Below are 143200 nucleotides of genomic sequence, written 5' to 3'. Positions count from 1 at the left end.
AAAATTATCATGATAATATTTTTTCAATGTGCTGAACGCATATTCCACGCATCGGTGTTCCTCTGGGGTCAATTTGACCCCAAGCTGTTTTAGCTGTGTAAAACTTGTCTGTCTGTGTGTGTGACCTAACATCCCCACACCTGCAGGTGCAGAGTTGATACTTTTGAGTTGATACATAATGGGGGGAAACTTTCCCGCTCTGTGGAGGGGGGGGGGGGACTTTCCCGCTCTGTGGAGGGCGGGGTATTCCTGCAAGGACATTGGTAGTTCATGCAAAATAAGGGAGGAGCAAACATATAAAAGCTTGCATTGCAGCCCTCTATCCACATCATTCTTCTTTGTGCTCTGTGTACACTGCAATCTGCACGCTCTCTCATTTGAAAATGTCTTCTGGGAAAAGGTTTACTGTCAATGACGTTTAGGAACAGCTCTTTGACAGTGAAAGTGACATAGAGGAGAATGTTTCTGAGACAGAGGATTGTGTTGAGGAGGACCCTGATTTTGAGGCATTCTCATCTGATGAGAATGAGAGTGTTGACCCTCCTGTTGCTTCTCAACCACCAGCAGACACGATCCTTTCCAAAAATGGAAAGATAATATGGTCCCTTTCCCCACTTAGACAGCAAGGTAGACTTAGCGCTACTAATATTATCAAAATGGTTCCAGGCCCCACCAGATATGCAATCAGCCATGTTGAAGACATCAAGTCATCATTAGAGCTCTTCATAACACCATCGATTGAGAATATTGTACTTGGGATGACAAATTTAGAGGGGAAGCGTGTGTATGGGGACAGTTGGAAAGACTTGGATGTCGTCGACTTGGAAGCCTACATTGGCTTGCTCATTTTGGGGGGAGTTTATAAATCAAAAGGTGAAGCAACAGCAAGCCTTTGGAATGCTGAGACTGGAAGGGCAATATTTCCAGCCACCATGTCTCTGAAGACATTCCAAGTTTTGTCCCGTGTCATACGCTTTGATGACAAACAAACAAGGCACGGCCGACGCGAACGTGACAAACTTGCGGCAATAAGGGATGTGTGGGACAAGTGGGTGCAGCGTTTACCCCTGCTTTACAATCCAGGCCCCCACGTGACTGTCGATGAGTGCTTGGTTGCGTTTCGTGGGCGCTGTCCATTCCGACAATATATGCCAAGCAAACCTGCCAAATATGGCATCAAAATATGGGCAGCATGTGATGCACAGTCCAGCACCGGAAAAAAATCAGGGCACAAGGGTTGTGCTTGATATGGCTGAAGGACTGCATGGGCATAATATTACATGTGATAATTTTTTCACATCTTATGCCCTGGGTGAGGAACTGCTGAAAAGGAAGGTAACGATGTTGGGGACAGTGAGAAAAAATAAACCAGAGCTTCCCTCTGAACTTCTTGCTGTCAAGAACAGGAAGGTAACATCTTCAGTGTTTGCCTTCACTGATAAAGCAACTGTGGTCTCCTATTGCCCCAAGAAAGGGAAAAATGTCCTGCTGCTTAGCACCATGCACAAAGATGATGCCCTGAGCAGCAGAGAAGACAAAAAACCACAAATGGTGCTGGACTACAATGAGACAAAGGGAGGGGTGGACAACCTGGACAAGGTCACAGCCACATACAGCTGTCGACGCATGACTGCCCGTTGGCCCCTTGTCATCTTATGCTTATCAACATCAGTCAATATGGTTCATTCTGTGAGAGTCATGAATGTGCACCCCAAATTAGAAAAGATTTGGATGAAAGATTTTCAAGATACACTAACTCTAAAACTGAAAGTTCGACCTGATGGTGGCGCTACAGGGAAGGTCATATCATCACCAAAACCAATAGGATTCATACTCTTGTGGTCATTAATGTTGTCAGTAAATTTGAGAAGATTTGTAAGAAAAGTTTTCAAGATAAATTAATTCTGATTTAAAAGTTTTGCCTGATGGTGGCGCTAGAGGGCAGGTAAACTCACTGATAGGTTTCATTATCAAGGGGTTATTTATGTATTCAACAAATAAACAAAGTGCCTGACACAAAAACTTGGTCAACAATTTTCTGTAAATAATTTTCTGGAGGCAAATATACCTGGGGTCAAATTGACCCCAAGGGTAAAATGTGTTAGTAATATTTGAGGATAATACGAGGGTTAATAACCTGCTACACAGTTGCCCCATGGGCCTGTTTTTATTTTTCCAGGAGAGCACATACTGCCATAAAGCAAATGTGAAATATTTATAAATATGGGTAAAATTGTCAGTTAAGATTTTACTGGTGGATTCAGCATCCACAATTGTGCTGATAAAAACTAAATCCATGTAAAAGAAGGTTCTTTCGTAAAATGCATTTGTTGTTGACATGTAAACAAGTCAGTTCCCAGATATTCAAAAAAATGCATTACCCTGAAGATGAACAAGGCCATCCCTCTCTATTCTCTGTGCAGGACCAGTAGTTAAAACAGTAAACACATGCATATCCACTTGTGAGTATTTGCTTTGATATAAAAAAAGATGCCTGGGACATTTCACTGTTGACAGTAAATTAGGCAGATGACCTTCCTGTCTCCATTTTGATTAACACCCCAGCTTCTCTGATAGTACAGACTGAACTGCTCATAAGCTCACTCAAGCAGCTCTATGCTCTTCCCAAACCTTTGTCACATTATTATTCCGTTTCAACATGTACCACCTCAATGCTGTTTTCAGCCTCACTCCCTTGGGCGGTTGGGGGGCGGGCATCCCCTCACCTTTTTATGCGTTGTCCATTAATTATGAATGAGTCTGTGGTCTCTGAAGGGAGGAAAGGAGCAGTGATGGTACAGTGCCAAGGGTATGGAGGTATGCTGGGGATGGCGCACCTCCTTAAAGAGGAAGTAGAAGAGGCAGGCCTCAATGCCTCAGAGTAGTCACACACAGAAATGCGATAAACCCATAACATTTTCTCTAAGCAAGAGCTGCTACACTTTATACTGGCCAATACTGCATTTTAAGCCCAGTGTATATTAAAGACATGACACATTCTAAGTGGATGTACACCATCTAGGCTGGGGATTCAAACTTGAACTCATATTCACACACAGGATCACATTTCCACATTTCTGTGTATCCTCTGCTGGGACTGGCTCCATGACACACTTCACAGTACAGTATGTGTGCATGGCTGACAGAAAATGATTAATGCATGGGCCTATTTAAGGATTTTTGTAATTACAGAGAGAACAGAGTGAGAAAAACCAAATCCACAAAGGGAATAACCCTTGCAGTAAAATAGCTGTGATAAATTAAGACGTAAGCCTGCAACACATGTACCGAAGATAAATTTTATAGTATTTTAATGATGTTTGAGCAAAAATTTGAGAAAGGGCAGCACTTTAAGCACAGCTGTAGAAAATGGTCGACCAAAGTGATTACATGAAAATAAAAGGACACCAGAGGGGGAGTTAAAATACATTTAATGTACTTGTTTTCATTTCACCACAAAGCTTCCTCCGAACATCTCTCTTATTGAAATTGTGAAATGACTTTCAGAACTGTGAAGTTTTAACAGCATGCTTAATTTATGGAGTCAAAACTAATTTTTTTTAATAAAACTTCCATTGAGCTAGAATATTAAACCCATTTGGCCTTTTAGTAAATTAAGTAAATTAAGCTCCTACTGGAAGGTGTGAGTCATCCACAAATAGAGCTCAGACGGGAACTCACTGACTTAAATTGGAACTGTTTTTATATCAGGTTAGATTTATATCGTGTAAGATAAATTACAACCTCTCTAAAGAAAACTAAATTCATGATACTCGCTCTACCAGCTTAGCTTTTGAGACATCATGTGTCCTTTGACCTCAAAGGACACATCCTTTAATACCTTAGAGGTATTAAAGGCACATCATGTCAGTGTTATTCTGCTGTTATTCACTCTAAATGTATTTATTTTTATAGCATGATGACTGATTTGTATTTATCTGTGCATTTGTGACCAAACCCGCTCTGCATTAATGGCTCAGAATAATGAAAGCATTGACAGTTGCACAGTGCCATTTTCAAAATTTTTTTTTTTCTTTGCCGATTTGTATAATTTGTTTGGCACATTATGCCTGCTCTATTTCATTGAACACATTATTATCCAGCATGTCCTTACTTTTAATTGGTTGCCTCAAGGTGAGCTGAGCACGTGTATAGCCTTTATCTTCTCTTGTTTACACCCTCCTATGACATGTAAAATCTGCCTATAAATTAAGCACTATAAGCTTTTAATCTTATTACTGCACATTGTAATTATATGTGGATGGCTCCATAATAAAGAAAAATGGTATGTGAAGGTAGTAAGGGGCCACTATTAGTAGTTATAGCAGACTTTAATACACTGTAGGCTCATGGCCTAAATGTCAGAAGTTACTCAAAGAGTATTTCAAAAGAGACGCACGATATAAGAAAAATCTACCTGAGGTTAACCTCATGTGAATAAAAGTTACATCTTAGATTATTAAGAACTGGTATGTGCTGTGATCTACTGTTAGGTATCTGGTAATTAAGTGTTTCATGGTGTTTCATTGTCAGTTGCAGTCACTGAGGTTGTTTCTAAATGGGTTATGGAGTTAGGGTGAACTTTTAAATGGTGTTTGTACTGATGGTGAAGTAAGGCGAAAATGTGATTGATTATTCTGTCTCATGAGGAAAGAGGAGCCTATTATTAAACCCATCTGAATAATTACTATGTTATGGCATTGTTGACCATTGTAGGTTGATAATATTAAGTATATTGTTGCATATCGGTAGATAAATGCATGCAGATATTTTGTTGTCCTTTACTGTCTTAATCAGAACCACAATCAAAAGCACAACACAACACAACTATAGTGATAGTCAGCTGCAATTTGTCTCTGTCAAAAATAAATAAAAAACAAAAACAACAAGGTAAATTCATGATGCTCCACAGTTCCCATGTATTTGTTCTTCAGCAGAGTTTTAATTGCGATCAGTAAACGCCTTTTAGGTCATAGGTCATGTCTTCGGTGTTGGGCAAAGAACCATTTACACAAATCGCCTTTAATTAATTAATTAATTAATTAAATAAAATTATAAGTCTTTGCAGTCTGAAATAATTTGGGGTAGCTTTGATAACTGCATAGGTACACACATACACACCTAAAATGAATTGCCAACTGCTGTGATTTTTTTTTTTTACTTGTAATGAATATTATGTGATGTATAATGGGGTTTGCACTGATGATTGTTGTTCTCCACCTCTTGAGATTCCTAAAAGGGAGCTACACAATTAGCCTCGTAGCTTTCTTGCTCTCCCTGCACATCTGTTCTTGATGTATGAGACTCTCCTTTTCTCTGACTTTATCCATTTTTACAAGAATTTGATCCAGAGATGCTGGAAGCATAAACAGCTCCGAGGGATCATGAGGCTGCTTCATGTTTATGCTTTTGCTTTACCTGATAATTTTGCATTTCAGTATATCAGGCCACTGGGGGTGCTTCAGATAGCCAGTACGACTTTGTGCAGAAGATTTTTTTTTTTTTGTTTATCGTTTACACCTTACTGCACTGACTCCTTTCCTGGCTTGTGTGGTTGTATGTTTGTGTCTACGTGCATGGGTGATCTGATGCTGTGTGGAACAACACCCCGCAGGATCAAGAATCATCCCTTTTAATCATTAGATTTCCTCTCTGCTCATGCTGCTATACTAAAAGTCAAACCAAAAATGATTTGTAAGGACTTCTTCCAGCACGTGCATGGTTTTGAAAACGCTAACATGTTGGCGATCTTTGCAGTAGCAGCAGGAGGTCGCTGACTTGCTCTCATGCCCAGGGGCAACTTTAAAACCACATTTAATTATTAATCACAGTCCAAGAATACTAGAGCATGAACCTACATAATGTCCTTTTATTCAGTGCTGCGGCACAGAGCAGCATTTATGCTAATTGTGTCAAATAGGTGAATCAGAAGAAAAGGCAAGCAACAAAAAGTTCTCATCTGAACAGGTTTCAAGTTTGACAGAGTAAATTCGTACAAAATAAAAGGGAGTCTTGCTTTATGTGAACCCAACACTATTACACTATATTGTTGTATTTAGCTGGGTGAAAAATGCATATATCTCCCAGGTGACAGTTCAATTATCCCTCAGTGGTCAGTTCTGCGAATTAATAGGATCCTGTCAGCAGATGGATCATGTGTAAAGATGTCTGCTGCCTGGTGTGACACTGAATATGTTTCTACAGCACAATATTCTGAGTAGGAGCAGTTCACTGTGCAGCTCCAGAATATAAAAACATCCATTTTTCATGTACAATAGTAGTTTTAGACCTGGTCAAACTGGTCCAAACACTCTGTGGCTTTTTACCCAGCTAACTATTGGCAATTACCAAGTTTTTAACACTGCTATTTTTACTTCCTGTCTCCCCATTTTTTCCTGCTTCTTATGTCTTGTTTGTAAATTATTATCTTCAGCTTTGCGTCATTTTTTTTAAGAGTCCAAATTCTAAAATAAATAAATAAATAAATAAAATAAATTACATGCGTATCCTAACATTTTGCATTCTGTTTAGTTGGTGTGCATTTTGTGGGACTTAATAATTGCATGACCAGATAGGCAGTATGTTTGTATTTTTATTATTATTATTTCCTGTCATATCAAAATTTTGACACAAATGGTGAAAACATGTTCTTAATACATTCTTTCATTTTACTTATGCCTCCTCCACGCAACAGTTACAGAAGCCATTTGTGCACAACCCTGGCCAGATTAAAAATGACCTTAAAGGTAAAGGTTAAAGGTATAATTTCATGGAGATGTAATCTCAAAACCACAATTTCTTTCAAGCTTGACAAATCACAATGTGTCTATCTGCATTTTCTCTTCTGTGTATTTCCATTACTCAGATAAATAAAATCAAATCAAACTTTATTTATATAGCACTTTTCAGTGCTAAACCACAGTATATGCAGTTACACACTAGTAAAAATGACAGGGCACTGAGGAACCAGGTGATGAAACATTATCTTAGAGAGCCATCTACACCAAGAGGCGTCACTATCCATATCCACAGATAGTGGTAATAGAGCCGTGGTGCAGGGGCCCCCACCAAATAGGCCAGAAATGCCCACAGGACAACATCCCTTCAGGTGGAGCAGACACAACTCCTGGCGTGGAGGGCTCCCACGAGGATAACTAATTAACCTCACCCTATACTTGAGGTAAAAAGAAATAAAGATGAAAATAATTATTAGAGAATAAGATTAGAAGAAGATTAAATATATAAACATAGTACAGTATAAAAACCAAAAGAACATACAAAAAATTTAAGATTAGAGAAAAGATTAAAAAGCTAATTTAAAAAAGAGGATCTTGAGTCTGCTTTTAGAAATGTTGAATTTCTTTGCGGCCCGGAGGCCCTCCAGCAGGCTCTTCCAGACAAATAGGCCATAGAAATGAAATGATGCTTCATTAAGGTTTGTGATCTTACCTTTGGAACAATTAAAACGCCAGTACTTGATGACCTCAGGGTCCACCAGGGTTCATAGTGTAGGAGTAGTTCAGATAAATAAGAAGGCCAAAGACCATTAAGACATTTGAAGACTAATAAATGAACCTTAAAATCGATTCTGAAACGCACAGGGAGCGATTCTAAAAGAGATGTAATGTGCGCCCACCCTCTACTCTTTGTGAGCACTGACACAGCTGAATTCTGGAGCAGCTGACGGTGTGAAATATTCCTTTTGGTAAGACCAGAGAGCAGAGCATTACAGTAATCTAAACAACTAGAAATAAAAGCATGCCCCAGCACCTCTGTGCTGGCAAGAAACAGAAACAGGTGGACTCTGGCGATGTCTTTAAGATGGTAAAATCCTACTTTATACTTTACTGTTATATTTCTGATATATGGAATAAAGTCAAGCTCGGAGTCAAAAAGAAGGTCCAGGTTTTTAATGCATTGTGATGGTTTGAAGTTGAACTTGAAATTTTTGCAGATGTTTCTGTCTCTTATCTTCAGGACCAATAATTAAAACATCATTTTTGTCCTGGTTGAGCTTAAAAGTGGTGCAGTGCACTATTTTGCTTATTTGAGAGATGCAGTCCTTAGCGCTTCCCCTTATAAGGTCTGTTCGCACAATATGCTTTCAGGTGATATCAACTTTTGACATTTTTCCAGTTGCAGAGCATTTTTAAATCAGGCCCTTTATCCCACCCTTATTTTTCGTGTATGGATCAATATTATGTGTGTATGTGGCATTTTGTGTCCTTTTTTGTGGCGTTTCATGCATGCCCATGTGACACGTGTAACAACAAACTAAATATGTACAAAGCAAAAATAATTAACAGTTAATTCGCCTCAGCTAAGCAAAACTCAACTCATCGCATCAAAACTTAAATTAACATAAAGACCATACAGCTACATGCTGACGTCCATCCCCTGCGTGCTTAAATATGAAGAACTGGCAAGCAAGAAAAACAACAAACTAAAAAGGCTGCATCTTCTTCCTTCTTCATATTCTGTGTTGTGATTTATTCTGAGATGTTTAATGAGGTTTGTAGTGTTGCCACAACACACTTGACCTGTGCATCACGGGTGACGTCATTGTTTGTGTGGCTGAAATAGCTTTACACATGACTATGTTTGCATTTTGCCATGATTGATAACCGGACTCAGAGACTCAGGCATTGAGAGTGAGCGGGCAGTCCCCTTCACTGCGAAGAAGTTTTATGGCCACATTACACATGTGGTGGAAAAACAAGTAGCTCCTACCAACTGGATATAATTTAGACGAGATCCTGATAGTATAATTACTTTTGCTGTGTTTTTGTTAGCGATAAACTACACATTTACAACCAAATCAATGAAAGATTGAAAATATTAATATTTTAATGGGAGAATCTATTCTAGAACATAAACATCTGGAATTGGAAGATGGCCGTGATGGAACTGGAAGACATGTGGCCAGGGATTTTCTGACCTGACTAGCTTAAGGTCTGGTTCCCGCCACCTCCAGTACCTCTGTATAACCTCCAGCCTACCTGCCAGGTGAATTGCCACCAACATCTTTCAAATTCTGGTAACATCATGGTCTGTAATGGAATACCTCCCATTTTGTATCCTATTCACTAGCTAATGGTACACCAACATACAGGCTTGTTCCTCGCACATTATCCTCCATCAAAGCCAATACTCCACCAATATAGCACAGATTGCATTTATACTGCATTTACTAAGCATGTTCTGCCAAAGTCTCTGTCTCTCCCAGTTCCTCTCCTCTCTCTCCCTGTCCTCATCCTGCAGGTAGTGACTCATCTCCATCCCATGTTCCTGCAACACCTGCTGGTCCCATATAGCATGAATTCTGTATTACAGCTCAACTCCATGAACTTCATGCAACAACATGTTCCTGCCTACACCCCCCCCCTCCAATGCCTGCCTGCCTGTCTCTCTCTCTCTCTCTCTCTCTTTCTCTCTCTCTCTCTCTCTCTCTCTCTCAACCCAACCGGTCGAGGCAGATGGCCGCCCCCCCTGAGCCTGGTTCTGCTCAAGGTTTCTGCCTCTTAAAGGAAGTTTTTCCTTGCCACTGTTGCCAAGTGCTTGCTCATCGGGGGATCTGTTGGGTCTCTTTAAATAAATTTATAAAGAGTTTGGTCTAGACCTGCTCTATATGTAAAGTGCCTTGATGTAACTTTGTTATGATTTGGCGCTATACAAATAAATCTGATTTGATTTGATTTGATTTGATTGCCCGCTGAAAATATTAAATTTGCACAGCAAACATTCAATCAACATCAAACTTCAAAGTCAAGTTTTCACCAGTTTGCACCCTCATTTAATATTGAAAGAATGTAGAATTGGTGTCCAGAATTCCAGCTTTCAGATTTTCTTTGGGTTTTTGAGCTCCAACCCTCTTGTCATGAGCCAACTAGTCTATTGTTCCCGCATCAACTAGCTTTCTGCAAATAAAAACTTTGCATGGTGTCCTGTTCTGGGAATGCAGGTCTTCAGCACTGGTGTCGGCTGCCTACATAGGAAGCGACAGTCGTGAAAATATCACACCTATATTTTGCCCAGGTACGCCAAGGTGTGGTTGCCCAATAGCAGCAGATGGACACTGAGCTGTCCATCCTTAGCAGCATCTCTCATTCTCCTCATTTAGGGGGTTCCAGATTAACGTCTCTCCTTTGTTCATGTCACCCAAACAAGCCGACATCTTGTCTGTTTTTAAAAACATCATGTCTTCTTTGATCTCAGCTGCCAGCCAAGCTAACTGCTGAAGCGTCTCAGTGTATTTGTTGTATTGTATTTCTTTTTCTCTCTTTTTTTCTTGCCAGCACATTATGTTGTATTTACTTGGTGTTTTAGGATCTGTTTGTCGTTGTTTTATTTGTTTTCCTGTATTACACGTATTCCTGAATTTTGAACCTCTTTTAGATCTTGGACATTCGCCATTCCCTGTCTGGTCTTTCTTTGTTTTGATTTTCCACAACTCATCATTTAGTGACCATTTATTGTGTGAATTCATTTTACTTTAAATAATCATCTGAACTAACGTAGTTCTGCCTAACTGTCTGAATTCGGGCCCTTTCTTTTTCGGTTTTGTATTTTTGTGTACTACCTTTACACCAGTTTTGACAGCCATATGTTTATCCACCCTGTCGGAATTCATTAAGTTGCTGAATGAGTGTGAAGCAATGTGTTAAATTGTAAAACAGCTGTCTTTGTGCGCATTGTACACTGTGTTGGCCACAGAAGAAATGCTGCAAACATGAATTCTGGAGAATTCATGAAAAATAAAGCTCATCTTCTGCTTGGAAGTGTGCTGCGTGACAAAATACTTTGACTAGTGCTAAAAAGCATCTTCATTTTCCTTTTTTTTTTGTCAACACATATGAAATGATTTTGTCTGCATTGTGTGTGGAGGATATCTGAACTTTTCTGACACATCAAATAATTTTACATTTCCAAATCCACAGTTTTGTCAATCTTCCCTTCAGCCTCTGTGGTTGTTATTGTTGTTTGGAGCTCTTGTAGCTATTTCTGTTTTCACGTGTTAGGTTGCATCAGCTTTGACATCCCACAGGCACGGCATGTAAATAAATTAGCTATAAGCACCTGCACTGAGTGTACAAGAATTTGTGAAGAGATAAAATTCAACTGTATTTCTATTCTTGGCAACTTGACCTTAAATGTTAGTAAGCCTCTTACTTTGAAAACAAACTCCACACTTTAAAAATAGGATATCTTTACAAGGTGTGACTCACTTCAGGTTCAAATGACTTACATAAAAATGAATGAGTATGGTATAATGGTGGTTGTTTTCTGTGTGTCTGTTGAAGTAAGACAATTCAATTTTGTCAAAACATGTTTCTTTTTTAGAAACACTCTACTCCATAACAGAGAGACTCTTCCCAGGGCGCTTCTGTTTTACATATTGGAGAAAAGAGCCACAAGGCCTAATTTACTCGTACTAAAAACAGCTCTTCCATTTAATCTTAACAATTAAGTGTTGACGACCTCTCCCCCACAGCTAACTGGGGTGATATGGTGTGTGGTGTATGTTAAGACAGGATCACACAAAATATTTCATGGAATTTGCAGTACAAACAAAGCTTTAAATGACTAATTTAGTGATGCTCTATCAGTACAGAGCAGGAAGAGCGCATTGTTAGAATTGATGAGGAAGGCGAGGCTGGAGCCAATCCCCACTGACATTGAGCAAGGGAAGGCTGCAGTCTGTTATAGATCACCAGTCTCTTGCAGGGCCAACTAGAGAGACAAATGCTAGCAATATAGGTAATTTACAGTTCGCAGTTTATCTAATTTTCATGTCTTTGGACTGTCCTGCAGGAACCCAAATGCGCAAGGTCATACCACCAACTCCACACAAGGTCCCAGGCCTGCTAACCAGCCCCTTTTTTAGCATCACTCGAAGTGAATTTGTAATTCCAATTCCAATTCCAAGAAATTAGAGCAACTTAATTAAATGAGAAAAATTACATTTGAACCTCAACAAAGCATGATGCTCTGGGTTGTCACTATTAATACTGTTGCTATTTTAAGGTTTAAATTAGAGTTCAGCTGAAGTGGCTACAAATGGCAACAATAACAAATGTGTACAATGGTGATTATACTTCTCTAGCTCTATACTCTATTAGAATGGCACTTGCAACCCTGTGGTTCTGGAAGACATCCCCTTTCCTCCTGGCAGTCTGGTCATAATTTATACAGTCTTTTTGGGGCTTTGTCATTTGAAAGTTATCATATATCATTTTGGAGCATTAAGTTAAACTGCTGATGCTTTCTTTGAATGATAGTCTCCTACATGCCAAGGCAGTTTATCTTTATCCATTTAGTTCTTTAGTCCATTTGGGCCAATGTCTTCACTGCAACAAAATCTAGGAAGACATTGTTTTTACTGGGGTTGGTTCTTTAACCACTTAAATATTGCCCACAAAGCAACTCCATTTGATGGATGCTGTGTTCTAGTCTTGTCTGATGCAGCAACTGCCCTGCTATCCTCTCAATAAGTTGAAGGTGATTTAGGGCCGCATTCATGATTTCCTTTTATTTATATTTAACAAAAAGGAAGCATTAAAAGAAGAGCAGCACCTGTCTAACAAAGGAACACATACAGTTTATTCAATCTTTTCGTCAAATTAAGTCATTCATAATATAGTATAGTTTCTAATTTAAGGACAGACAAATACACATAAATTGCACAATAATTTAAAATGTGACACAAACGTGAAATAAAGCAGCATACTTTCAATATTGATATTTTTGAAAGAATGTGTTCTTTGTTTTCATATTTGTGTGTGTAGTTATTATCAGAGAGATGCACCATTTCCGGCTGTGGCCCCACACTGTTCTGTTTATTTCCAGATAGTTCAAAAGCAGTCCAGATAAGATTTTGCATTATTGATGCCTTCTGCCGGGTTGTCATCAATAGCTGTCACTGGCTACCAGAGAGCCCTCTCACTGCAATATATGAAGAGATGTGGACAGACTTTGATTTCAATTGACACAATGAGCTGCAGCTCCCAAATGGCGAGCTTCCAAAGAGCTTCTGTCTCATCTGCTGCTGGGACGGAGAAAATAAAACAGCTGGAGCAGAAACAGATTTCCACAAAGAGATTTAGGTTTCGGAGTGATGCCTGCAAATGTTTTCTATAGGAAATGGCATGATGTGGCTTGTGGGGGAAATCATATTTTGCATTTATGATTTTTGTTTCCAGCTAAAACCTCCGTACCTCTGTTACCTCGGTACCAGTATCCATTGTTACTGTGCCCTGTGAATTTGTTGTCCTTAAAACACTCCACACAAATATTCCCAACTGTGCTTATTATGCTTTAGTTATCATATTTATTGTTTAATCTATAGTATGCCCTCATTTATTTACTGAGCATGAGCCAAGATAACCTAAATTTAACTCCACCACTCCTAGCAGTTCCCATGTAAACTACAGCAAAGCCCCTGTTTACTCTTCCAGCATTAAACAAAATTTGGGTCAGTTGCAAATCCGCCCTAAACTCAGGATAATCTGGTGGCTTGTTGGGGGCTGTCACAGCCAGTCCTTTGGTAAATGCTGAAACAGCCAGACATCTCAGTGAACAGAGGAAGTGGTTAAATCAGTGATACCTCATACAACACATATCATAAAATGCCAGATTAGACGCATTAACATGAACAAACAAGTCTAGGCTGTTGAAGAATAAGATGTTGTAGGGACTAAACTGAGTGTGAAACCAGTTATGTTTGAGATTACCTCTTAGGCAATGTAGTTTATTTTTACAATATCACGACATTCTCTTCAACTCTCTGGCAGGACATAGAAGCAGTGGGCAACCTCTCATCTGAGCAGCAGGACTGAGCAGATCAGAAGCTCCTTTGTCCCCACTGCCATCAGCCTGTGCAACACCTGAGCCAGAGAAAGTCTCTCATGAACTGGGCTAATCTCATTATTATTGTCTTTTATGATTGTGGTTATTATTTATTATTAACGATACAGCATCAATACCAATGTGTTGCACTACACTTGAATTCTACATTTCGATTTTCCATGAAGTATCTATCTATCTGTTTAAGTTCTTCCATATTCTGGAGGCCTTTTTCAGTTATGTGCTGATTCTTTATGTTTGTTTTGTGCTTGCTCTCCCTGATGTCCTGAGACACAAGGACAGTTCAGGTTAGAGAATTTTAGAAGGGTGCCAGTACTTTACACAAGAGATAATTGAGACTGTAGTTGCTTGGTGACAGAGCAAGATAAATCTGGATACCATCAGAACTGCTGTGAGTTTCATGATGTTAAAGTGAAGTTGGGAGAGTTTTAGTACAGTGTGGTTTCACTCCAGTAGTTTTAAGGCTGTTGATTAACACCTTGAACTACATGATCTGCTATTTTTTTTACAACCAATGATTAGTTTGAATTTAACATCACGCTTTGCAGAAAGCTTCAGCTGTTATATGTTTTTTTTTTTCTACTGCATAGCTACCATTAGCATCAAGAAATAAAATTACCAACTAATCCAGAAGAAACCTGGTGAATACAGCATTGATCAAACTTTACTGCTTTACTCATTGACATCTGCCTCCAGAGGCGGTCAACGCTTGTGTCTTCAAGTCTTTTGTTCGGCTGAAGGTAGTGTGCCAACAAGCTATTCCTGAAATGTATTGTTACTTTTCAATAGAAACTCACTGCTACCTCTAGTCTGCCTTGAAGACACAGCCTCAGGGTATGGGTTTCACTTAAATATATTTTAAAAGCCTTACCCTGAAAAATGCCTTGAGATCATTTATTTTATCATTTGGTGCAATTCATATCAATTTTAATAGAATTGGATATTATAGTATAAATAATGCAACATGGGATGAGAATAAGTCATCTAGACACTTACTTAGAGCAACTTAACTCAGACTGCATTCATTGTTGCACATCTTTCCTTATTTACGGATATTCTGGTTGTTATCGTGGTGCACAGTGAGGTTGACATCACGAATATTTCGTCATTTTATCAGATTTTGCTTTGACATGATAATAAATTTTAAAAAATTACAAAAAAACACATAACAGTGATTTAATAAAAAAAGAAAGGTGGACTCTATCTGTCTTTATCCATCCCATCTAATTGTTGCATCTGTACATAATGTTAATATTATGGCTTTGCTTTGTTTTATGTGTTATGATTAACATTTTATAAGTAATAAGTAAGTACAAGTATGAAATATTTAGAAAAGCTGAATTACTTCTCATTATGAAGACTTTTGTCCAAATCATGGTTTAGAGCTGATTTTATTTTTAGAAAGCTTTGTTAGCACAGACCAAAAGGACATTATTATTGCATTGACACCATGTGTAGCATTTGAAACGCTATAAATACACACTGTTATCCCTGTGTGTGCGTGTGTGTGTTTATATCCCAGGGGGAAATTTAACCTGTATACAATTTTGACAATGGAGACACAGTGTATGACTTAGTTGTAAGTAATGGAGGAATGTATCATATTATTGTATGTGTGTGTGTGTGTGTGTGTGTGTGTGAAGGTGCTTGTACTGTACACTATATTGGCCTACATTGCTGGAGAATGCTATCTCTTGCTCCTGTTCCCTCTCCCATACATCCCTCTCTCTTCCTGTCTACTGAATCACTGCTACTCCATTTTCCTGCTCATCACCTGATGCTGCAATAATTATTATTCTTTCATTCATTCATTTATCTTCTGCCACTTATCCATTTACAGGTCAGGGCAATGTGCTGCAGCCAATCCCAGCTCACGCTTGGCGAGGGCAGGATACACCCTGGACAGGTCGCCAGTCCATCACAGAGCCGACAAACAGAGACAGACAGAGACGAACAACCACTCACACTCACACTCAGACAATTTAGAGTCACCCATTAACCCAAACATGATGTCTTTGGATGGTGAGAGGAAACCCAGGTAGGCATGGGGAGCACATAAAAACTCCACACAGAAAGGCCCCAGGTCGGGAACTGGACCCAAGACCTTCTTATTGTGGGGCAACATCGCTAAGCACTATTCCACTATGCCATATCAGATGCCAATATTCTTTATTGCCTGACAGCAACACAACCAGTGGAGAAATTTGGGCAGAAGTCACAGCAGTATAACAGCAAGAAGTTTGTGGGTTCGATTCCTGGGCTTGGGGCCTTCCTGTTGGGAGTTTTCATGTTCTGCACGTGCTTCAATGGGTTTCTTCCAGGTTCTCCAGTGTCTCCCACCATCCAATGACAGGCTTCTCTCCCTCGCCCAGTGTGAGCTGGGATTGGCTCCAGCACCCCCTGCAACCGGAAACAGAATAGCGGTAGAAGATGAATGAAGGAATGAATGTCAGGACCATCTAGCACAGGGTTGGGCGTAATGCTATATGACTTGATTTAGGTCACATGTTTGGCTCTAGATGAGGATTATAAAGTACAGCTGTTAACACTTTCTTTTGCACTCTTTAAATATTCAGGAAGAACCTTTATTTTTGTCTGACCAATGCTTGGACCTTGAGATCAATGATACTATATTGCCAAAAAACAAAAGAAGAAAGAATACAGTAGACTGGGGGGATGATTAAAAAAAAATCCTTCCGGATATTAATAAAGTATTTCTTATTTTGAATCTGCATATCTTTAAGTAATGCAGACAAAGCAACCCAGAGAGACCACTTACTGTTCATGTATACCATCCAAGCAGAGTATCAACAAAAGATATTTGCATGTCCTTAGTGTCTGCTGCTGTCCGCGTGCGTGTCCATGAGCAAATACATAATTATGTTTGGTCCCTTGCAGCTGGAGGGCACATATAAAATGTGCTGTAATCCCTGCCCTGTTCACCTGATTTGGCTGTTAATACCTTAAAATTAAAGCTGAACGGCTGGATTTAAAGCACATATTGATTGTTTCATTTCAAATCCATTGTGGTGGTGTATGGAGCTAAAATACTGAAAACTGTGTGAAAGTCCAAGTATTTATGGGCCTGATCGTAGTGGAGTAGATGTGGCCTGAGTTGAGGATGTGGTGAGATGCTTCTGGTCTAGTGCAGTGTCATGGCACTGACAGGCATTCACAGAATGCCCTCTTCGCTACACCCATTTCAATTTGTGAGTCTGTGTCAGTAAGTATAGCAAGGGCAAATCATTACCTAGAATGTTGTGTAAAATTCATATAAAGCTTTTAAACATAGACAGATACAGCAAAATAATCATATTCCACTGAATCCCAGAAAGGTAACCGTGATCGATTTATATGTGAACTGAGCAGTGTGAAGTGCTCGCCTGTGAATTATTCAGATGTTTTGCATGTGTGGAGGTGTGTTGAGCTAAACGCAAATTTAAAAAATCTGGAGCAATTCAAGGGAAAATTATACACAACCAAGATGCTTCATTTTGTCAGCTTGACACCCATCAATCACACTTGCATGAATACACGTGTGCAGTAAAATCATAAAAATTGCTGTTGTTGTTTCTATTACTGATGAATTATCAGAAAGATCTTGACCCAACTGCCATCTGTGGGCGTCACCTTAGTGAGAGAACTTGAACGGGGATGAACTGCACAATTCTTGGTAAGAGAACATGTAAAAACAGGATGATTAAAGAGTTTTGGGCATCGTGTCAAGATCATTTATTATACGTGTCTGGCTTGAAGTTGTTGGATATAATTTATGATATCCCATGGAAGGCCATTTCACTTTGCTAGTAAATATTAAGAAAAATAAAAACTAAGTGTTTTGTTTTTTTTTTGGGGGGGTTTTTTTCTGTTTCAAGGGGACCCTAACCCAGCCTACTGTAACAGCAGCGATTCTATGTGGTTCGCAGTCAGTTTTCCATAGCCAGTATCACTCAGTGGTGTGGTTAGACGGACCCAATGAGGGCTGGATAAAACATGCATCATCATCATCATTTGCAAGTTGAAGTGGTTTCAACTAAAGTGGATAAGATGGGAAAATCATTTCTTAATGAAACGTCAACTGTGGTGGTGCTGAATTGTACCGTTTTGTACCGACAGGTTTTTCTATTATTTTGACCAATCCCCCATGTCAAAGAGGGTATGCTAGATAACAGAAATGTCATCCCACCAAATGCAACACGGCTCAGCAGCATCACAAACTACAACAGAATCAACTACACAAACGGAAGCTGAATCGACACCTTAAAAAGTATTTAAATAGCTCAACTAAGAATTGCACCCCTCGTGGAAGAGAATTTAGTGCATAGCTGCTGCATGAAGGCAGTCTTCATTTCAGCTAGGTGTAGCTAATGAACTTTCAGCTGTGTCTGTGTCCGTTCAGGACACTTCCTGTTATCTCTCAACCACCAGACATCACTGAATAAAATTTATCTATGGGTCAAAAGGATTCACTTCCAAAACTGTTTTGTTTTGGCTTTGTTTTTTGTTATTGTTTTTTATGGCAATATATGACTGTCTGTCTGCTTTTGTTTAGGTTCGCTCACATCTCCCTTCAGTTTTTAACTCTACAAACCCAACAGGCAGAGAACAGTGAAAAGAGGAACAGATGGAGTGAAAGCCTGAAACCATCTACAGGGAACACCGGTTACACTGATACAAGTGATGCTCAGATGACATCAGTGAAGGCAAAGTGAAAACACACAGCTTGACCTGATTTTACACAAACAAATGTCTCACTTTGTTCAACCATGATGCAGGATTCTTCTCTGCTGGCACCAGCCATCAGGGCTCAATGATTTATACAGCTGTGGCAATGTAACAATTGAATTAGTTAAAGGGGCTCGAATAAGACCCTACACAATCAGATGGATCGATAATATTTGTTGACACAGCTCGTAACCTAACACTCAAGTCAATGAATGGAAGTCAATGATAACCTTACGCTATGAGTGTAAGATGAAAGCGTGTCCTGGTTGGGTTTTGTCCAAATCCAAAATCACTAGGATTTCATTGCCAACAATTTGTTTGAGCCAAGAAACAAAGCACAACATCCATCCATCTTCTACCACATTTCCATTTCCAGGTCATGGGGTGCTGGAGCCAATCCCAGCCAACGTCCCAGGCGAGGTACAACCTTTACAGGTCACCAGTCCATCATAGAGCCAACACACAGAGACAAACAGAGACCAACAACCACTCACACTCACACGTAGACCTATTGATAATTTAGAGTCACCAGTTAACTTAGGCATGCCTGGAGGAAACCCACACAGACATCAGGAGAACATGCAAACTGCACACAGAAAGGCCCCAGGAATCAAACTCGCAACTTTCTGATTGTTGGAGGACATCGCTAACCACTACACCATTGTGCTACCCGATTGTATAACATGGCCTAGAGCAATATAACAATGTAAGAATGAAAAGGGAGCATCTTCTGACATGCAACTGCAGGCATGCTGGACCGTTGTTGTCATGGTTACAAGAATAGTTGACATGTGGCTCAGCTAAGGGAGCAGTCATGTGCCTTGTTTCAGAGTTCTCATCATTCAGAAGCTGCAGACCAAATGTCTCACAGTCAGGAAATAAGTCTCCAATGGGTGGCTCCTTCTTCCTAACCTATCCCAGGATTCACTGCATGCCAGTGATGAAAATGATGCGGCAGTGAGAACCACTGACAGAGAGCCCAAGGATCACACTTTCAAATGCAAGTACTAGGTTTCAGCGAAAGGTGCAAATGTTAAAACCAAAAGATTTCAAACCTAAGTTTTTGAGGATTAAAAAAAAAAAAAAAAACAATTTACATGTTTCCAAAGCCAAAATCTCCAAAAGACCAGACATGCTACAACAACTAAAAAGGACCACATTTTTGTGGATAGTGTCGTCCAGAGGAGCCAGCCATTGAAAATGGACAAGGTAGGGTTTAGACACAAAAACTAATTTAGGTTAGGTTTAGGAAAAGAACATAGTAATATCTCATTGTGTTTAAAGGAACTTTGACCTTTGAGACTGGTCATGGGTAAATGAAAAAATGATTACTATTGGTTCCAGAAATAAAAGAAACAGTTTTGAACAACTGATGTTTTTTCTTTTTCTTCTTCTTCTTCTTCTTGTTCTACGTCATGTTACTTCACCACCGCCGCGATAGCAACATCAACCAAGGTGAGGTCACCTTGGTGACTGACATACCTATGGTCATAATAAGTTGCTTGAACAGAGACTGTATGGGCTCATGTTTTTTTCCCAGGTCTTCACAGGACTATTTCCCCAATTGGTGAGGTGCCTCATAATGAAGGATTAATAAACAAAGCAGCCAGTGCAAATATCATGTTGACTCTGTCTCCCTCCTCTGGATGTGAGAGTAATTACTTACATACTGTTGAAAACATAAATGAAATATTTGCATTGCATGTTGGATCACAATCAGGTTTGGGCCAGACTGTCACTCTAACCTTTTCAGCACAAATGCTGCTGTGCATCTATTGAAGTCTAAAGAATTCCTTGCAAATGGTCATTGGCGTCCCCACGACGCGACCCTGAATAAGCAGATGAAGATGGATGGATGGTCATTGAAGTTCTATGTGATGGAGTTTATTCTTTCATTAGACATCTCCTTTGGTCTTACCTGTTTGAACTTGGGACGTATTTCATGGCCTATATGCATTTCTGTCGACATTATTATTTCTCAGGATCCTCAACCCATTGAAAGAAAACTTTATTCCTTCCAGGTTGCATGTTACAACAAATGCCTTTTAGCTAAGCTGCATAACAAAATTCAATAAATGTGCCAGCCTAACTTTCATCATGAGTATAGTTCATGTACCTGATCAATTTGTCTTTATCTTTAGGTTATGTATCACACTCTTGAGATTGCAGTTAAAGCTCTGTTCAAAAAAGTTAATCTTGATCCAGATGTTCTGGCTGATTATGGACTGATGTGCAACCTCCCTTTCTCCTTGAAAAAGCTGTTGTAGCAACGATTTGTGTATGACACCCAGCTGTACTTCAAATGTACATCAGACCATTACATGTCACCAGCTTTGCTTCATCCATCAAGTCTGTTTCTCCCTCTTGTCCTCTCTCGCCCTGTCCACATACTGTAGGTGCTGAATCATCCCTGCTCCATGTTCCTGTTCAACACCTACTGCAATAGTTACATTAGTTATCATTAACTACCATTACTAATCACAATTTGTCACTTGCTGTTAAGTAAACTTACTGATATGTATTTATGAACTTCACTTATTTATGTTTTTGCTGGCATTTTATTGTGTTTTCTCTCCTTCTGCTCTTGTTCTCTCTCCATCCCTCCAGCTCTCTTTCTTTCTCTGGGACTAACCAGTAAATGTAGATGCCTGCCAACTCTGAGTCTGGGTTTGTCTGGAGGAAAAAACGTCCTTTTAGAGGAAGAAAACTCACTGTGACCATGTGCTGGTTCATGGAGAGATTAGATGGGTCTCTTTAAATAATTCAATAAAGCGTTGGTCTATGTCTCCTCTGTAGTGCCTTCAAGTAATTTTGTTATGATTTGGCACCATATGAATAACTTTGATTTGATTTGATTTGGACAGCACTGCAGCATTGCAGCATAGTGGTTAGTATTGTTTCCTCACAATAAGAAGGTTGTGGTTCGGTTCCTGAGCCTGGAGCGTTTCTGTGGGAGTTTGCATGTTCTGCGTGGGTCTGCATGAGTTTCCTCCCACCATCCAAAGACATCATGTTTGGGTTAATTGGTGACTCTAAATTGTCCGTAGGTCTGAGTGTGAGTGTGAGTGGTTGTTGGTCTCTGTCTGTCTCTGTGTGTTGGCCCTGTGATAGACTGGTGACCTGTCCAGGGTGACCCCACCCTCACCCAGTGTGAGCTGGGATTGGCTCCGGCACCCCCTGCGTCCCAAAAACAGATAAGCAGTTGAAAATGAACAAATGACCGAATGAATAATTTGATTTTGATCTATAAACCTAAAAGATAACGGAGCTATTTGTCTGGTGCTTAAATGGGCCGTTGCATATGGTTATGTTGTATATTTCTTATATATATCTGCTCGGACAAATTTGCTTGTTGGCGTAAAACACATCACTAACAGTGTACAGCATGTGAAATTTGCCACAGACAAATCTCAAGAGTACTGTGCAATATGTAGATTTACTTGCCACTGATGAGCTTAAACTGTATTGTACTGAAGTCATTTGGCAAAGAGTTTGAATGTAGCAGACGTTCATTTATATGTAAAAGTCCTGCACTCCAGGTTTAGTAGGTCTCTGGAGTTGATTTTGATAGTGTAGTGAAATGAACTGAAACCAATGAGCCAAATCTATTTCTTTTCTTCCTTGTCCCTCTCTGAAACACACAGTGATAAGCCCGTAGTGAACCACAGGAGTACTGTAAACTGAGACTGAAATGGAGCATTTTATTATGAGAATTAGGAACACTGAGATACTGTGGATTTACAGCAGAGAAAGTAGGTACATACAATCAGTGCATAACAAACACTATCTGCTATCACAATCGATTCCTTGTCATTCTTGTTTCTATACATTTCGAGAAGTGATATTCTAATTCCTCTGATTCAGAGTAGATGTGGTCTGACAGGCTGGTCGCTACTATTTTATAGTTCTAATCATTCAGGAGAAGATGATGTTTTCCTTCTTGTAATAATTTATTCATGTTCTCCCTGTGCCTGTGTGGGCTTCCTCCCACCGTCCAAAGACATGCATGTTTGGGTTAATTGGTGACTCCAACCCTGAATGTGAGTGTTCATCTCTCTGTCTATGCGTTAGCCCTTTTGGTGAGCTGAGCATGATACTTGAACAGTTGCTGCTCAAAAAGTACTTTTGTCAACGTTCTAAATTTTTAACAGTCTGTAGCTGTAAGCAGGGGGAAGTAGTACAGCTTTGAGAAGGCTGAAAACTTGAGAGTCAAACTACACCCAAATACACACATGTAATAGACATCCATTCATTCTTTGGTCACTTTCTTGATGTTGCCAAAAATTTGTATTCCTTAGAGAAAAATACATTGCACATTGAATCAGCCAGAGCTGCACTTTTGACGCTTTGATATATAAATCACTGGGTTTTTCTCAAAAAGCCCGAAATTTCGAAACAGAAGAGGAATAATAAGAAAAGAACCGCACAGGATAACAAAGGTGACTCTATAGCTACTGCTATAGAGGTCCATTGACTGTGTGCACGGTCCTGAGACACTAATAAATGATAAATGTAGAAAAGCATTATAAGCCTCAGGATAGTACACAGCAGATCATTTATACAGTGTGGACCTTAGACCTACATTGTTTTACACTTTAGACAAATAGGCTCATTTTTCTGACACATGGGAACTCTAAACACTGCAGTGCCGGAGTAATGCTGCTCACAAGTGGTGAGTTCAGCCATTGCAGAATTATATACTGAAGTTTAATTCATTAACAGGGTTTATCCATCTATAGCGACAGAAAATGTGCAGGCATGAGATACCAGGCTGATTCACATTTGAAAGTCATGTGATTGAATGCAAAAAGGATTCATCATACAACCTGGGTTCACATGAGCTAGAGTATTTTCTGTGAAGAGACTTTTTAACTTAAATCTGACAAAGTTGGATGTTTTTCACAGCAGGGATCAAGACTGAATCTGTTTTAGTTGTGCACCTAAATGCACACATCTAAACTTGGAGGATGTGATGGCCAACCCTAGCAAGGAAAGTGTTGGACATCAGCTGATACATTTCACATTTGCTTGCTTTCTCCTTCCAATATTGTTGGCATCCATTTATGTTAGTACCATCTTTTGTTTCTGCACATCACACATTTACATGATGCTTTCATCGCTAAAACTGCTGTCCTTAGTTATAATAAACAGTTTTTACAGTAATTATTACAACCTTTACATGAACTCTCTTCTTGTCTGCATTGTAGCCCATTGCAAATAATTTATTTCTCTAACACTGACTTGAGTTAGTTATTTAGTTGCATTGTTTATTTTGTTGACTAGGATGTTTTCAAACTTTATTTCCTCTAGTGGATTATTGCAAAATGTTTTTAGTGTTGATGGTAATGTTTAAAACCAGATTGTGACTGCCATCGTTATATTTTAGTTGTCACCTTGGGGAAACTCTAGCATTAAAAAAGGGGATTCAAGGACACATCCCCAAGCTTCAAAGTAGTACAATACTCTTTATAGCTGAATTTTGTTTTGGTTGGGCAAGTTGGGCTGTGGCAGAGAGCAAAATAAAAGTTTGATATTTAATGTTCTTCAAGTGGAAGCAATTAAAGGGATTTAGAGAGGTCTAGACCTACAGCAGAAGGCAAAATGAACTCAGAGGACAGACAGAGTCATGAAAAGGTGAAATAAATCTAAAAACATCAGACTAGTTAATGTACATTGGAGTTCTGCCTGAGGTATCAAGCCATTTTTCTGGTTGAAAGTATGTAGTGAATTTAGTGGACAACATCAAAGAAGATGGCTCAAAAAGTATTAAAAAACAGAAATCAGTACAGGCTGCTAGCTGGGTATCATCAGTGAAGAGAGGAAAGGCAGTCTCTCACACTGTTAGAAGTTTTCCTGTAAAAAATAAATCTGTAAACAAACTCTGGCCATTGAGTTACTGTGAAATTATATTTTTTTTACTGTTGCTAAAATGTACAGTTTTGTACTGTTAGTGAAAAATACAGCATGGACTGTTTTTAAAATGACTTTCATAATATTTTACTGTTAACATATGTTTATATGTACATAAATACATAAATACATTGTCACACTTCACAAAAGCTATAATCACAACAAAATGTGCTTTGTGAATCAAGAACAGAGCCACTGATTTTCCATCATGTATTTACAATTTCAGAGAAAAAAATCCAATGCGTCTTATTGCACTTTAGTTTTTATTTTAATAAAGTGCGCATGCAGAACAATTGCATGTTAACACTAATGGAAACAAAACCAAAAAAGACAGAGCCTTTTCAAATATTTTGTCTTTTTGCTGAACATGGTGCAATACAAGTACAAGTCACTTAAGCTCAGAAATACTTACATGATCAATTATACCACCTTTTTTGACGAATAATATATTTGGTGACCAGGTGACCAGAATATAACAGTTCAGTGGAGTACAAAGAGATACAGACAGTGGAGTTACATTATGCATACATAAATTGCAAAAAAATTCTCAGATGTGTGTGCCCCTCATATCCACCTTTTGTAATGCGTGTGTAATTACAGCAAAGAAGATTTGCAGTTTTCTGATCCAACCATTATCTTATTCTGTACTGCTACATTACCAACCAATAATCAGCGTAAAACGGAAGTCTGAATGTTACCCAACTGCTGAGATTACGTCCATGGACTATTTAGCTACACTTTTAAGGCATCACCAAGTACATGTGTCCACAGTTTCTTTTAGACTAAATTAAAATGAGCATGTGCTGTCTGATTATTTGGCAAACGTCTATGAAATTTTTGCTAGCTGAATCCTTCACTCATGATGTGTGCATATTCAGTAGGCTAATGCATACAAACTGGAAACATCACTAATATACTTTGCACCAATTTATGGATTAAATAAAACTGTTCATCATGAAATCATTAGCAAGATAGGGATGGATGAAGAAAATAATAGATCCAGCTTCACATGTGCGGTTCAGGGGAAATTGCCCTTTCCAGAATTAAAGAAAATACTGCACAATAATGTAGTGTACATACTAGTGTGCTACTCAAATAGCTGCATTTCGGAATATACATTATAGTTCTGTAAAGAAAGAAAAGTGGCAAATTGACAGATTTTTGTTTCGTAAAATGCTGAAAAATGCTGTATTTAAAAATAACAGGTTAATACTGTTGAAATCCTGCTGTAAATGAACAGCAGTCATTTACACTGCAGTGCTGTGGAATCCACTAAGACCAGATGGAAGTCTTCAAAAGTGCTCTTGTAATTTAAAAGGAAAAAGAAAAACACCAGCTAATGGAAATATACTATGTCTATATCCCCAGGGAAAAATTACAAAGAATCAATCAACACTGACAGCTCTCTCTGCTTTAACATGAATGTGAACATGAACTACTCACAACCTACAATTGGTAATCAACCAAGAGTGACTAGTCAAATTTTTTTCATTTGATTTATTATTATAATTTTTTTTTTCACAAGCATGACTACAACCTTTACCAGTGAATAACAGAGTAAGTAGACTCGTTTTATCCCGGAGTTAATAATGATCCTTCTGTTTTTGTGTTTTTAATTTTCTGGTCTTCCATAATGTGTTTTACCCATATTGCTGTTGGAGCATGCAGTGTAGTGCAAAGAACTGACTGGAGATGACTTAATCAATTAACCTGTTAGACAGAGTCAGCTGATGTTGTTTTAATGGATCATATAGTACATATACATGCAACAGTCTCTCATTAAGAGAGCAGCAAAACTCAACAGCAGCTGCTACAGTCTTCTGGAGACTGGGTACAAACCACCAAAGCACAGTGCCTCTGCATGAGTTGTAGAGGCAAGTTGTGGTGTCTTTTGCAAACACTGATACCAGTAGGCCAGAAACACCAAAAGTCTATCAGGAAATGACGTTTGGGGAGGCAAATATAAGCTCACTGGACAACAAGGTGGGCAACTTAAGAGAATATACCTAATACGAATTATGCATATTTTATACCTGCTAACGTATTGCTGAAATATATCAAAGTATTGTAGTGGTGTCAGTGTATTGTAATGGACTGAGAGTTTATCTCAGTTAAAAATGTTTGGAGGTCACGTTCATGAAACATTCATGATTATGCAATGCTTGCCTACCTCACTACCCCACTATTGTAGGATCCTTTATCCCCCAAACAGAGGTACAATAAAAGCTGGTCAGGGTGGGCCAAGGTCCAAAATGAGGATTTATAGGGAGTGGATAAATCTGGAGATAAACCCAAGGACCATGACCGCTAACATTAGTAAGCGTATTGATGACGTGACAGTTACTGAAACCATCACCTCAACAGCACATGATGTGGGCATGACTGAAGACATTGGATCTTGCTTTCAGATCCAGAAAGAGACCTTCCTTGATAGATCATAGAAGAAACTTTCTTATGGAACTAAAAGCATCAAGCATTGAAAGGGCAGAAGTCAAGTTAACTTCAACGTAAAACTATCTTGGGCTGGAGCTGGATAATAAACTGGACTGGTCCTTAATGTGAGGGGCAGAGCAGGATGTGCTATTTGAGGTGGCGGGCATCCTTCAATGTCTGCACAAAACTCCTGCAGATGTTCTACTTGTCTTTGGTCGCTGGTGTTCTCTTCTATGTCATGGTCTGCTGGAACAGCAGTACCAAGAAGAGAGACAACCAACAGCTCAAGAAAGTGATCAGAGGAGCCAGCTTGGTGGGATGGATTGAGCTAAACTGTGGAGGCAGTGATGGAGCAGAAAACTTGGTCCAAACTTCAGGCAATGCCGATCACCAGATCAGCATAGGAGCACATTCAGTAGCAGTCTGCAGTAACAGTAGCAGTCTATTGTCATTGTCACAAGTACAATGAAAAGTAAGGGCTTCAGTACAGGGTATAAAAACTATACAACAATATAAACAATATACAGACTTACAGTGGCTCAAACAGGGAGTGGCCAGGGTGCTAGGTCAGTTTCTCCTCTATATGGACCCAGAGGAAGCGGAAGCCTTTCCACAGAGGTCCCACCAATGAAAATGGGCTGAAAGTCCAGTTTGTTTCTCCTGGAGTCAATTATTAGCTGTGTTCTGGAGCAGGTTGTTGTCTCTATATCATACAGTTAGCTGCTGCACCTCGTCATGGTATGCGAACTCCTCCCCCCAGTGATGCAGCCTACCACTGTGGTGTCGTCTGCATACTTAATGAAGGTGTTGCTGGCATCGATGGGGGTGCAGTCTGAGGTGTAGAGGGTGAAGAGCAGAGAGCTCAGCATGCAGCGTTGAGGGGAACTGGTGCTGAGTGTGAGAGCTGTGGAAGTTGCGGGGGCCAATCCTGACACTCTCCGACAGGTCTGGTCCGACAGGAAGTCCTTAATCCAGGGGCATGTGGAGTGAGGTAGACCGAGGTTCAGCAGTTTCCTCACGAGACCATGGGAAAGGATGGCATTGAATGCTGAACTGTAATCCATGTAGAGAAGGTGGGCGTTGTTTCCCTGTGTCTCCAGGTGGGTCAGCGCTGTATGAAGTGCTGTATTCACGGCGTCCTCTGTCGACCTGTTTGTCTTGTATGCAAATTGGTGTGGATCTGAGCTGGGGCTCCTGGCTTTTCGGTCTCAAAATGGGAGAAGAAGAGGTTTAGTTCTTCTGCCAGCGCCGCACCACCCTCAGCAGCTCAACCTCAGCAACAAGTGTTTGAATGGGCCCCGGGTCACTTTGTACTGGGAAAATTGAGCTCAGAGGTCAAAAAGGTTAGGAACGTCAGCATACTTTAAAATTAACCAATTTTTAAAAGTGCTCTTAGACATATTGTTGTAGAAGATGAATAGCAAAGGTGAGAACACAAACTCTTGAGGTGAGCCAGTAGAGGAGCACACTTTGTCAGATAAAAACCCATTAACTTTGACCCTCCTGTGTCATTCATTCATTCATCTTCAACCACTTATCAGTTTCCTGGTCGTTAGGGGTGGTGGAGCCAATCCCAGCTCGCACTGGTCGAGGGTGGGGTACACCCTGGACAGGTCGCCAGTCCATCGCAGGGCCAACACACAGAGACAACAGAGACCGACAACCACTCACACTCACACTCAGACCTACGGACAATTTAGAGTCACCAGTTATCCCAGGCATGATGTCTTTGAATGGTGGGAGGAAACCAGAGTACCCAGAGGAAACCCACACAGACGCAGGCAGAACATGCAAACTCCGCACAGAAAGGACCCAGGCCGGGGGAAAACTTGTTAAATGATCAAATTTGGGTTGTTCAAACCAAACAGGTTTAGTGGTATGTGAATGGATACTTCAAATTCCAGATGTTTATGTTCTAGAATAGATACACTTTATCACTGCCCCCTGCCCCCTGTCTCCTGTTTGTTAAAAAGTCCAAAATCCAACCTGCAGGTTTTCTTCTAAAATTTAAATGTTCTAAAATCTTCCAGCCCACAGTGTGATGTAAAAGAAAAAGTGATTAATCAGACCAGGCCACCTACTTCCATATGTCACCTTCCGTGGTCCAGCTGTGGTGCTCACGTGCCCATTGTTGGTGCTTTGTGCAGTCAACAGGAGTCAGCATGGGCACCCTGGCTGGTCTGTGGCTACGCAACCCCATACTGTCTTCCCTGACACGTTCCCAATAAAACCAGCATTAACTTCTTCAGCTATCTGGGCAGCAGCAGCTCGTGTTGGACCCAAACCCTGACCCCACGGCCCTGTTGGAAAACGCTGTTTGCGGTGGTGTGACACAGAGTGTGTAGTTTCGCGCTTCTTCCGGCAGAGGGCAGCAGCTTGTCCGAGCTGCTGCTGCTCCGCTCCGATTACACAGAGGAAGCAGATACCGGGGCTGCAGCTAGGCATCATCATGCCTACTGCTGTGATTATGGAAGAAAATTTTGACAAGTTATTAGAGCAATGCGAAGCTCAAGAGCTTGAGGTAAGCGCTTTAAGGCGAAGTTCATGTCTCGGGCTCTGTCTTTAAAGGCTTGTTAGCCTCTGACATCCAGTTAGAGAAGTGGCAGACAGTCTCACTGAGTGCCTCTTAGCATACAGGGGTTAGCCAGTTAGCTGGATAGCGAGCTATCTTCGCTAGGTTGGTAAACACAGCCACAGATATTGCTGCAGCGGTTAATACAGGATGACCAGGTTTAAAAAAAATATTACTGCAGTGACTGCCTGTCGCCTGTTGATCTCAGCACTAACCGTTCACCTTCACGGATACGTTTAAATGATAAGCGGTGTTCAAACGTTAGCGGAAGCTAAGCAGCATAATAACACTGAATGACTGGCTGAGGCCGACTTCACTTAGTCGAAGCTCGGAAGCGAATCATCTTTAAAATGCCCAACTTGTTGTTGTTCAGGGAATTCGGGACGGTCAAATGTCCTGCTCATTTTAACAACACACCGTTTAATCACCCTCTTGCATGTCTTTCCTCTAGGCTCCAGGGGGCATTGCAACACCACAAGTCTATGCTCAGCTACTGGCGCTGTATCTGCTCCACAATGACATGTAAGTCGTTTTTTGTTGTTGTTGTTTTGTTTTTTGTTTTGTTTTTTTCTGTTTGCATATGGTATACTATGTGGTCTATGCAAAATATATAAACATAATAATAATCGCTTTCCTTTTAATAGCACGCTCTATACAACATATGTACCACACTGCATTTTACCATTTTACAGTAATTAAATTGCGTGTAACAAGTGTGGGAAGTGAAATGACGTAACCTTAGCATGAAATACACGAATGATACATGAGATGGCGTAATAATAATAATAATAAAAAGAAAATTAACATAAGTTAAAACAATGTACCTTGGATACATGAAATCAGTAAGGTATTAAGGTGTACAGCAGCCTTTGAACGTTTGTGCTGAGAAATCTAAATTCTGAGAAAATGGCACGATTTCTGAGACAGCTGAAGGCTGAGGTGGAGAGAGAGGTTTTTAAGCCCAATTTTGAAAATGTTATGTGGGCTGCTTCCTAATATCAGGCTTAATTGATAAAACCAACATATTACACAATACAATAGAATTACACAGCTGTTCTTTTATAAAACGTGAGTAGATGATCTTGGAGGTGTATAGCCTTATCAGGGAGTTGCCAATGCAGCTTGGTTCTCATTCATGAAGGGCTTTGTGTATGAGGACAGAATCTGTTTTGAATGTATAATGAGCAACTAAAAATGAATTAATGTCTTGGCTCTGGTTAACAGCTGAGCTACAGTGTTTTGAATGAGCTGATGTCCCTCAATTTTTTTCCTGGCAAGCAATAACTGCATTGAATTGAAGGCATGAATCCATATTTCATTATCTTTTGGTTTCATAAATGGCTATGCTGTCTTCCAAAATGAAATAATTACAGTAAATAGATAGACCTCATGATTAAAAATGACTAATAGTGCATCAGGTTTGCCTATGTATATGTGTCAACGTCATTGATATGTGTTTCACAAATGACATTTGGTTGTTTAATTCTGCAACCCTGCCTTCTATTGCTGCATACCCCTGCAGCTTCACTCTGTGTACTGACTGACTTGTGTTGATGTGCATCAAACAGGAATAATGCCAGGTATCTATGGAAGAGGATTCCGCAAGCGATAAAATCGGTAAGAGTGTTAAAACGTATGGAGACATTTGCAAGAAGTTGCTGTTTCATTATGAGACATGCAATTACCAATTCAATCACTTTTTGTTTGTCTAAATAACACAGAGCTCTGAAAGCAGGCAAGCAAGCATGATTATCTGACATCATTTTGAACACAACATTTTTAACCCTAAAGACACACAACTTTTTACCTCTACATCAGCGGTCCCCAATCCCCTGGCTTTTGAACCAGGCCACACAGAAAGAATAAATAACTTACATTATTTATGTTTTATTTATTAGCTGAATCTGAACTATTATTTTCTATAACTATTACTACTCACTTATAACTATTAATATTATTTTGAAAAATGACCGGATTCTCTCTGTTACATCCGTCTATGACTCACTCTTGACGCATGTCAAGATACTTGTCTCGGTCATGTGATATATTACCGCTAAAATTAAACGCACAATCTAGCGAAATGATTAAAAAAGGACAGTTTCTTTGTGAAGAGGAAAAGGCCCAGTGAGGAGACAGAATAGCCTGCGACTTCCATGAAAAAGAAAGTTGCATTTAGGTTCGAGGTTAGGGTGCAGAGAGGATGTTACTCACTTGATGTTGTGAGGGCGCTGCTAATAAAGTTCCATACGAGTACACAGTGGATTCACATTTATTATGATATTTAGAAAATAACACAGTTTTAATGTGGATCGTATCATTTTATTTTGTTGTATTTATCCACCACACCTTAAAGGGCGGTCCGTGGAAATATTGTCTAACATTAAACTGGTCCGTGGCGCAAAAAAAGTTTGGGGACCGCTGTGCTATATAACCAGCTCTGCCCATCACAGAATCCTGGCCTAAAAAGTAGGTTCATAATAATATTTTTTTGGTAATATAAGCATTTGCTAAGTTGAGTTATATTGGATTGCCTTATTGCTGACAAGTCATAGTAGGACACCTTAGGAGCTCTGTTTCACACACACAGTGTTTCTACTGGAGCAACAGGACGTTATGTTTTGTCTCAACACTGTTAAGTGTTTGAAACCTCAATAACGTTATTGTCACCTAGTTCACAACTTTTCAGTAATGCTCAGCTAAGGTCTTAAGGTTCTCAGATTGTATAAGAATTTGGCTTCATCCTGCCTCACCTTAGATCTAGTGTTTTAAGTGGCAGTTGATGTACCACGGGTGTGGTACCCATTGACACCCAAATGAAAGCCCATCAAGTGTTAGATGGTTAGTGGATTTTGAAATACTTTTCCCCTTGTTGTGTACAGGCAAATCCTGAGTTAACAGCTATTTGGGCTGTTGGCCAGCGCATTTGGCAGAGAGACTTTCCAGGAATCTACACAGCAATTGCAGCTTACCAGTGGACGGAGAATATCATACCAGTCATGGAGGCCCTTCGAGGTAATAACAAGAATCATATCTGGCTTGACTGTCATCATTTTTATCTCTCTTAAAGCTTTATAGAATTATAAGACAAGTACGTATGTGCTTTAGACATCTGACTATGGACAAACTGCAGCAAAATTCAAGGGAATGAAATCTATAAATTTCCTCTGCATCATTACAATCAGCATTGGGCGAGAGTTGAGAACAGTTCTTGCTATTATGTGACTGTTAAGGAGGAATAAAATGTGTTTCAAGAGAGAGAACACTGTTAGTAGGAAGGACAGTAGAGACTACAACACAGCAATGAATCAATTCTCCCCTCACATGCTCACATACTCCCTCTGATACTGTCTCGTGATATAACTGGATATCATCAACTGTCTCATAATATAACTGACATACCTGAATGTTTTTGTTTTTCAGGTGTGTCTAGTTTTGATCTTGAGAAATAGTAGTATTTGGTATCTCCCTCCTGCTCACAGATGTTGATCAGGAGGCTGCTTGTAACATGTGATGGTTACCTTGTGCAAGAGTGTAAGAATAGCTTCTCCCTCATGTTTACAGGACTTTGTGTAGATCTGCCATGGATGCTGATAAGTCATGAGGCAATTGAGCAACCAGAGTGTAACTGCCCAGTAAATTTGTGGGAATTTAGACATTTTGAATTTAAATTCACATAATGTGCATTTAAAGTTATTTAATTAAAATAAACAACAACAAAAACAACTTCAACCATTGACAGATCAATCATAAAATAAAATTTTCAGTAGCACATTTTGTATTGGTGCATGTATTGGGCTTACAGTACATACACTTAGTGGAAATGTTCAGTTAAAGACCAAATCAGAATTTAACTGTCAGATATTAAATATATTAATTCTCAATGTTTGAAAAACATAGAGCAGCTTTTTTTTTAAGCAATAGTTACTTGAAGTTGATGCATTTAATTTAATACATATGCAAATTAATAGTTTAAACAGTCAATATCATTCATTTATATAATTTAAGATGTTAATGTGAACAGTATATCAAAATCTAAAAAAACAACATTGCTGTGTTTATTATGCAAAATACAACCAGTTATATAACTAACATCAAACGGAAGCCACAATTTATTCACATGTTGCAGAGAACGACTTGTTTACCAGTTTTATTGAGCTCAATCTGCCAGGTAGGGGCCCCACTGTCCCACTCACATGAACCCTGTTTGTCTCAGCTCAGTTCACCAGCTCTGTTAGAGGGTAGACAGTGACCACTCGAGCATGTGACGCATTCTACACCGGGTAGGAGGGGGACAATTCTCTGAAAAGATCCTTGGCCAGCAAGCAGACAGGAATGTTGCTCTGGTTGGTCAAAAGGATTGGGTGTCACCAGCTGTGTGGGCCGGTATAAAGGACAGAGCTACTAGCTCTCGCACAGAACACATATCTGCTTTTTACAAGTAACAGCTCTGGAGAAGCTAATAAAGCTTCCATTTTCAAAATTTTTGAGACCAATAGACAGTGTGAAAGTTTTAGTTTTCTCTTTTAGGAAATTAGGAAACTTACTGATCTAGCTGCGGGCACCTTCTACAATGGACGTCCAGAGGACAGGAACTATGGTTCGGCCTCCGAGCCCCATGGACAGCCTAGAGAAGCAGCTGAGCTGCCCCATCTGTCTGGACATGTTCACCAAACCTGTGGTCATTCTGCCCTGCCAGCACAACTTGTGCCGTAGTTGTGCCAGTGATCTCTATGACTCCCGCAACCCATACCGCTTTTCTGGAGGAGTCTTTAGATGTCCTACTTGTCGTTTTGAGGTTGTGCTTGATCGCCATGGCGTGCATGGGCTCCAACGCAACCTGTTGGTAGAAAATATTATTGATATCTATAAGCAGCAGCAAGAAGGCACTGGCAGTGGAAGTCCAGAAACCACCCTGAAGCCTAAAGAATCAAAAGAACCAATGTGTCAAGAACATGAAGATGAGAGAATCAACATCTATTGTGTTACCTGCCAAGTACCCACCTGCTCCATGTGCAAAGTGTTTGGTCAACACAAGGACTGTGAGGTGTCACCTTTAGCTAGTATTTACCAGGCCCAGAAAGGTGAGCTGAGCAATGCTATTGATACCCTGGTTGCCAGCAATGGGCGCCTGCAAGCTCTGCTCAACCAGATGGATGATGCCTGCCGCGCTGTGCAGGAGAATGCTCAGCATGCTAAGCAAGGGCTAGCTGAACGTTTCGACTTGTTATACGCCGTCCTCGAAGAGCGAAAGACCATTCTACTGGAGCAGATTGGAAAAGAGCAAGATGATAAGGTGGCAGCTCTACGAGCACTAGCTCAGCGTTACGGTGAACGACTGCAGGCCAGTTCAGAGCTCACGGATTTGGCAGTGAGAGCCCTGGAGCAGAGTGGTGCTGCGGAGTTTCTGCTGGCCTCTAAGGGCCTCATCACGCAGACCAAAGACGCAGCTAAAGGTTCCCTGGGAGAGGACAGGCCAGAGCCAGGCTTTGAGAAGATGGACCATTTCACTTTGTCAACAGAGCATGTTGAAGCAGTCCTGGCAAAGATGGACTTTGGGCTGTGTGATGATGATGAATTTGAAGATGCAGAGGAGGAGGAGGAGGAGGAAGAAGAAGAGGAAGAAGAAGAGGAATAATGAACATTTGAAATGTGAACGGACTTGAAGGAAATAATGAAATTTGTGCTTTTGCGGGATTTTTTGACAAATGTTCATGGCAGCAACTGCCTTTGGTGTAGAGTCTCCAGTGGATGTGGGCTAAAATGGTGTGCCCTCATTTTCAGTGCAATATTCAATTTCAGCGTCGTATTTGTGACTTTTCTTAATTTCTTTTTATACTTTTGTACTTCTAAACCAATTGTTTAAAAGTAGGGTAGATGAATGTAAACATGGGAAGTCTGAAGATGGCTCACGCATCATTTCCCTCACATCTAGTGTAGGAAAGTCTTTTTAGTAGTTTTTCTCATTTTTTGAGTAGTGGTCTCCCTGTAATTACCAGTTCTGTCTGTATTTGAATATGGAATAAAACTGCATGGAGCTAAGCATCTATTATCTTTATATCAAGGCTTGAACTAATCATGAAATTGAAATTATGGGAACACTCAAACATATGAGGACCCAGTATTGTTGTGTTCATGTAGATTGTCTTTGGAGTGCTTCCATCAAAATGTTTCCCTTTCTGTTGCTGCTCTTACTTGGCAATGGACTGTATTTAAAAATAAAAGCCCTTGCCATGTCCTGCCTGCTTTGCCTTTGCTGGTGAAAAGTGGGGGCTATTTTTAAGAGGTGAGAGGCTGAGAAACGATAGCAACCCTGGAATAGACTTGTCAGGGAAGGAGAGACCAGGTCCTGTTTCTCCTCCATAAAACATGCTCTCACTCACAGACGTCTAACTCAGCAACTCCAACCCAACCCTAAAGTGCCAGAAGGGCACACTAAAGAAAGGCTGGTCCAGTTGCCACACGAGTCGGTCCTAACGGTCAAGAGGCCATGTTAAAAATACCCGTCAGCCTGGGGGACTGGGTTACAAAAAGCCCCTCGAGATGACCTGCTTGGATGAGTGTCGAGCATTTGCTTTGAGTCCTCATTTCTTTTCTATTACACAGGACAGTTGTTCCAACGTAAGATGCAGTTTATAAAGTGTGATTCATTATTGAATTTCAGAACATTTTGCTGTTTTAGTCATCTATCAGGTTTGGGATGCCACTGATAAACCAATAGTATTTCTTCTCCATTTCTCTTTCAGTAAAATGATATAATGAAATACTCCTCACCAACATAGGACTGAAGTTACTCCACAAACATAATTTAGATTAAAAACTTTACAAGAATTAAAAAAATAGGTAAACAATTAAATATAACTAAAAATGGCCTCCATGCTGTTTTCTAGTTTTTTAGCTTTCTTTTTGTTTGTGGAGAAGTTCAGTAACAGGGAACAGGAAGCGCTTTGGACAGAAGAGTGGGAAAGCACTCCAGCCTTCTCCTCACAGCTGTCTCTCCTCATCCATCTCATTTGTTATTGTTACTGCTTCAGCAGACTGGGAGCTGCCTTTTGATACACATAAACTGTTGCTAGGCTATGAAACACAGAAGCAAATACATGCTAGTGTGTGTTGGTAATGCTGTTGTGAGGCCCTGTCACTCAAACCTGTATCTCCACAAACGACAACACCGTGTCAACGTCAGCTTGGAAAATTGGGCAGCTCAGATAGCTGACATGCCTTTGCCGGAGTCTGCTGATTAAAAACCTCAGTACTTTGAAGGGTACACTGCACACTAGATCGTTAATTATTTTTGGTCATGGAAAATTCTCACTTCTTTTCAGTTACAATCCAATCAAAGGTATCCTGTCAACAAATGTACCATTTAATCCAAAGCAGACTCTGATGGTAAAAGTAATAAAGGTATGGACAAGAGTTTTTGTCTCCACAAAATTAAGTTTCGGTTCTTGGGGTCAAGAAACACAAGTTTGGCCTCCAGTATTCATTTTACTAAAACAAACACACTTTTGATTGCTAATGATCATAACAAAGAAAAGCCCCCCTTGCTAGAATCACCTGCCTTCTTGATGAATCACACTACATAGTGCTGTAGCTAATTAGCAGTTTTGTTTACAAGAACCAAGGCGATTAAATACCATGTTAAAGTGACATAACAAACTGTTTTGTATCTGTAAGGTGCTGTAGCTGATGTACTTGGTGTTGAGCCAGAGCAGAGTTTTAGCACGTGTGCAGTTCATGTGAACCCATCTGATACTTTGTATGGTTAATGGATCTTTCACAGAGAGCACACGGCAAAGGGCATATGGTTTAGTGGCACAGGCCTACACTTCCATTACAGCCGAAGATTTTGCTGCCTTTGTTGGCTACTCTGTGGAGGAGGCAGTAAAGGGTAAGATTAATACACACAGACCCCTCACAGGAAATGTTTTAAAAGCACAGTGTTTGCACATATGCTGATGAGGATATTTCCTTCTCCTCTCCCACTTATGTGTTTGCTCCAAAGGTGTGGTGACTCAGGGCTGGCAAGCAGACCCTGCTACTAGGATGGTGATGCCCAAAAAGCCAGGTAGGTGGCAGTGTTTCACTTTTTAATTCTTACCATTGTCAGTTTACTGTTGTGCTGTTTTTTCTTTGAGTAATTGTGCACCTTTTTCCTTCTTCTCTCCTGGTAAATTATTTTAAACATTCATAACAATTTTGAAATTTGGAGTAAATCTTCTTATTATATAATACGACTGTAATAATGAACCACTCCTTTTGATTTGTTGAATCTCCCTCATATAATTTCTGTATTTCCAAACCTTTCACTTCATATTCCCTTCAGTGTCTTCTTGTGTATTCCTTTATTTTTGTCAGTATTGTCTTCAGGCCATCACTTGTCCTTAAATCAGAGGGTCAGGGGTAAACTGATTTATTTGGACGAGGAGGAGGCTGTGGTTTGTCTTCCCCTCTGTAATCATCCGATCTTGCTGTTGAAGCATCTGCTCTGCACATGTCCAGCCCAAAAACGCTAACCCACTCACCATTAATCCCCACATGTCTGGATTTTTCCCCCTCCACAGCACAACTTGAATTTTATAGCACTTGGTGATTTTGGTTGTAGAGTGAATCTCACAGAAAACAGTCCCTGTTGGGGTGAATATTAAACATAATGGTGTCCATGTTGTATGTTTCACAATCACACGGGACACTCCGTAGTTGGTGTCATTAAACGGGTTGGGGCGTGGAGATCTCATGTCCAGATGAAGTTGAAGCCTGTGACCTGCTGAGTCTGTCTCAGCAAGAACACGTGGGCTTGTAGAGTTAAAACTGCGAGAGATCAATAGCTCTTGGCACAAAGAGGAATCCCCAGTCTGACTCAACTTCTCCTCTTCCATGCTTCTCTCCTCTCACTCAACAGATCCTCCCCCCGTTTCATTGGTTCCAAATGAGCAGCAGTTGGCCAGACTGACTGACTACGTGGCTTTCCTTGAGAACTGATAACCCATCATAACCACTGGCACCCTTTTTTTTTTCTCCTGCTTGGTCTTAAGGAAGAATACATGTTTGGATAGACTCTTTCTCCTTCCTTTTTCCTGCAAAGTCTGACTCCCTGATAAAAGAGGTACCACAAAGAGACCCATCATCTTGCATGACTGCAGAAAGCTCTTCTCTGGGCCATATTTATGTTCATTGAGTTATACAGCTTCCTCTGTTAATTCCCATCCAGAAAATGTATGTGGGGCGGTTGTGTTCTCAGTCAACAATGATGTATTTATATTATTTGTTCCTCTTTGAAACTCACCTGATGTGTAAAATAGGGTCTAATTTCAAAGTAAATATTAGGAAGTATTCTTCACAGTGTGATTTTACTGCTAGCCTAACAAACCCCCCACAACACACCGTACATCCGTTCTGTTTAAGCACTTAAAGTTTGCCTTGAAACAAATGTGATCAGGTAACAGAAGTCTCAGTATGCATGCATCACTGTGTGGAGTTCAGTCCTCAGACCTCATACTTTGAAGTTTATGTTTCAACTGGTGAATAAATATTTTTGCTGTTTCTAATTCAGTATCCGCTTATTGCTTTAATCAATACTTCTGGTTTAGGTTGGTGCTGCTTTCTAGAGCAGCCTGGGCTCAATCAAAGCTGTTCAGTGTTTCAACACACCCACGTTACAGGGCCTTACTGTATCACGCTTGTCTCATGACATCAACTTTCTTTTTTCTGTGAAAGAGCGCGAACAGTTGTGCCTCACTAGAAGAGACCATGTAAGCTTCTCTTCTGATTGGCTCTTTTCCGACTGACCTAATAAACATATAGCAGATTTCAGGTAAACACTTTGGAAGTTGCACCCGTTCTGTCTCAGAATCTTAGCACAGCTTTTGAGCATTCATCTGTGGACGGAGGCTTTCAACTCTTGGGAGTGACTAAAACATTAGATGTAACTGTGGACCCAATGGTCAGTCATATTTTTACTTGCTAAAACGCACTCCACTGACCTACACTGTAATGTACTTATGACTCCTAATAGTAACCACTTGGAGCTTGATGTGACTAAACCAATAAAGGAATCAGTGCAGTTAGTGGAAATATCAATGGAGGGATAATCTGTCAGGCAGAAAGAATGGAAGGAAAAGAGGGAAGACCAAAGCCAAGAACACTAATTTCATCTGAAATTGGAGCTGTTTTAATAGACCATGTCTTTGTTGATAGAATGACAGAGCTCAACCCTGTGCAGCCACCATAAGCTACTGATGTAGCAAGTTCTGAGAAGAGACTGTATGAATCATTGTGTCATTCTACAGTTATATTTACACTGCAATGGGCTTTTCACTTGCCTTTGTCCTTTTTGCCCTTCACTGTACTGTAGTTTTACTTTATGGAACTATTGAATCCAGCCATTCAAAACTTGCAGCAGGAAGTACCATAATGTAACTGATTAATTTTTTAGGAGTGGCCACATCCCATGGACACTGTTTTTCATTTAATGCAATATTTTTTTTATTCTAATCTGTTTTTGTAGAATCAAAAAACATTTGCGAGTTTCATTTTGGCACATTTACATGGAAGGCTTCAAGAAATGTGTTTCAGCATTTATGAGAAACTAACATAGAACCTTAACTTTTATTATAGTCTTTAATATTCCATAGTTTTTATCCATTGCATGACTACAGCCGCTATGTTGTATGATTGTAACATGGAAGGAGCATTGTCAAATGTGAAAATTAAAGTAGTGAGTTTGATTTTTTTAGCTCTTTTGATCACATCTTCAAAGTAACCATTCAAGTCATCGTTAAATATTATATTAAATCTGTAATTAGAATGAACATCACAGAAAATTTGCTGGTTCTTTTTTAATTTGGTAAAGGCATATCTGGCTGCCATCTTTTCATCTATACTATAAAGTAAAAGTCTTGTGGTGTTTTTTGTTTAGTTTTTTTTCCCCGAATGTTAGTCACTTCTGAGTCCTGTTTTGAATAAAACATACAACATACACCACTAACTTAATATAAATGTATTTGATCTTCACTGCAGCTGAGGAAGTGGTGATTTAGTGTGAAATCATCGTCTCTATGTTGTGGCCAGATATTACATGGTGTCAGCCTTTTCTTTGTTCTGCCTTGATCTTCATGTTATATCTATTTCGGGAACGACCCAGGCCAAGACTCCCTGCAAGCAAATGGAAATTTGTTGCATTGCGTTGTGCAGCTTCATTGTAGTCAGACTTGCATTTTATTCCTGGAGACATTGCATCGCTTTATTTATGTATTTATTTATTTGTGTGTGTGTTTTTTTTTTTTGTTTTTTTTTGGGGGGGGGGGTTGTCGTTTCACTATAAATGGAAATGTCACAGCTCGTGTTAGTGCATCAGCTGTACACAAACACGTGTTGACTCTTGCCCCATGTCTATGTGTTGAGCCAGCACTGACAGCTCAGCACGGCGGGCTGAGAGCAGGTAACCGAACCCGGTCACTCCTCCGCCTGGCTGCTGACCCGCAATCTGTCACAACACGCCTCAGTGCGAGTCCTCCGGCTCATACAGACTGCAAGGAAGGCGGAGTTAGTTTTCTTTGAAAACTACTGCTAGCACCGGCCGGTTAGCTCAGTTGGTTAGAGCGTGGTGCTAATAACGCCAAGGTCGCGGGTTCGATCCCCGTACGGGCCACTTTCCTTTTGGGCTGAAATTAAATCCACTTTTATTCAAGTTTATGTGCAAATGGCCCTTATCATCACTTCAACTTTTACTTTATGAGACATTTTCCTGATGGATTTATGGTCTCAATCGCTAATTGAAGAAGAAGTTAGAACATGATAATTTTTTAGACGATGGTTCCATTTAGAGGAAAATAGAGCAGAAAGCAGATGATGGACAGCTGGGTGGGGTACTTTGTGATTGACAGGCTGTTATTGTAAGATCATATAAAGAAAAACGGAAAAGTGGACGTGTCAATAACATATAAGAGACTTTCAATGTCTTGCAGGCCTTTACAAAGCAGCTCCACCCTTATCGTGCGTTTGTTTTTGTGCGTGTGCGTCCCTTAGAAAGAGCTCAGAAAGAGTACAGCCATCTAAACTAAATGCTGTGAATTAGCCTACATGTCTGTGCACGGTGAGAGGACGCTGCTTAGTGCAGCGCAGATGTCTGCACATGTCTGAGTTAATGAGTGCGGACAATGAGCTGATTGGAAAAGTCTGTCCTGTTAAAATCAGTCCTTACAACACAACTTCGAGTCATGCCAACACACAACACAGTTTTGCAGATTCATATGATAAATAAAGTATTTTTGAATCTCCCTCTGGGATCAATAAGGTAACTGTTTGTCTCAGTATGTGAGAGTCAGTGCTGTGAAGCAGATGGAAGGATGCTTTGTAAAGAGGACATGAGGTCAAGGTGCTGTGTCTCCAGAACAGGCCTCTTGAATTTTCACCACCATGAGTCCATCAGAGTCATGTTGGGTCAGTGAAGGCCAGGGCTGACCTGTATTTCAGCCTCAAAGCACAGTGCCCTACGGTGACAAGCAGCAGTCGTAACATGCTTAAGTAAAGGTTAAAGGTCACAGCCTCATCCAGCTCTACAAATGGTAACATTAACTGCGTAAACAAGGTTCACTGCTCATTGCTGTTTGGACCATGACATACAGATATATTCCAGTGTTCACCACAACACCACGGCTGTTTTATAAATTACAGCTACTATGATAAAAATATTTGTCAGTACTTCAAACGAGTTTTCCCTTTGGTGCGGTTTTCATCATTTACATACAAATGGTTTACATTGAAATATTTGTCACCCAATTGTTTGCCTTGAAGTGTTTTACAATATAATGCAGAGAAGGAAAAGAAAGATTACTGGCACGAATTTGGCACCTTCATTTTGTGTGTGTGTGTGTGAGAAACTAATGGGGTTTTAACTGAGTCATTGTCTTTTTCCCAGATGTTCACTTATGTCCGAAGGCTCTTGTTGGTGGTGAGGTCATTTTTTTCCAGAGGCCAAGGCCTCATCACTAAACAGGCCAGTGACATGATATTATAGATATTCTTACTCGGACGTGAATACAGATGTGTTTATTTGTGAGCAGGGTTATTGATGTGGTTGGTTGCGGTTCAGCTAGTTTTAACCTTGTCTTTACAAAGGTCACACAAAGATTGTGGGGGCCATAAAAGGGTTTATGAGAGAAGGAGAATATGCACAGTCCATTTTCACATTTTTCTGTGGCCCTTTTTTTTTTTTCTAAAAATGCCTTAACATTTTACGTGTGCCTGAGCCCTGAACCACCCTCTCTGTCTTGTCTCTCTCTCTTTGTGAATAGAGGAAAGATTGACATTTACTCTTTTACACCAGGAGGAGGCAGTCTTAACTGAAAGATCTGAAAAAGTGTGCATAGTTGTCTGACATGACTTACATGGTTTTCCACCATCGGCTTTCATCAAAACTGGTAATGTTTAGAGATTTTTTTTATTTTAATTTTATTTTTTTTACATGGAGGGTGTTGAGGGAGTACATTTTCATTAACAGTAAAAATTCACTCACTTTCACAAGAAAATGGTACCATGTGGTACAATGAGTCATGAGCATGGGACCCGGGAAGATTCCAAGTGGATGTGGAAGAATAAACGGAGGATGATGATGAGAAAAAGAGGGAGAAGAGGGGAGATCAAACAACAGGAGAAGGAAGGGAGGAGAGATGGAGAGGAGAGGAGCCAAACTGAAGGAAGTGGTGGGAGGAAGAGTGAGGAGAAAAAGAGTGAAAGGAGTGTACTGAGAGCCAAGTGGACAAATATCTGCTGCAACGGAAGGCAAAGAGTCTGGAAAATAAATTCACATCTATTAAAGGTCAATTTTTTTTCCATCACTGTAGCATTGTGGCAAAGGGATTTTTTTTTCTAATTCTGAATCACAAACCACATCCAAACTGATTTAAACCCTTTGGATTTATACATTACAAATGTTTTCTCTAGTTTAGCAAAAAACTAAATAAAAACGAAAAAGGTCTTTACAATTTTTAGATACAGATGCACATTGCATCCTCAACATGAGGTCATGAGAACCAACAGAACTTGAAGAATTAATTCTCACGAATGGAGAATTATTTAAAATTTTTTATGCAGCTGTTTTCCAGGCCATGTGACCTCAGTAAGCATCCCAAGATCCTCACATCTCTCATCCAGGAGATTTCCTAATCCACTATTAAAAGTGGAGGTATCCAGCAGGATTTGGTTTGGCTTCAAGGGTGCTGCTAACAGCCCATAATTAAATAGGTCTTTTGTAAGTCCACTGTGTGACCTTTATTCTGGTCGTGCTCCTGGGGATGTCGTCTTTAGACTTGGTGGAATTGCAGAGGAAATGAAGTGAAGAAAATAACAAGATGACTGGGTGGGCATGCAGAAGCATGTTTTCATTTCATACAGCCTTTAAAACCACTCTTATTTGAAAAAGGCACAGAGTTAAACATGGTTCCTTGTTCATACCAAAAACATTTTTCAAATTAAGAGTCCTTTTCTAGTTTTTTTTTATTATTATTATTATTATTAGAAGACAGGAGTGACATGGCCTGACAGAAATAACTCCCACAAGTTGTCAGCCTTGACAGCTGGAACGCAACTATTACTCTTCTCCACCAAAAGTCAATTTTAGTCATTATTATGACTTTCGTTAAAGACCATGATTCCTCCAATTCCTCCAAAGCATAAAGAAGAGGAGAGTGTAGAGAGTATTTGTCAACAGACAAATCAACAGAACCTGAGAAAACACCAAAACCAGAGGGGAACTGTTTCTACTAACAAGTATAACATGTGTCAAAGTCTGACACTTCCTCCAAAAAGCTATTAGAAACACATCTTTATATAGATAGTCACATGTTCCTACACAATCGCTGGGTTTCTGCTCTCTCTCCTTTGTGCTCCAGGTGTTGCCTGTCCTTCAGTGCCTGTCACATCTTCCTTTTACTTACTAGTAGCTGCGAAAGGGGCAGGGCCACACCAGTCTCAGGCCAGTTTCTGGCAGCTTGTGAGCTGTATGTAGGTTATAAGTCATTCCTTTGGAAGCAGGGTGGTAATAAATCTAATGTATGGGGTCTTTTGTTTGGAAGGATAAAAACGAACAAACAACTGTTTGCTTAGTTTCATTCAAACCAGCACCTTTAGATGTGATTAAGGATTTGGTGATTCTTGACTTTTGCTTTTTTTAGATGTTTGAGAAAACAACTGATCCTGGTAGCAAGGCCACCAGGATCAGTCTCTGATATCAAAGTGTTTATTGAATTTGATCCTTCATTTTTTCTGTTAAACTGCAGATATAAGCAATGGAATATCCTTGGTGGTGTCCTAACTTTTCCTAACGTTTGCTTATATATAATAAGCAAACATAAACCAATGAATAAAAGTGGATGTACTGTAGTGTCCGAGCATGCAAAGTGAATTTGGAATTTGTTGTTTATCAAAGCTAAGAAAAATGTAGAATGCTGCAACCTTGAAGACGCTACAATCAAATAATTGTGGGCAAAAGAGATTAAAAACAAACAAACAAAAAAAAAGATATAAAAGGATGTTATCATATTTGAAAATGGGCTGAGCCAATATGATGTACAGGAGATCCCCTGGGGTCTATATACTGTTGCTGATGGGCAGGTGAGAAGCTGAAGATCAGGACCTGAGGAGAAGTGGACTCAAAGCAGTTGGCACAAAGGAAAGGAAGCCAGAGTCAAAGTTTGACAGCAACAACATGTTTGGCTAATAGAGGCGATAGTAAACAGTGTAAAACTACTCATCCTGCTCTGTGTTGTGCTCTCTGTCATCTTTTTTTCCCCCCGCTTTCTCTGAGAGCTGTGGATATTTGAAAGTGCAAGTCACCCTGCAAATTTAGGAATGTGACACATAAAGTCAACGCACTCTGGATTGTTTTCACACCGGCCAGATATTTTTCTCCTTCTGCCATATCTGCTCTATCTAAGTGCTGTTCCTTTCAGGATTTAATTTCACTGGCACAAATCCAACTTTACCCCTGCAAGTTTGACTCTGGTGCTGTTCGTCTGTTTTGTGCACCGTTTCTCAGCAGCACATGTTGATGCTTACTGTGCATATCTTGAGAAACAAGTGATACTGAAAAATAATCAATTCAGCATTTGTTTAGCAAGTTTAAAACAGCTTTTTTAAAAATATAAGATGGAGGTTGAACCCAAAGTACATCCTGAGCCCAGTGACAGCAACGATATCAGCAGTTTACCAGACTGATATTTCCCCGTGGGTTTTAAGTAAAAATCTCCTCTGAGTTTTAGGAGGGACAGCTGCTCAAGATATAAGCATGTGTCGTGAAACTCTGCAGCTTTGTAAGTTTGTTTGAATCACGCAAAAGTTTTGCCTTAACAGATTTAAGGAATAAGTGATGGGATGAAAACAAAGTGAACAAAACTGGCAGGGAAGGCGAAGAGTTGGCTCAAAAGAGAAAAATTAAATACATTTACATATCCATGAGACACAACAAGAACCTTCAAAGTACATTTATTTGTGATTACTTTTTTTTTTTTTGAGCACAGTTATATGTTTATTACAGAAAAGGGACTTTAGTGCCAAATTCTGGGTTGGTTAAATCCTAAAGAAAAACCAACTGACATGCAGAGTTAAAGTCTTAGTTACCTTGCTTGAATATTTGAACTTCACTGCGCAGGATGACCTATGTACAGAGAAACTAGTTTTCACATTAATCCTCTGCAGTTTTGCCCACCTTACTTCTCAGTTAAGCATGTGCATCCAGAAATCTATCTGGAATCTGCAGTATGTCCTTGTATCAGAAGTGATGTTAAAAGGAAATGTATTACCATCACATAAATTAAACATATATATCAAAATAGAAATGAAATCTTGTAAAATGTATTTGTGTGCATATCTCAAAAATATCTGAAATTGTGTATGAGAACGTGAAGAAACTGGTGGTGAAATGTGTCATCGTTAAGAAACAGAGAAGAAGTTTTCTTTTGTTGTCCCCAGGGGAAGATCTCTTCAGGAAACTCAACATAAGCTCAAATCTGGACTGCAGGCTGCTTCTATTATAAAACAAGTCAGCCAAACCACTTCCAGAAGGTCTGGAAACATGATCCAACACTGGTTTGAAATCTGGTGTTAGGACTTAGAGTGAGAAACTTCAGCTGCTCAGAACAAAAGCATTGTCCTCTGTTGCTCACATGACATTATCCCCTATTGTAAGCATTATTATTTCTATTTGTGAAAAATCCAACATCTCAAAACTGACAGGAAGGCCAGTACAGCAACTTGTCACAGCCTTTAATTTCTAAACATAAAGCATTCAAGTTTGTGATGTGTAGGCCTCTCTGCTCTGTAATGTCACAGCATCACTTCCTGTTTTCTTTTAATAGAAGAATCTCATCTTTGAACGCTTTGCGTTTCAGTTCGCTGACTTAGTCTGGAAAGAATGTTTTCCTCTCAGGCAGGAAATGAACTTCACTTTTATTGCTATCTGATTAAACTGCCACAGCTTTCAGTTGGAAATAAATACAATGATGGTGACAATTTTCAGTTTTTCAATTTGGTGCTGTTTTGTTGTTGTTGTTTGTTTGTTTGTTTGTTTGTTTGTATTCGTCTCTAATGTTTTGACCCTTTCAGATGGCACTGAAGAACCACTGCAAGTAAAGCCTCACACGAGGCTGCTTGTGAAGTTACCACTGCATTTCATTGCACAAAGTAAATGCATTTAAAGGCATTTGTTGTGCTTCCTTCCCGATACAACTTATAAGTTATAAGTTATAAGTTAGGGATAGTGCAACAGCCTGCCTGCAGTAGAAGACCTTGGTATAAATACATTCAACATCAGATCAATAGGTGGAGAAAATCAGGCGCAGAGGAAGAGCATGATAAAAAGTCGCGGCTCGCAGACTGCCTGTCAGCCTTAGCTTCTGCTCGGGTTCAGGTTAATATTTTTATTACCATTACCAACACATGGTTTGTAAAGATGTTTGGAGATGCATAAAAGATGAAAGAAAAACATCTTTACTTCTGGAGGCCATAACCACCCTAATTTTGTCCTCTTACCCTCCGGACTCCGAACAAGTATGTCTTCAGTTTAGTGTGGAGGTCAAGTAGTTCAAGGAGTCTGAGTTACTCTGAAGGGATCCGGAAGCTTCCATTGTCACAGTTAGCTAATTTTGATTATTCACACATAATTGCATTTCTTCTATGACTTTGTGGTGAATTGTTAGAAGTCAGTTCTTGGTCTGCCAAAATGTCTAATTTTGGTTTTAAGAATTAAAGTGACTCACAAAGAGAGAAAGGTTCTGTGTTTATTATTGGAAACCTCAGTGTGATTTAACTGCATGTAGATAATTTAACAAGGAGAGAATGTTGAGTTTGTGAAAAGAGGCTGCCGTGTCATAACAGACTAACTCAGTTAGGTGAGTTTCATGGAGCATAAACACAGAGTTGTTTAGTATATTGTGTATTATAAACTCAATGACTGAATACAACCATTTTTTTTTTACTGCTACTAACTCAGTTGGCAGTAATTTAACATTGAGTTCAGAGAAGGACTGGGATGCGTTACATTGTCAGGCTGTTCTGCTAATTTCTTCAGTTCCTAGTCAATGGCCACTCCTGCCGACAGTCTTATAAAAATCCTGTGTGGATAGGATCACAGGATTTTTTTATTTATTTATTTTATTTTATTTTTTTTTTGGGGGGAGGGGCTCCTAATATCAAGAGTACTCCTCCTGCAATGTTAAATGTGATTAAAATTATCCAATACAACCCTGGATAACTGAGCAAATCTGACTGAAAATCTGTTGTCATGCAGCCACAGCAGCAACACAGATGCTGAACATAGTATCAACATACTCAGTCACTGCACCACAACAGTATGTGGTAAATGTGGGAACACACACTTACAAACATTTCTTCATCTATACAGAAATATGACAGCATATGGCATGTATTTCCCTGTATCAGAAGTGATGCTTCCATTTACTGTATGTCATTTAGGGGATATATCACTCTCGTATATATATATTAGTATATATTTACGTATATATACGTACTATAAAAAATATCTATACCCTATACAGTATAGCATGTTGCTACCACATGTTGTGATCTAGGAGAAACTTAAACTGACCCAACCTTGAGTTTATGTATATGTTTTAAGGTCCATTTACACAGATGTCATTGAAAATATTTATAGCGACTGTTCTTGTCATCTCTCCCAGGAAGCCTGCAGTTGGTGACAGTGAGTCAGCATAACAACGCCATGACCCTGAAACTGAAGCCACAAATGGAATTCAGTCATCAGTCATTTTATTATTTACACTGTACAAGTCGTGCACGAGTGCTGCCAACTGGGTGCTGCCAGGAGAGCAACATGAGCCGATGTGCCACAACAAGAATATCGAGAGAGAGAGAGAGAATCATCTGACTTGGCCAATGAAAACTGCTTCAAACTTTCTCAACTTTTGACACCTATAATAAGAATTGAAGAAGTATGTTGACCTAAACAGGTTCTATTCGAGATGAATGTCCATTTGTGTGGCTGATGTAGTCAAAATTCTTCTCACCACAGCCTGAATGGTAGGCCATGTCTTCCAGTCTCCTGCAGTTGCTTGCACTGACACTTTATACTCACAGTAGAAGTCTCTTAGCACTGGAAACATACTAAATAATAGTTTTTCAAATTTACTCCAGATTAAAATATGTGGTCAATTTGGCATAAGTAGAATGCATTACATTTACTGGACTGGTTTTAATCATATGACACTAATCATGGGCCATAGGGACTCTAGTGACCCTTCTGTCTCTGCCAAAATAATATTATTTTCATGGGCATAAAGAGAAAAAATCCAGGAGTTAGGTAACTGTTTCTCTGTATATTCTCACAGATCTGGATGACTTTTCATGTTAGACATTTCACTTGGCACTGTGCAGATTCACTGGTCCAGGGAGATTTACAGACTGCATGTTCAGCAGCTATCCTGACCATGAATGGGTAAGCATGTCGGGGATGCCACAGAATGCTTGGTTTGGGCCCAGAGAACTAAAGGAAACAGGGGGAGGAGGTGGAAGAGATGAGTCTGCTGGTGCTTTTTGCTATGACTCAGGAGCTTCACTGAGAGTGCATTTACAGCTTTGCTGCTCAATGTGAAAATCATTAGAGGGCCCTGACTTTTAATAGCTCTTGTGGAAAGATGCAGAGCCAGCAGTGTGAGTCATGTATCGGACGACTACAGCAGTAAAAAACCCTCAGCCACTTCCCCTCCCCTTGTTCTTTTGGCCACAAGCAGCATCAAACCACCCGGAATATAGAGGGGCTCCCACGCTCCTTGATTAATCTTGCCAAGTTCGTCAAATGGAAAGTAGTTGAGCAAACCACAGTTGCATTATCATCAGCTAACATCACTTCAGCTTAACAGTGACATTAAATGCTCTTTTGCTTGAGTTTTGTAACATCAAATGTTTCAACCAATAATTATTTTTTCAGTCATCTTCAAAACGTACGTCATGTAGATGAAAACCAAAGGTTTTTGGCTTTCAAAGTTTCTCCAGAGAACCTATACATTCTCTAATGATGCTTTTCAACACATTCACTTTGTGGCATGAAGCTCACCAACAATCTCTCCCCCAACACTGGCCCTGTGGCCATATATGAATCATCGACTTGTGGAATTGTACCACATATCCATTGGTTTTGTAAAGGCATCTTATGGTCAAACCAAAAAAGCCAGATCATTGAGGAAGAAGCAATGAGAGCTCCTTTTGTCTAAATGGCTCCTCATAACATCAAACTGTCTCAGAGTGGTTACAACCAGTCAGGTCACCAGTGTACAAAAAAAAAAGTATTCACACGAACACACATCTATGGGTAATTTAGTCAGCAGTTAAACTAATGCACATGGCTGTGGACTGTGGGAGAAAGGGAATCCACAGAGGAAAAGCGAGAACATGCCCCCAGATCAACTCAGCGTGATCAACTTACAGAACCTTCTTAGAGTTAGTTGACAATATTAGCCACTGCAGCACTATATCATGCACAATATCTTTTTGTCTTGATTCACGAATTCACCACAAGAGTTCACATGTGCAGCAATCTACTGTCCCCCATAGCTTGTGAAACCGTGTAGAGGTGGCTCAGTCTCCAGAGTATGCACAGATTATAGATCTGTATCCGTAAAATGCCTATTTTATGTTCCCCTTTATTAAAGAAAGTTTTAGTAAAAGGGAACTGGGAGCAATAAAAACTCCCTGCCCCTGAATTAAAATGGTCTCTAACAGGGAACATAGACAGCAGTGAAGGGGCAGAGAAATTCCATCAGTATTTCACATGTTCTCTGTGCCCACTTTATCACCTTCCATCTATCAGCAACATGATGATTTGCACTGTTTAATGGATCTGAGCCTTTTTGTTTTCATTCATATTTTGCTGTGTGGTTGCATGTTGGAGGAAAGAAGTTGGTTTGCTTTGGCTGGAACTGAATGCCTCGGCAGTGTACCACTGTGAGCCATGCTTAGTCACTTAATGCTCAGTGTGGAAACTCTGACACACAAGTGCCAGGCACTCTGTTTTTTGTAGACAGGGGACAAGGAGTATTCTTATTTTCTTCAGTTATTTGACTCACTGTACACCTAAAAGACTGTCATATCAAACAAATCTGAAAATGATGGATATATTATTAAAAAAGGGGGTCTGTGTTAATGGCGGTTGGTTGCCTTTGGCACTGGAGAGAATAGGGAACATGATCTAGGGACTTCAAGCTGAGGAACAGACCCACTGGTCTCAGGGATTGCCAGATGCAAAAACATAGAAGTTTGTAGTTTATTACATGGCATAGTTTTACAGCTTTAGAAATAATCACTTATTCTGTGTTTCAGCAGTGGTGAGGTGAGCAGTGAAAGAAGCCAGCGAATGGCCGCTCTAGTTTGGTTTGCATCAAGGTTCTTGTCTCCCTCTAACTGTGATTATAATAATGACAAAATGCCAGAAAAAAACAACATAAATGTTTAACATAGCTTAAGAATGAGGACTTGAATGCAGCTGATTGTCACTGATTGATAGGATTACCCATGGTAACCTGTTTTAGGGTTATGACAGCAGGCCATTGAGAGGTGGGCTATGACTTGGAAGGCAAGGGCTGACTTACATGCTCAACGTCTTTACACACGTCTTTACACGAATTACACAAATTATAATGATATAATGTACTGAATAGTTGTAATGTACAGTTTTAGGATTGATATATAATAAGCACCAGACTGGGTACAGTGATGTGCTAGGCTTTTAAGTGAGGTTCTCAGGCAATATGAAGAGACACATTTTTACACATAGGATTAGCTGTACCTGTCAGGATCCCAGTGTTTCCACTGTTTCCCCTCCTCTTTCATTGTGTTGTCTTCCTGTTCTGTTTGTGTGTCTGTCTGGAGTTGGGCGGAGCTGGAGTTACCACTCACCTGCACACCTGCCTGTCATCAAGCAACCCTTTCTCCTCTCCGGATAAAAGCCTGGTTCAGCTCACCAAACATCGCCAGATTGTGTGCTTACCCATACGGTACCACACCTTGGCTCCAGGCGACTGTCGTGTTTGCGTCTTGTTGCTGCTTTGTGTCTCTAAGTCAGCTCTCTCTTTGCAATTGAGTTCCCAGTTCCTGTAGTCCTGTTGTGACTCAGAAACCTGGACTCCTCTCTGCCCTGTTCAGCCCAGCAATCCGCCCTCCGGCTTCCGCTGCTCCTCCAGCCTTTGGAACACTCTCCCTTTGGACCCGGGTCCCTCAGTGAGACACCCCACCCTGTACTGCTGCGGCCCCTCTCACCTGGACAGCTAAGCAACTCACAGTTCAAATTCTTTTGTCTGCATTTTGGGGTCCAATGTTCTGCTAATTATAACAATACCACTTAAATAAAACATTCAAAGTAGTGAGCCATATTAGTGTGGAAAAAGCATCTATGTCCAGAAAAGTATGTAAAAAAAGTCTTTTGTTAAGTTGAGCACAAACATGATTGTGATGACAGAAACATTTGGTGATTCACTGTCCTGGCTTCCATTCATTCATAGATCTGTTTCCAGGTCATAGCGCTGATTGAGGGTTCACTCTGGACAGGTTTCTGTCCAGGGCCAACATGCATAGGCAGACAGAGACAAACGACCACTCACACTCACACACAGACACAGACAATTTAGATGTCTTTGGACAGCGGGAGGAAACCCACGTAGACACGGGGAAAGCATGAAAACTCTGCACGGAAAGGCCCCAGGCTGGAAACCGAACCCACAACCTTCTTATTGTGGGGCAACAGCACTAACCGCTGTGCTGCCCTTTATCAGTTTCTTATAATGAGTTTAAAGAGTCACAATGGTCATAGTGAACATGGTGATGGTTGGGCTGTGATGGACTCACAGAGGAGAGCGTGTTATTGATCAACTCCAACTCTGGGAAAATTTTGTGCGTTTTAGTTGTACATTGACTACATGAAACAATGTTTGCGTGCGTGCACATGTGAAGCTGTTACACTTTATCAAGTGGGAGCCAGCTGTTTGTTTGAATTGCTGACACGTCAGTCTAAAAGTAAACATTCTCACCCACAGAGAGAAGGAGTCAACATTGGTGTGAATATGTCAAGCCTCACCACTAATTGTGAGCAGTTGTTTGGGATTTGGATAACAGTTCCCTGGTGGGATGTCACAATATGTCCATTATATTTAGCTGTGTGTTATGTGGGATATTCACATTAACTACTGACTTCACAGCAAAGGGCAAAAACCAATACAACAGAGTCAGTATGTGATGTCTTTCACTGATTACCCATAATGAATGAGCATGTCAATGTGGCCAAAAATATGTGGACAAATAGAAATAATACCCATATGTGACAGATTATTGAATATCTCATTGCAAAACCATGGGCATCAAACTACTGGTAAAACAGCCTTTACTTTTCCACCAGATGCCGGATCCTGCTGCAGATGTTTTATCCCATTCAGTCACAAGGGCATTATCGAAGTCCAAGACTAATGCTGGGTGAAAAGGCCTGGCTCGCTCTACACATTCCACTTCATTCATATCCCGACACAGAGAAGGGGAGAGGGAGTTCATCATTGTTGAAAAAACATACTGCCATTATTGTCTAACACAATTTGAAACTATGACATTGACATTTCCCTTATAAAGACAGTACACTGCTCAAACAGGAGCGTCTGCACACTTTTGTGTGGCAGTTGTATACATTCTATGGAAAATTCACTACTCTTTGAGTAGCCAACTTTGATAAATATTCTGGAAGACCCAATCCTTGTTTTCATTAACATCTAGTTTAATTTTAGACTGCAGATCTTGTGCTGAAAAAAAAAAAAAAAAAAAAAATTGGTGGGCCATGGATGTGGTGAATATACAGGGAAATCAGGGGAGTTCATCAAAATGATGAGCTATGTCCAACTCTGTCAAACACCCCTGGAGTAATGGCATCTGGATTTTCCGCTGAGGTTGAAGACAGAATTCATCCCCAGGCCTTTTAAATTCACAGAGCAAAAATGTTATTTGCTCCTCATTGGACGACAGCAAAACATGTACGTCCAACTTCTTTACACTGCTTGCATGAAGGACGCTTATATCTGTCAAACAATTCAAGTTTTGCTGTAAACAGTGTGACCTGGCCATTTTTCCAGTATCTAAACATGCCTGACTATAAAACAGGCTGAGGGAAACAGTTTGTTTGAAGAGTAATATTTGGAAATAACTATATAACAGTACAACATATTTTCTGTGGATGCTATGAACTGGTACGTCTGTAGTACCAAGAGGATTGGCTGTTTGTCCTTTAAAAGGGAAGTTCTCTGGTGTTGGGTCTGGCTTGTCCTCATTACTGCTCCCATTTTAGGACTTTGCTGTGCTGTGCTGCTTTGTACGTTGTGTTTTGTGTTAATTAACTAGCTCTTTTTACTGCTACACAGGTGTGTTTTGTTTAGTTTTTTTTTTTTGTTAGCAGTACTAGCAACAGTAGGGGAGGGAAGCTATTTGTGTTTATTATCCTTTTCTCTTATTTTTTTGTTCAAGGGAAGTGTGTTGTCTGTACTTTTCTCTTTTATTTTGTACATTGTAATCTTGAGTTGGTTATGTTTGTTGAATTGGCTGTGCCCTCTCCGATGCCTTTGCTACTTTGTTGTCAACTAATAGATACCTATAAAAGCACATTTTGGATGCACGTTCCTTGGGAGTTGGGAAACTGGCTTCCCCTTGGCCAGGGCATAACACGTTTCACAGTTCAACTTTAACAGGCCCTGTCCTATGAAGGTCGCAGTACCTGAATTGAAACACAACTATATTCTGCGGTACCGCAATCTTTTTGACTGTTCTTCAGATTTAATTCAAAACAAGAAAGAAAAGAATCAGTTGCTCATGTTTATTAGAAAGTTTGATTCATTTTTATTACTCCTAATCCCAGATAAAACACAAATTTCAGTAAAACCAAATGAAACAAAAACAAAATAAAATAAACAAAACTGCTTGACAAGTACATTCCATTTCTCAACAGCTGGAACTTGTGTTTATGAGGCAGTGGCTCCAGAAGTGCACTTTGTGTTACATGAATGTATTTTTTATTTTTATTTTTATTTTTTTTTATCCTAGCAGTTGGTCGCTGTCTTTTGAAATACACACACATCACCATACAAGACCGCTGTTAACACTGCTGTGGATTCTATTACTGTAAAACTAGTGAAGAAATTATTCGACAGGAATCAAGTGAGCTTGAAAGCAACATAAATCAATAAAAGCATATGTTGCTTTGTGAATGTGGAATGTAAAAAAAAAAACCCAAAACAAACAATATAAAAAGATTACTGCACTGCATAATGTCAGTCCTGCATGTACTGATTTATTGCTAATTTCTGTTCCAAGATATTCATATATGTTTCTTGTTTCAACCTAAAACTGCATTTTAAAAAATACGAAAACTCATGTTGTTCCAAAAAACTTAAACTCTGCCTGTAAAACAAACATACTATGTAGCACCAGTAGGTTCAAACAAATCATGCAGCAAATTTTTTCATTCCTTTTTGCTGTGAAAAAGACTTCTTCAAGAATTTGGGGTAGAAAGTCCATTTTTTTAGATCCAGTGCAGCCACCATTGCTTTGGTATTGCATCTATGTAGTGCAGCCAGTTTCGATGGTTCTTAAAATCCCCTCAACAGAGGTAAAAAGTGGCCATGCTTGTGTCTTCTGTCCTATGTTCTAATTGTAGCAATGACTCGTTGGTTGGGTGCTGGTGATGAAGAAAGAAAAAGCGTGGTTAGTTTCAATGTCTGCACATATAATAAGCCAATGAATAACCTTATAAAACTCTGTCTGTACCTCCTATTATGGAATGCATCATCATTATCAAAACCATGTCTCAATTACGTTAATTATTAATCTGTTATTATGTTATTATTAGCCCATAATCATGAATTAGGGATATTGTTATTAGAAAATCTGTGTTCTGTCTAATCATCGTATCCACAGCAGCAGATGCAACAGGTTGTTGTGGTCGGTGAAAGAAAAAAAAAAAAAAAAAAAGGTGCAACACTGAAGTTTGGCCGAATGCTAAGCTAAAACTAAGAAAAAGTCGTGAGACATTCTCTGTATCACAGGTTTTCAGGCTTTGAGCTGTATAGGCTCTGGGCCTTTGTAGATAAATTATCATTAACCTACTTTAAATACTTATCATGAGGTCATTTTATCAATCACCCTGAATTTGGTGCAATTAGTGATGCATTTTCATCAGTGGCCTCTATTAAATAGAATTAGCCTTATTTCTCCCATTTCTTAATGGATTATATTCATTTCTATTTTTACTCATCAGCTCTTTTAGCTTGCAAAATTTTAATGTTAAATTTAATTCTAATGACCTTTGTGAGGGAAGAGTAATTGCAGCAGGCTACAGCAGCTAGGTGAAAAAAAAAAAAAAAAAAAAAAAGAGCCAAAAGTAGCACTGCTAGCCAGAGGTAGAGATTCACCTGATGTACAGAGTTTTCACTAAAATCTGTATTAAGGTCGGACTGAAAATAAAATGTAATAAAATTAAATTTAAACAAATGCTCTCGTTTTTCCAGCCATGTACAAGTTCCTCAGTGTGAAATACAGGTAACTTAAAAGTGTATTTAAGCGCAGTATGTGACTAACAGACAGAAACCACAAATGGTGCTCGGACATCTTGTATCATAACTTTGTCTCCCGGTTTCCATATTGATGGGGCCAGTTAGTTCTGAGCTATGTAATTATTTGATTTTGACACGAAGAGACTAGTAATTATTAATTGCTCCAAAATCAAAGCTTCTAAAGGTTGTCTTTGATGAATGTAATGTGTTTCCATAGCTATTACTCTAGGACATGGCATCATTGCTGCATTTAATTTTCATCCCTGAGTGAGTAGTAGAAATTAGAAAGAACTGTTGGCACACTGTTGATCCTAATCACAACACCTTTGTTGCCTGAGTTCACAGACAGGCACTTACATAGCATTGTTTTTCTCTTAATTTGGCCTGAACAACCTGAGCATTGCCAGGTGATCACTGATAACAGGAGATGACATGAACGTGACTCGTACCTCGTTTTCCACAGGCCTTCACACATTCCTCATGTGTATCGAAGCGGTTCTGGTTTCCACCGCAGCCTCCGTACCAGAAACGTGTACAGGCCTTGCTGGGGGCATTGTAGTGCCACTTAAGGACAAATTTGGCACAAGTACCTTCCTCTTTGGGAAGCTGGCAGATGTCCACAGCTGTAGAGGCTGCTGTGAGGGATACAACAAAGAACAAAGATCAGCGCACGTGTGGAAACACACATCTTTATTCTTCAACAATCATAGCATGTGGCACAATAGGTTTAGAGCAGATATTGTATTAATTCAAGTATCTTGAGACAATTTCTTCCACAGCTGTTGATGTGCTGGCAAATCAAATGTGTTCTGTATGAATTCTGCTGCCAAAGAAACAATGAAGCAGTGAACAAAGCCTTCTTTTCACTTTCGCCCTAGTTCTGACTTGACTCGCTTCTGTGACAAAAGCTTAACCTTCTCTTTTTGCTGTGCTTGTTCCACCAGTCATTTAGATCGTCTGGGGCTCAGTGGAAGAGTTGAGTGGGTTTGTAGTTTCACACAAAGGACTTGTTGTTTTGCTAAATGAGCACGGTTTGTGGAAACTGAATCGTGTAGCCCATATAATATGGCAACCAAGCTCACTCGAAGTCCTAACACACTGTGTGCTCAACATTAAGGGTGGTCTGAAACATTTTGAGGATGTGGAGAGAGGAGGAAGATCTTCTTTTCCTTTCATACCGGCCATTTGGGCTGCATAACATTCAACCGCATCAAAGTCAGTTATGCCATCAAAAGAAGAAGCCAGAATCATTGGAACAGTACTAAAATATGACAACAGGAAACTAATCTTGTTATTTAAGGCCTTTTATCCTCTGTGTATGCACATCAGATCTCACCAGGGGCGGGGAGGATCTCAACCTGTTCACCCTGCTGCACTTTGGGCTCCGGCTCTGGCACTGTGGAAAAAATTGCCAGTTAGTCAGGGAAATACAAGGAAATGATTTCCAAAATGATGGAAAAACAGACAAACATTTACTGTCCAATTAACATATCTGACCTTCATCAGAAATAGCTCTTGTAAGGATTTGAAATTGGCTTACAAACATTTAGTTTTTATTATACTCAGTTGATTTGTAATAAAGCAAAAGTATTTAAAATGATAAACATGGATATGTCATGTCATGTACAGTATGGTACAAGTGTAATGATGACTAACGTTACAGATACATGTCCTAAGCTAAAAGCAACACTTTAGGTAAACTGATGATACTTCAGCATATCATTTTTGCTGTAGCCTTTATCACTCAAAACAATATCATTTAATTAGAGCAGTGCAATGGCTTGACTTATGCTTTAATGTCTATTTTTAAAACTATAGACCAAGGCCTTTAAGGATGAACAGAACTGAAGGCTTTGGAAAATGTACCAGTGAGTCTGGCTGAAGCTGAAGAAGCAGAAGAAAGCTAGCAGTACGCACACACATAACAACAGTAATACTGACGAGCATAATGTTATGTTAGCTGCTGTTGGCAGCTTGTTCTTAAGCTTGTTCTTTTTTTGGAGCAGATAAAATTTGATGAATTCTGTATGTTTGCTCTATTGTTTTTGCTTCTGGAAAGGTGATTAAAAAAGATTCCTTCCTTCTGACAATCATCACTCTCAAGAGATCTCCCTGCACGCCATTTTGGCAGAGAGGGAAATCCAAAGCTGGGGAGGCCAGCCATGCATGGTTACAGTGAATAAGAGTCACATTCCCTCAGAGAGTCTGACAGCAGCAACCACTCACCTGGCCTCATGCAGTTTTTCAAGCAGAGGGTCTCAGTGTCGAACCTATTTTCATTCCCTCCACAACCTCCATACCAGAACTGTGTACAGATCCCGTTCTTTCTGTCAAAGAACCACTTAGCCTGATAGTCTTTGCATGGCATTCCAGGGTCATAGTCAAGTGAGCATGGGTCTGCAAATTCATTAACTAGAACATGCAAAAAAAAAAAAAAAAAAAAAGTAGTGATGTGGTGATGTGATGTGTCAGACAGAGAGAGAGAGGATCGTTAAAAGTACAAGTATCCAAGGCATACAGTTATAGTGTGTTGTTAAAAGAGTTGCCAATAACAGACAATTTCATATTAGAAGCTTATTGATGTTGTAAATATGATTAATTCTTACATTCTAACAGAGGAAAAGAAATGGCATTCAAATGGAAATCTACAGAGGGGTCAGACTAATTGTATTATCAGGTGGTTCTTACGTTTTATAACTAAATGCTGTAAGTAAAATGAAGCTTAACAGTTCAAAGATGAACTGCTAAGTCAGTTAGTTATGACTACATGTCCAGTTAAAGGTTAGTTTGTTTTAGTCATCTGCATTGCTACGCGGTCCAAGCTATCTATGCACCATTAATCAAAAGAAATATTTTTTACAGCATCACTGCATTCTAATGATTCCTGAATTGGTTAAACAGAGTGCCCTTGACTTCATGCTGGACTATCAAAGCACTGCCGAGCCGTTATTCCAATACCAGCTGAATGGTAGGTCAGATCTGCACATACATATAACCAAGCCTGAGCAGCAGATTTCATGTTTTGTTAAATGACCTTCAGCATGTTTTGGCTCACACAAGGGAGCTGATTCGACATTTATGTGATACTTGACTTGATATACTGTTGAATTACAACATAGCACATTATGTTCTGTGTCAAACCTTAAGGTCTTACTTATGGGACTCACACACTTAGCAAAGGCAGCCAAACACAACTCTATAGTGGCCCTGAGATTTAATGATACAGGCTTCAGTTCAGACATAATGTTTAAGTCATAGCTGAGAGTTCAAAGTCAACTTTAGGAGAATACGACAAAGAATACAGGTACGCAGAGCACAGCTTTATGTACACACAATGCTGAAGTCACAAACTTGTGCACGTTTGCACAGTCACTCACCAGTTTCTGGTTTGTCCAGTGGTGCGGTATTTACAGTGGTGTCATGGTTGACTGGCTTAGGCTCAGCTACTTCTATTAAGGTGAAACAAGCAGTCAGAAATGCCAGAGAACTAATTGAGGCAATGCAACTGCACAAACATTGGAATCTAGCTAACAATTGGAATGCCTTAAAGAAATAAAAACGGCAGCTCTCCTTGGATTTAATAGTAAAAAAAAAAGTTGAGAAACATCCATCATATATCAACAAATATAGTGATTTTAAATTATTTAGTTGAGTGCAACATCATATTTCTTAAAAAGCATGTAGGCACATAGAGCTTCCTAAACCACCAAACCATCCTGTGGGATAAAATAGGATATTTGTGTTTGTGTATATAAACACATGTACTTACTGGTAGTGATGATGCCTTTGCGGGTGGAGACAATTTGACCCTCTGCAGTGTGGGCAGTGACCACAACATGGTATGTCTCGGCACTCCTTAAGTTGTCCACAGCAAGCTCAGTGCCAGAGACGTTGGTCTTCAGTACCAGAGTGTGGTCAGACAACCTCGTCACCACTACCTCAAAGTAGACAAAGAGTTTGGGGTCCAGACTTTTCCAACGCAATATCAAGCCACTGGAGGTGATGTTGAAGACGTGTAGGTCATCTGCATCTGAGGTGGTAAAAGATTGAAGTGTCAAGGTGCTGTTATGAAATCAAAGTTTCAGAGGTGATTGGTTGCTATTGAGAGTGAAATACTGCTGGCTGAAATGTCCCTCATAATTCTGGAGGCGTTGCCACCTGTCTGAGAGACGTGCAAATAATGGTGCTGATTTATGTGCAGTCAGTGTTTACAGTAAAAAAAAAAAAAAAACACAAACATTCACTCCAAAACCAACATCCCTTAAGTTGACATTTGACTTCAGAAGTATTTTTTCACCTTTGTGATTCCTTGAATGAACTGTTTGCTGGTTCTCATGTTGTTTCTGGTGTTTCCTGTAAATGTATAGATAAACAGTGTATTTTTTTTTCCTTCAAGAACAGACAGATAGCATGGGGTTAAGATGTGTATGAAAAACATACTCCTGTTGCTGTGAGGATGTGAAGGGGTTTTTTAGTGGTTGATCACTCTGGAACCACTTGCAGTTTTTGGCCACTTCAGGGGACATGTAGAAAGCATTTTCAACTGAAATAAAAAACACAGAGTCTCAAACGCAGGGACTTGTCAGGCAGGAAAAAATGTTTGAACAAATAGTAACAAACTTACTGCTTATGTACTTTGGCAGCAGCTGGCTAAAGGTTTGGATGTGTTTGTCATAAAACTGTGAGATGGTGTCCAGTCTCTTGAAAAAGACATCTGATGGCTCACTGGCCATGCGTGACAAGACATGAGCATCTCCTGCACTCAGCTTATCACCAACACCTAGGATGACCAGGAAGAAGCCTTTGCATTTGACCTCTGCGGCAATACGCACCAACTGCTCCTCATCTTCTTCGACGCTTCCTGTCACAAAGAGCATCAGTACTTTCCTGTCACGTGGAAGAGGCGCCTTGTCAAACACCTGCTCTACTGTCGATTCAATGGCTGCTCCCAGCGCCCGGCCGCCCTCTAACTGCGGTGTTTTGTTCAGCAGGAATCTAACTATGTCCTCAGCTGAGCGATGCTCAGTCAAGCCAATGTCCACATGGATGGGAGAGCCAGTTTTGTTGTGGAGGTACTCGTATGGTGCTTGCTGGATCACAGACACTCTGGCATGGTGAGCAGATGATGTGGGATTTGAAGATACCTGCAGATGCTCCACTATCTGAGCTATGTAACGTTTGATCTCAGTGAAGAATGTTGGATATGTGGACTCAGAGCTGTCTAGGACAAAGGCCATGTCAATGTCTACGTCTGTGGTGAAAGACCTTCTGTCTCTGCTGGTGAATGGGGGCACATAGTCACAAATTTGGTCCGGAGAGCAGGAGTCTAAAAAGAAAAAAACAAACAAAGCAAACCAATATGATATCACATGCAATCAATAATTTAATGGAGAAGGAATACAATCCCTGTCATTTTCTAATTCAATATAAACACATATAATATAAATAACGGTTACTTCGTATAGATGTTCCTCTAATATATATCTATCCCAAAGCCTGCAAATATGTGATATAAAATGTCAGCCTCCCTTTCCAGATTGAGCGGATAAAATTAATTAAAAAAATGTTTTAATACATTGCTGATATAAACACATTATAACAATAACATATATAGTATACTGTATAAATAATACAATGCTTATTTAAATGATCCATTCAAAAAGATATTTTTGTACATCCACATATTTCACTATGGGTATTGCATTAATGTTATAAATGTCTGTGGTCATATATATTATAAATTGAAACAACGCATTTAATATTGGAACATATTTCTCAGAAATTTCCAGACACAAAAGAAACGTGCAAAACAAAAACAATAATTTGTAAATATCATTAAACGTAAACAGAGCTCTTACCAAAGCAGATATGGCATTTCATAATCTTTTGGAGAGTTGCATTATACTGCGCACTTCCAGGCCTGGGTAGGACAATTACCTGGCCTAGGGCTGTGTTGTTGACCTGTTGCACAGAAACGATGCAGGAAATGTATACTGTCATATTTTTATTTTTATTTTTATTTTTTTTTAAGAGAAGAGTTATATTTATTATGTTTCAAAAAGTGGTGTATTTTGAAGTTTCCCTTTGAGATATTTGGTTTGTTTGTGTGTGTCCTACCTGCAGCGCTCTGCTGAGTGCTCTTTCCTCTCGGTTGACCAAGAAAAGCGTGGCGATTCCAGCATCATGAAGTCGGAGAGCTGCACTGGTCACTGCTTTGGCCTGATCAAGTGGACCACCAACAAAGAAGATAGCCACCTTCCTCATAAGGAAGCCACTGCGTACTCTCTTGAAGGTGCTGTGGGCCACAAAGCTCATGGCTCCCTCTAGATTGCGAGCTTTATTGTTTGTTAGGGTCTGCAGACCCTCAATGTGCTGCACCAGGGCACGCTTCTTCATTGCATCAGCAAACCGGACCTCAGTTATGACGTCTGTGTTGTACATGGTCACAGCAACACGGGCTCCTCTTGGACAGTTACTCTCTGCAATGGTGATGTCTTTGACCAGTTGCACGACTGTGTTGCGCATGTTGTTAAAAGTTGTACGGTCAACTTTGCCAGAGGTATCCAGGGCGAAAGCCAGCTCAGTGGGGTAGAGTGGGCATTCCTGCTTACCTAAACATGTAAAAAATTGTGTATAGATTAGCTGTGGGTTTGATACACACAAGGATATGAAAGCAATCATTATTTAATAAATCTTCTTTGCACTTACCGAAGCAGCAAGCTGGCAGTTAAGAATAAACAAAAATGGTCAGTCATTTTTTGACACACAACACACAAACATTACTACTTTCCAAACTCAAATGAAACACATCTTGTATCATTATCACATTATACTCACGACAGTTGTCTCTGATCTTCTTGACAAGTTCACATTGCTGCAGGAATAAGGAGAAAATCGCTGAAAGAGCTTCTTAAAAAGTGCGAGTTTTACATTTCATTGAATAAAATTATTTCTGTTGTTTTCTTTTTACAAACAAATGACTACTGACCACAACACCTGGTCCTCTAGGTCCTTTAGGACCCTGTGGGAGCAAAATCAGTTGTTAACAACCTGTCTGCTGAAGACGTTATTTTTTTGTATTTATTTATATAACATGAAAACACACACCACTAAATACAGGAGATATTTCAAATTATGGTCATTTGATGTTGCTTACATATGATCCAGGATATCCAACCTCTCCTTTCTGTCCAGGGGTACCAGCATTCCCAGAGACACCCTGAAAAGAATTAAGTGAAAGCATATCATTGGTTTTAAAGCTTCTTTTGCGAAGAGTTCAAATAATTGATTGACTTAGGGAATTTTACTATGTATGTTTTTTCTGCAGCCGAAGAAGTTTTCTTGCTGCGAGTGGATGGCAATGTTTGTTACTTGACACAAACTTTGGCCATTGTTGCAATTACAAGGCAAGTTACAGGATCGTCCTCTGAACAGTACTATGTCTTCAAGACAGATTGCAGGCTACAATGAGTTGCTATTGGAAAGAAACCAAAGGCCCTCTGATTAGAATGACTTCAGTAAATGAAAGGTCACAATAAGGACAAGTCAGCATAGTTGTCCTCTTGAAACAACACTGCCCCTGTGCCCAGGTTGCACTTTTAATGATTGGCTAAGTGGATACTATACAATCCAATGTGTACTGTTGAATTTATAACATATGCCCTTGCTAAATCCAACTGGGGTGTGACAACTTACCCTCTGACCACGATTTCCTCTGGGACCAGGTCCACCCTTTGTGCCAGGGTCACCAGCTGCTCCCTATAGCGATCAAAGTATAACAAATGAAAGCAAATGGCCGACATCCACAAGCTGTACCAACAACCTGCATTCACATTGTTATTATTTTATTTCACTTTCACAGTCACTGTTTTCCTTTACCTTTATTCCCGAGAACCCAGGGAAGCCTTCATCACCCTGTAGAGGAAAATGCATAGAAAGTTATTATTTGTGTAATTATCGTCCCAAAGTGACAATAATAGTAATTATCTCTCAAAATAAATGTTGAAGATATTTCTATTTAGAAGTGCTATTTGTGTGACTGTAAAAAGAAAATCCTTTTCATCATCACATACACACAGAAGTTGTAACAATGCACTTGCCTTTCTTCCTTTGGGTCCTTCAAGACCAAATCCATCTCTGCCATCTTCACCCTTCAAGGAAAACAGGAGAAAATAACATCACCAAACTAAACCCTTTTTTTTTTTTTTTTTTTTTTTTTTTGTAGTGAGCTTTGAAAAGAATGACGGAAAAAACAACAAATGGAACAAGGACATTTTCTGGGAAAAAAAAAAAAAAAAAAAAACAACAACGACAACATATAAACACATTACATTCATTTTCAGATATGCAAACCAGTGGAAAAGTTATGATCATTTTTCATATTGAGATTCAACTCCTTCCTTACAGGCTCTCCACGGGGACCAAGCGGTCCAAGAACACCCTTGGGTCCTGGGTCTCCTGGCTCACCCTACAAAGGCAGAGTGACAAAGAGAGTGCTTTCAGAAAGAAATATTTCTCTTAGTTAGTGGGTGAGTTGATAGATTTAATTAGGCTCATGCGTGTGGTTTTTTTTTTGGAGGGGAAAGTGGGGAGGGGGGGGGTGGGCGGTCAGCCAGGACTGTGATGTTTTCCTATAGTGTTTTCATTAAACTACATGTGTGCTCAGTAATATGAGTGAGCCTGGCTTAGTCCAGCATGTTTAAAAATGAAACAACCCTGACAAAGATGAACGTAAGTCACACAAAGCTGCATTCCACACCATACCTTGCGACCAATTGCTCCTCTTCTTCCCTTCTCTCCAGCAGGACCTGGACTACCTCCAGGGCCCTTGAAAGCAAAACACCAAGACATTAGTCTGGTTCAATATGTTACAATCATAGTTTCAAAATTGTATTTTATAAAATGGACCTATAAGACCTATAACACACCCTGGGTCCAGGGTTGCCAACTTCTCCTCTGGGTCCTGGGGCACCGTTTGGTCCAGATGGACCCTTAATAAAGAAGAACAAGACAAAACAATCACTTTCTGAAACCAAGATATTCAATCCATAAAAATACATTTCTGAATTTATAAATACTCCAGTCACAGACAAGTCAAATAAAATTTTCATACAGCTCATGCTGCCAAGGAACGATATTAACAGTAATTTGTGCTGATATTTGTTTGGTATTGTATTGTCTTGTACTGGATGTTTCAACAGACTAAGCGATCTGCTAGTGTGTAAAGAATGACAAACTTACTCTAGATCCTCCAATACCAGGCTCTCCCTGCACACCATCAGCTCCAGGTTTTCCAGGAATTCCCTTTGATCAGATACAAACAGCATGATTTTACAACTATTGCCAATAGCCACAAGAGTTTCTGCAATCGGCATTACTCAATGTATGTTACCACTGAAAAGGACTTACAGCCTGTCCAGGTGGGCCTCTTCTGCCATCGGCTCCCTAATGAAGTACAAGTAAAAATAAGTCTTGATTAACAAAAAAAAAAAAAAAACAGAACAATATCAAGTATTCTATTCTATTCAAGGTAACAAACACAAGGCAGAGTTTACCCTTCTTCCAAGTTCACCAGGACCTCCCGTCTTTCCATCCTCACCAGGCTCTCCCTATATTTTGGAAAAGATACCCAGTAAAAAAAAAAAAGCAAAAACAAAAACATAAAAACAGCAATGCAATGTTAAACTGCAAGAGGCGGTTGTGTTAAAATTTGTATCTCATTTCAAAAGAAAATGTGTTAAAGGCAACATTACCACTGGTCCGGCATCACCAGGGTCTCCTTTAGGTCCCGGCTGGTTGTTATCCTGTCCGCTTGTTCCCTATAAGACAGTTTTAGTTTAGAAAGATTAAAGCAAACATGTTGTTATTCAGAAAGTCTTCATGGGACAGTAATGGCAGGCAGAGGGATAGTTATGCAATATAACACCTCACACTAAATGACACTGCATTTAGGGAAAAAAAAAAAAGAATGTTAGCCCCTGCACAGCAATATATAGTTAATAATGACACTGTAATTAGTTCATAATACTCACAGGGTCTCCTCTGATTCCCATTTCCCCTCTGTCTCCTTCTTGTCCTTTGATACCTTTGGGACCCTAAATACAATAAAAAAATATACTAGTATAAAACTACATGACATAAAGATATGTTGAAACCAAAATGTGAAACTAAAACTGCTTCTTACTCTTCCACCAGGGTTTCCTCTGTCTCCTGGGGGTCCAGCCACTCCACTTTTGCCCTGCAAACAGATCCCAGTTAAAGCCCAGAGTCATGCATAAACCACCATGCTAAACTCAAATGAAACACAGCTAAGAAATGACTTAATGAATGTTAAAATCTAATATACTGCACGATGCACTTACCTCCTCTCCATTGATACCATCAAGTCCAATTTCTCCAAATTCACCCTGTAACAATATGGCATTTAGTTGGGTAATGGGTGCATGAATATTTTTAGCTGACAGCAATATTTAATAATGAAGACTTTAAAACCAATGAAAAGCACTCACCTTCTCTCCCGAGTACCCACGTGAGCCCTGAACAGAAGAAATGAATAGTGTTTATATCATTATGTTAAACTAATTTTAAAAATGTTGCCAATTTCCAATAACATGATTTTTAGAATTAAAATGAAATCCTTTACCTTGACACCTCTCTGTCCAGGACATCCTTGAAAGCCCTGTGTTCCATTCACACCAGGAGGCCCTCTCTCTCCCTGTCATTACAGGAAAAAGATCATATAAATATTCTGGAGGGACAAATCAGGGGAGGGATGAAATCTAAAGAAACACAAAGAGGTGTGAAAGGAAAAATACACTGGAAAATCACAGTGCCCTTGTGAATGAGAACACTCGAAAAAACCAAGTGTCCAAAAGCCTCATATAGAAACAAATGAACTGTGAGCAAGTGAGGCAGTGAAACTTACAGGTCCACCCTCATCTCCAGGATGTCCTTGGCTTCCTGATAATCCTGGACTACCCTGAAAGGCAAAACAACCAAAGTCTTAGCTTTTGTTTAAAACCAAACTAAAAACTTATTGGAAGTACATGAAAAATATTGTTTAGCTAATTTATCTTGGCAGTAAATACCTTAGAGCCTGGAAGTCCAACTGCTCCACGATCTCCTCTGGTTCCAGTACATTTGCAAGGAACTCCACAGCACTCTCTTTCAGCAATATTGTCCTACACAGCCAAAGAAAACAAATTGCGTTTTAATAATGTAGGGAAATAACAATAAAGAAAATAAAGACAAAACATATTTTTCCCTGAGCAGTACTCACCAGTTCCTCCACAAGCTCATAGTCCAAGTCCATGATATTGACTCGTAAGGGTCTGGTATACCTAAAGCCACGACCGTATTCCAACATCAAAGCCTCTTCAAATTTGGGAACTCGCTCAAGTCCAACCAGAATGAAACTGTTTACTCCTGTTTAACATATACAAGGGTTTTAGAAACAGAATTACTCAATGTGAGTACTTCTTGTCCTTGTTCTTGAGGTTTAGAGAGTGATCCAATCTGCATCATTACCTGACTGCTGAAGCTCCTCAACTTGCCTTTTCATCTCAGTATATGGGGCATCAAGACCATCAGTCAAATGAATGACAACCTTCAGCAATAAAACACAAATCAGTCAAACTTCCTCTCATCTTACAAACATGAAACAATACCATTTCTCCAATTTTTTATTTAATTGAGTCGTTTGAATGTGAAGTTGAAAATGTCTTTTCTACATGCCGCACTTTAATTGAGATTTATTTTATTACTTATTTTTATTTTCCCACCTAGGCCGAGGAATGTTTTTATTTAAGAAGAACCATTCGTTGTTTTGGTAACTGTGTCATGTTAAATGTTTCCACAGTTTTATGCTTTGAATTTGATAATGAATGAAAAACGAGATCACGTTTTTTGGGTGTTTTTGGTCATTTTTCTGTACCAAAAATGTACCAAACCATAATTTTTAAACTGAGGTACACACTGAACTGTGACTTTAGCGTACAGTTACACCCCAAGATATTACTAGTCTCCAGTTTACCATTCAGTTACTTACCTTAACAACATTGTCCTGCCTTGCTTTGAACCTATCGGCGTAAGTTGAGATGGTCTTGCCATTTAAGACAAATGGGCCATTGTTTCGCAAGGCTCTGAAGGCCTCAAAGAGCTCATCAGCATTGTTTGTAAAGTCCAGCTGGACAGGCTGAAAGGAAGAATCCATGGCCTGCATGCCCACTTGCACTGAGGGAATCTGCCCAGATGAGCAACTAATAGCTCCCATTTTGGATATCCTTTGAAGAATGGCACCCATCTTACTCTGGAGATTAGTCTGAGTAGTAAAAATGTTCTGGCCAGAGACATCGAAGCCCACCAACACCTCAATGTCACAGGCTGTAAAACAAAGAATTTTTTTTTTTTTTTTTTTTGCAATTTTTTTGAAAAACAGAAATTATGTGAAAAGGTAAATTTTTGATTCAATTTGAAGTAACTTTGTCTTATGTATAACTAGGTCTAGGTCTAACTAAGAAAACATAAAAGACTGTCTTACTTCTCGTAGGTTCTGGTCCACCAACACAAAGCTTCCCCTTCACTTCATCATCCAAAGTTTCCAGAATTTGTTCATTGAGCTCTGAAAGCTCCAGAAAGGTGCTTGCTCGAGCCACAGTGGAAGACTCACTTGCAATGTTTTCTAACTCATTCCCAGTGTTGCCCACTCCTACGGCAAAGATTCTCACTCCTTTTTGCTTCAAACCAAGGGCAGCTGTTTTGCTGTCATCGGCTGAGCGCCCACCAGTGATAACCATTAAGATCTGAGGAGTGCCTTCATCCATCCTACTACCTTTTGCTTTTGTAAAGTGAACGTCTTGAGCATGGCGAATGGCAGCACCAATGTTAATTTTACGTCCACCTTTGTACTCTGCACGTTCGATGGCATTGAGAATGTCTTGCTTGTTTTTGTATGTGTTGAGGTACATGACGTCAGTCACATCTGTGGTAAAATGTGACAAGCCAAATTGCAGGTTGTCTCTGTCATTGTAGAACAGATCAATCAGGTTGAGGATAAATGACATCACTTCTTTGAAGTTGTCCCGTCCCAAGTTGATGGAACCATCCACCAAAAATACTATATCAGCCTTCTTAGGTGTTAGGCCTGTTGTCATAGAAGGAAGATGAGATGAACAATAGAATAAAGAAGGGTGAAAAAATTAGAATAAATGCACTGACTTGAAATTTTAGCATTCTTAGAACATATAATTCATTTTTGGTAAAATGTGATATATTTTTGCAGAACTTACCAGAATCTGTAATTGTTGGTGGTTCAACAGGGATTGTCCCACTCAACCTGGCAATAAACCTCTCCCCAATTGCTGACAGTCCAGGGAATGTAGGAACTTGAAGAACATCTTCTGGTGTGGTGGCAATTTGTGATAGTTGCCTTGTGTCAGCACCTGCAGCTCCAACACCAATGCAGCCTATGCGGGAACTCTTGAGCAGAGGTCCGTAGATGGAAATGTCTTGGGAAGAACGTGCACCTGTGAGTACCACAAGATGCTGGGAGGCATCAGCCTGACGAGACCCGGCAGAGGGTTTTAATTCATTCTGTATTACGTATTTAATTGCATCAGCCAGGTCTGATGACCGACCACCCATCTGACGAAGTCTTTTGATTGCAGAGATAACAGCTGGCTTGCTGTTGTGTGAGTTGAGGGAGAATTCTGTTTTAACGTTGTCTGCATACTGTACAACAGCAACACGCACTTCATCAGGATGGATGCTGAGTTGTTGGATAAGTGTGAGGATGAAGTCACGGATATGCGCAATGCCAGAAGCACCTGTACTGTCTGAGCCATCAATAAGGAAGATAATGTCTTTTTTGCCAAGATTGACAAGGTCTGCAAGTAAGCACAACAAACGGAAGGAAAAATATAATTTATTTCAAAGCATATTGGTAAGACTGCCATTTTTTCAACTCTACCATAGCAGCAGAACTTAATGACAAAATCAACCATTGAAAAGGTTAATAAGATCTTAGACTGTGCATTATCAGTGTACTGTGAACCAGCTTTTTTCAGATATGTGAATGAAAAGCAATTGTAAAATGGGAAACATGAAAACATTACCAGCAATTTCCCTTAATTTTCGGTCATTTTGAAAATGTAATAGATGAAAATAAAAATATGATTTTATTTAAAATGTAAACCTAATGTCATCTGTAATTTTATGTCATTTGGCGAGCACATCTTCTTGCCTCAATGTTCACAGTAACAGCAATTTTGACCAAGAGTGCCCAAACCTTTGCATGTCACTGTTGTGTTTCTTACCTAGTTCCACTGGAGGAGGATAACTCTTGATGATATCGGCAGTGGTTATGGTTTTGACAGAATCTAGTAGCTGTGACTCCACTCTTGGAAGCTGCTGGAAACTGTCAACTGTATATACAAGTTCAGGCTTCAGGGAAATCAGTTTCAGCTCATCAGGGTCAGCATTCCTTGAGCCGATGGCAAGGGGAGCGACCTGATTTCTCTTAAGTTGGTTGGCGGGAGTGGAAACATCATCTGTAGATTTGCCACCTGTAACTAGGATCAGGAACTGAGGAACACCCTCCTCAATGCGACTTCCTGCTGACCTTTGGTAGATGTTTCTGGAGACCCACTCAAGAGCACGACCCGTATTTAATCTGTTTCCCCCTTTGCTTCGAAGTTTGGCCACAGCCTGGCGTACCTCATCTTTGGTGGAGAACTCGTTCAGAAGAAATTCCATCTTCGGGTCATCACTGTACTGCACCACTGCTATTCTGACATTATCCAGCCCTACATCAAGCTTCTCCACAACTCTTCTTATCATTTCACGGATGGAAGGGAACTCACTGCGCATTGCCGTCGTACCATCAATTAAAAATACAACATCTCTCTTTTCTCCTCCTGCGGGTGCTGGTGGTATTACTGTAAAAAAAAAAAAAAAAAAGGAAGCACAGAAACAAGGTATGAGCACAAACAGCACAAAGCAAAATACATATAGAGGACATACGCTATAATTTAGAATGTCTCATATAATGCAAAGAATAAATCACATAGAAATTGAAGTTGATTATAGATTCTGTAAGATAGGTATGGGAAAATGTGTTTGGGTTACCATCAGTGGTTGGGAATACTGGACGCATCCTGACGATGTCATCATCAGACAGTTCAGTGATAGTGCTGATTAAGTTTTCTTGTACTGTGTACAGGCCAGGGAGGTCATCTACGGTAAAGGCGAAGTTAGGCACATACGATACCATTCGGAGCTCTGTTGGGTTAACATCTCGAGTCCCAATGCTGAAGGGAAGAACTCTAGACTGTTTGAGGGAAGATGCTGGACGACTAATATCATCTGTTGAAGACCCACTGGAGATGACGATTACAAATTGGGGCACACCATCTTGTTTCCTGCTTCCACGTCCTACTGTCAAAACATCCTGACTCACAAACTGCAAGGCCTGTCCCAGGTTACGCTGCCTTCCTCCTCGCTGACTTAATGCTCTTATGGAATTCAAAACACCTTCTTTTGTTGTATGTGAGTTCAGATACATGTCAGCATGAGGATAGTCACCATACTGGACTATGCCAATCCGAATCTTATTCTCGCCCACATTTAAAGTCTCCACAACCCTGCGGATGAACTCCTGGATGATAGGAAATTCCCGTCCAACACCATCAGATCCATCAACAAGGAAAATGATATCCTTCCGTGGACCCTGTGACTCAGCTGAAATAGAGAAGGAAAAGGAAATGTAAACCCTATGTTCTGCAACAGAAATGGTCAAAATATGCACTAAAAGTCACCCAAATATTACACCAGCATTTATACACTGATGTATGATGACATATGACATCACTATTAGCTTGCTTCTAATATCCATTGTTGTGTTTTGTTTTGTTTTTTTTAACCAAATTTATGATAATTTGTTTTAAAACTTTATATTCAGATATAACATGGATATAAACTTAAAAAGTAAGAAAATCAAAAAAAGTAAGCCATCATCAGAAAACAACACAAACCCACTTCAAAAGCAACAGTCTGCTAAAGAGGAAACATAAGGATTGAAGTAAGGACCTCTAATAACACAAGACAAGGTAATAATTTGAAAATATACATATAGTTGTTCAAATAGTTTTAATCAAATAGTTTTTCTTCCATTTCTTCCTGGTTTACTGAAAAAGATTTCAGCTAAGTACTCCATTTAAATTTTATGACCTTGCGCAGTCATGTTGCAGCGATGTAAATTACTTCTTTGAGTAAATGAATGATACACTCACACACACAAAAAATAGTCCAGAAACGTATTTAGTTTTTTTGTCCCTATTAAGAAAAGGGAAAAAAAGCATGGTTTTCCACCAACCAATTCTTTGTTCTTTTATACAGTATTCAAAATAAAACTGGAAATAGAAAACTTAAACAAATGAATATGAATAGTGTTAGAAAACACTTACACAATATAACACAATATGATGCGATTGTGAAAAGGAGATGAAATGATGAAAGATGAAAAGGAAAGCTCATCGCTAGCAATAGCGAGGAAGTCAAAAGATGACACGATGGAAGACTGTCCCAAGCACAAAGAATGTCCTGAAAGACTGATCAAGTTTGGGTACAAAAAGGCTTATTGTAAGAAAGTAGATTTTGATCAATCATATCTAAACTGCATTGCTAGAAACAATGAATACAGCAATACATACAAAAAAAATTTATTGAAAAATTTCGATAAATATAAATAAATGGGGAAGTTGGATAAACACCATCACCTCCAGGAAACTTAAAAAATGAAATGTCATCACACAAAATACTGAAATAATGTCTAAGAATACATTCAAAAAGACTACAAAATCGAAATTGAATAGACTTGTGAGGATTAATTTTTATTTGTTTCAAGTAGTCATATTGAAAAATCCAGTCTTAGTTCTACGGAAATAAATGAAAGTATATTTAATAGATGTTAAGATCTAAAAAGGACTCTTGTTTAGATGGTCCAGTTGTCTAAAAGCCATTTCAAAAATATGTATCAAAGAGAAATTTTGAAAAAACCTAATTTGTCTAATAAGCAGAGAATGAAGAGATAAAATGTGAAAACAAAAAGTTCTTGCATCATTGTTAGAAAAAGGAAATTATATGATGCACTCAAGCTACGCTATGATTTGCTTGTTAATATTCCAGGTGCTCCTCCTATTTTAATTGGTCACTTTCTTACCAGTTACTGTTGGTGTAACGGGCGTGGCCCTCAATATCACTGTGCTCATTTCAGAGGAGAGCTGCTCTTGGACAGTGGGGAGGTCAGAGTAGTCAGACACTGATAGAGCAAGGTTAGGCTGGTATGAAATCTTCTGCATCTCTTTGCTGTCAGAACCCCTTGTTCCAATGCCAATGACATAGATGCCCTGTTGTTTGAGAGCAGAGGCTGGGGCATCTACACTGTCAAAAGACCTTCCACCATTTAGCAGGACCAGCATCTGTGGAACACCTTGCAGGCGCCTACTCCCGGAGGAGTCTGTAAACACATTGTCCCTGACGTACTGGAGGGCTGCCCCGGTGTTGAGGGGTCTGCCTCCTTTGTGTTTCAGCCCTCTGATTGAATCCACAATATCCTCCTTTCTGGTGTATGTGTTCAGATAGAAATTGACATCTGCGTCCCTGCTGTATTGGACCACAGAGACACGGTCTTTGTTTTCTCCCACATTGAGTTTCTCCACCACTTTTTCAACAAAATCACGCATGGCAGGGAAGCCATTCCTTGTGCCATCAGAACCATCCAGAAGGAATACGATATCCTTTTGGGCAGTGTCAACTGAGAAGAAACAGGAAGACAAATAATGAAATCCTATACACAAAGAACAACCCTAAATTAATTATTGCCTATTAGGGGCCTGTCTTTCTGTTGTTTAGTCTTCCGTTTTTTGTTATCAAAAGCACCAGGAACAGTCATCTGCTTCCACGTTAACCAGTGGAAAGACACCCCAGTGACTTTTTCTTACATTTTAAGAAATGGATGCGAAACTATCATCACAAAAGAGGTTTGTAATTTTGATGTGGGTGAAGAAAAAAAAAAAAACTCAGATGACAAATGCTACTACCTAACGTACCAAGTATTGGTGGCAATTTGAGAGTGATATCAGAAATCTCAATGGTGACGAAGGACTGAAGCTGCTGTTGTACTTTGGGAAGGTCGGTAAATTCAGACACGGATAGAGCATAACTGGGATCGTGAGAGATGCTCTGCAGTTCTCTACTGTCAGAGCTCCTGCTTCCAATTGCAAAGGTCAAGACACCCAGCTGTTTGAGAGCAGAGGCTGGCTCCTCAACACGGTCAAATGACCTTCCACCACTTAGCAATATCAGGATCTGCGGAACTCCTTCCAGGCGCCTGCTTCCGGCAGAGGCCGTGAAGACATTGTCCCTCAAGTACTGGAGAGCTGCTCCAGTGTTGAGGGGTCTCCCGCCTTTGGGCCTCAAGTCTCGGAGAGTGTCAAGGATCTCGCCTTTGGTGGTGTACGTGTTGAGATAGAACTGGACAGTTGGATCCCTGCTGTACTGAACCACCGAGACGCTGTCTGTGCTGTCATCCACACTGAGTGTCTCTACCACTCTTTGGACAAAGTCTCGCATGGCTGGGAATCCAGTTCTAGTGTCATCAGATCCATCCAACAAAAACACAATGTCCCTTCCTGGAAGCCTTTTCTCCACTAGAAAACAATCACATTTCAGACATGTATTTAGCTTCATCTTTCAAACATTTTCCCTGTCAATTTCAGATGAGGAACGATAACCTCAACATTTTCGGCTCACTCTACAAACTTGACACAACCGCTTTGCCAACATGGCACAGTATGACATGAATTGAGAGAAATGCCCTTCATTACTTTTCACTTTCCCTCCTGTCATTAGCTTGAAACGCTCAAATACTTGGTCACTTTCTTACCAGTTACTGTTGGTGTAACGGGCGTGGCCCTCAGTAGCACTGTGCTCATTGCAGAGGAGAGCTGCTCTTGGACAGTGGGGAGGTCAGAGTAGTCAGACACTGATAGAGCAAGGTTAGGCTGGTATGAAATCTTCTGCAGCTCTTTGCTGTCAGAACCCCCTGTTCCAATGCCAATCACATAGATGCCCTGTTGTTTGAGAGCAGAGGCTGGGGCATCTACACTGTCAAAAGACCTTCCACCATTTAGCAGGACCAGCATCTGTGGAACACCTTGCAGGCGCCTGTTCCCGGAGGAGTCTGTAAACACATTGTCCCTGACGTACTGGAGGGCTGCCCCGGTGTTGAGGGGTCTGCCTCCTTTGTGTTTCAGCCCTCTGATTGAATCCACAATATCCTCCTTTCTGGTGTATGTGTTCAGATAGAAATTGACATCTGCGTCCCTGCTGTATTGGACCACAGAGACACGGTCTTTGTTTTCTCCCACATTGAGTTTCTCCACCACTTTTTCAACAAAATCACGCATGGCAGGGAAGCCATTCCTTGTGCCATCAGAACCATCCAGAAGGAATACGATATCCTTTTGGGCAGTGTCAACTGAGAAGAGACAGGAAGAAAAATAATGAAATCCTACACGCAAAGAACAACCCAAAACTAATCATTGTCTACTAGGGGCCTGTCTTTCTGTTTTTCATTCTTCCTTTTTCTCTAAAAGTAGCAGGAACTGCCTGCTGCTTCCACTGTAAACAGCAGCAAATTCTCCTCAGCTCCCTTTCCTACAGTTAAGAAAAAAATTGGATGCTAAACTGCTATGACATATAGGTTCTTTTTGTTGGTGTGGGCCAAACAAATCACCTCGGCTGACAAGCCCTTAAAATGAACATACCCAGGACAGTTGGTGTTTCTGGGGTGACCTTGCTGACCACAGCCTCCACGGAGGACTGAAGCTGCTGTTGTACTTTGGGAAGGTCGGTAAATTCAGACACGGATAGAGCATAACTGCGATCGTGAGAGATGCTCTGCAGTTCTCTGCTGTCAGAGCTCCTGCTTCCAATTGCAAAGGTCAAGACACCCAGCTGTTTGAGAGCAGAGGCTGGCTCCTCAACACGGTCAAATGACCTTCCACCACTTAGCAATATCAGGATCTGCGGAACTCCTTCCAGGCGCCTGCTTCCGGCAGAGGCCGTGAAGACATTGTCCCTCAAGTACTGGAGAGCTGCTCCAGTGTTGAGGGGTCTCCCGCCTTTGGGCCTCAAGTCTCGGAGAGTGTCAAGGATCTCGCCTTTGGTGGTGTACGTGTTGAGATAGAACTGGACAGTTGGATCCCTGCTGTACTGAACCACCGAGACGCGGTCTGTGCTGTCATCCACACTGAGTGTCTCTACCACTCTTTGGACAAAGTCTCGCATGGCTGGGAATCCAGTTCTAGTGTCATCAGATCCATCCAACAAAAACACAATGTCCCTTCCTGGAAGCCTTTTCTCCACTAGAAAACAATCACATTTCAGACATGTATTTAGCTTCATCTTTCAAACATTTTCCCTGTCAATTTCAGATGAGGAACGATAACCTCAACATTTTCGGCTCACTCTACAAACTTGACACAACCGCTTTGCCAACATGGCACAGTATGACATGAATTGAGAGAAATGCCCTTCATTACTTTTCACTTTCCCTCCTGTCATTAGCTTGAAACGCTCAAATACTTGGTCACTTTCTTACCAGTTACTGTTGGTGTAACGGGCGTGGCCCTCAGTAGCACTGTGCTCATAGCAGAGGAGAGCTGATCTTGGACAGTGGGGAGGTCAGAGTAGTCAGACACTGATAGAGCAAGGTTAGGCTGGTATGAAATCTTCTGCAGCTCTTTTCTGTCAGAACCCCCTGTTCCAATGCCAATCACATAGATGCCCTGTTGTTTGAGAGCAGAGGCTGGGGCATCTACACTGTCAAAAGACCTTCCACCATTTAGCAGGACCAGCATCTGTGGAACACCTTGCAGGCGCCTGCTCCCGGAGGAGTCTGTAAACACATTGTCCCTGACGTACTGGAGGGCTGCCCCGGTGTTGAGGGGTCTGCCTCCTTTGTGTTTCAGCCCTCTGATTGAATCCACAATATCCTCCTTTCTGGTGTATGTGTTCAGATAGAAATTGACATCTGCGTCCCTGCTGTATTGGACCACAGAGACACGGTCTTTGTTTTCTCCCACATTGAGTTTCTCCACCACTTTTTCAACAAAATCACGCATGGCAGGGAAACCATTCCTTGTGCCATCAGAACCATCCAGAAGGAATACGATATCCTTTTTGGCAGTGTCAACTGAGAAGAGACAGGAAGAAAAATAATGAAATCTTATACACAAAGAACAACCCAAAACTAATCATTATCTACTAGGTGCCTGTCTTTCTGTTTTTCATTCTTCCTTTTTCTCTAAAAGTAGCAGGAACTGCCTGCTGCTTCCACTGTAAACAGCAGCAAATTCTCCTCAGCTCCCTTTCCTACAGTTAAGAAAAAAATTGGATGCTAAACTGCTATGACATATAGGTTCTTTTTGTTGGTGTGGGCAAAACAAATCACCTCGGCTGACAAGCCCTTAAAATGAACATACCCAGGACAGTTGGTGTTTCTGGGGTGACCTTGCTGACCACAGCCTCCACGGAGGACTGAAGCTGCTGTTGTACTTTGGGAAGGTCGGTAAATTCAGACACGGATAGAGCATAACTGGGATCGTGAGAGATGCTCTGCAGTTCTCTGCTGTCAGAGCTCCTGCTTCCAATTGCAAAGGTCAAGACACCCAGCTGTTTGAGAGCAGAGGCTGGCTCCTCAACACGGTCAAATGACCTTCCACCACTTAGCAATATCAGGATCTGCGGAACTCCTTCCAGGCGCCTGCTTCCGGCAGAGGCCGTGAAGACATTGTCCCTCAAGTACTGGAGAGCTGCTCCAGTGTTGAGGGGTCTCCCGCCTTTGGGCCTCAAGTCTCTGAGAGTGTCAAGGATCTCGCCTTTGGTGGTGTACGTGTTGAGATAGAACTGGACAGTTGGATCCCTGCTGTACTGAACCACCGAGACGCGGTCTGTGCTGTCATCCACACTGAGTGTCTCTACCACTCTTTGGACAAAGTCTCGCATGGCTGGGAATCCAGTTCTAGTGTCATCAGATCCATCCAACAAAAACACAATGTCCCTTCCTGGAAGCCTTTTCTCCACTAGAAAACAATCACATTTCAGACATGTATTTAGCTTCATCTTTCAAACATTTTCCCTGTCAATTTCAGATGAGGAACGATAACCTCAACATTTTCGGCTCACTCTACAAACTTGACACAACCGCTTTGCCAACATGGCACAGTATGACATGAATTGAGAGAAATGCCCTTCATTACTTTTCACTTTCCCTCCTGTCATTAGCTTGAAACGCTCAAATACTTGGTCACTTTCTTACCAGTTACTGTTGGTGTAACGGGCGTGGACCTCAGTAGCACTGTGCTCATTGCAGAGGAGAGCTGCTCTTGGACAGTGGGGAGGTCAGAGTAGTCAGACACTGATAGAGCAAGGTTAGGCTGGTATGAAATCTTCTGCAGCTCTTTGCTGTCAGAACCCCCTGTTCCAATGCCAATCACATAGATGCCCTGTTGTTTGAGAGCAGAGGCTGGGGCATCTACACTGTCAAAAGACCTTCCACCATTTAGCAGGACCAGCATCTGTGGAACACCTTGCAGGCGCCTACTCCCGGAGGAGTCTGTAAACACGTTGTCCCTGACGTACTGGAGGGCTGCCCCGGTGTTGAGGGGTCTGCCTCCTTTGTGTTTCAGCCCTCTGATTGAATCCACAATATCCTCCTTTCTGGTGTATGTGTTCAAATAGAAATTGACATTTGCGTCCCTGCTGTATTGGACCACAGAGACACGGTCTTTGTTTTCTCCCACATTGAGTTTCTCCACCACTTTTTCAACAAAATCACGCATGGCAGGGAAGCCATTCCTTGTGCCATCAGAACCATCCAGAAGGAATACGATATCCTTTTTGGCAGTGTCAACTGAGAAGAGACAGGAAGAAAAATAATGAAATCTTATACACAAAGAACAACCCAAAACTAATCATTATCTACTAGGTGCCTGTCTTTCTGTTTTTCATTCTTCCTTTTTCTCTAAAAGTAGCAGGAACTGCCTGCTGCTTCCACTGTAAACAGCAGCAAATTCAGCTCCCTTTCCTACAGTTAAGAAAAAAATTGGATGCTAAACTGCTATGACATATAGGTTCTTTTTGTTGGTGTGGGCCAAACAAATCACCTCGGCTGACAAGCCCTTAAAATGAACATACCCAGGACAGTTGGTGTTTCTGGGGTGACCTTGCTGACCACAGCCTCCACGGAGGACTGAAGCTGCTGTTGTACTTTGGGAAGGTCGGTAAATTCAGACACGGATAGAGCATAACTGCGATCGTGAGAGATGCTCTGCAGTTCTCTGCTGTCAGAGCTCCTGCTTCCAATTGCAAAGGTCAAGACACCCAGCTGTTTGAGAGCAGAGGCTGGCTCCTCAACACGGTCAAATGACCTTCCACCACTTAGCAATATCAGGATCTGCGGAACTCCTTCCAGGCGCCTGCTTCCGGCAGAGGCCGTGAAGACATTGTCCCTCAAGTACTGGAGAGCTGCTCCAGTGTTGAGGGGTCTCCCGCCTTTGGGCCTCAAGTCTCTGAGAGTGTCAAGGATCTCGCCTTTGGTGGTGTACGTGTTGAGATAGAACTGGACAGTTGGATCCCTGCTGTACTGAACCACCGAGACGCGGTCTGTGCTGTCATCCACACTGAGTGTCTCTACCACTCTTTGGACAAAGTCTCGCATGGCTGGGAATCCAGTTCTAGTGTCATCAGATCCATCCAACAAAAACACAATGTCCCTTCCTGGAAGCCTTTTCTCCACTAGAAAACAATCACATTTCAGACATGTATTTAGCTTCATCTTTCAAACATTTTCCCTGTCAATTTCAGATGAGGAACGATAACCTCAACATCTTCGGCTCACTCTACAAACTTGACACAACCGCTTTGCCAACATGGCACAGTATGACATGAATTGAGAGAAATGCCCTTCATTACTTTTCACTTTCCCTCCTGTCATTAGCTTGAAACGCTCAAATACTTGGTCACTTTCTTACCAGTTACTGTTGGTGTAACGGGCGTGGCCCTCAGTAGCACTGTGCTCATTGCAGAGGAGAGCTGCTCTTGGACAGTGGGGAGGTCAGAGTAGTCAGACACTGATAGAGCAAGGTTAGGCTGGTATGAAATCTTCTGCAGCTCTTTGCTGTCAGAACCCCCTGTTCCAATGCCAATCACATAGATGCCCTGTTGTTTGAGAGCAGAGGCTGGGGCATCTACACTGTCAAAAGACCTTCCACCATTTAGCAGGACCAGCATCTGTGGAACACCTTGCAGGCGCCTACTCCCGGAGGAGTCTGTAAACACGTTGTCCCTGACGTACTGGAGGGCTGCCCCGGTGTTGAGGGGTCTGCCTCCTTTGTGTTTCAGCCCTCTGATTGAATCCACAATATCCTCCTTTCTGGTGTATGTGTTCAAATAGAAATTGACATTTGCGTCCCTGCTGTATTGGACCACAGAGACACGGTCTTTGTTTTCTCCCACATTGAGTTTCTCCACCACTTTTTCAACAAAATCACGCATGGCAGGGAAGCCATTCCTTGTGCCATCAGAACCATCCAGAAGGAATACGATATCCTTTTGGCAGTGTCAACTGAGAAGAGACAGGAAGAAAAATAATGAAATCTTATACACAAAGAACAACCCAAAACTAATCATTATCTACTAGGTGCCTGTCTTTCTGTTTTTCATTCTTCCTTTTTCTCTAAAAGTAGCAGGAACTGCCTGCTGCTTCCACTGTAAACAGCAGCAAATTCTCCTCAGCTCCCTTTCCTACAGTTAAGAAAAAAATTGGATGCTAAACTGCTATGACATATAGGTTCTTTTTGTTGGTGTGGGCCAAACAAATCACCTCGGCTGACAAGCCCTTAAAATGAACATACCCAGGACAGTTGGTGTTTCTGGGGTGACCTTGCTGACCACAGCCTCCACGGAGGACTGAAGCTGCTGTTGTACTTTGGGAAGGTCGGTAAATTCAGACACGGATAGAGCATAACTGCGATCGTGAGAGATGCTCTGCAGTTCTCTGCTGTCAGAGCTCCTGCTTCCAATTGCAAAGGTCAAGACACCCAGCTGTTTGAGAGCAGAGGCTGGCTCCTCAACACGGTCAAATGACCTTCCACCACTTAGCAATATCAGGATCTGCGGAACTCCTTCCAGGCGCCTGCTTCCGGCAGAGGCCGTGAAGACATTGTCCCTCAAGTACTGGAGAGCTGCTCCAGTGTTGAGGGGTCTCCCGCCTTTGGGCCTCAAGTCTCTGAGAGTGTCAAGGATCTCGCCTTTGGTGGTGTACGTGTTGAGATAGAACTGGACAGTTGGATCCCTGCTGTACTGAACCACCGAGACGCGGTCTGTGCTGTCATCCACACTGAGTGTCTCTACCACTCTTTGGACAAAGTCTCGCATGGCTGGGAATCCAGTTCTAGTGTCATCAGATCCATCCAACAAAAACACAATGTCCCTTCCTGGAAGCCTTTTCTCCACTAGAAAACAATCACATTTCAGACATGTATTTAGCTTCATCTTTCAAACATTTTCCCTGTCAATTTCAGATGAGGAACGATAACCTCAACATTTCGGCTCACTCTACAAACTTGACACAACCGCTTTGCCAACATGGCACAGTATGACATGAATTGAGAGAAATGCCCTTCATTACTTTTCACTTTCCCTCCTGTCATTAGCTTGAAACGCTCAAATACTTGGTCACTTTCTTACCAGTTACTGTTGGTGTAACGGGCGTGGCCCTCAGTAGCACTGTGCTCATTGCAGAGGAGAGCTGCTCTTGGACAGTGGGGAGGTCAGAGTAGTCAGACACTGATAGAGCAAGGTTAGGCTGGTATGAAATCTTCTGCAGCTCTTTGCTGTCAGAACCCCCTGTTCCAATGCCAATCACATAGATGCCCTGTTGTTTGAGAGCAGAGGCTGGGGCATCTACACTGTCAAAAGACCTTCCACCATTTAGCAGGACCAGCATCTGTGGAACACCTTGCAGGCGCCTACTCCCGGAGGAGTCTGTAAACACGTTGTCCCTGACGTACTGGAGGGCTGCCCCGGTGTTGAGGGGTCTGCCTCCTTTGTGTTTCAGCCCTCTGATTGAATCCACAATATCCTCCTTTCTGGTGTATGTGTTCAAATAGAAATTGACATTTGCGTCCCTGCTGTATTGGACCACAGAGACACGGTCTTTGTTTTCTCCCACATTGAGTTTCTCCACCACTTTTTCAACAAAATCACGCATGGCAGGGAAGCCATTCCTTGTGCCATCAGAACCATCCAGAAGGAATACGATATCCTTTTTGGCAGTGTCAACTGAGAAGAGACAGGAAGAAAAATAATGAAATCTTATACACAAAGAACAACCCAAAACTAATCATTATCTACTAGGTGCCTGTCTTTCTGTTTTTCATTCTTCCTTTTTCTCTAAAAGTAGCAGGAACTGCCTGCTGCTTCCACTGTAAACAGCAGCAAATTCTCCTCAGCTCCCTTTCCTACAGTTAAGAAAAAAATTGGATGCTAAACTGCTATGACATATAGGTTCTTTTTGTTGGTGTGGGCCAAACAAATCACCTCGGCTGACAAGCCCTTAAAATGAACATACCCAGGACAGTTGGTGTTTCTGGGGTGACCTTGCTGACCACAGCCTCCACGGAGGACTGAAGCTGCTGTTGTACTTTGGGAAGGTCGGTAAATTCAGACACGGATAGAGCATAACTGCGATCGTGAGAGATGCTCTGCAGTTCTCTGCTGTCAGAGCTCCTGCTTCCAATTGCAAAGGTCAAGACACCCAGCTGTTTGAGAGCAGAGGCTGGCTCCTCAACACGGTCAAATGACCTTCCACCACTTAGCAATATCAGGATCTGCGGAACTCCTTCCAGGCGCCTGCTTCCGGCAGAGGCCGTGAAGACATTGTCCCTCAAGTACTGGAGAGCTGCTCCAGTGTTGAGGGGTCTCCCGCCTTTGGGCCTCAAGTCTCTGAGAGTGTCAAGGATCTCGCCTTTGGTGGTGTACGTGTTGAGATAGAACTGGACAGTTGGATCCCTGCTGTACTGAACCACCGAGACGCGGTCTGTGCTGTCATCCACACTGAGTGTCTCTACCACTCTTTGGACAAAGTCTCGCATGGCTGGGAATCCAGTTCTAGTGTCATCAGATCCATCCAACAAAAACACAATGTCCCTTCCTGGAAGCCTTTTCTCCACTAGAAAACAATCACATTTCAGACATGTATTTAGCTTCATCTTTCAAACATTTTCCCTGTCAATTTCAGATGAGGAACGATAACCTCAACATTTTCGGCTCACTCTACAAACTTGACACAACCGCTTTGCCAACATGGCACAGTATGACATGAATTGAGAGAAATGCCCTTCATTACTTTTCACTTTCCCTCCTGTCATTAGCTTGAAACGCTCAAATACTTGGTCACTTTCTTACCAGTTACTGTTGGTGTAACGGGCGTGGCCCTCAGTAGCACTGTGCTCATTGCAGAGGAGAGCTGCTCTTGGACAGTGGGGAGGTCAGAGTAGTCAGACACTGATAGAGCAAGGTTAGGCTGGTATGAAATCTTCTGCAGCTCTTTGCTGTCAGAACCCCCTGTTCCAATGCCAATCACATAGATGCCCTGTTGTTTGAGAGCAGAGGCTGGGGCATCTACACTGTCAAAAGACCTTCCACCATTTAGCAGGACCAGCATCTGTGGAACACCTTGCAGGCGCCTACTCCCGGAGGAGTCTGTAAACACATTGTCCCTGACGTACTGGAGGGCTGCCCCGGTGTTGAGGGGTCTGCCTCCTTTGTGTTTCAGCCCTCTGATTGAATCCACAATATCCTCCTTTCTGGTGTATGTGTTCAGATAGAAATTGACATTTGCGTCCCTGCTGTATTGGACCACAGAGACACGGTCTTTGTTTTCTCCCACATTGAGTTTCTCCACCACTTTTTCAACAAAATCACGCATGGCAGGGAAGCCATTCCTTGTGCCATCAGAACCATCCAGAAGGAATACGATATCCTTTTGGGCAGTGTCAACTGAGAAGAGACAGGAAGAAAAATAATGAAATCTTATACACAAAGAACAACCCAAAACTAATCATTATCTACTAGGTGCCTGTCTTTCTGTTTTTCATTCTTCCTTTTTCTCTAAAAGTAGCAGGAACTGCCTGCTGCTTCCACTGTAAACAGCAGCAAATTCTCCTCAGCTCCCTTTCCTACAGTTAAGAAAAAAATTGGATGCTAAACTGCTATGACATATAGGTTCTTTTTGTTGGTGTGGGCCAAACAAATCACCTCGGCTGACAAGCCCTTAAAATGAACATACCCAGGACAGTTGGTGTTTCTGGGGTGACCTTGCTGACCACAGCCTCCACGGAGGACTGAAGCTGCTGTTGTACTTTGGGAAGGTCGGTAAATTCAGACACGGATAGAGCATAACTGCGATCGTGAGAGATGCTCTGCAGTTCTCTGCTGTCAGAGCTCCTGCTTCCAATTGCAAAGGTCAAGACACCCAGCTGTTTGAGAGCAGAGGCTGGCTCCTCAACACGGTCAAATGACCTTCCACCACTTAGCAATATCAGGATCTGCGGAACTCCTTCCAGGCGCCTGCTTCCGGCAGAGGCCGTGAAGACATTGTCCCTCAAGTACTGGAGAGCTGCTCCAGTGTTGAGGGGTCTCCCGCCTTTGGGCCTCAAGTCTCTGAGAGTGTCAAGGATCTCGCCTTTGGTGGTGTACGTGTTGAGATAGAACTGGACAGTTGGATCCCTGCTGTACTGAACCACCGAGACGCGGTCTGTGCTGTCATCCACACTGAGTGTCTCTACCACTCTTTGGACAAAGTCTCGCATGGCTGGGAATCCAGTTCTAGTGTCATCAGATCCATCCAACAAAAACACAATGTCCCTTCCTGGAAGCCTTTTCTCCACTAGAAAACAATCACATTTCAGACATGTATTTAGCTTCATCTTTCAAACATTTTCCCTGTCAATTTCAGATGAGGAACGATAACCTCAACATTTTCGGCTCACTCTACAAACTTGACACAACCGCTTTGCCAACATGGCACAGTATGACATGAATTGAGAGAAATGCCCTTCATTACTTTTCACTTTCCCTCCTGTCATTAGCTTGAAACGCTCAAATACTTGGTCACTTTCTTACCAGTTACTGTTGGTGTAACGGGCGTGGCCCTCAGTAGCACTGTGCTCATTGCAGAGGAGAGCTGCTCTTGGACAGTGGGGAGGTCAGAGTAGTCAGACACTGATAGAGCAAGGTTAGGCTGGTATGAAATCTTCTGCAGCTCTTTGCTGTCAGAACCCCCTGTTCCAATGCCAATCACATAGATGCCCTGTTGTTTGAGAGCAGAGGCTGGGGCATCTACACTGTCAAAAGACCTTCCACCATTTAGCAGGACCAGCATCTGTGGAACACCTTGCAGGCGCCTACTCCCGGAGGAGTCTGTAAACACGTTGTCCCTGACGTACTGGAGGGCTGCCCCGGTGTTGAGGGGTCTGCCTCCTTTGTGTTTCAGCCCTCTGATTGAATCCACAATATCCTCCTTTCTGGTGTATGTGTTCAGATAGAAATTGACATCTGCGTCCCTGCTGTATTGGACCACAGAGACACGGTCTTTGTTTTCTCCCACATTGAGTTTCTCCACCACTTTTTCAACAAAATCACGCATGGCAGGGAAGCCATTCCTTGTGCCATCAGAACCATCCAGAAGGAATACGATATCCTTTTGGGCAGTGTCAACTGAGAAGAGACAGGAAGAAAAATAATGAAATCCTACACACAAAGAACAACCCTAAACTAATCATTGTCTACTAGGGGCCTGTCTTTCTGTTTTTCATTCTTCCTTTTTCTCTAAAAGTAGCAGGAACTGCCTGCTGCTTCCACTGTAAACAGCAGCAAATTCTCCTCAGCTCCCTTTCCTACAGTTAAGAAAAAAATTGGATGCTAAACTGCTATGACATATAGGTTCTTTTTGTTGGTGTGGGCCAAACAAATCACCTCGGCTGACAAGCCCTTAAAATGAACATACCCAGGACAGTTGGTGTTTCTGGGGTGACCTTGCTGACCACAGCCTCCACGGAGGACTGAAGCTGCTGTTGTACTTTGGGAAGGTCGGTAAATTCAGACACGGATAGAGCATAACTGGGACCGTGAGAGATGCTCTGCAGTTCTCTGCTGTCAGAGCTCCTGCTTCCAATTGCAAAGGTCAAGACACCCAGCTGTTTGAGAGCAGAGGCTGGCTCCTCAACACGGTCAAATGACCTTCCACCACTTAGCAATATCAGGATCTGCGGAACTCCTTCCAGGCGCCTGCTTCCGGCAGAGGCCGTGAAGACATTGTCCCTCAAGTACTGGAGAGCTGCTCCAGTGTTGAGGGGTCTCCCGCCTTTGGGCCTCAAGTCTCTGAGAGTGTCAAGGATCTCGCCTTTGGTGGTGTACGTGTTGAGATAGAACTGGACAGTTGGATCCCTGCTGTACTGAACCACCGAGACGCGGTCTGTGCTGTCATCCACACTGAGTGTCTCTACCACTCTTTGGACAAAGTCTCGCATGGCTGGGAATCCAGTTCTAGTGTCATCAGATCCATCCAACAAAAACACAATGTCCCTTCCTGGAAGCCTTTTCTCCACTAGAAAACAATCACATTTCAGACATGTATTTAGCTTCATCTTTCAAACATTTTCCCTGTCAATTTCAGATGAGGAACGATAACCTCAACATTTTCGGCTCACTCTACAAACTTGACACAACCGCTTTGCCAACATGGCACAGTATGACATGAATTGAGAGAAATGCCCTTCATTACTTTTCACTTTCCCTCCTGTCATTAGCTTGAAACGCTCAAATACTTGGTCACTTTCTTACCAGTTACTGTTGGTGTAACGGGCGTGGCCCTCAGTAGCACTGTGCTCATTGCAGAGGAGAGCTGCTCTTGGACAGTGGGGAGGTCAGAGTAGTCAGACACTGATAGAGCAAGGTTAGGCTGGTATGAAATCTTCTGCAGCTCTTTGCTGTCAGAACCCCCTGTTCCAATGCCAATCACATAGATGCCCTGTTGTTTGAGAGCAGAGGCTGGGGCATCTACACTGTCAAAAGACCTTCCACCATTTAGCAGGACCAGCATCTGTGGAACACCTTGCAGGCGCCTACTCCCGGAGGAGTCTGTAAACACATTGTCCCTGACGTACTGGAGGGCTGCCCCGGTGTTGAGGGGTCTGCCTCCTTTGTGTTTCAGCCCTCTGATTGAATCCACAATATCCTCCTTTCTGGTGTATGTGTTCAGATAGAAATTGACATCTGCGTCCCTGCTGTATTGGACCACAGAGACACGGTCTTTGTTTTCTCCCACATTGAGTTTCTCCACCACTTTTTCAACAAAATCACGCATGGCAGGGAAGCCATTCCTTGTGCCATCAGAACCATCCAGAAGGAATACGATATCCTTTTGGGCAGTGTCAACTGAGAAGAGACAGGAAGAAAAATAATGAAATCCTACACACAAAGAACAACCCTAAAACTAATCATTGTCTACTAGGGGCCTGTCTTTCTGTTTTTCATTCTTCCTTTTTCTCTAAAAGTAGCAGGAACTGCCTGCTGCTTCCACTGTAAACAGCAGCAAATTCTCCTCAGCTCCCTTTCCTACAGTTAAGAAAAAAATTGGATGCTAAACTGCTATGACATATAGGTTCTTTTTGTTGGTGTGGGCCAAACAAATCACCTCGGCTGACAAGCCCTTAAAATGAACATACCCAGGACAGTTGGTGTTTCTGGGGTGACCTTGCTGACCACAGCCTCCACGGAGGACTGAAGCTGCTGTTGTACTTTGGGAAGGTCGGTAAATTCAGACACGGATAGAGCATAACTGCGATCGTGAGAGATGCTCTGCAGTTCTCTGCTGTCAGAGCTCCTGCTTCCAATTGCAAAGGTCAAGACACCCAGCTGTTTGAGAGCAGAGGCTGGCTCCTCAACACGGTCAAATGACCTTCCACCACTTAGCAATATCAGGATCTGCGGAACTCCTTCCAGGCGCCTGCTTCCGGCAGAGGCCGTGAAGACATTGTCCCTCAAGTACTGGAGAGCTGCTCCAGTGTTGAGGGGTCTCCCGCCTTTGGGCCTCAAGTCTCTGAGAGTGTCAAGGATCTCGCCTTTGGTGGTGTACGTGTTGAGATAGAACTGGACAGTTGGATCCCTGCTGTACTGAACCACCGAGACGCGGTCTGTGCTGTCATCCACACTGAGTGTCTCTACCACTCTTTGGACAAAGTCTCGCATGGCTGGGAATCCAGTTCTAGTGTCATCAGATCCATCCAACAAAAACACAATGTCCCTTCCTGGAAGCCTTTTCTCCACTAGAAAACAATCACATTTCAGACATGTATTTAGCTTCATCTTTCAAACATTTTCCCTGTCAATTTCAGATGAGGAACGATAACCTCAACATTTTCGGCTCACTCTACAAACTTGACACAACCGCTTTGCCAACATGGCACAGTATGACATGAATTGAGAGAAATGCCCTTCATTACTTTTCACTTTCCCTCCTGTCATTAGCTTGAAACGCTCAAATACTTGGTCACTTTCTTACCAGTTACTGTTGGTGTAACGGGCGTGGCCCTCAGTAGCACTGTGCTCATTGCAGAGGAGAGCTGCTCTTGGACAGTGGGGAGGTCAGAGTAGTCAGACACTGATAGAGCAAGGTTAGGCTGGTATGAAATCTTCTGCAGCTCTTTTCTGTCAGAACCCCTTGTTCCAATGCCAATCACATAGATGCCCTGTTGTTTGAGAGCAGAGGCTGGGGCATCTACACTGTCAAAAGACCTTCCACCATTTAGCAGGACCAGCATCTGTGGAACACCTTGCAGGCGCCTACTCCCGGAGGAGTCTGTAAACACATTGTCCCTGACGTACTGGAGGGCTGCCCCGGTGTTGAGGGGTCTGCCTCCTTTGTGTTTCAGCCCTCTGATTGAATCCACAATATCCTCCTTTCTGGTGTATGTGTTCAGATAGAAATTGACATCTGCGTCCCTGCTGTATTGGACCACAGAGACACGGTCTTTGTTTTCTCCCACATTGAGTTTCTCCACCACTTTTTCAACAAAATCACGCATGGCAGGGAAGCCATTCCTTGTGCCATCAGAACCATCCAGAAGGAATACGATATCCTTTTGGGCAGTGTCAACTGAGAAGAGACAGGAAGAAAAATAATGAAATCCTACACACAAAGAACAACCCTAAACTAATCATTGTCTACTAGGGGCCTGTCTTTCTGTTTTTCATTCTTCCTTTTTCTCTAAAAGTAGCAGGAACTGCCTGCTGCTTCCACTGTAAACAGCAGCAAATTCTCCTCAGCTCCCTTTCCTACAGTTAAGAAAAAAATTGGATGCTAAACTGCTATGACATATAGGTTCTTTTTGTTGGTGTGGGCCAAACAAATCACCTCGGCTGACAAGCCCTTAAAATGAACATACCCAGGACAGTTGGTGTTTCTGGGGTGACCTTGCTGACCACAGCCTCCACGGAGGACTGAAGCTGCTGTTGTACTTTGGGAAGGTCGGTAAATTCAGACACGGATAGAGCATAACTGGGATCGTGAGAGATGCTCTGCAGTTCTCTGCTGTCAGAGCTCCTGCTTCCAATTGCAAAGGTCAAGACACCCAGCTGTTTGAGAGCAGAGGCTGGCTCCTCAACACGGTCAAATGACCTTCCACCACTTAGCAATATCAGGATCTGCGGAACTCCTTCCAGGCGCCTGCTTCCGGCAGAGGCCGTGAAGACATTGTCCCTCAAGTACTGGAGAGCTGCTCCAGTGTTGAGGGGTCTCCCGCCTTTGGGCCTCAAGTCTCTGAGAGTGTCAAGGATCTCGCCTTTGGTGGTGTACGTGTTGAGATAGAACTGGACAGTTGGATCCCTGCTGTACTGAACCACCGAGACGCGGTCTGTGCTGTCATCCACACTGAGTGTCTCTACCACTCTTTGGACAAAGTCTCGCATGGCTGGGAATCCAGTTCTAGTGTCATCAGATCCATCCAACAAAAACACAATGTCCCTTCCTGGAAGCCTTTTCTCCACTAGAAAACAATCACATTTCAGACATGTATTTAGCTTCATCTTTCAAACATTTTCCCTGTCAATTTCAGATGAGGAACGATAACCTCAACATTTTCGGCTCACTCTACAAACTTGACACAACCGCTTTGCCAACATGGCACAGTATGACATGAATTGAGAGAAATGCCCTTCATTACTTTTCACTTTCCCTCCTGTCATTAGCTTGAAACGCTCAAATACTTGGTCACTTTCTTACCAGTTACTGTTGGTGTAACGGGCGTGGCCCTCAGTAGCACTGTGCTCATTGCAGAGGAGAGCTGCTCTTGGACAGTGGGGAGGTCAGAGTAGTCAGACACTGATAGAGCAAGGTTAGGCTGGTATGAAATCTTCTGCAGCTCTTTTCTGTCAGAACCCCCTTGTTCCAATGCCAATCACATAGATGCCCTGTTGTTTGAGAGCAGAGGCTGGGGCATCTACACTGTCAAAAGACCTTCCACCATTTAGCAGGACCAGCATCTGTGGAACACCTTGCAGGCGCCTACTCCCGGAGGAGTCTGTAAACACATTGTCCCTGACGTACTGGAGGGCTGCCCCGGTGTTGAGGGGTCTGCCTCCTTTGTGTTTCAGCCCTCTGATTGAATCCACAATATCCTCCTTTCTGGTGTATGTGTTCAGATAGAAATTGACATCTGCGTCCCTGCTGTATTGGACCACAGAGACACGGTCTTTGTTTTCTCCCACATTGAGTTTCTCCACCACTTTTTCAACAAAATCACGCATGGCAGGGAAGCCATTCCTTGTGCCATCAGAACCATCCAGAAGGAATACGATATCCTTTTGGGCAGTGTCAACTGAGAAGAGACAGGAAGAAAAATAATGAAATCCTACACACAAAGAACAACCCTAAACTAATCATTGTCTACTAGGGGCCTGTCTTTCTGTTTTTCATTCTTCCTTTTTCTCTAAAAGTAGCAGGAACTGCCTGCTGCTTCCACTGTAAACAGCAGCAAATTCTCCTCAGCTCCCTTTCCTACAGTTAAGAAAAAAATTGGATGCTAAACTGCTATGACATATAGGTTCTTTTTGTTGGTGTGGGCCAAACAAATCACCTCGGCTGACAAGCCCTTAAAATGAACATACCCAGGACAGTTGGTGTTTCTGGGGTGACCTTGCTGACCACAGCCTCCACGGAGGACTGAAGCTGCTGTTGTACTTTGGGAAGGTCGGTAAATTCAGACACGGATAGAGCATAACTGGGATCGTGAGAGATGCTCTGCAGTTCTCTGCTGTCAGAGCTCCTGCTTCCAATTGCAAAGGTCAAGACACCCAGCTGTTTGAGAGCAGAGGCTGGCTCCTCAACACGGTCAAATGACCTTCCACCACTTAGCAATATCAGGATCTGCGGAACTCCTTCCAGGCGCCTGCTTCCGGCAGAGGCCGTGAAGACATTGTCCCTCAAGTACTGGAGAGCTGCTCCAGTGTTGAGGGGTCTCCCGCCTTTGGGCCTCAAGTCTCTGAGAGTGTCAAGGATCTCGCCTTTGGTGGTGTACGTGTTGAGATAGAACTGGACAGTTGGATCCCTGCTGTACTGAACCACCGAGACGCGGTCTGTGCTGTCATCCACACTGAGTGTCTCTACCACTCTTTGGACAAAGTCTCGCATGGCTGGGAATCCAGTTCTAGTGTCATCAGATCCATCCAACAAAAACACAATGTCCCTTCCTGGAAGCCTTTTCTCCACTAGAAAACAATCACATTTCAGACATGTATTTAGCTTCATCTTTCAAACATTTTCCCTGTCAATTTCAGATGAGGAACGATAACCTCAACATTTTCGGCTCACTCTACAAACTTGACACAACCGCTTTGCCAACATGGCACAGTATGACATGAATTGAGAGAAATGCCCTTCATTACTTTTCACTTTCCCTCCTGTCATTAGCTTGAAACGCTCAAATACTTGGTCACTTTCTTACCAGTTACTGTTGGTGTAACGGGCGTGGCCCTCAGTAGCACTGTGCTCATTGCAGAGGAGAGCTGCTCTTGGACAGTGGGGAGGTCAGAGTAGTCAGACACTGATAGAGCAAGGTTAGGCTGGTATGAAATCTTCTGCAGCTCTTTGCTGTCAGAACCCCCTGTTCCAATGCCAATCACATAGATGCCCTGTTGTTTGAGAGCAGAGGCTGGGGCATCTACACTGTCAAAAGACCTTCCACCATTTAGCAGGACCAGCATCTGTGGAACACCTTGCAGGCGCCTACTCCCGGAGGAGTCTGTAAACACATTGTCCCTGACGTACTGGAGGGCTGCCCCGGTGTTGAGGGGTCTGCCTCCTTTGTGTTTCAGCCCTCTGATTGAATCCACAATATCCTCCTTTCTGGTGTATGTGTTCAGATAGAAATTGACATCTGCGTCTCTGCTGTATTGGACCACAGAGACACGGTCTTTGTTTTCTCCCACATTGAGTTTCTCCACCACTTTTTCAACAAAATCACGCATGGCAGGGAAGCCATTCCTTGTGCCATCAGAACCATCCAGAAGGAATACGATATCCTTTTGGGCAGTGTCAACTGAGAAGAGACAGGAAGACAAATAATGAAATCCTATACACAAAGAACAACCCTAAACTAATCATTGTCTACTAGGGGCCTGTCTTTCTGTTTTTCATTCTTCCTTTTTCTCTAAAAGTAGCAGGAACTGCCTGCTGCTTCCACTGTAAACAGCAGCAAATTCTCCTCAGCTCCCTTTCCTACAGTTAAGAAAAAAATTGGATGCTAAACTGCTATGACATATAGGTTCTTTTTGTTGGTGTGGGACAAACAAATCACCTCGGCTGACAAGCCCTTAAAATGAACATACCCAGGACAGTTGGTGTTTCTGGGGTGACCTTGCTGACCACAGCCTCCACGGAGGACTGAAGCTGCTGTTGTACTTTGGGAAGGTCGGTAAATTCAGACACGGATAGAGCATAACTGGGACCGTGAGAGATGCTCTGCAGTTCTCTGCTGTCAGAGCTCCTGCTTCCAATTGCAAAGGTCAAGACACCCAGCTGTTTGAGAGCAGAGGCTGGCTCCTCAACACGGTCAAATGACCTTCCACCACTTAGCAATATCAGGATCTGCGGAACTCCTTCCAGGCGCCTGCTTCCGGCAGAGGCCGTGAAGACATTGTCCCTCAAGTACTGGAGAGCTGCTCCAGTGTTGAGGGGTCTCCCGCCTTTGGGCCTCAAGTCTCTGAGAGTGTCAAGGATCTCGCCTTTGGTGGTGTACGTGTTGAGATAGAACTGGACAGTTGGATCCCTGCTGTACTGAACCACCGAGACGCGGTCTGTGCTGTCATCCACACTGAGTGTCTCTACCACTCTTTGGACAAAGTCTCGCATGGCTGGGAATCCAGTTCTAGTGTCATCAGATCCATCCAACAAAAACACAATGTCCCTTCCTGGAAGCCTTTTCTCCACTAGAAAACAATCACATTTCAGACATGTATTTAGCTTCATCTTTCAAACATTTTCCCTGTCAATTTCAGATGAGGAACGATAACCTCAACATTTTCGGCTCACTCTACAAACTTGACACAACCGCTTTGCCAACATGGCACAGTATGACATGAATTGAGAGAAATGCCCTTCATTACTTTTCACTTTCCCTCCTGTCATTAGCTTGAAACGCTCAAATACTTGGTCACTTTCTTACCAGTTACTGTTGGTGTAACGGGCGTGGCCCTCAGTAGCACTGTGCTCATTGCAGAGGAGAGCTGCTCTTGGACAGTGGGGAGGTCAGAGTAGTCAGACACTGATAGAGCAAGGTTAGGCTGGTATGAAATCTTCTGCAGCTCTTTGCTGTCAGAACCCCCTGTTCCAATGCCAATCACATAGATGCCCTGTTGTTTGAGAGCAGAGGCTGGGGCATCTACACTGTCAAAAGACCTTCCACCATTTAGCAGGACCAGCATCTGTGGAACACCTTGCAGGCGCCTACTCCCGGAGGAGTCTGTAAACACATTGTCCCTGACGTACTGGAGGGCTGCCCCGGTGTTGAGGGGTCTGCCTCCTTTGTGTTTCAGCCCTCTGATTGAATCCACAATATCCTCCTTTCTGGTGTATGTGTTCAGATAGAAATTGACATTTGCGTCCCTGCTGTATTGGACCACAGAGACACGGTCTTTGTTTTCTCCCACATTGAGTTTCTCCACCACTTTTTCAACAAAATCACGCATGGCAGGGAAGCCATTCCTTGTGCCATCAGAACCATCCAGAAGGAATACGATATCCTTTTTGGCAGTGTCAACTGAGAAGAGACAGGAAGAAAAATAATGAAATCTTATACACAAAGAACAACCCTAAAACTAATCATTATCTACTAGGTGCCTGTCTTTCTGTTTTTCATTCTTCCTTTTTCTCTAAAAGTAGCAGGAACTGCCTGCTGCTTCCACTGTAAACAGCAGCAAATTCTCCTCAGCTCCCTTTCCTACAGTTAAGAAAAAAATTGGATGCTAAACTGCTATGACATATAGGTTCTTTTTGTTGGTGTGGGCCAAACAAATCACCTCGGCTGACAAGCCCTTAAAATGAACATACCCAGGACAGTTGGTGTTTCTGGGGTGACCTTGCTGACCACAGCCTCCACGGAGGACTGAAGCTGCTGTTGTACTTTGGGAAGGTCGGTAAATTCAGACACGGATAGAGCATAACTGCGATCGTGAGAGATGCTCTGCAGTTCTCTGCTGTCAGAGCTCCTGCTTCCAATTGCAAAGGTCAAGACACCCAGCTGTTTGAGAGCAGAGGCTGGCTCCTCAACACGGTCAAATGACCTTCCACCACTTAGCAATATCAGGATCTGCGGAACTCCTTCCAGGCGCCTGCTTCCGGCAGAGGCCGTGAAGACATTGTCCCTCAAGTACTGGAGAGCTGCTCCAGTGTTGAGGGGTCTCCCGCCTTTGGGCCTCAAGTCTCTGAGAGTGTCAAGGATCTCGCCTTTGGTGGTGTACGTGTTGAGATAGAACTGGACAGTTGGATCCCTGCTGTACTGAACCACCGAGACGCGGTCTGTGCTGTCATCCACACTGAGTGTCTCTACCACTCTTTGGACAAAGTCTCGCATGGCTGGGAATCCAGTTCTAGTGTCATTCAGATCCATCCAACCAAAACACAATGTCCCTTCCTGGAAGCCTTTTCTCCACTAGAAAACAATCACATTTCAGACATGTATTTAGCTTCATCTTTCAAACATTTTCCCTGTCAATTTCAGATGAGGAACGATAACCTCAACATTTTCGGCTCACTCTACAAACTTGACACAACCGCTTTGCCAACATGGCACAGTATGACATGAATTGAGAGAAATGCCCTTCATTACTTTTCACTTTCCCTCCTGTCATTAGCTTGAAACGCTCAAATACTTGGTCACTTTCTTACCAGTTACTGTTGGTGTAACGGGCGTGGCCCTCAGTAGCACTGTGCTCATTGCAGAGGAGAGCTGCTCTTGGACAGTGGGGAGGTCAGAGTAGTCAGACACTGATAGAGCAAGGGTAGGCTGGTATGAAATCTTCTGCAGCTCTTTTGCTGTCAGAACCCCCTGTTCCAATGCCAATCACATAGATGCCCTGTTGTTTGAGAGCAGAGGCTGGGGCATCTACACTGTCAAAAGACCTTCCACCATTTAGCAGGACCAGCATCTGTGGAACACCTTGCAGGCGCCTACTCCCGGAGGAGTCTGTAAACACGTTGTCCCTGACATACTGGAGGGCTGCCCCGGTGTTGAGGGGTCTGCCTCCTTTGTGTTTCAGCCCTCTGATTGAATCCACAATATCCTCCTTTCTGGTGTATGTGTTCAGATAGAAATTGACATCTGCGTCCCTGCTGTATTGGACCACAGAGACACGGTCTTTGTTTTCTCCCACATTGAGTTTCTCCACCACTTTTTCAACAAAATCACGCATGGCAGGGAAGCCATTCCTTGTGCCATCAGAACCATCCAGAAGGAATACGATATCCTTTTGGGCAGTGTCAACTGAGAAGAGACAGGAAGACAAATAATGAAATCCTACACGCAAAGAACAACCCTAAACTAATCATTGTCTACTAGGGGCCTGTCTTTCTGTTTTTCATTCTTCCTTTTTCTCTAAAAGTAGCAGGAACTGCCTGCTGCTTCCACTGTAAACAGCAGCAAATTCTCCTCAGCTCCCTTTCCTACAGTTAAGAAAAAAATTGGATGCTAAACTGCTATGACATATAGGTTCTTTTTGTTGGTGTGGGCCAAACAAATCACCTCGGCTGACAAGCCCTTAAAATGAACATACCCAGGACAGTTGGTGTTTCTGGGGTGACCTTGCTGACCACAGCCTCCACGGAGGACTGAAGCTGCTGTTGTACTTTGGGAAGGTCGGTAAATTCAGACACGGATAGAGCATAACTGCGATCGTGAGAGATGCTCTGCAGTTCTCTGCTGTCAGAGCTCCTGCTTCCAATTGCAAAGGTCAAGACACCCAGCTGTTTGAGAGCAGAGGCTGGCTCCTCAACACGGTCAAATGACCTTCCACCACTTAGCAATATCAGGATCTGCGGAACTCCTTCCAGGCGCCTGCTTCCGGCAGAGGCCGTGAAGACATTGTCCCTCAAGTACTGGAGAGCTGCTCCAGTGTTGAGGGGTCTCCCGCCTTTGGGCCTCAAGTCTCTGAGAGTGTCAAGGATCTCGCCTTTGGTGGTGTACGTGTTGAGATAGAACTGGACAGTTGGATCCCTGCTGTACTGAACCACCGAGACGCGGTCTGTGCTGTCATCCACACTGAGTGTCTCTACCACTCTTTGGACAAAGTCTCGCATGGCTGGGAATCCAGTTCTAGTGTCATCAGATCCATCCAACAAAAACACAATGTCCCTTCCTGGAAGCCTTTTCTCCACTAGAAAACAATCACATTTCAGACATGTATTTAGCTTCATCTTTCAAACATTTTCCCTGTCAATTTCAGATGAGGAACGATAACCTCAACATTTTCGGCTCACTCTACAAACTTGACACAACCGCTTTGCCAACATGGCACAGTATGACATGAATTGAGAGAAATGCCCTTCATTACTTTTCACTTTCCCTCCTGTCATTAGCTTGAAACGCTCAAATACTTGGTCACTTTCTTACCAGTTACTGTTGGTGTAACGGGCGTGGCCCTCAGTAGCACTGTGCTCATTGCAGAGGAGAGCTGCTCTTGGACAGTGGGGAGGTCAGAGTAGTCAGACACTGATAGAGCAAGGTTAGGCTGGTATGAAATCTTCTGCAGCTCTTTGCTGTCAGAACCCCTTGTTCCAATGCCAATCACATAGATGCCCTGTTGTTTGAGAGCAGAGGCTGGGGCATCTACACTGTCAAAAGACCTTCCACCATTTAGCAGGACCAGCATCTGTGGAACACCTTGCAGGCGCCTACTCCCGGAGGAGTCTGTAAACACATTGTCCCTGACGTACTGGAGGGCTGCCCCGGTGTTGAGGGGTCTGCCTCCTTTGTGTTTCAGCCCTCTGATTGAATCCACAATATCCTCCTTTCTGGTGTATGTGTTCAGATAGAAATTGACATCTGCGTCCCTGCTGTATTGGACCACAGAGACACGGTCTTTGTTTTCTCCCACATTGAGTTTCTCCACCACTTTTTCAACAAAATCACGCATGGCAGGGAAGCCATTCCTTGTGCCATCAGAACCATCCAGAAGGAATACGATATCCTTTTGGGCAGTGTCAACTGAGAAGAGACAGGAAGACAAATAATGAAATCCTACACACAAAGAACAACCCTAAACTAATCATTGTCTACTAGGGGCCTGTCTTTCTGTTTTTCATTCTTCCTTTTTCTCTAAAAGTAGCAGGAACTGCCTGCTGCTTCCACTGTAAACAGCAGCAAATTCTCCTCAGCTCCCTTTCCTACAGTTAAGAAAAAAATTGGATGCTAAACTGCTATGACATATAGGTTCTTTTTGTTGGTGTGGGCCAAACAAATCACCTCGGCTGACAAGCCCTTAAAATGAACATACCCAGGACAGTTGGTGTTTCTGGGGTGACCTTGCTGACCACAGCCTCCACGGAGGACTGAAGCTGCTGTTGTACTTTGGGAAGGTCGGTAAATTCAGACACGGATAGAGCATAACTGCGATCGTGAGAGATGCTCTGCAGTTCTCTGCTGTCAGAGCTCCTGCTTCCAATTGCAAAGGTCAAGACACCCAGCTGTTTGAGAGCAGAGGCTGGCTCCTCAACACGGTCAAATGACCTTCCACCACTTAGCAATATCAGGATCTGCGGAACTCCTTCCAGGCGCCTGCTTCCGGCAGAGGCCGTGAAGACATTGTCCCTCAAGTACTGGAGAGCTGCTCCAGTGTTGAGGGGTCTCCCGCCTTTGGGCCTCAAGTCTCTGAGAGTGTCAAGGATCTCGCCTTTGGTGGTGTACGTGTTGAGATAGAACTGGACAGTTGGATCCCTGCTGTACTGAACCACCGAGACGCGGTCTGTGCTGTCATCCACACTGAGTGTCTCTACCACTCTTTGGACAAAGTCTCGCATGGCTGGGAATCCAGTTCTAGTGTCATCAGATCCATCCAACAAAAACACAATGTCCCTTCCTGGAAGCCTTTTCTCCACTAGAAAACAATCACATTTCAGACATGTATTTAGCTTCATCTTTCAAACATTTTCCCTGTCAATTTCAGATGAGGAACGATAACCTCAACATTTTCGGCTCACTCTACAAACTTGACACAACCGCTTTGCCAACATGGCACAGTATGACATGAATTGAGAGAAATGCCCTTCATTACTTTTCACTTTCCCTCCTGTCATTAGCTTGAAACGCTCAAATACTTGGTCACTTTCTTACCAGTTACTGTTGGTGTAACGGGCGTGGCCCTCAGTAGCACTGTGCTCATTGCAGAGGAGAGCTGCTCTTGGACAGTGGGGAGGTCAGAGTAGTCAGACACTGATAGAGCAAGGTTAGGCTGGTATGAAATCTTCTGCAGCTCTTTGCTGTCAGAACCCCCTGTTCCAATGCCAATCACATAGATGCCCTGTTGTTTGAGAGCAGAGGCTGGGGCATCTACACTGTCAAAAGACCTTCCACCATTTAGCAGGACCAGCATCTGTGGAACACCTTGCAGGCGCCTACTCCCGGAGGAGTCTGTAAACACATTGTCCCTGACGTACTGGAGGGCTGCCCCGGTGTTGAGGGGTCTGCCTCCTTTGTGTTTCAGCCCTCTGATTGAATCCACAACATCCTCCTTTCTGGTGTATGTGTTCAGATAGAAATTGACATCTGCGTCCCTGCTGTATTGGACCACAGAGACACGGTCTTTGTTTTCTCCCACATTGAGTTTCTCCACCACTTTTTCAACAAAATCACGCATGGCAGGGAAGCCATTCCTTGTGCCATCAGAACCATCCAGAAGGAATACGATATCCTTTTGGGCAGTGTCAACTGAGAAGAGACAGGAAGACAAATAATGAAATCCTATACACAAAGAACAACCCTAAACTAATCATTGTCTACTAGGTGCCTGTCTTTCTGTTTTTCATTCTTCCTTTTTCTCTAAAAGTAGCAGGAACTGCCTGCTGCTTCCACTGTAAACAGCAGCAAATTCTCCTCAGCTCCCTTTCCTACAGTTAAGAAAAAAATTGGATGCTAAACTGCTATGACATATAGGTTCTTTTTGTTGGTGTGGGCCAAACAAATCACCTCGGCTGACAAGCCCTTAAAATGAACATACCCAGGACAGTTGGTGTTTCTGGGGTGACCTTGCTGACCACAGCCTCCACGGAGGACTGAAGCTGCTGTTGTACTTTGGGAAGGTCGGTAAATTCAGACACGGATAGAGCATAACTGCGATCGTGAGAGATGCTCTGCAGTTCTCTGCTGTCAGAGCTCCTGCTTCCAATTGCAAAGGTCAAGACACCCAGCTGTTTGAGAGCAGAGGCTGGCTCCTCAACACGGTCAAATGACCTTCCACCACTTAGCAATATCAGGATCTGCGGAACTCCTTCCAGGCGCCTGCTTCCGGCAGAGGCCGTGAAGACATTGTCCCTCAAGTACTGGAGAGCTGCTCCAGTGTTGAGGGGTCTCCCGCCTTTGGGCCTCAAGTCTCTGAGAGTGTCAAGGATCTCGCCTTTGGTGGTGTACGTGTTGAGATAGAACTGGACAGTTGGATCCCTGCTGTACTGAACCACCGAGACGCGGTCTGTGCTGTCATCCACACTGAGTGTCTCTACCACTCTTTGGACAAAGTCTCGCATGGCTGGGAATCCAGTTCTAGTGTCATCAGATCCATCCAACAAAAACACAATGTCCCTTCCTGGAAGCCTTTTCTCCACTAGAAAACAATCACATTTCAGACATGTATTTAGCTTCATCTTTCAAACATTTTCCCTGTCAATTTCAGATGAGGAACGATAACCTCAACATTTTCGGCTCACTCTACAAACTTGACACAACCGCTTTGCCAACATGGCACAGTATGACATGAATTGAGAGAAATGCCCTTCATTACTTTTCACTTTCCCTCCTGTCATTAGCTTGAAACGCTCAAATACTTGGTCACTTTCTTACCAGTTACTGTTGGTGTAACGGGCGTGGCCCTCAGTAGCACTGTGCTCATTGCAGAGGAGAGCTGCTCTTGGACAGTGGGGAGGTCAGAGTAGTCAGACACTGATAGAGCAAGGTTAGGCTGGTATGAAATCTTCTGCAGCTCTTTTCTGTCAGAACCCCTTGTTCCAATGCCAATCACATAGATGCCCTGTTGTTTGAGAGCAGAGGCTGGGGCATCTACACTGTCAAAAGACCTTCCACCATTTAGCAGGACCAGCATCTGTGGAACACCTTGCAGGCGCCTACTCCCGGAGGAGTCTGTAAACACATTGTCCCTGACGTACTGGAGGGCTGCCCCGGTGTTGAGGGGTCTGCCTCCTTTGTGTTTCAGCCCTCTGATTGAATCCACAATATCCTCCTTTCTGGTGTATGTGTTCAGATAGAAATTGACATCTGCGTCCCTGCTGTATTGGACCACAGAGACACGGTCTTTGTTTTCTCCCACATTGAGTTTCTCCACCACTTTTTCAACAAAATCACGCATGGCAGGGAAGCCATTCCTTGTGCCATCAGAACCATCCAGAAGGAATACGATATCCTTTTGGGCAGTGTCAACTGAGAAGAGACAGGAAGACAAATAATGAAATCCTACACACAAAGAACAACCCTAAACTAATCATTGTCTACTAGGGGCCTGTCTTTCTGTTTTTCATTCTTCCTTTTTCTCTAAAAGTAGCAGGAACTGCCTGCTGCTTCCACTGTAAACAGCAGCAAATTCTCCTCAGCTCCCTTTCCTACAGTTAAGAAAAAAATTGGATGCTAAACTGCTATGACATATAGGTTCTTTTTGTTGGTGTGGGCCAAACAAATCACCTCGGCTGACAAGCCCTTAAAATGAACATACCCAGGACAGTTGGTGTTTCTGGGGTGACCTTGCTGACCACAGCCTCCACGGAGGACTGAAGCTGCTGTTGTACTTTGGGAAGGTCGGTAAATTCAGACACGGATAGAGCATAACTGCGATCGTGAGAGATGCTCTGCAGTTCTCTGCTGTCAGAGCTCCTGCTTCCAATTGCAAAGGTCAAGACACCCAGCTGTTTGAGAGCAGAGGCTGGCTCCTCAACACGGTCAAATGACCTTCCACCACTTAGCAATATCAGGATCTGCGGAACTCCTTCCAGGCGCCTGCTTCCGGCAGAGGCCGTGAAGACATTGTCCCTCAAGTACTGGAGAGCTGCTCCAGTGTTGAGGGGTCTCCCGCCTTTGGGCCTCAAGTCTCTGAGAGTGTCAAGGATCTCGCCTTTGGTGGTGTACGTGTTGAGATAGAACTGGACAGTTGGATCCCTGCTGTACTGAACCACCGAGACGCGGTCTGTGCTGTCATCCACACTGAGTGTCTCTACCACTCTTTGGACAAAGTCTCGCATGGCTGGGAATCCAGTTCTAGTGTCATCAGATCCATCCAACAAAAACACAATGTCCCTTCCTGGAAGCCTTTTCTCCACTAGAAAACAATCACATTTCAGACATGTATTTAGCTTCATCTTTCAAACATTTTCCCTGTCAATTTCAGATGAGGAACGATAACCTCAACATTTTCGGCTCACTCTACAAACTTGACACAACCGCTTTGCCAACATGGCACAGTATGACATGAATTGAGAGAAATGCCCTTCATTACTTTTCACTTTCCCTCCTGTCATTAGCTTGAAACGCTCAAATACTTGGTCACTTTCTTACCAGTTACTGTTGGTGTAACGGGCGTGGCCCTCAGTAGCACTGTGCTCATTGCAGAGGAGAGCTGCTCTTGGACAGTGGGGAGGTCAGAGTAGTCAGACACTGATAGAGCAAGGTTAGGCTGGTATGAAATCTTCTGCAGCTCTTTTCTGTCAGAACCCCTTGTTCCAATGCCAATCACATAGATGCCCTGTTGTTTGAGAGCAGAGGCTGGGGCATCTACACTGTCAAAAGACCTTCCACCATTTAGCAGGACCAGCATCTGTGGAACACCTTGCAGGCGCCTACTCCCGGAGGAGTCTGTAAACACATTGTCCCTGACGTACTGGAGGGCTGCCCCGGTGTTGAGGGGTCTGCCTCCTTTGTGTTTCAGCCCTCTGATTGAATCCACAATATCCTCCTTTCTGGTGTATGTGTTCAGATAGAAATTGACATCTGCGTCCCTGCTGTATTGGACCACAGAGACACGGTCTTTGTTTTCTCCCACATTGAGTTTCTCCACCACTTTTTCAACAAAATCACGCATGGCAGGGAAGCCATTCCTTGTGCCATCAGAACCATCCAGAAGGAATACGATATCCTTTTGGGCAGTGTCAACTGAGAAGAGACAGGAAGACAAATAATGAAATCCTACACACAAAGAACAACCCTAAACTAATCATTGTCTACTAGGGGCCTGTCTTTCTGTTTTTCATTCTTCCTTTTTCTCTAAAAGTAGCAGGAACTGCCTGCTGCTTCCACTGTAAACAGCAGCAAATTCTCCTCAGCTCCCTTTCCTACAGTTAAGAAAAAAATTGGATGCTAAACTGCTATGACATATAGGTTCTTTTTGTTGGTGTGGGCCAAACAAATCACCTCGGCTGACAAGCCCTTAAAATGAACATACCCAGGACAGTTGGTGTTTCTGGGGTGACCTTGCTGACCACAGCCTCCACGGAGGACTGAAGCTGCTGTTGTACTTTGGGAAGGTCGGTAAATTCAGACACGGATAGAGCATAACTGCGATCGTGAGAGATGCTCTGCAGTTCTCTGCTGTCAGAGCTCCTGCTTCCAATTGCAAAGGTCAAGACACCCAGCTGTTTGAGAGCAGAGGCTGGCTCCTCAACACGGTCAAATGACCTTCCACCACTTAGCAATATCAGGATCTGCGGAACTCCTTCCAGGCGCCTGCTTCCGGCAGAGGCCGTGAAGACATTGTCCCTCAAGTACTGGAGAGCTGCTCCAGTGTTGAGGGGTCTCCCGCCTTTGGGCCTCAAGTCTCTGAGAGTGTCAAGGATCTCGCCTTTGGTGGTGTACGTGTTGAGATAGAACTGGACAGTTGGATCCCTGCTGTACTGAACCACCGAGACGCGGTCTGTGCTGTCATCCACACTGAGTGTCTCTACCACTCTTTGGACAAAGTCTCGCATGGCTGGGAATCCAGTTCTAGTGTCATCAGATCCATCCAACAAAAACACAATGTCCCTTCCTGGAAGCCTTTTCTCCACTAGAAAACAATCACATTTCAGACATGTATTTAGCTTCATCTTTCAAACATTTTCCCTGTCAATTTCAGATGAGGAACGATAACCTCAACATTTTCGGCTCACTCTACAAACTTGACACAACCGCTTTGCCAACATGGCACAGTATGACATGAATTGAGAGAAATGCCCTTCATTACTTTTCACTTTCCCTCCTGTCATTAGCTTGAAACGCTCAAATACTTGGTCACTTTCTTACCAGTTACTGTTGGTGTAACGGGCGTGGCCCTCAGTAGCACTGTGCTCATTGCAGAGGAGAGCTGCTCTTGGACAGTGGGGAGGTCAGAGTAGTCAGACACTGATAGAGCAAGGTTAGGCTGGTATGAAATCTTCTGCAGCTCTTTTCTGTCAGAACCCCCTGTTCCAATGCCAATCACATAGATGCCCTGTTGTTTGAGAGCAGAGGCTGGGGCATCTACACTGTCAAAAGACCTTCCACCATTTAGCAGGACCAGCATCTGTGGAACACCTTGCAGGCGCCTACTCCCGGAGGAGTCTGTAAACACGTTGTCCCTGACGTACTGGAGGGCTGCCCCGGTGTTGAGGGGTCTGCCTCCTTTGTGTTTCAGCCCTCTGATTGAATCCACAATATCCTCCTTTCTGGTGTATGTGTTCAGATAGAAATTGACATCTGCGTCCCTGCTGTATTGGACCACAGAGACACGGTCTTTGTTTTCTCCCACATTGAGTTTCTCCACCACTTTTTCAACAAAATCACGCATGGCAGGGAAGCCATTCCTTGTGCCATCAGAACCATCCAGAAGGAATACGATATCCTTTTGGGCAGTGTCAACTGAGAAGAGACAGGAAGACAAATAATGAAATCCTACACACAAAGAACAACCCTAAACTAATCATTGTCTACTAGGGGCCTGTCTTTCTGTTTTTCATTCTTCCTTTTTCTCTAAAAGTAGCAGGAACTGCCTGCTGCTTCCACTGTAAACAGCAGCAAATTCTCCTCAGCTCCCTTTCCTACAGTTAAGAAAAAAATTGGATGCTAAACTGCTATGACATATAGGTTCTTTTTGTTGGTGTGGGCCAAACAAATCACCTCGGCTGACAAGCCCTTAAAATGAACATACCCAGGACAGTTGGTGTTTCTGGGGTGACCTTGCTGACCACAGCCTCCACGGAGGACTGAAGCTGCTGTTGTACTTTGGGAAGGTCGGTAAATTCAGACACGGATAGAGCATAACTGGGACCGTGAGAGATGCTCTGCAGTTCTCTGCTGTCAGAGCTCCTGCTTCCAATTGCAAAGGTCAAGACACCCAGCTGTTTGAGAGCAGAGGCTGGCTCCTCAACACGGTCAAATGACCTTCCACCACTTAGCAATATCAGGATCTGCGGAACTCCTTCCAGGCGCCTGCTTCCGGCAGAGGCCGTGAAGACATTGTCCCTCAAGTACTGGAGAGCTGCTCCAGTGTTGAGGGGTCTCCCGCCTTTGGGCCTCAAGTCTCTGAGAGTGTCAAGGATCTCGCCTTTGGTGGTGTACGTGTTGAGATAGAACTGGACAGTTGGATCCCTGCTGTACTGAACCACCGAGACGCGGTCTGTGCTGTCATCCACACTGAGTGTCTCTACCACTCTTTGGACAAAGTCTCGCATGGCTGGGAATCCAGTTCTAGTGTCATCAGATCCATCCAACAAAAACACAATGTCCCTTCCTGGAAGCCTTTTCTCCACTAGAAAACAATCACATTTCAGACATGTATTTAGCTTCATCTTTCAAACATTTTCCCTGTCAATTTCAGATGAGGAACGATAACCTCAACATTTTCGGCTCACTCTACAAACTTGACACAACCGCTTTGCCAACATGGCACAGTATGACATGAATTGAGAGAAATGCCCTTCATTACTTTTCACTTTCCCTCCTGTCATTAGCTTGAAACGCTCAAATACTTGGTCACTTTCTTACCAGTTACTGTTGGTGTAACGGGCGTGGCCCTCAGTAGCACTGTGCTCATTGCAGAGGAGAGCTGCTCTTGGACAGTGGGGAGGTCAGAGTAGTCAGACACTGATAGAGCAAGGTTAGGCTGGTATGAAATCTTCTGCAGCTCTTTGCTGTCAGAACCCCCTGTTCCAATGCCAATCACATAGATGCCCTGTTGTTTGAGAGCAGAGGCTGGGGCATCTACACTGTCAAAAGACCTTCCACCATTTAGCAGGACCAGCATCTGTGGAACACCTTGCAGGCGCCTACTCCCGGAGGAGTCTGTAAACACATTGTCCCTGACGTACTGGAGGGCTGCCCCGGTGTTGAGGGGTCTGCCTCCTTTGTGTTTCAGCCCTCTGATTGAATCCACAATATCCTCCTTTCTGGTGTATGTGTTCAGATAGAAATTGACATCTGCGTCCCTGCTGTATTGGACCACAGAGACACGGTCTTTGTTTTCTCCCACATTGAGTTTCTCCACCACTTTTTCAACAAAATCACGCATGGCAGGGAAGCCATTCCTTGTGCCATCAGAACCATCCAGAAGGAATACGATATCCTTTTGGGCAGTGTCAACTGAGAAGAGACAGGAAGACAAATAATGAAATCCTATACACAAAGAACAACCCAAAACTAATCATTGTCTACTAGGTGCCTGTCTTTCTGTTTTTCATTCTTCCTTTTTCTCTAAAAGTAGCAGGAACTGCCTGCTGCTTCCACTGTAAACAGCAGCAAATTCTCCTCAGCTCCCTTTCCTACAGTTAAGAAAAAAATTGGATGCTAAACTGCTATGACATATAGGTTCTTTTTGTTGGTGTGGGCCAAACAAATCACCTCGGCTGACAAGCCCTTAAAATGAACATACCCAGGACAGTTGGTGTTTCTGGGGTGACCTTGCTGACCACAGCCTCCACGGAGGACTGAAGCTGCTGTTGTACTTTGGGAAGGTCGGTAAATTCAGACACGGATAGAGCATAACTGCGATCGTGAGAGATGCTCTGCAGTTCTCTGCTGTCAGAGCTCCTGCTTCCAATTGCAAAGGTCAAGACACCCAGCTGTTTGAGAGCAGAGGCTGGCTCCTCAACACGGTCAAATGACCTTCCACCACTTAGCAATATCAGGATCTGCGGAACTCCTTCCAGGCGCCTGCTTCCGGCAGAGGCCGTGAAGACATTGTCCCTCAAGTACTGGAGAGCTGCTCCAGTGTTGAGGGGTCTCCCGCCTTTGGGCCTCAAGTCTCTGAGAGTGTCAAGGATCTCGCCTTTGGTGGTGTACGTGTTGAGATAGAACTGGACAGTTGGATCCCTGCTGTACTGAACCACCGAGACGCGGTCTGTGCTGTCATCCACACTGAGTGTCTCTACCACTCTTTGGACAAAGTCTCGCATGGCTGGGAATCCAGTTCTAGTGTCATCAGATCCATCCAACAAAAACACAATGTCCCTTCCTGGAAGCCTTTTCTCCACTAGAAAACAATCACATTTCAGACATGTATTTAGCTTCATCTTTCAAACATTTTCCCTGTCAATTTCAGATGAGGAACGATAACCTCAACATTTTCGGCTCACTCTACAAACTTGACACAACCGCTTTGCCAACATGGCACAGTATGACATGAATTGAGAGAAATGCCCTTCATTACTTTTCACTTTCCCTCCTGTCATTAGCTTGAAACGCTCAAATACTTGGTCACTTTCTTACCAGTTACTGTTGGTGTAACGGGCGTGGCCCTCAGTAGCACTGTGCTCATTGCAGAGGAGAGCTGCTCTTGGACAGTGGGGAGGTCAGAGTAGTCAGACACTGATAGAGCAAGGTTAGGCTGGTATGAAATCTTCTGCAGCTCTTTGCTGTCAGAACCCCCTGTTCCAATGCCAATCACATAGATGCCCTGTTGTTTGAGAGCAGAGGCTGGGGCATCTACACTGTCAAAAGACCTTCCACCATTTAGCAGGACCAGCATCTGTGGAACACCTTGCAGGCGCCTACTCCCGGAGGAGTCTGTAAACACGTTGTCCCTGACGTACTGGAGGGCTGCCCCGGTGTTGAGGGGTCTGCCTCCTTTGTGTTTCAGCCCTCTGATTGAATCCACAATATCCTCCTTTCTGGTGTATGTGTTCAGATAGAAATTGACATCTGCGTCCCTGCTGTATTGGACCACAGAGACACGGTCTTTGTTTTCTCCCACATTGAGTTTCTCCACCACTTTTTCAACAAAATCACGCATGGCAGGGAAGCCATTCCTTGTGCCATCAGAACCATCCAGAAGGAATACGATATCCTTTTGGGCAGTGTCAACTGAGAAGAGACAGGAAGAAAAATAATGAAATCCTACACACAAAGAACAACCCTAAACTAATCATTGTCTACTAGGTGCCTGTCTTTCTGTTTTTCATTCTTCCTTTTTCTCTAAAAGTAGCAGGAACTGCCTGCTGCTTCCACTGTAAACAGCAGCAAATTCTCCTCAGCTCCCTTTCCTACAGTTAAGAAAAAAATTGGATGCTAAACTGCTATGACATATAGGTTCTTTTTGTTGGTGTGGGCCAAACAAATCACCTCGGCTGACAAGCCCTTAAAATGAACATACCCAGGACAGTTGGTGTTTCTGGGGTGACCTTGCTGACCACAGCCTCCACGGAGGACTGAAGCTGCTGTTGTACTTTGGGAAGGTCGGTAAATTCAGACACGGATAGAGCATAACTGCGATCGTGAGAGATGCTCTGCAGTTCTCTGCTGTCAGAGCTCCTGCTTCCAATTGCAAAGGTCAAGACACCCAGCTGTTTGAGAGCAGAGGCTGGCTCCTCAACACGGTCAAATGACCTTCCACCACTTAGCAATATCAGGATCTGCGGAACTCCTTCCAGGCGCCTGCTTCCGGCAGAGGCCGTGAAGACATTGTCCCTCAAGTACTGGAGAGCTGCTCCAGTGTTGAGGGGTCTCCCGCCTTTGGGCCTCAAGTCTCTGAGAGTGTCAAGGATCTCGCCTTTGGTGGTGTACGTGTTGAGATAGAACTGGACAGTTGGATCCCTGCTGTACTGAACCACCGAGACGCGGTCTGTGCTGTCATCCACACTGAGTGTCTCTACCACTCTTTGGACAAAGTCTCGCATGGCTGGGAATCCAGTTCTAGTGTCATCAGATCCATCCAACAAAAACACAATGTCCCTTCCTGGAAGCCTTTTCTCCACTAGAAAACAATCACATTTCAGACATGTATTTAGCTTCATCTTTCAAACATTTTCCCTGTCAATTTCAGATGAGGAACGATAACCTCAACATTTTCGGCTCACTCTACAAACTTGACACAACCGCTTTGCCAACATGACACAGTATGACATGAATTGAGAGAAATGCCCTTCATTACTTTTCACTTTCCCTCCTGTCATTAGCTTGAAACGCTCAAATACTTGGTCACTTTCTTACCAGTTACTGTTGGTGTAACGGGCGTGGCCCTCAGTAGCACTGTGCTCATTGCAGAGGAGAGCTGCTCTTGGACAGTGGGGAGGTCAGAGTAGTCAGACACTGATAGAGCAAGGTTAGGCTGGTATGAAATCTTCTGCAGCTCTTTGCTGTCAGAACCCCCTGTTCCAATGCCAATCACATAGATGCCCTGTTGTTTGAGAGCAGAGGCTGGGGCATCTACACTGTCAAAAGACCTTCCACCATTTAGCAGGACCAGCATCTGTGGAACACCTTGCAGGCGCCTACTCCCGGAGGAGTCTGTAAACACATTGTCCCTGACGTACTGGAGGGCTGCCCCGGTGTTGAGGGGTCTGCCTCCTTTGTGTTTCAGCCCTCTGATTGAATCCACAATATCCTCCTTTCTGGTGTATGTGTTCAGATAGAAATTGACATCTGCATCCCTGCTGTATTGGACCACAGAGACACGGTCTTTGTTTTCTCCCACATTGAGTTTCTCCACCACTTTTTCAACAAAATCACGCATGGCAGGGAAGCCATTCCTTGTGCCATCAGAACCATCCAGAAGGAATACGATATCCTTTTGGGCAGTGTCAACTGAGAAGAGACAGGAAGACAAATAATGAAATCCTATACACAAAGAACAACCCAAAACTAATCATTGTCTACTAGGTGCCTGTCTTTCTGTTTTTCATTCTTCCTTTTTCTCTAAAAGTAGCAGGAACTGCCTGCTGCTTCCACTGTAAACAGCAGCAAATTCTCCTCAGCTCCCTTTCCTACAGTTAAGAAAAAAATTGGATGCTAAACTGCTATGACATATAGGTTCTTTTTGTTGGTGTGGGCCAAACAAATCACCTCGGCTGACAAGCCCTTAAAATGAACATACCCAGGACAGTTGGTGTTTCTGGGGTGACCTTGCTGACCACAGCCTCCACGGAGGACTGAAGCTGCTGTTGTACTTTGGGAAGGTCGGTAAATTCAGACACGGATAGAGCATAACTGCGATCGTGAGAGATGCTCTGCAGTTCTCTGCTGTCAGAGCTCCTGCTTCCAATTGCAAAGGTCAAGACACCCAGCTGTTTGAGAGCAGAGGCTGGCTCCTCAACACGGTCAAATGACCTTCCACCACTTAGCAATATCAGGATCTGCGGAACTCCTTCCAGGCGCCTGCTTCCGGCAGAGGCCGTGAAGACATTGTCCCTCAAGTACTGGAGAGCTGCTCCAGTGTTGAGGGGTCTCCCGCCTTTGGGCCTCAAGTCTCTGAGAGTGTCAAGGATCTCGCCTTTGGTGGTGTACGTGTTGAGATAGAACTGGACAGTTGGATCCCTGCTGTACTGAACCACCGAGACGCGGTCTGTGCTGTCATCCACACTGAGTGTCTCTACCACTCTTTGGACAAAGTCTCGCATGGCTGGGAATCCAGTTCTAGTGTCATCAGATCCATCCAACAAAAACACAATGTCCCGTCCTGGAAGCCTTTTCTCCACTAGAAAACAATCACATTTCAGACATGTATTTAGCTTCATCTTTCAAACATTTTCCCTGTCAATTTCAGATGAGGAACGATAACCTCAACATTTTCGGCTCACTCTACAAACTTGACACAACCGCTTTGCCAATATGGCACAGTATGACATGAATTGAGAGAAATGCCCTTCATTACTTTTCACTTTCCCTCCTGTCATTAGCTTGAAATGCTCAAATACTTGGTCACTTTCTTACCAGTTACTGTTGGTGTAACGGGCGTGGCCCTCAGTAGCACTGTGCTCATTGCAGAGGAGAGCTGCTCTTGGACAGTGGGGAGGTCAGAGTAGTCAGACACTGATAGAGCAAGGTTAGGCTGGTATGAAATCTTCTGCAGCTCTTTGCTGTCAGAACCCCCTGTTCCAATGCCAATCACATAGATGCCCTGTTGTTTGAGAGCAGAGGCTGGGGCATCTACACTGTCAAAAGACCTTCCACCATTTAGCAGGACCAGCATCTGTGGAACACCTTGCAGGCGCCTACTCCCGGAGGAGTCTGTAAACACATTGTCCCTGACGTACTGGAGGGCTGCCCCGGTGTTGAGGGGTCTGCCTCCTTTGTGTTTCAGCCCTCTGATTGAATCCACAATATCCTCCTTTCTGGTGTATGTGTTCAGATAGAAATTGACATCTGCGTCCCTGCTGTATTGGACCACAGAGACACGGTCTTTGTTTTCTCCCACATTGAGTTTCTCCACCACTTTTTCAACAAAATCACGCATGGCAGGGAAGCCATTCCTTGTGCCATTAGAACCATCCAGAAGGAATACGATATCCTTTTGGGCAGTGTCAACTGAGAAGAGACAGGAAGACAAATAATGAAATGCTATACACAAAGAACAACCCAAAACTAATCATTGTCTACTAGGTGCCTGTCTTTCTGTTTTTCATTCTTCCTTTTTCTCTAAAAGTAGCAGGAACTGCCTGCTGCTTCCACTGTAAACAGCAGCAAATTCTCCTCAGCTCCCTTTCCTACAGTTAAGAAAAAAATTGGATGCTAAACTGCTATGACATATAGGTTCTTTTTGTTGGTGTGGGCCAAACAAATCACCTCGGCTGACAAGCCCTTAAAATGAACATACCCAGGACAGTTGGTGTTTCTGGGGTGACCTTGCTGACCACAGCCTCCACGGAGGACTGAAGCTGCTGTTGTACTTTGGGAAGGTCGGTAAATTCAGACACGGATAGAGCATAACTGCGATCGTGAGAGATGCTCTGCAGTTCTCTGCTGTCAGAGCTCCTGCTTCCAATTGCAAAGGTCAAGACACCCAGCTGTTTGAGAGCAGAGGCTGGCTCCTCAACACGGTCAAATGACCTTCCACCACTTAGCAATATCAGGATCTGCGGAACTCCTTCCAGGCGCCTGCTTCCGGCAGAGGCCGTGAAGACATTGTCCCTCAAGTACTGGAGAGCTGCTCCAGTGTTGAGGGGTCTCCCGCCTTTGGGCCTCAAGTCTCTGAGAGTGTCAAGGATCTCGCCTTTGGTGGTGTACGTGTTGAGATAGAACTGGACAGTTGGATCCCTGCTGTACTGAACCACCGAGACGCGGTCTGTGCTGTCATCCACACTGAGTGTCTCTACCACTCTTTGGACAAAGTCTCGCATGGCTGGGAATCCAGTTCTAGTGTCATCAGATCCATCCAACAAAAACACAATGTCCCGTCCTGGAAGCCTTTTCTCCACTAGAAAACAATCACATTTCAGACATGTATTTAGCTTCATCTTTCAAACATTTTCGGCTCACTCTACAAACTTGACACAACCGCTTTGCCAACATGACACAGTATGACATGAATTGAGAGAAATGCCCTTCATTACTTTTCGCTTTCCCTCCTGTCATTAGCTTGAAATGCTCAAATACTTGGTCACTTTCTTACCAGTTACTGTTGGTGTAACGGGCGTGGCCCTCAGTAGCACTGTGCTCATTGCAGAGGAGAGCTGCTCTTGGACAGTGGGGAGGTCAGAGTAGTCAGACACTGATAGAGCAAGGTTAGGCTGGTATGAAATCTTCTGCAGCTCTTTGCTGTCAGAACCCCCTGTTCCAATGCCAATCACATAGATGCCCTGTTGTTTGAGAGCAGAGGCTGGGGCATCTACACTGTCAAAAGACCTTCCACCATTTAGCAGGACCAGCATCTGTGGAACACCTTGCAGGCGCCTACTCCCGGAGGAGTCTGTAAACACATTGTCCCTGACGTACTGGAGGGCTGCCCCGGTGTTGAGGGGTCTGCCTCCTTTGTGTTTCAGCCCTCTGATTGAATCCACAATATCCTCCTTTCTGGTGTATGTGTTCAGATAGAAATTGACATTTGCATCCCTGCTGTATTGGACCACAGAGACACGGTCTTTGTTTTCTCCCACATTGAGTTTCTCCACCACTTTTTCAACAAAATCACGCATGGCAGGGAAGCCATTCCTTGTGCCATCAGAACCATCCAGAAGGAATACGATATCCTTTTGGGCAGTGTCAACTGAGAAGAGACAGGAAGACAAATAATGAAATCCTATACACAAAGAACAACCCAAAACTAATCATTGTCTACTAGGTGCCTGTCTTTCTGTTTTTCATTCTTCCTTTTTCTCTAAAAGTAGCAGGAACTGCCTGCTGCTTCCACTGTAAACAGCAGCAAATTCTCCTCAGCTCCCTTTCCTACAGTTAAGAAAAAAATTGGATGCTAAACTGCTATGACATATAGGTTCTTTTTGTTGGTGTGGGCCAAACAAATCACCTCGGCTGACAAGCCCTTAAAATGAACATACCCAGGACAGTTGGTGTTTCTGGGGTGACCTTGCTGACCACAGCCTCCACGGAGGACTGAAGCTGCTGTTGTACTTTGGGAAGGTCGGTAAATTCAGACACGGATAGAGCATAACTGCGATCGTGAGAGATGCTCTGCAGTTCTCTGCTGTCAGAGCTCCTGCTTCCAATTGCAAAGGTCAAGACACCCAGCTGTTTGAGAGCAGAGGCTGGCTCCTCAACACGGTCAAATGACCTTCCACCACTCAGCAATATCAGGATCTGCGGAACTCCTTCCAGGCGCCTGCTTCCGGCAGAGGCCGTGAAGACATTGTCCCTCAAGTACTGGAGAGCTGCTCCAGTGTTGAGGGGTCTCCCGCCTTTGGGCCTCAAGTCTCTGAGAGTGTCAAGGATCTCGCCTTTGGTGGTGTACGTGTTGAGATAGAACTGGACAGTTGGATCCCTGCTGTACTGAACCACCGAGACGCGGTCTGTGCTGTCATCCACACTGAGTGTCTCTACCACTCTTTGGACAAAGTCTCGCATGGCTGGGAATCCAGTTCTAGTGTCATCAGATCCATCCAACAAAAACACAATGTCCCGTCCTGGAAGCCTTTTCTCCACTAGAAAACAATCACATTTCAGACATGTATTTAGCTTCATCTTTCAAACATTTTCGGCTCACTCTACAAACTTGACACAACCGCTTTGCCAACATGACACAGTATGACATGAATTGAGAGAAATGCCCTTCATTACTTTTCGCTTTCCCTCCTGTCATTAGCTTGAAATGCTCAAATACTTGGTCACTTTCTTACCAGTTACTGTTGGTGTAACGGGCGTGGCCCTCAGTAGCACTGTGCTCATTGCAGAGGAGAGCTGCTCTTGGACAGTGGGGAGGTCAGAGTAGTCAGACACTGATAGAGCAAGGTTAGGCTGGTATGAAATCTTCTGCAGCTCTTTGCTGTCAGAACCCCCTGTTCCAATGCCAATCACATAGATGCCCTGTTGTTTGAGAGCAGAGGCTGGGGCATCTACACTGTCAAAAGACCTTCCACCATTTAGCAGGACCAGCATCTGTGGAACACCTTGCAGGCGCCTACTCCCGGAGGAGTCTGTAAACACATTGTCCCTGACGTACTGGAGGGCTGCCCCGGTGTTGAGGGGTCTGCCTCCTTTGTGTTTCAGCCCTCTGATTGAATCCACAATATCCTCCTTTCTGGTGTATGTGTTCAGATAGAAATTGACATTTGCGTCCCTGCTGTATTGGACCACAGAGACACGGTCTTTGTTTTCTCCCACATTGAGTTTCTCCACCACTTTTTCAACAAAATCACGCATGGCAGGGAAGCCATTCCTTGTGCCATCAGAACCATCCAGAAGGAATACGATATCCTTTTGGGCAGTGTCAACTGAGAAGAGACAGGAAGACAAATAATGAAATCCTATACACAAAGAACAAAACTAATCATTGTCTACTAGGTGCCTGTCTTTCTGTTTTTCATTCTTCCTTTTTCTCTAAAAGTAGCAGGAACTGCCTGCTGCTTCCACTGTAAACAGCAGCAAATTCTCCTCAGCTCCCTTTCCTACAGTTAAGAAGAAAATTGGATGCTAAACTGCTATGACATATAGGTTCTTTTTGTTGGTGTGGGCCAAACAAATCACATCGGCTGACAAGCCCTTAAAATGAACATACCCAGGACAGTTGGTGTTTCTGGGGTGACCTTGCTGACCACAGCCTCCACGGAGGACTGAAGCTGCTGTTGTACTTTGGGAAGGTCGGTAAATTCAGACACGGATAGAGCATAACTGCGATCGTGAGAGATGCTCTGCAGTTCTCTGCTGTCAGAGCTCCTGCTTCCAATTGCAAAGGTCAAGACACCCAGCTGTTTGAGAGCAGAGGCTGGCTCCTCAACACGGTCAAATGACCTTCCACCACTTAGCAATATCAGGATCTGCGGAACTCCTTCCAGGCGCCTGCTTCCGGCAGAGGCCGTGAAGACATTGTCCCTCAAGTACTGGAGAGCTGCTCCAGTGTTGAGGGGTCTCCCGCCTTTGGGCCTCAAGTCTCTGAGAGTGTCAAGGATCTCGCCTTTGGTGGTGTACGTGTTGAGATAGAACTGCACAGTTGGATCCCTGCTGTACTGAACCACCGAGACGCGGTCTGTGCTGTCATCCACACTGAGTGTCTCTACCACTCTTTGGACAAAGTCTCGCATGGCTGGGAATCCAGTTCTAGTGTCATCAGATCCATCCAACAAAAACACAATGTCCCGTCCTGGAAGCCTTTTCTCCACTAGAAAACAATCACATTTCAGACATGTATTTAGCTTCATCTTTCAAACATTGTCCCTGTCAATTTCAGATGAGGAACGATAACCTCAACATTTTCGGCTCACTCTACAAACTTGACACAACCGCTTTGCCAACATGACACAGTATGACATGAATTGAGAGAAATGCCCTTCATTACTTTTCGCTTTCCCTCCTGTCATTAGCTTGAAATGCTCAAATACTTGGTCACTTTCTTACCAGTTACTGTTGGTGTAACGGGCGTGGCCCTCAGTAGCACTGTGCTCATTGCAGAGGAGAGCTGCTCTTGGACAGTGGGGAGGTCAGAGTAGTCAGACACTGATAGAGCAAGGTTAGGCTGGTATGAAATCTTCTGCAGCTCTTTGCTGTCAGAACCCCCTGTTCCAATGCCAATCACATAGATGCCCTGTTGTTTGAGAGCAGAGGCTGGGGCATCTACACTGTCAAAAGACCTTCCACCATTTAGCAGGACCAGCATCTGTGGAACACCTTGCAGGCGCCTACTCCCGGAGGAGTCTGTAAACACATTGTCCCTGACGTACTGGAGGGCTGCCCCGGTGTTGAGGGGTCTGCCTCCTTTGTGTTTCAGCCCTCTGATTGAATCCACAATATCCTCCTTTCTGGTGTATGTGTTCAGATAGAAATTGACATTTGCGTCCCTGCTGTATTGGACCACAGAGGCACGGTCTTTGTTTTCTCCCACATTGAGTTTCTCCACCACTTTTTCAACAAAATCACGCATGGCAGGGAAGCCATTCCTTGTGCCATCAGAACCATCCAGAAGGAATACGATATCCTTTTGGGCAGTGTCAACTGAGAAGAGACAGGAAGACAAATAATGAAATCCTATACACAAAGAACAAAACTAATCATTGTCTACTAGGTGCCTGTCTTTCTGTTTTTCATTCTTCCTTTTTCTCTAAAAGTAGCAGGAACTGCCTGCTGCTTCCACTGTAAACAGCAGCAAATTCTCCTCAGCTCCCTTTCCTACAGTTAAGAAGAAAATTGGATGCTAAACTGCTATGACATATAGGTTCTTTTTGTTGGTGTGGGCCAAACAAATCACATCGGCTGACAAGCCCTTAAAATGAACATACCCAGGACAGTTGGTGTTTCTGGGGTGACCTTGCTGACCACAGCCTCCACGGAGGACTGAAGCTGCTGTTGTACTTTGGGAAGGTCGGTAAATTCAGACACGGATAGAGCATAACTGCGATCGTGAGAGATGCTCTGCAGTTCTCTGCTGTCAGAGCTCCTGCTTCCAATTGCAAAGGTCAAGACACCCAGCTGTTTGAGAGCAGAGGCTGGCTCCTCAACACGGTCAAATGACCTTCCACCGCTTAGCAATATCAGGATCTGCGGAACTCCTTCAAGGCGCCTGCTTCCGGCAGAGGCCGTGAAGACATTGTCCCTCAAGTACTGGAGAGCTGCTCCAGTGTTGAGGGGTCTCCCGCCTTTGGGCCTCAAGTCTCTGAGAGTGTCAAGGATCTCGCCTTTGGTGGTGTACGTGTTGAGATAGAACTGGACAGTTGGATCCCTGCTGTACTGAACCACCGAGACGCGGTCTGTGCTGTCATCCACACTGAGTGTCTCTACCACTCTTTGGACAAAGTCTCGCATGGCTGGGAATCCAGTTCTAGTGTCATCAGATCCATCCAACAAAAACACAATGTCCCGTCCTGGAAGCCTTTTCTCCACTAGAAAACAATCACATTTCAGACATGTATTTAGCTTCATCTTTCAAACATTTTCGGCTCACTCTACAAACTTGACACAACCGCTTTGCCAACACGGCACAGTATGACATGAATTGAGAGAAATGCCCTTCATTACTTTTCACTTTCCCTCCTGTCATTAGCTTGAAATGCTCAAATACTTGGTCACTTTCTTACCAGTTACTGTTGGTGTAACGGGCGTGGCCCTCAGTAGCACTGTGCTCATTGCAGAGGAGAGCTGCTCTTGGACAGTGGGGAGGTCAGAGTAGTCAGACACTGATAGAGCAAGGTTAGGCTGGTATGAAATCTTCTGCAGCTCTTTGCTGTCAGAACCCCCTGTTCCAATGCCAATCACATAGATGCCCTGTTGTTTGAGAGCAGAGGCTGGGGCATCTACACTGTCAAAAGACCTTCCACCATTTAGCAGGACCAGCATCTGTGGAACACCTTGCAGGCGCCTACTCCCGGAGGAGTCTGTAAACACATTGTCCCTGACGTACTGGAGGGCTGCCCCGGTGTTGAGGGGTCTGCCTCCTTTGTGTTTCAGCCCTCTGATTGAATCCACAATATCCTCCTTTCTGGTGTATGTGTTCAGATAGAAATTGACATCTGCGTCCCTGCTGTATTGGACCACAGAGACACGGTCTTTGTTTTCTCCCACATTGAGTTTCTCCACCACTTTTTCAACAAAATCACGCATGGCAGGGAAGCCATTCCTTGTGCCATCAGAACCATCCAGAAGGAATACGATATCCTTTTGGGCAGTGTCAACTGAGAAGAAACAGGAAGACAAATAATGAAATCCTATACACAAAGAACAACCCAAAACTAATCATTGTCTACTAGGTGCCTGTCTTTCTGTTTTTCATTCTTCCTTTTTCTCTAAAAGTAGCAGGAACTGCCTGCTGCTTCCACTGTAAACAGCAGCAAATTCTCCTCAGCTCCCTTTCCTACAGTTAAGAAAAAAATTGGATGCTAAACTGCTATGACATATAGGTTCTTTTTGTTGGTGTGGGCCAAACAAATCACCTCGGCTGACAAGCCCTTAAAATGAACATACCCAGGACAGTTGGTGTTTCTGGGGTGACCTTGCTGACCACAGCCTCCACGGAGGACTGAAGCTGCTGTTGTACTTTGGGAAGGTCGGTAAATTCAGACACGGATAGAGCATAACTGCGATCGTGAGAGATGCTCTGCAGTTCTCTGCTGTCAGAGCTCCTGCTTCCAATTGCAAAGGTCAAGACACCCAGCTGTTTGAGAGCAGAGGCTGGCTCCTCAACACGGTCAAATGACCTTCCACCGCTTAGCAATATCAGGATCTGCGGAACTCCTTCCAGGCGCCTGCTTCCGGCAGAGGCCGTGAAGACATTGTCCCTCAAGTACTGGAGAGCTGCTCCAGTGTTGAGGGGTCTCCCGCCTTTGGGCCTCAAGTCTCTGAGAGTGTCAAGGATCTCGCCTTTGGTGGTGTACGTGTTGAGATAGAACTGGACAGTTGGATCCCTGCTGTACTGAACCACCGAGACGCGGTCTGTGCTGTCATCCACACTGAGTGTCTCTACCACTCTTTGGACAAAGTCTCGCATGGCTGGGAATCCAGTTCTAGTGTCATCAGATCCATCCAACAAAAACACAATGTCCCGTCCTGGAAGCCTTTTCTCCACTAGAAAACAATCACATTTCAGACATGTATTTAGCTTCATCTTTCAAACATTGTCCCTGTCAATTTCAGATGAGGAACGATAACCTCAACATTTTCGGCTCACTCTACAAACTTGACACAACCGCTTTGCCAACATGGCACAGTATGACATGAATTGAGAGAAATGCCCTTTATTACTTTTCACTTTCCCTCTTGTCATTAGCTTGAAATGCTCAAATACTTGGTCACTTTCTTACCAGTTACTGTTGGTGTAACGGGCGTGGCCCTCAGTAGCACTGTGCTCATTGCAGAGGAGAGCTGCTCTTGGACAGTGGGGAGGTCAGAGTAGTCAGACACTGATAGAGCAAGGTTAGGCTGGTATGAAATCTTCTGCAGCTCTTTGCTGTCAGAACCCCCTGTTCCAATGCCAATCACATAGATGCCCTGTTGTTTGAGAGCAGAGGCTGGGGCATCTACACTGTCAAAAGACCTTCCACCATTTAGCAGGACCAGCATCTGTGGAACACCTTGCAGGCGCCTACTCCCGGAGGAGTCTGTAAACACATTGTCCCTGACGTACTGGAGGGCTGCCCCGGTGTTGAGGGGTCTGCCTCCTTTGTGTTTCAGCCCTCTGATTGAATCCACAATATCCTCCTTTCTGGTGTATGTGTTCAGATAGAAATTGACATTTGCGTCCCTGCTGTATTGGACCACAGAGACACGGTCTTTGTTTTCTCCCACATTGAGTTTCTCCACCACTTTTTCAACAAAATCACGCATGGCAGGGAAGCCATTCCTTGTGCCATCAGAACCATCCAGAAGGAATACGATATCCTTTTGGGCAGTGTCAACTGAGAAGAGACAGGAAGACAAATAATGAAATCCTATACACAAAGAACAACCCAAAACTAATCATTGTCTACTAGGTGCCTGTCTTTCTGTTTTTCATTCTTCCTTTTTCTCTAAAAGTAGCAGGAACTGCCTGCTGCTTCCACTTTAAACAACAGCAAATTCTCCTCAGCTCCCTTTCCTACAGTTAAGAAAAAAATTGGATGCTAAACTGCTATGACATATAGGTTCTTTGTTTTGGTGTGGGCCAAACAAATCACCTCGGCTGACAAGCCCTTAAAATGAACATACCCAGGACAGTTGGTGTTTCTGGGGTGACCTTGCTGACCACAGCCTCCACGGAGGACTGAAGCTGCTGTTGTACTTTGGGAAGGTCGGTAAATTCAGACACGGATAGAGCATAACTGGGATCGTGAGAGATGCTCTGCAATTCTCTGCTGTCAGAGCTCCTGCTTCCAATTGCAAAGGTCAAGATACCCAGCTGTTTGAGAGCAGAGGCTGGCTCCTCAACACGGTCAAATGACCTTCCACCACTTAGCAATATCAGGATCTGCGGAACTCCTTCCAGGCGCCTGCTTCCGGCAGAGGCCGTGAAGACATTGTCCCTCAAGTACTGGAGAGCTGCTCCAGTGTTGAGGGGTCTCCCGCCTTTGGGCCTCAAGTATCTGAGAGTGTCAAGGATCTCGCCTTTGGTGGTGTACGTGTTGAGATAGAACTGGACAGTTGGATCCCTGCTGTACTGAACCACCGAGACGCGGTCTGTGCTGTCATCCACACTGAGTGTCTCTACCACTCTTTGGACAAAGTCTCGCATGGCTGGGAATCCAGTTCTAGTGCCATTAGATCCATCCAACAAAAACACAATGTCCCTTCCTGGAAGCCTTTTCTCCACTAGAAAACAATCACATTTCAGACATGTATTTAGCTTCATCTTTCAAACATTTTCCCTGTCAATTTCAGATGAGGAACGATAACCTCAACATTTTCGGCTCACTCTACAAATATGACACATCTGTTTTGCCAAAATGGCACTGTATGACATGAATTTAATGAAATGTGCTTAATTCCTTCCTCTTTTTTTTGCTAATTTTTTTGTACTTTTCATGTAAAAAGATAAGTTTCTTTCCTTATATTTACATTAGTGACACTGATCATATTTTGGAAAACATTCAATCTTCATTAGAATCATGCACTGGAAAATTCACATTCAATTTCTTACCCATTGATTCAGTTTTTGAAATTTCTTTTTGAAAGTTTTCTTTCATAATTGCAGCAACAATTTCCTCTTGTATATTTGTGAGTTCAGCCATTTCATTGACCAACATATTTAAACTTGCTCTGTTGGTTATCTCTCCCATTTCTTTGTAGTCCGATCTTTTTGTACCAATCGTTAATATTGTGACATTGCTTTCTCTTAGAGAAGCTGAAGGCAAAGAGACACTGTCACTTGATGGTCCACTACTTAAAAGAATAAGAATTTGTCGCACATTTTCTGTGTGTCTGCTCCCTGTTGGAACTGTGAATATGTTATCTTTAACATATTGTAGAGCTGCACCAATTTTGAGAGGTCGTCCTCCTTTGTGGGAGAGCCTTCTAACAGCTGTTAAGACATCTTCTTTCCTCATGAATGAATTCAAAAAGAAATTGGCAAGGGCCACATTGCTGAATTGAATCACAGCAACTCTGTCTTTTTTTGGTCCAATGTCAAATCTGTCTATTACTTTGTACAAAAAATTTTGAATCTCTGAAAATGTATTTCTGGTGTTATCGGATCCATCCAAAAGAAAAACTATGTCTCTTCCTTTTTCATCATTTTCTTCTGTTAATAAAAACATATACGATGTTAATTACAAACATCCATGGATGTATTCAAAATCAACACTTAGGTTGTTATTCAAATTATCTCTTCTTACCTGCTTTAATTTCCTTCTCAACTCCCTCTTGAGTAATTTGATTCATCAAGCGCTGTTGAATCTCAGGGAGATTTTCAAAGTTGGTGATCGAGTAGGCATTATTTGGGTCAGAAGAAATAATTTGCAATTCAGCTGAATTTGAACTTCTTGAGCCAACTGCAAATGTGACCACTCCTGCAGCCTTAAGCATACTTGCTGGGCCTCGTGGAGAATCTCTTGAACGTCCACCAGCCAGCATTACAAGTATTTGCTTGGCTCCTTCATGATGTCGACTGCCAGCATTTGAAACAAACACTTTATCCTTCACAAACTGCAATGCTGCTCCAATATATTGAGGCCTTCCACCTTTTGGTTTTAGGCTTGCAACATGTTTCAGAACATCATTTCTTGTGTTGTAAGTATTCAAATTGAAATTGAGCTCAGCATTGTTGCTATACTGTACAACAGCAACTTTATCTTTTCCTTTGTCCAGGTCAAAGCCTTCAACAAGTTTTGCTACAAACTCTCGTATAGAAGAGAATCTGCTCCTGACATCATCAGATCCATCAATAAGAAAGACAATATCTCTATTCACGTTGGAGCTTGAACCTATAAAAGTCCACAATCAATCATCCCGTTACTGTGTGTGTCTGTGTGTATGAAATGTATGATTGATTAGAAAATTAAATATGGTAAAATTGATGATAATGTATTGTACACTCACCCACATGAGGACTGGCACTGCCCTTATGAGTTGCAACGGCTGTGAGCAACTGCTCCTTCACAAGAGGAAAGTCAGACTTCTCCTTTATAAAATACTCTGCTGTTGGACTGTGTGCTAAACGCTCAATCTCCATCTCCAGTCTACCTGTATTATTAAGTCCAACAGTGAATAGGTCAATTCCAGCCTTTCTCACTCTGTCCACTGGACCTAACACATCATCGTCTGACTTGGTCCCACTTAACAGAATCAGTATCTGTGGAACTCCCTGCTGGGCTCTGCTTCCAGATGATGCAGTGAACACATTGTTCTTTACATAATCAAGGGCTACACCAGTGTTCACCTTGAACCCTCCTTTTAGTTTCACATTGCTCAAATGGCTCATGACATCGTCCTTCACAGAATATGTATTCAGGAGAAATTCAGTACTGGGTTCTGTGCTGTACTGAATCAAAGCGAGTTGTACTTTGCTTGGACCCATTTTCATTGGCTTGACAAAGTCTTGGACAAAATCCAGAATTTGTCTTTCACTGTTTTGCATTTCATCAGAGCCATCAAGGAGAAAAACTATATCAGCACTCTGGAATTCTAATTCTGCAATCATGGAAGGGTCTGAAATGGATACAAACAAACGTTTTACAAAACTATTGTTTTTATAGTAAACTGAAATATCTTAATATTACACAGGTCATATAATCATGAAACTTTAATATCAACTTAGATGGCATTTTTTAGAAAATTAAAATGTAATTAAGTTTCTACTTCTTACCAATGACGGTTGTAAATTCAGTTGTTTGTTGATTGCCCCTCAATGAAGCTTCCAAAGATGGCTCTATACTTTGCAGATTCTTAAAGCTTGTGACATAGAAATTATGTGTTGGTGTGAAAGAAACTGATTGCATTTCCAAAGTATCTGCATCCTTTGTTCCAATAGTAAAAGCCTTTATTCCCTTTGATTTGAGTGACTGTGCCTGGCTTCTGACATCATCAGCTGATGGCCCACCACTAAATACGTACAAATATTGGGGAACTGATTCTTCTCTTCTGCCTCCAACAGAAGCAGCAAAGACATTGTCTCTGACGAATGCCAGTGCCTTGCCAAGGTTGAGGGGTCGTCCAAGCTTATGGCTCATTGTCCTGATGGAACTCAGCACATCACTCTTGGATGAATAGGAATTCAAGTAAAAATTGACAGTGGCATCACGACTGTATTGAACAACAGACACTTGGTCTCGGTTCTCCCCAACATTTAAACTTTCAACAATTTTTTCAATAAATCCCCGAATCTCTTCAAAGCCATTTCGTGAGTCAAACGATCCATCAATAAGAAACACAATATCATTTTTCATGGAATCTGCAACATAGGTAAAAAAGGAAAAAATACAAATTATTTTTGCAGATAATAAGTGAGCAACTGCAACTTAATGTCCCTCATTCTAACTTGTGTTTTTAGTAAAAAAAAAGTAAAAACATTAAACCTTACCAAAGCCCTTCGTGGGAGCTGTTTGCTCAAAATGTTGGGAAGCTTTTCTCAACAATGACAATACAGCCTGTGTAGCAGACGGAAGTTCCTCATAATCAGTAATAAAGTGTGCATAACTGGGTTCATGGGACAATGTCTGTAGCTCAAGTGTATCAGCATCAGTTGTTCCAATGGCAATTGGTATGATACCATTTTCTTTTAGCATTCTGACTGGGGTTCTTATATCATCTTCAGATCTTCCACCACTCAGCACTATGAGTATCTGTGGAACTCCTTCATGTAGTCGACTACCTGATTCAGAAGTGAATATATGGTCCTTTACATACTGAAGAGCTGCTCCAGCATTGTGAGGATAGCCTCCTTTGTGACTTAGACCCCGTACTGCATCAAGGACATCATCCTCTGTTGAGTAACGTCTCAAGTCAAAGTTAGTTTCTGCTGTGTTACTGTACTGAACGACAGCCATACGATCATTGTTTGTGCCAATTTTTAGTTCTGTCACCATTCTCTGCACAAAATCTTTGATATATAGAAAGCTTTCTTGAGAATCATCCGAACCATCAAGCAAGAATACAACATCTCTTCTTCTGGCATCTGCAATCACACAGACAAGTAGAACAAATTGATTGATCTTGTATTTGAATGAAGAGTGCAAATGTTCAACCCCCATGCACAACTTGCTCTGCTACTTCAGACGGAATTTAGCAAGACCACCAAAAGGCACAGAGGAAATGATTTCTGTGTTCACCCTTAATAGCACTGACTGATTACTGATGTTCGATCGAGTTGTGTCGACAATAAAATATCTTGTCATTACAGTCTTACCATATGATATTGGTTTGATAGCAGGTGTTTCACTCCTGATGGCAGACAGTATTTGTTGTTCAATGTCTGAAAGGTCACTGGAGTCTGTTACAAGGAAAGCATGGGTAGGTTCCTGTGAAACTGACTGAATTTCTAGGGCATCTGCATTCTTTGTTCCAACCACAAATACCATCACACCCATTCCTTTCAAGCTTTCTACAGCATTTCTGACATCATCACTGGACCGTCCACCAGTTAAGAGCACCAGAATCTGAGGGACTCCTCGCTGATGCCTACTTCCAGAAGAGGCTGTGAAAACATTATCTTTGACATACTGGAGGGCTGCACCAGTATTGCGGAGTCTGCCTCCTTTATGTCTTAGACTTTGCATGTTGTCCATGACACTCTGGCGTGTTTTGTGTGTGTTGAGGAAAAATTCAGCAGAAGGTTCCCTGCTGTACTGCACCACTGAAATGTGATCATTTCTCTCATCTACACTCAGGTTTTCCACCATTCTCTTAACAAAGCCAAGCAGTGCCTGAAATTCACTTTGACTTTCATCTGAAGAATCCAGCAAGAATACAATATCACGTTGAATGGACTCAGTTTGATCTGTAGAACCTTTCACGGACACAAAGATGATGTTCAGTTAGAGTTACATATAAACTTATTATAGATAGATAAATAGATAGATAGATTTTCTTACCCAATATGTTCTCTGGTTTTAATCTTGGCTGTTGTCGTGGCACTCTTTTCACAAATGACACAAGTTGTTGATATATGCTCCCAATATCATCAAACCGCGGCACAGTGAAAGCATAGGAAGGGTTATGTGCAATCATTTGGAGCTCGAGTATGTCTGCCTTTCTTGTGCCTACACACAGTGGGACAACTTTGTGCTGCTTTAGAGCCACTGCTGCACTTGCAACATCATCTTGTGATCTTCCACCACTTAACAGAATCAATATCTGAGGGATACCTTCTTGATACCGACTACCTGAGGAGTCAGTAAACGTATTGTGTCTCACATAGTCCAGAGCTGCCCCAGTGTTGCGAGGTCCGCCCCCTTTATGGTTTATCTCCTGGAGGGCATTAAGAATATCCCGTTTTTCCATGTAGGTGTTCAAATAGAAATGTGTCTTTGGATCTCTGCTATACTGGACCACAGAAACACGGTCTTTGTTTTCACCAATACTGAGTGTTTCCACCAATCTTTGGACAAAAGATTTCATTACTGGGAAGCCACTCCGTGTGTCCTCTGACCCATCCAAAAGAAACACTATGTCTCTTTGAAGGGACTGTAATTCAACTAGAAAAAGAATAGAAAAACCTTGTTTAATAATCAGACATGATAAATCATCTTAAATATATCCCTGTGCAATTATTGTGCATTAGATAGTTGGAAAAGCCATAAGAACAGAAGCTTGTTGCTGCAATAAACAAGGTGTTAGATGCCAGATCATAAAAAATAAGGATCTCTCTGCAAATCCGTAGCAAACTACAAGAAGAATAGCCGAAAGAAGGCTTCAGTCAAGACTTCATTATCGCCATTTGCTCAAGTAAAGACATACAAGGGCATTGGAATACATGTGTGGATCACACAATGAAAAAAGGAAGGTAAAGATATCAAAATAAGAGAAATAAATGGGAGACAAGAATCTACCTAATAATAAATCAGCATATTCTATTCTAATAATTGATGAGAATATTCCTCTTTCACAAATGAAAGAGGGAGAATGTTGAATAAAAGCATAAGTAGTTCTAAATATTCAGTCAATGATCTGATAATCATTGGCTCAAGATAGAGCTTAAGAATGATGCTGATTTGAGGCTGTCAAGAAAGACTCTCTGAAGTACATGAAGAAAAGGGATGAGAGCCAAACAAGAAACAGCATCAAGAGACGGTGTTTGAGGAACATGAAACTGACCAACATCCCTCAGAAGATAATCCAGTTTCATGGTAGTTCAAACTATCAAAGACTTGTGCCAAAGCATAAGCGCACCCTTTGTTCAACTGCGAATTACAGACAATCCTTACCACCAACAGTAGGCTGCTTGATTCGTATTGGCGAATGGATGAATGCAGCTATCTCAGGCTGAATGGACAAAAGTTCACCAAAGACAGGTAGGTTGAAAAGGAACTCAGAGGAGAAGGCAATTTTTTTAAGCTCCTCCTTCTTCGCATTTTTCATTCCAATAGCAAAAGACAGAACACCAATTTGTCTTAATTCTAATGCAGCTCTGGAAACATCATCACTGGATTTTCCTCCAGTCAGTAATACCATAATCTGAGGGACACCCAGAAGTTGTCTACTCCCAGATGATGCTGTGAAAACGTGGTCTCGCACAAACTGCAGAGCAGACCCTGTTTTCCGATCTCTTCCTCCTTTGTGACGAAGACTTCTTACAGCGTAAATGATAGCCTTCTTGGATTGGTGAGTTTTTAGGTTGAAGTAAACTTGGGTGTCATCACTATACAGCACAACAGCTACTTGAACCTTATCCTCCCCAATGTCTAGCTCCTCTGCCATTCTTCTGATGAACTCTCGAATAGCAGGAAGTCCATTTCTGGAGTCATCCGACGCATCAAGGAGAAACACTATGTCCCTCTTATTGCTCTCTGTATTAACAAGGTGATACATGTATAAACAAAAAAGAGAAGTCATCGGCGAAAATTCATGGATGCACAGTGAAGACTTTTCTACACATGGACATTTCATCATGAGGAAAAAAGCTCAAGGAAAAAAACTGCAGAAGAAAACAGTTCCCTGCAGTTTATTTCAAGTAAAACTGCTGAAGAACCATCTTTTTCCAAAAAGATGTATGACTCTTGAAGTTAACTTCAAAGTAACATTGAAATGAACAAATGTAAAGCTGCATAGAGAGTAATGTCCAGAGAGCCTTAGAAATATAAAACAGTTTTTCAGAACAGATTTCAACAGTTTTGATAAATATCATGCAGGAGAAATGTGTCATTCATTATTAGAAATTTATTTGGATCAGAGAGAGCTAGGGAGACATGAGGTTATTTGTAAGAAAGGTCCTACTCAGCAATCAAGTCTCAGGCATATATTCAAATGTGGATTTCTTACCTACTAAATCAGAGGTTCCAGTCCTGGTTTCCTCAGTGTCTTTGTGTATGCTCAGTGTGGCAACAACTTGTGACAGGACTGAGGGCAACTTGGAGAAATCATTGACCTTGTATGTGAAATCAGGTTTGAAGGCAATTCTTTCCAACTCTGAAAGATTAGCATCTGCCAGCCCAACTGCCACTGATATAATTCCATGCTCTTTAAGAGCAAAAGATGGGCTTCTTACATTGTCATCAGATGGTTTACTACTCAGAAGAATTAAGATCTGGGGCACTTCTTCTAGTCTTCTACTGCCCATGGATGAAGTGAAGACATTGTGCCTTACAAACTGGAGCGCCTGGCCAATATTAAGTTGCCTCCCACCTTCGTGCCTTAAATTCTCTATGGCATTTCTAATGTCATTCTTTGTCTTGTGTGAATTTAGGTAAAAGCTGACCTCAGGGGTATCAGCAAACTGAACCACAGACACTCTGTCTTGGCCCTCATTGCCAGAGAGGCTCTCCACTACACTCTTAACAAAGAGTTTTATCTCTGGGAATCCATCTCTTGTGTTATCAGAGCCATCCAGTAGGAACACAATATCTCTCTTTACAGCATTGCTTTGTTCTAAGACATAGCAGATAAGACAAAGTTATTCTGATTATGCACCCAACAAAACGGGGGGGTGGGTTTGTGTTGCTTTCACAATGCCAAAAACACACTAATCAGAATCAAAATGTTCCTTACCTTGTTGTAGAGTGACAACTAGCTGTTCAGTTGGAAGGGTCAGATAGTTATTGATCCTTGATGGTATGTTGCTAAGTTCACTGAATTCCCTCACGTTGAAGGCAAAAGACGGGTTGTGAGAAATGGCTTCAATCTGCTTTGGGTCTGCGTTCTTGACACCAACACCAAATGGAATGACTCCGCCCGTCTTCAATGCACCAGCTGGCTCCTTCACATTATCCCTGGACCTGCCTCCAGTCAAGATTATATTAAACTGAGGGACCATTTGTGCAGCCCGACCACCATTTCTATCAGAAAAAATGGTGTCCTTCATGAATCTTATGGCAGATCCAGTGTTTAGACTACGTCCTCCAACAGGGGTGAGTTGATTGACAGCTCTCAACACCTCATCTTTGGTTTGATAAGTGTTAAGGTAGAAATTTGGAGTTGGCCTTTCGCTGTGTTGAACCACTGAAACCCGAACCTTGTCAATCCCAATGTCAAGTGGTTCAATTACTCTGATAATGAAATCTTTGATGGCAGCAAAATCTGCCCGAACATTGTCTGAGCCGTCAATGAGGATAGCAACATCTCTTTCACCTCCATTGACACCTTAGGGGGAAAAGGAAAATCAACTGTTAATTGCCTTTTCACAAAAGTTTGACATTCTGATATCAAGTTTATTTTATTATAAATTTTATGGATCTTGTGAACAAAAACTCACCGGTTTCGACAGTTTCATCAGGCAATGATGTCACATCTGTATCACCGACCACTGTTATCAACTTTGGCATGATTACTTCAGCCAAAGCTGGTACGTTGGAGAAACTTATCTCATGATAACCCAAATCTGGAACAAAGGCGACTGTTTTCAGGAGTCTGCCATCTGCTTGCCCAGAACTGACTGTGAAGGTCAAAACGCCACCCAAAGCCAAGCTGTCTGCTACGCTTCGAACTTCATCGTTGGATGGACCACCTGTGATCAGAACCAACACCTGCTGAATCCCCTGCCTCCTGCGTGACCCAGATGATGACCGGAACATTGTGTTGAGGGCGTTTTTCATGGCTGCTCCTGTATTCAAAACTGAGCCTCCCATCAGCCTGAGTTGAGCAATTCTGTTCACAACATCTTGTCTGTTGTTGTAGGAGTTCAAATAAAACTCAACCTTTGTGTTTTCAGCATACTGCATGAGAGCAATCTGGACTCTGTCAGGGCGTACATCTAGCTGGTTGATGACATTGATCATGAAGTCTCTTACAAAGGGCAGGTTGGTGTTGCCAATGTAGTTCGAGCCATCCACTAAGAAGACAATGTCTCTGAGAACTTTTTGAGTCTGCACTGTGGTTATCTCCACCACTAAAAGAGAGCACAAGAGACAAAAAATTACTTGTGTGTAAACTCATGCATATTTTCAGTTTTTACATATTAAAAGATCAATTGATCTCCATTGAAACTTTCATTTTTCAATTCCTAGTCCTTATTATGGACTCAGGTGGTGAATATAACACACAGATCTCTGCATTTGTGTATCTATTGACTGAAGGTATTCTTTGATCTGTCTTCTAGCTCTAATTTACTTTCTGGTTTTAGTAAGCAAATTCTCAGGTTCAACATATTATTTTTTTGTGTTACTTTTAAAACATTACCTGGCTCAGTTGGTACTTCAGTCACCAACACCCCAGCTAGAGTGGAGAGCGCAGTAACAATTGGCTTTGGATTGCGAATCATTACACGAAGGTCCCTCAGCATGAACACAACGCTGTCGGCAAAGGCAATCTGTTTCAGCTGCTCCTCGTTTGCAGCCTTAGAGCCAGCTGCCAGAGTCAAGACGCCCATACGGTGCAAGGCAGCAGCAGGAGCTTCCACATCATCATTGGACGTTTTGCTGGTGATCAACAGTAAAAGCTGGGGTACACCCTGTTGAATACGGCTGCCCTTGTCAGGTCGTAGCATGTTCAACCTCACAAAATCCAAGGCTGCTCCAATATTAACAAGCTGTCCAGGTTTTGGTTTGATAGCAGGCAAAGCACCAACTATAGCTTCCTGGGATCCGTAGGAGTTGAGATCCATCTCAGATCGAGGGACATTGGTGAATTGGGCCACACCCACTTGAACATCATCTGGACCAATTGGCATGGTTTCGACAAACCGCTTGATGAATTCGCGCACAGAGTTGATCATTGTTCCACCCATTGTACTGTCGATAAGGAAGATGATGTCTCGTTTTCCAACTGCCAATACTGAAAAGAACATCGACGTGAGAATAGAAATATATTTTATTAAATGTTCTCAATAATAAACCTGCAAATGCAAAATTCTAACAGGGATCATTATGGATATTCTGAAATTAAATTGATACTTTCTTAATTTAGTATTGGATTACTTGGGATATATATGTGCTTAAACTCGCCCATACTAAAAGAGAGAATGCTATCTAAATAGTTTAAGGTAAGCTAAACTACTGTCTGCATATCAGTTGGGAAAGAAGACAGACAGTATCAATATTGTGTAGAAAAAGAACACAAATGCTCAGCACTGATCATGCAATTGTGGATTCAAAAATAAATTGCACATTGGAGTTGAATACTATTAAGCTCTAACAAGGAATATTTTGGACACATATGATATATGGTTGCCACATTTAGTTCATGGACTGTCATTCATAGACCATGTCATTACTGTGGATATGCAGTTTAATAAACAGAATGGCAAATCTCATGTAGGGGAGACTGGGATGGTTACGACAAGTCTTTTTCCTCAAATTAGAAACATGCTAGAATGACAAGGCTCATACTGCACATGCTCAAATGGACTCTGCCTACAAGAGTTTGCTGCTGCATTTATTGAGGAAAAAAATTGAAGGGGATCAAGCAAGTCTTTTTATTTCTAACCAGAATTTTTGTCATACTTTCTGACTTTTGTATGAATTAATCAAAGGGGTGAGGACAGTTGCAACAAGTTACAACAACTGTATTTTGTTTAGTGTATGTTTAGTCCAGAATAGGCAGTAAATGTGTCATTAATTATAATATAATATTATCCATATGGGGAATTTATTTTCATTTGTTAGTATGTTTTTGCCCCACAATAAGAAGGTTGTGGGTTCGGTTCCCGGCCTGGGGCCTTTCTGAGTGGAGTTTGTATGTTCTCCGCATGCCTACGTGGTTTTCCTCCCATTGTCCAAAGACATGGATGTTTTTTTTTTTTTTTTTTTTTTTTTTTTGAGTGTGAGTAGTGTTGGTCTCTGTCTGTGTCTGTGTGTTGGCCCTGTGATGGACTGGTGACCTGTCCAGGGTGTACCCCGCCCTCACTGGAATTGACTCCAGCACCCCCTGTGACCCGGAGACGGAAAAGCGGTAGAAGTTGGATGGATGGATGTTTCTGCCTGTTCTTTTTTTTTTTTTTTGTTCATCATGAACAAAAAAAAAAAAAAAAAAAAAGACATTTTGTCTATTTCAACTCAAGATAGGTCATGTTCTAATTACAACAAAATCCAATAACTGTTGTATGAAAGATATTATAAATAAATAAGAATTGAATGATATTGAAAAGCAGTGCATCATTTATGATTACTATGCCTGTTGAGAAAAAGGCAGTTTGTTTGGTCCAGAGAAATGCAAGAAATGTTGTGACCATCTCCAGTCTCCCATACTTCCCAAATTTCATCTAAATAGCTTTAAACCCTAACAAGAGTTAATAAGTTAATGTTTATGTTATCAATTCTGTTGATATCCGTTATTTCAATTGAGAATATACCAATTTGATTTTCAGCACAAACATATCTTACCTTACATTCTATAATATATTCAATAAAAGCTTTTAATTCCCATTCCACAACGCCCCGCCCACATGTACAGAGAAGTTACATACCTTCTGTGAACTCATTCTGAACTAAAAAGGTGCGCTGGGCCACCCCGTTAATGTATGCAAACAGCTGGTCACGCATGTTTGCCGCTGATCTGAAATCAGGGGCTGACATGACAAAGCTTTTGTCTGTAGCAATCGCTTCCAGATCTGCAGTGGCAGTGTTCCCAATCACCACGCTGAATGTGATAACACCCGCCCTCTTAAGGGCCCGGTCGCCAGCACCAGTATCATCAGTGGATGGCCCAGCACTGATAACCACCAACATCTGGGGCACACCCTCCTCTGCCCTGCCACCAGCTGTTTGGCTCAACAGGCTCTCGGCCACTTCCTCCAAGGCAGCCCCCAGGTTAGATTCGTCGCCCCCTGGGTAGGCAAGGCCCTTCACAGCTTCCAGGACTGATGATTTGCTGTCATAGCTATTTAGATAGAACTTAATGTCTGGGTCGCTGTTGTACAGGGCCAAGGCCACCCGAACGGTGTCCCTGCCCAGATCAAGGCCCTCAATGACTCTCAAAACCAAATCACGCACATAGGGGAAGTTTGCTGGTCCAACGTTCTGTGATCCATCAATTAAGAGTACTAGGTCAGCTGAATCTTGCTCTTTAAGGAGAGAGAGAGAAAACAAAACAAAATGGAACTTGTGAAAGCGTTAACATAGTGAGACAGAGACAAAGACCTTGATCAAAGGACTCGTGCTGACATGTCATTGCATGTGTAACATTCAGAGTGAACAAATCAATAACAACATTGAAAAACACATCATACTGCATGTAGGCTGAATCAGGGAGATTTTCAAACACAATGTACTTTGTGACTTTGTCGTCACTCCTGAATGTCGCTCTTTCTCCAAATTACTGTAAAATACAATGCAACATTTTCCTAATCACAGAATGGGAATTTTAGATTATCTATACATTATACTAAAGGGAATTCCAACCACTAAAGAAAAAATTTCCACATTTTCTGAATTTCACATATAAGAAACAGATTAGTGCTCGGACTCAGTGTAAAGCAAACAGAATTTCCTATGATTGTTGAAATTATGTATATACAGTTACAATTGAAATATTACATTATATGATATTACAACATCATTTGAGTTCAGGAAGTACAATCGAGTTTGATTTCCCCCTGTATGAGCTCCACTGAGTTCAGCCATCCCATGCAGACTCTTGTTATGGACCTCAGATAATGTGACCAGTCATGACTCTGTGGCTCATTCTTGGTGCTTACAGGTTTACAGTACTTGAGAATGTATGGCATGTGATCCAAAATGAGTAAAGTATATATATTATGCTTTCCAATTCCAAATATGGCAGTGTTGTCCTCAAAAGATTTGTATCTAAAATACCTTTCACCCTACCCTCCTAAGTATGTTATTGTAATTTGTATCTTATTATTCCAGGACATCTACATATAAACACATTCTCAAAGTACTCTTCCTGTAGGTCAAAGATGATTCCAAGCAGATTCATCACTGTTTCAATAAAAACACAATATTACACATATTTCATACAGATGGACATTGTGACTGACAAACAATACATATGCAAGACACATAAGCGGTGGTGCATTGTTAGCTATTGTTAAAAGCTCATTTCAATGTTTAAGGACATCTCTGAGGCTAAGCTCTTTTCTGCAGGTATTCTGAATGGTTTGGGGGGGGGGGGGTTATCATCTTAGTCTGTTACTCTCTGTAACAGATATCATTTAAATATCTTAAATTATGATATTTAAAATAACCTGAGATAGAACCAACATTGGCTGTGGCTTTGCACAACCATATATCTGTGTTATCACAGACTGAACATCTTTATCTAAGATGTAGTAGGGATGTAAATCACATGCAGATCATATCGTGATTTTTAAAGCATTAGGGACAAATTACTTGGTAAGACATAACAAGTGATGTTAATTTTGCAGGTGAACAGTGAAAGGTTATTGTGGTTAAAAAAATATATATATATATATTTGATTGTGTTAATAATCAAATCCAGTCACATATGCAGCAGATTCTTCCTGCACATGTAGACAAATTAGTATAGTAGTGACACTGGTCCCATTTCATTACCTGTCCCTTCTCCAGCCACAGGGGCCTCATTTGCCACAGAAGTGCCCCCTGACCAAGTCAATGTGCCGCAAATCCCCATTACTAAATCTTGAATAATATCCCGCAAGGACAGGAAAGAGTCTACACTGAACACATGAGTGTCATGGGGCTGGCTAGCCATCTCCCTGAGCTCCGACTCCACTGCATCCTGAACTCCGACTGCAAACAACTCCACGCCCGCCAGATGCAGCACCTGAGCTGGCTCGACCACGTCATCCTGGGAGCGGCCATCTGTTAGCACCACCACCACCTGGGCGACCCCTTGAACAGCACGGCTGCCGGACGCAGTGGTCAAATGTGTACGTATGAGGAAGTCCAGGCCGAGGCCAGTGCGGGTGCCCCCACCATGATAAGGCATAGCCTTGATGTGTGCCAGGACTCCCTGTGTTGTTGGGTAGCTGTTGAGCTGGAACTCATTTTGAGGCCTGCTATTGTACTGCACAAGGGCAAATTTAAACCTGTCCCCTCCAAGCTGGTGCAGCGATTGTACCAAGCTGTACACAAATTGTCTGACATGCTCAAAGTTCTCCTGTCCAATACTCCAGGATGAATCCACTAGAAAGTATATATCCGCAGCCAACCCTTGTCCACAATCTTCAGCGGAGAGTGTTTGGAGGACAAAAGTGAAAACCAGTGAAAAACAATGCTTGGTTTTTGATACCAAACTGTTTTGGGTTTTTCTGTTTCTTGTTTTGTTTTTTTTTTTCTTGTAAATGGTTGATTACATGCAAAATGTTGATTAGTTTAAATAAATTTGATAGATTCTCACTGGCAGTTTTTGAGGTTACCATTCCAATTTTTTGTCCCTATTGAGTTACTGTTTAAATTTTGATTTGGCAATAATTAGAATAATGGGAACACAGCTAACTTGAGTGGGAAAATATTTTATCTTGTATTCATGTTTTTGTTTTGTCCATATAGCACAAGAAAAACACATTAATACCAGATTTCTTTAGAAATATTTGAATAATTCAAAATTAAAATTTATAATGGGGCAGCAAAAACATAAAAAGAAAAGAAAAAAACATTTATGAAAACTTGAAAATGAATAGATGATTTGCAAACTGACTGCTAATTCAACTTACCTTCCTGAGCATCAAGTTTTGGGAGGAGTCCTACAAATAGGACACCCAGAAGGGCACACAGCGGCAACAGCCGATGCCTCCTCATCTTCAAAAGAAACTGAGGGGACACCTGTAGAAATAGGAACCAAAAGAAATGTGAATGTGAACCAAAAACCTGACAGATCTTCTATTATAATGCAGCAATGCCAAAATAAAAAAAGAAATAAGCAGTTGTTAAAAGGGATAAAATATTAATAGGAGAAAATTACACGAACATGCTTTCATACAAATTGGGTCTGTTTAAGCTTTTTAACATGTGATTTTCAGAATTTCAATTGCTGAAACATTGAAATTTAAAGGGACAACACTGTCTCTTGAGGCAAAGGTGTAACATTTATTTTTTGATGAACAATACAAGTGCTTGACATTGTAACAAATATTATTTAAGACATCACAGTGCAGTTACATTAAGTCATGTACCTGCTGTCTAAATAGTCCCCTCTGGCTGGTGACTATTGTTTGTGCACTCTGCGTGACTACCCCCACAGTGTAAGTAAAGGAGCTACAGGTCTGTGTTGGTGCAGCACAGAGTGGTGATGATTAAAACCATATGTTAAAACTACCATCCAATGTGCATTAGTAATTAACTCTACTTGGCAAGAGCTCAATTTTCCAACTCATAAAATAATATGTTTAATCATAAATGTTGGAGTGCGGGACTGAAAAGCTTACTTTTGCAGCAGGGGTGTGTGTTTTCTATTTATTTCCCACTTTCTTTTATTGTGATGTCAAGCCACAAGAAATGAAAGAAATGCCAAATGTGGCCATCAGAGAAAGTATGCACACATGTACAAAATGTGTGTAGTTTGTGGTGTGTAGTTATTGAGCATATTAAAAAGGAAGTCTTCTGAAAATTAACATTACAGTAAACTATAATTAACATCGGAACAATTGTCATCAATATTTCTGCTCAAGAATCACACATACACTGACACACACAGATGATTGTTTCTTTCTCCATAAAATGCATTACTTGTCATAAAATGTTCTCATTATATAGTATATATCTCACAAAGAACAGTTGAACAAGTACACACACACACACACACAATGATTTGTGGTTTCATTCTCCTAAATTGACCCCAGCCTTTTGTCCTGTCGATGCTCCTCAAAGAGACACAAGTCCAAGCACACTCATGTATACACATTCAACCTCTTGAATTTGAGACCACCCAAAGGTGTGGGTGCAGAAATGTGCCAGAGCAGCTATAATAAGGGTGCAAGAGCAATGAACACACACTGAAGCCAAGACTTCAAACTGTAAAACTCTGAAAGCATGTCAAACGACACCCAAATTAGCCAAAGCTTCCAACTGTGACCTGGCACATTCACCATTCTGCAATTAGAAGCACATTTCATAAGAATAGATGAACACAAACACAGCAAACAGTTATCCTGAAAAACTAAACTGCCAAAGAAGGCCCACGTCCACGCCCAGGAGTCAACCTTGAGTCCCAATATTGTCAACACACCATAAAACCTCAGCTATAGCTGTGGTGAGAAAAAGGGATGTTTGGATCATAATTCCCCTCTAAGTATACTCACTTCATTTGCACTAACAGTTTGCACTTCCCAGAAATGGCACTGAGTTGTACTTGAGACAGTGTCCTCTAGTGGAGAATGATTATATAACACTGTTGAGCATGTCTCTGCTTCATCGGTCTTATTTCATGGAAATTCACATGAAACCTGAGAGGTTATCTTCATCTCTCTGTATGAGGGAGATATTCAAAATATTGAAATGTGTTTTCCAATTCCTCCCTCCTCAATTGTCTAAGATTTTTAAGTTTAAGGTTTGTTTGTTTTTTTTTGTTTTGTTTTAGGGGTTTTTAAGCTCATCATTGCAGCCATTACACATTTTCTTCACAGGCCAATTTATAAGAGGATTTGAGCTGCACAGGTCTAAAACTGGAAAAAAAAACTAATTAGAAAGAGGTGTTTCCTTTTCAGCGTTTCATTCTAAATCCACAGAAAAGAAAAATGTCACTGTCTGCAGTAGATACTGCACCACATTCCTATCTAAACTACAAACTGCATTTTGGAGATGAGAATGAATCTCTTTAAGTCTAAACTTGGGGGGATTAAAAAAAAAAGTATTTGTAGTTTTACATCGATGCATAACTTGATATTGGAAATCCAGTTAAAGCCTGGGGAAAATGACTGAGGTGAAAATATTAGCAGCAGCTGCATGGCTGTGACAGTTATCCTCCAACAAACACATTTACCCACTGGCAACACCAACTGGGTGGGGTCATTCTACTGCCCATAAAGATCTTGACGATTACACGCTTGCATTTTCTATGACTATCTTTTATGTATCAAAACAAACAATATAAAATGCCTGGCGAAAATATGTGAACAAAGTATCGGAGAAATATGTGTCCTGGCAGTACCCCAATGCTGTCACTATCCCAATATGGGCCACAAAGACTTTATTTCAAGGAAGTCTGAGTTATCTTGGACTGTGTGAGAGATGTTTGTGTTCTCTCATGGTCATGTGATTTCAGGTCACTCAGAAGCCACTTCTCCGTAGAGTTTGCCAGTTCTGGCCAGTGCGTCAACATTATGGCTTCCCCTTGCTGCCGCAGAGGAAAACATAGTAGAGTGCTGACTTCTTTAATTCAAACATCAAAAACAGCAGCAGGAAGGATGAATTCAGAAAAAAAGCGGAGTTTTGATCTAGAGTAAAGTCAATTTCCATTGACATTTATCTTCTAGTATGTCTTCACCTAAGGCAGCTATTCATGTATGCCGTCATAGGAGCATGTAATACATATATCATTTAAAAAAGGTTTTTCTGTTGCCATGTTTGTGTTTCTATAACTGGATTCATCACTTTAACTATTGATGTAATTCAATCACCACAGTGAAGTGTTCAGTTTATGTTATCCTCTGAGCAGAACATGCAGCTCTATACACTGTGTACAGCATGAGCATCTTGCTCAATGAGATGATTTACTGTTAACAGCATCGGTTTGCATTTACAGAACAAGGCAGACACTGCTGGTGCCCGTGAGTACAACCCAAGCACATTCTGCAGCTGGACCTCACACACTCATTTACTGCAAAGGCCACACACAAACACATATGCATGTAAACGCACGTAAAAGCTACCAGTGCATCCCAGCACATGGCTCCATCAGCTCCAGTGACATGCAGCATGTTCACCCTCTGCACCAATGAACCTTCTCGGACTGGATGGACTGACAGGGTGCAGTCACATCCCAGAGACAAAAAGGTCCTTATTGCTCCTCAGAGTGAATTTGTGCACTAGTCTAAGAGCACAAAACACTTCACAGTCAAATTTTATATGATTTTATAGTGGTTGGTGTAAAATAATTAGCCAGCTACTACAATCTCAGTCAGTAACATTAACATTTTTATTTAAACAATAGATTGCAGGACTACTGTACTTTTTTCCTATAATGAAAAACCCAGAGAAGAATCATCGAACTCTCTCTCTCTCTCTGAGTCTGTCAACTCATTATTTTCTTGTCTATCATGAAAAGGCATTGTACAAGATTATGCTAATTTTTTTCTACATTTGTCTTAATTATGTCATTAATTATAATCTAACACTATCACATTCTATACTATACAGGATATTACTTAGTTTGCACAAAGGAGCAGGAAACCTAAAAATCATATGTATATAATCAAAAAGCCTTAATTTGCAAACCACATTTCACGCCACCGGGCTTGTATCACTCTTTCAGAGTGACAGCTTCAGTGGCTCCCTAAACACTGTATTACAGACTGAAAATTCAGCACATAAGAATTATACTGTCAACGGCAATTATTGGCAGCTTCATGCATAAATCACTTCCAAAGATTAGTTTTTGTATTTGCAAAGAGACCTCACTAAAAACAAATATGATTCATAGTCAAACGGTCCAAAGGCGATGGGGCTCATCTCTACACACTGAGTGTAAAACAGCTTTGCAGTGCCACTGTCTGGCTTCATGGAAGGAAAGTTCACAATTTGTGTGACTGACAGCACACACCTGAGTGCACTAGTAATCAATCCCATAGCTATATGGACCTGAACCCTCCACCCCATTGGCCCCCCTCAGCTGAGAGGAATTGATGTGCCACATGTAGCACAGATGAGAGGAAAATTGATGATACAGTTAAAAGAGGGAGGATGAGACAGGGTGGGCAGGCAGTTCCACACAGCTGATGTGGATTAGTCTGTCTGACACCCAGCAGATGTGTGTTCCAGCTCTGTGGTCAATGTAAGCCGGCAGGCTGGTTTGGTTAAAAAATTAAACTTGACGCACAACCAGTATTGGTTATAATGGGTGAGAAGAAAGACATCATTAAATGGCTCGTAGCAAGAAAGACAATGTTCTTTGGTAACCACAGAGTGCGATCATTTCATTTGTCTCTCTATAGTGGCTGTACTGTTCAATGTTCTCAAAAAATGACATCAGAAAGTGCCTTTTCAAACTAGACAGTGCATGGCAGACATATCCACTCTTTGTATCTGTGACAATTATGAATTCCTTTAAAAGAGAACATTGGAGCAGTGATTTCAAGAAATGCTCCAAACATCTGTGCCACATCATGGGGGGAAAAAAACGAAGAAAAAAAAAAGAAATCTGGAGCGAGCAGAACCACTATAAAACATTCTAAGGCTGATTTATACTATATTCTAAAAGGCCTTTGTTAAGAGTCCTCCTGATGCAGTCCTGCCAATGATAAGTCAGATGTTCATTTCCAAGGGGAGCTGCTGTTCTGTCATAATAGTGCTAGTAAATTATGCGAAAGTGCTTCAAACAAATAAAACCAAATCTGGAGTGCAGGCCAACTTTCCTCTTGCTGTTGAACAGTGACCAAGTTCTGTCTTGCTGTATCCTAGAAACGGGTTACATGCAAACATGAGACTACGTGGAAGCTATAGCTCATGAAAGTTAAAGTTATTTATGACAAATTTCCAAGGTTATGTCATAATTTGTTACTCATAAGAATAAAATATTAATAAGTCTCTGGAGCTTCTGCTAAAATAATAGTTCATTTGACAAACAATTCACACACACACACACAGAAGTCACAGCTGAATTCTCCTATGTCAATGTGGGACACTCTTGCAGAGGTGGAAGATTAATGATGTCCACCTGGTCCACTGAACCGCCCACTCTCTCCACCACTCCCACCACCCCACGCACCCCAACTCCCACCAGCCCATCCACCACCGACACCACCTCCCACTTCATCCATTTTGTCCACTAGCCCAAAACGCCTTCTGGTTCTCCTGGTACATCTGGCCAGTGGTGTGGAAAACACTTAACTTCTTTACACTTTTCCATTCCTGCATAGACTACAGCGGGTGTGGCTTTGCAGCTTCTGCTGCAGTGGAAACATCTATCCATCCAATTATTTCTGAGGCACTCTCATTTGGGAGTGTGAAGATTTAGAAGTACAACACTGATTTGAGACTTCGGATTCATTTTCTAGCGATTTTTTTTTTTTTTCTTTACCATTTTTTGACATTGAACTTTACATGAACCAAGGATGTCAAACTGAAAAAACAACAAATGAAAAATGATTGATAAGAAAAGGAGAGCGCACACACCCCTTTCACTCCACTCACATGCATCATACATAACATTGCTGAGGTTTCCTCCTTCAACCTCACAGCAGATCACCTCTTGCCCTTGCAGCACTCTCACTAAGTATAGGCTTCAGTCAAGCTGCTAAATGCATGCTCTCTGATATTTGTGAGCTATAAGCCAAAGACATTATTCAACCCTGTGATTATAGCACCCATCATAAGCTCACATTATGGTTTGACTCTATGTGCTGGTCAAGGCAATATTCAAAATCTGCAAACAGCACAATCAAGATTTAAAAGCTCTAAGAAAGTGAGTGAAAGTTAAGAAACAAAGCAAGTGTGCAAGAAGCATGTGAGCTTATCTCCTTATCCAATATGTAAAGTTTAAACTTACCCTGAGCTGAAGTAGGTGTACTCCACTGTATTTGTTTTTGAAGAAAAAAATAATATCAGTTATGTAAAGTTATTGCAAGTTGGGCTAATGGTCATTATCCTCCTGGTAAATTCCCCTTGCTGGCTTTTACAGCACCTCCCGGAGGAAGGTGGCTGATGAAAGCGGCGATAGGAGATGTGCAGAGAAAGGCTTCCTGAGTGAACAGGGGAAATGGTTGAGACAAAAAGAGACAGACTCTCTCCCAGTCTCAAACCAGAGGAGCTGTGGTGCTGTGTTCAAGGATGGGATGGGACAAACTTCCAAACTCCTGGAGTTCTGCCACCTCTCTCTCCCTCCTCCCACTTTCTCTAGTGGAGGAGAAAAAAAAAGGCGGGGGCGGGAGAGGGTGAGCGGGGAGCGAGGGGGAGGCCAAAAAAAAGTAAATGAAAACCAGACACATAGCCCTGTTTGGTCTGGATGTGAGCAGTGGGGAGGATGATGTCACAAATCTGGAGCGATTTTCCCCCCTACCTTTTTCCTTTAATTTGCCATTTCTCCCTGGACCTCTGTAGGGCCCGCTATCCTTTTTATATTAGCAAACAAACAGATACTTTGGTACACCCTTTCGTCACTAATTCAAGTCGCACTGAAATAAAAATATATCATAGTTTTAAAAAATACTGCAACATCCATTAGTGCAACTTAGTTAAAGCACATTTGTGATGGAGATTGTTATTTTTGAAAGATTCAATCTCCTCTAATCTCTAATCTCTGAAAAAACT

General features: G+C 42.3%; 6 protein-coding genes and 1 non-coding gene across 8 annotated transcripts; 2 read left to right on the top strand and 5 right to left on the bottom strand.

The window, feature by feature from the left end:
- The first annotated feature begins 29354 nt into the window (after positions 1–29354).
- Positions 29355–39048, top strand: cops8 (COP9 signalosome subunit 8). Of its 2 annotated transcripts, XM_029530739.1 has the most exons (7): positions 29355–29452; positions 29955–30025; positions 31072–31120; positions 32383–32515; positions 37284–37391; positions 37506–37568; positions 38403–39048. In XM_029530739.1, exons 1-7 carry the CDS (start codon positions 29381–29383, stop codon positions 38480–38482), a joined length of 576 nt encoding a protein of 191 aa, XP_029386599.1. In that variant the 5' UTR covers positions 29355–29380; the 3' UTR covers positions 38483–39048. The 2 variants fall into 2 exon arrangements, with proteins under 2 accessions (XP_029386599.1, XP_029386598.1); XM_029530738.1 differs by lacking the exons at positions 37284–37391; positions 37506–37568; positions 38403–39048 and adding an exon at positions 34072–37273.
- A 2028-nt stretch (positions 39049–41076) lies between these two features.
- Positions 41077–41150, top strand: trnai-aau (transfer RNA isoleucine (anticodon AAU)). Its single transcript has one exon. It is a non-coding gene; the product is annotated as a tRNA-Ile (tRNA).
- Positions 41151–54860: 13710 nt separating this feature from the next.
- LOC115061510 (collagen alpha-3(VI) chain-like) lies at positions 54861–91159 on the bottom strand. Its single transcript, XM_029529872.1, is given in 61 exon segments — positions 54861–55727; positions 57051–57236; positions 57938–57997; positions 58828–59013; positions 59979–60050; positions 60371–60631; positions 60899–60954; positions 61042–61144; positions 61226–61927; positions 62460–62562; positions 62719–63212; positions 63310–63321; positions 63439–63475; positions 63590–63622; positions 63758–63820; positions 64297–64359; positions 64480–64515; positions 64701–64751; positions 65006–65068; positions 65365–65427; positions 65529–65591; positions 65842–65904; positions 66010–66045; positions 66156–66209; positions 66354–66419; positions 66633–66695; positions 66785–66838; positions 66963–67007; positions 67110–67136; positions 67244–67315; positions 67526–67579; positions 67689–67781; positions 67880–68025; positions 68128–68206; positions 68648–68982; positions 69140–69742; positions 69888–70484; positions 70914–71534; positions 71725–72336; positions 73817–74410; positions 74706–75305; positions 75542–76135; positions 76425–77024; positions 77261–77854; positions 78144–78743; positions 78980–79573; positions 79858–80457; positions 80694–81274; positions 81277–81286; positions 81576–82175; positions 82411–83004; positions 83294–83893; positions 84130–84723; positions 85013–85612; positions 85849–86442; positions 86732–87331; positions 87568–88161; positions 88452–89051; positions 89288–89881; positions 90171–90770; positions 91007–91159. Coding segments are annotated over 61 exon segments (18351 nt in total). The 5' UTR covers positions 91056–91159; the 3' UTR covers positions 54861–55689.
- A 5-nt stretch (positions 91160–91164) lies between these two features.
- Positions 91165–95872, bottom strand: LOC115062242 (collagen alpha-3(VI) chain-like; the record flags this gene model as incomplete). Its single annotated transcript, XM_029530870.1, has 6 exons — positions 95330–95872; positions 94446–95039; positions 93610–94209; positions 92727–93320; positions 91891–92490; positions 91165–91601 (listed from the first exon to the last, which is right to left on the bottom strand). Coding segments are annotated over exons 1-6 (3348 nt in total), but the record flags the coding sequence as incomplete, so codon positions are not given.
- Positions 95873–96258: 386 nt separating this feature from the next.
- Positions 96259–121506, bottom strand: LOC115062241 (uncharacterized). The gene is made up of 29 exons (XM_029530869.1): positions 120984–121506; positions 120101–120694; positions 119265–119864; positions 118382–118975; positions 116709–117302; positions 115873–116472; positions 114995–115588; positions 114200–114799; positions 113317–113910; positions 112522–113121; positions 111639–112232; positions 110803–111402; positions 109920–110513; positions 109084–109683; positions 108201–108794; positions 107365–107964; positions 106482–107075; positions 105646–106245; positions 104763–105356; positions 103927–104526; positions 103044–103637; positions 102208–102807; positions 101325–101918; positions 100489–101088; positions 99606–100199; positions 98770–99369; positions 97887–98480; positions 97284–97575; positions 96259–96610 (listed from the first exon to the last, which is right to left on the bottom strand). The coding sequence occupies exons 1-29, from the start codon at positions 121504–121506 to the stop codon at positions 96259–96261; spliced, it is 16683 nt and encodes a 5560-aa protein (XP_029386729.1).
- A 600-nt stretch (positions 121507–122106) lies between these two features.
- On the bottom strand, positions 122107–126839 carry LOC115062240 (collagen alpha-3(VI) chain-like). The gene is made up of 6 exons (XM_029530868.1): positions 126299–126839; positions 125614–126153; positions 124978–125382; positions 122798–123193; positions 122180–122307; positions 122107–122115 (listed from the first exon to the last, which is right to left on the bottom strand). The coding sequence occupies exons 1-6, from the start codon at positions 126822–126824 to the stop codon at positions 122107–122109; spliced, it is 2004 nt and encodes a 667-aa protein (XP_029386728.1). The 5' UTR covers positions 126825–126839.
- A 1807-nt stretch (positions 126840–128646) lies between these two features.
- On the bottom strand, positions 128647–142705 carry LOC115062237 (collagen alpha-3(VI) chain-like). The gene is made up of 7 exons (XM_029530866.1): positions 142440–142705; positions 136453–136561; positions 133261–133857; positions 131037–131630; positions 130114–130746; positions 129411–130001; positions 128647–129290 (listed from the first exon to the last, which is right to left on the bottom strand). The coding sequence occupies exons 2-7, from the start codon at positions 136535–136537 to the stop codon at positions 128647–128649; spliced, it is 3144 nt and encodes a 1047-aa protein (XP_029386726.1). The 5' UTR covers positions 136538–136561; positions 142440–142705.
- Positions 142706–143200: the final 495 nt, after the last annotated feature.

The sequence above is a fragment of the Echeneis naucrates genome, chromosome 21, assembly GCF_900963305.1.
Source record: "Echeneis naucrates chromosome 21, fEcheNa1.1, whole genome shotgun sequence".
NCBI lineage: Eukaryota > Metazoa > Chordata > Actinopteri > Carangiformes > Echeneidae > Echeneis > Echeneis naucrates.
This window is presented reverse-complemented; position numbering and strand designations above follow the sequence as displayed.

Coding starts and splice junctions, on each gene's coding strand:
- cops8 (XM_029530738.1), top strand. CDS start 29,381: ATGCCTACTGCTGTGATTATGGAAGAAAATTTTGACAAGTTATTAGAG. Junction 31,121..32,382: donor TTCCGCAAGCGATAAAATCG/GTAAGAGTGTTA, acceptor TGTTGTGTACAG/GCAAATCCTGAGTTAACAGC. Junction 32,516..34,071: donor AGTCATGGAGGCCCTTCGAG/GTAATAACAAGA, acceptor GGGCACCTTCTA/CAATGGACGTCCAGAGGACA.
- LOC115062241 (XM_029530869.1), bottom strand. CDS start 121,506: ATGCGAGACTTTGTCCAAAGAGTGGTAGAGACACTCAGTGTGGATGAC. Junction 115,589..115,872: donor AGAAACACCAACTGTCCTGG/GTATGTTCATTT, acceptor GTCTCTTCTCAG/TTGACACTGCCCAAAAGGAT. Junction 100,200..100,488: donor AGAAACACCAACTGTCCTGG/GTATGTTCATTT, acceptor GTCTCTTCTCAG/TTGACACTGCCCAAAAGGAT.
- LOC115062240 (XM_029530868.1), bottom strand. CDS start 126,824: ATGAAATCTTTTGTCCAAAGATTGGTGGAAACACTCAGTATTGGTGAA. Junction 126,154..126,298: donor AAAACCAGAGAACATATTGG/GTAAGAAAATCT, acceptor TGGATTCTTCAG/ATGAAAGTCAAAGTGAATTT. Junction 125,383..125,613: donor TATCAAACCAATATCATATG/GTAAGACTGTAA, acceptor GTGTGATTGCAG/ATGCCAGAAGAAGAGATGTT.
- LOC115062237 (XM_029530866.1), bottom strand. CDS start 136,537: ATGAGGAGGCATCGGCTGTTGCCGCTGTGTGCCCTTCTGGGTGTCCTA. Junction 133,858..136,452: donor AAAACTTGATGCTCAGGAAG/GTAAGTTGAATT, acceptor CTCTCCTTAAAG/AGCAAGATTCAGCTGACCTA. Junction 131,631..133,260: donor TCAGAATGAGTTCACAGAAG/GTATGTAACTTC, acceptor TGTTCTTTTCAG/TATTGGCAGTTGGAAAACGA.